A 144,179-nucleotide genomic window follows, 5' to 3' on the forward strand; every position below is an offset into this window, starting at 1 on the left:
TGAGCCAGAGGCTTTTTTTTTTTTTTTTGTGTGTGTGTCCTATTTGCATTTGTAGTGGTTAGGCTGTCCACAAGCCTCCCAGAACCATGAGACTACTAGCAGAATATCTGTGGGTGAAACATTGCCCACAACAAAAGAAGGAAGACAGAATTATGGAGTACTTAAGCCAAATGGAGATACCCAAGCACTTGTGGCAGATGGGATACATACAAGGGAGTTATGTAGTATTGTTGTGAGGTTGCTCTCCATCATATTAGAAAGGTCATGGCACTTGTGGGAGACATTTGATGACTGAAAAAAGAAAAATGCAAATATTGCACCCATCTGAGACAACCAAGACCTGGGGAGCTCAGGTTGGCGTCAGTCCCAGGGAAAGTTACAGAAAAAATCTTGGAAGCTGTTTTCAAGCACATGAAGGATATGAAGATGACTGGGAACAGGTAGCATTTATCAAGGCAACATGATTGCTTTAATATTGCCATAAACTTAGTGTTCTTACAGTTTACCCCTTTTCTGTCTAGGCAAATTTGAATAGCATGGGCCCTGGAAACAGATAGCAGCAGGATTACACATACGGTCCCCCTCCACCACTGACTGGCCAGTTTTCCTACTTTCTTTCTCTCTCTGTCTCTCCCCCTATCCCTCTCTTTTTAAGTTAGTAGTGTGCATATATGAACTTATATGAATATCCCTCTCATTCCATGACAGCTTAGTGTTTATAAAATCTTTTGAGGCAGGACCTCATTTACAAGTATTTTTTAAACCCAAGATCACTCTGCATGCTTGTTCTTTCTTCTACAGAACTCCCAGCAGATTTGAGGCATAACTTCACAACAATCATCTTCATTTTTCTGCAAGATGCCATATAATATTTATTCACATACCTCCAGATTACATTCTTGAGAACAACTGAACTGACAGAGTTATAAGGCATACTTTAGTACCCCCTTGGAAATCTTTGAAAGATTCAGTATATGTTACCTAGTTCTCATATATCAAGGAGCTTTTGAGTAAGTGACTATGTACCAGTGTTCAGATACCAGTTTGTTCCTGTTCATTCATGACCTTTCATTTTGCCTATAGATTCCATAATTCCTTCTGGTGACACTTTATTTTTTCAAGGCTCTTGAGCCACCATTTAACTTTCTATGTCAGTTCTATCTTGGTAGTGAAGCCTGATCATTCTGTTAGGTGTGTCCTGGTTTTGGTGTATTTTGAGAATTGAAATGTCAGAGATGTCAGAAAAGAAAAAAGAAAACTAAATTACTGCAAAATCTATGTGGTGGAGGAATTTTCAAGACATTTTTTATTAACCATAATCCTTTATTAGACCTCACAGAGGTGTAAGCTATACATACAAATACATTAGAAAGATACCCTCTTAACAGTAATGCTTCACATTTTGGACCTGATACCAAGAGGGCTTCAAACATTTCAGTACATTCTACAAACCAAAGGGTGCATTAGCCTTTATGTATACAGAGTGACAAAGCCCTTTACTGAAATCAAAGTAGATAAAAGTGAAAATCAGTCAACTACCTCTTCCAACCTTTACCTACCATAAAAGCATATAAAAGCCTTTAAAAGCATGAATACACTATTATTTATGGAGCAGAGTTTAGTGTTGTAGACAGCTTGTAGAGAGAGGGGAAGAGAGTCATCAAGATGGCATTACATGAACTGCAAACTAGCAAAAATTCTTGATTTTTTTTATATTTGTACATATTAGGAGCTCTGTTTTTTTGATTTATTGGTCATTACTAGAAAAGCTTTTAAGTGCTAAATGGGGAGAATAGCGCAACAAAGACATTGTTGAGGTATTTGGGGGATTCTGCAACACAATGATGTTACATACACAGTATGAAATATTATTTGTCATCAAGTAGTGACATTGTATTATGAGTAAGCACAAGAAAATAAAAAAGAAAGAATAAATCCAGTTAGAACTTTAATAGAGAGTTTAAATTGGTTTTAGTTAATGAACACTTAACACTTGTCACTGTTTGGTGATAATGACTTGAAATGTTAATAGTAGCATTATTCAGTAGTGAAATCAGAAATTCATGTATCCACATTCATGCTTGCATCATGGAAACCCCAGTTTTAGTCAGGATACCAGCTGAAGCCCAACAGTGAAGAAAGTGGGGATAGTTAATATTTCTATTTGGAAGGGTTACGTCCAGAAAAATAAGTGCTATTGGTCTGTTCATTTAGCACTTTTGCATGTCTTATGCAAATAATTTGGTAGGAGAAAAAGCCCATGTATGATATGATTATCAGCAGCAGGTGGTGCTGCTTCTTCTAGTTTAATTGTTTCCTAAAATCCTGAGGATTGATAAACATGTTTAATATTCAACCCAAAGATTCCAAGCATTAAGAAACTAAAATGGCACAATCACATTCTGATAAAAGCAACATGAAATATCAGACTACAGATAAAGTCGTTCAGAATATTATGAAGTATCAGTATGCTTTCAGTGGAGCACTTTATGACTTGTTTGGTGAGACAATTTAATCAGGCAACTATTATGATTATACAACTTTAACAATATATATTTTTTTCATCTTGCACTGGATTTCTATAGAATTCATTCAAACTAATTCTGTAGAAATGTTTATGAATCAAAAGGTAAGTTTTATCTACTGTATCATGCAGTGTAGCTTGCATGTGCTTTATTATATTCAAACTTGTCTCTAAGTGGAAATAGTGAAGAGTATTATATTTCTTATATAGTATTTATTTCAAGTTGATTTGAAATTCTAATCTAAAATTAAAAAAAAATAATAATAAAAAAGGAAAACAAAAAAAAAGTGGAATTCATCCTGTGCATGAAATAAGGCCATTGTGCCTTACATTGATAGCACTTTAGTCTACTGGTCTTGGATTCTTTGCCTTTGATCATTACTGAAGTGGACTTTTTCATACCACAAAATTGGTTAATGACAATAAACCAGGAAAAATGGAACATTCATTTGATTTTAAAATGTACAAAGTTACATATTTCACTACAAAACACAAATTTCATGAAATCAATTGTAATTATAGTTATCTGGTTAAACCTTTCTTTAACACAAGAGTACATGAAGCATGATCCTATTTACCAAGATAGAAGGCAGTTGTTTTTGTTCATCAGGTATTTTGTTGTTGCTTCTCAAGCAATGAGATGGTAGTAACGAATGTAAAATACAGTAAGGTAGAATGTCTTTGATTTAATTAAAAAAATGGTTCATACCTTTAAAAGGTGAAAAACTAAAATAAAATATCAACCAACCATATTTATGCTGTTTCTTAAGAACATCTATCAAGTGTGAATGTAAATATTGTAAATGGGTGTATATAATATTTGTTTGTGGGAAAGAATGTTTAGCAGCAGAAGTATGTTCATGATTTTATGACTATTGTGAGCCAAGGTGGCAAAATAAAAAGTTATTGAAGAGATATCAAAATAGTTACAAAAATTTGAATACAGGAATTTACAGTACTAAGTCTTTTCCACTTCTCAAATATTTAAGGGTAATACAGGGAGACATGTTCTACTTACAAAGAGTATCTAACTGACAACTAAATAATTGAAGTCATGTTATTAAATGTCAGAAATCTTCATTCTTCTCTGTTTGTATTACCCATTATTCTTACTTTGAAGGGATGCTTATACTTCAATAATCTCACTTAACAGAAGTCATCTTGAGAAGAATGAAATAAAATTCCTAAGTCTATATTTTCAAAATAAAGTACTCAGAGTTTGTATTTTACATCCATACTCAAACAGATTAATAGATTTGCATTATGACAGCAGAGAAGTGTCTTAAAATCAGGTGTGAAAAACAAATATAGGATCTAACTTGTGACACCCATATTAAGCAATGTTCTTCTCTTCTAAAATTAGATTCCAATTGGATTATTGAATATAATCCATAAGTAATGTGTAAAAAACAATAAATTCAACTTCTGCATGAGAGGAAAAAGAGGAAAAGCATAATAGACATGCACACACACATGCACATACATTATAACAATTTATATATATATACATATATATAAATATACATATATATATATACACACATACACACACATTTTATGCAACTAATGTAAGATTTCCTAATGTAATATATGCATCAGAGAGGTCCTTCTTGTTTTGGTCTCTGCTAGACTGGTATCTCTTTACTGTACTATATGTAATCAAGTTTCAGATATTCTTATAACACCCTTCATGTAAAAAAAAAAAAAAAAAAAAAAAAAAACACAAAACATTTATATATCAGATACTGTGCGTTTGGACAGTTTAAGTCCAGTAGAATATTACAATGCCGTGACAAGCAAAATGTATAGTGTAAGTTTAGAATGAGTAAAACCTTTGTGTTAATGACATTTTTCCTCTTTTAAAACTGAATCTTAATCCAGTTACTTTTTGTAATGCTACTTCCACACATGAATTGGATAATTAGTAATCTCATGAAGGCAAATTCTTTATTTTTTGTGGATTGTATCCAAGTGGAAAAATCTTAATCACTTGAAGGCCTCATCTCCTCCTCCCTACCCCTGCCCCCCAAAATCAAAACAAAGTGAAGCAAAGCAAAACACCCCCCCTAAACAAACAGACAAACTATAAAACTTATTTTGCAATAGTGTTTTAACAAGATTTGCTGGGGGAGGGAGGAATTAATGTTGGTTTTGTATAGAAGTTTGGCATTTGGAAGGCTTGTTTTTACTGAACAGTATCCTTAAAAGAGGGACCAGTATAGGTTGAGTCCCCAAATAAATTATTACTATTCCTTTTCAGACTAAAAATAAAACATTTTAAATATATTGATTATACCTTCATCAGAACATCAGTATTCTATCTAGCCTATAGGTTCCAAGAATCTCTATTTGGGCTTAACTTACTATCATTTAAAACAAAACAAAACAAAACAATGAAATGTGTAATTTTGCACATTAAGATGTTCATAGTGACCACATAAACTTAAAAAAAAAATAAAATTCACAGACTGTTAGCCATATATTTCAACTTTTTCTCACAATTTGAAACTGGTGAGAATTAAAAATAACATCAGTTTCACGTTAGGAACATTTTGTTCTTCATTCCTTGTCAACATCAAATGCATTTCTTTGTCCTATTTTTTTTTTAAAGAATATTTACTTTTGGGGGCATGCGATAAATGAGAAGGTAATCAAGTATAAAGAAAAACTTGTGCTCAATGAAAATCTTGACTGTATCATGCCACTGACTTTAAGCCAAACTCAAAACTGATTTCAGTCTAGAGTGTGGCTTAAAAATCTTTGGTACAATACAGGATATCCAGTAATCTGAACAGGCTTTCATTCATATCCATTGTTCCCTGACTTTAAATGCTTTTCTTCATCTGTATTTCAGACTTGGAGTAAAGATTCAGAACTGCATTTCAAGTCTATGAATTTTTGTGGCATTTTGACTTTTATTCCTGCCCCATTTCCATTACTTTAAGATTTCTTTGCCATTTTCAAGTGATAAAAAGTTGAAAAGTTATGGCTAGTTGTATTTCTATTTTAATAACCATATCTATATAATTGTAATTTTCATACATTAAAAAAATATTTATGCTTTCTTTTATATTTTAGTCAAGTACTTTCTTAAACAAAACAATAGCACCACTTTGGCATTTTTGGCCAAATCAGTAAAAGGTAAAGCAAATATGCATACGCTTTTCTGAACTTGTCTTATCATGCACTTGCTTGTTAAAACAGAGCCGAGAAGACACGGTGCTTGCTTGGCCTAAAGTCTTCCTTAATCAACATCCTTGATGCTAACTCAAAAAGCAGTTTATGGCGCAACTGGAAACTACTTATTAATGGAATTTACTTCTGTAAAGAAAGCTTACCACTAATTTACTTGTTTATCTTAGAAAAGGTATTGGGAATGTAATCTGTCTCAGAAAAAATATAGCTACTTTACTGTATGTACAGGGACCAAAAGCAGTATCCCATTATTCGATTTTCTTTTCTTTCATTAAATGGTACAAATAAGACTCATACAGGTCTTTCACACACGTGTACGTGTACATTTACAGGAGAATATAGAATTTACTCACTTGCCATTGAAACACTTAATGATTAATTATGGTTACTATGGAGACAAGGCTCATATTTTGCTATCTTGATGAAAAAGATATATTAACTTCAGTGGGTTTAGATGTGAAGTCCATTTTGATCTAACTGAAAATAATGAAGTTTAATTCACTTTTTTTTAAAAAAAAAAAAAAAACTTCTGCACTTTAGCAACATTCTGTGTAATAATTGGAGTTTTATGTCAATTCTAGAATGCAAAAATCTGTGACTTCTGTCATGTGTTTTACATGACATGGAAGGATGGCCAGTGGGATTTTCTTTATCACTTAAGTGATTTATGAGAATAAATTGTATCCAGTGGGAGCCCTGTTCCTAAATAACTGGAGTGCTTTTGAAAATCCAGCTGAACCCATCAATTTCTCTAATTAAGAAGTTTTTCAAGTCAGACTACTTGTACATTTGGGAGGGAGATGTTTTGGCTCATGTTTCAACTTCTTTAAGTAGCGGATTTATTGAGCTTATTAAGCTCATGCAGCCCTTTTCTTTCACACTGATTGGTATATCATGTGCTCACTGCCATATGACTGGAGAATTCTCATGCAAGTATGCATTTTCCATCTATGCATTCTCACTTCTACAGTGGTAGATTTAGTCTCCATTTTGTGACTTTTTATTTTTTATCTTCTAGCAATGCCAAGTGTTGGTTTCGAAGTTTCGTTTGAAGCTATTCATTATTTGTTGTTGTTTCCTTCAATAATTGTAATTTGTTTAGATGGTTGTCAAATTCTGATGTCAGGTATTGCTATGAAAGACATTCTCAATGGAGATACATGATGTCATGAATGTGATTGCATGAATCTCAGGATGAGAACAAAATTTGGATTAATTTACAGGAATTAAATGGCAAATAGCTATAGCTATTCAGAAAATCTTCTTAACATTGCATAAGCAAAAAGTTACCTATGAAGAAATTTTCCACCACAGAGATCTGAAAATTGCTTTTTGTGCTCATGGCTTTCCTCCCTCCTCCTCATAGAACTTCAGAACAGGTAGGGACAGAAGGAGTCAAGATACACAAAATGGAAGTATGTATTATGTTTGTGACTTCAAAATAATGTCTTATTCTTAGAATGCGTTTAAGAATTCTTAACAGCTATTGAAATTAAAACCACTTCCCTCTCCATCCCTCCCACCAAAAAAAAAAAGTCTGTTAAGAGCTGTGATAGGTATCAGAATTGTTACCTCCTTGTATTGAATTGGTAGTAAATAATTTAGGTTACCTTTCCCACCTACTTCTCTGTACCTTCTTCCTTTTTTCAACATACCTATCTCAGTCAGTGACAGCTGTGGCAGATTCTTTTTATTCATTTACTGTTCTGCTTTTACAATGTGATAGCAGCCTATTGTGCATATAAACATGCATTTCACAGAAAGTAGAGGGCTTAAAGAATTACACAGGAATACATTGCACTTTTCTTGGAAAAAATATGAAACCCAGATTTCCTAAGGGAATAAAATGGGAACAAGCAAATAATTTGTTAGACTTTTAAGACCTAAATTTCCTATATGTTTCACAAGAAACTATTAAAGAGCTGTAAAACATACAACCTACAGAAATTCTTCTCATTTGTATTTTAATCAATTCGGTTGTCTACTCCCTTGCATGTAGTAGAAGGTTAGGCAAGTTTGAGCCTTTGAAGAGAAATATTGCCTTTACAGATCTGATCTAACATCTCCCTAATTGCTTCCTTTATACATTATTCTCTATGCCTTCTTTAGAGCTGACCAAGGGATTCTTCTTCCCTTGTCTGAGCTTGCTTGCATGCAGGGTGGTGAGATGGAAGAAGTCATGTGGAGCCATGCACAGGATGGAGCCATGCATTCTTCCCTGCTTCCTCTTCCTTTCTCACATACAGATTTTTGTTGTTCACCCTGGAACACTGTTGGCTATCTATCCACCTTTATTGCATGGCTAATCTAGCACTGAATTGATTTACAAAAGTGGGGCATAGGAAATAGTACTATTCAAGTTAGAAACAGTACATTACATGCCAAGGTTTTATGACAGAGATTATCTGGAAATATGTATGTGTCTCCTGTAAGAATGCATGAAATGCTAGCTTAAGTAGCAGTCTGAAGGACGTTATGGTTCATGTCTTCTTGAAGACTTTCAACACTGTAATTTTGTGATTAGATTAGCTTTTTCTGATTTACAGAGAGATGCAGTGGCCTAATTAACAGTCAATTCAGTCACATCAGATTTTGGGAAGAACTGAAATGGTAAAGAACATGATTAACCTTCTGTTACTTTTGAAGAGAATGATGGTATTTGAGAAAGATTTAGGCCCTGGCACACTACACTTTGAAGTCATTTGAGGACTGTTTTATCATCTTCTCTGACCCTAGTCATCTATAATTCTGTTCATATTCTGTTCATATAACTGTAAGAGAAAACACTATTATTTAAACATCTAAAAGGAAAAAAGCAAAATATCTTTTTTTTTTTTTTTTTTTTTTTTTTTAAGACGGGAAAGTTATTTTCATATTGGAATCTAAAGCCATTTTAGTTCATTTAAATGAATATTCTTAAAACTATTTTGTTTTTTATTCTTTGGCTTCATATTTCCATATTTGCTTTTACCTATTACCGTTTTGGCCAGACCCTTTCATATAACAAACTATAAAATAGCACCGTTGTACTATAAAACAGAGATTTTTACATACTGTTTGATATATGTGTATTATTGATATGCTAAATTTTACATACTGCATTATATGGAGGAAAAAAGAAGTTACCTATACTGTTGCAAATAATTACCTGGAAGAATCATTAATGGTTTGAGAGCCTATGTATGCTTTAACTGCTTTTAAAATCTTTTGTCTCACAAATTGCAATTAACTGCATCTTTGCAAGAGAAAGAAAAATAAAACTGTATTAAAACAAATGTATCTATAACCCATATTCTGTCAAAATGCCACAGATGGAATTAATGGATGTTTAAAACTGTATATGTTACCTTACTGCTGCTGTTACTGGGAATGTCAAACTGTGCAAATATGAAGGGGTAGACAAACAATGTTATCAGACACTGTAAAACAAACAGCCTGTTGCTTGTATAGAAGTGCAAATAAAAAAAAACACCACTTAGACAAGGCTGATGAATGACTCCAGCAGCCAGTGTTCATAGGTTAATTTAGTGCAATTGGATCCATCAAAGGCCCATAAATTTGTAGGCTTTTGAGGGGCACAGGACTTTAAGAGATTTTGTGCAGGACATTTAAAACAGGTTAACAAACAGTAATATATCAACCACAGAATATGTTAGCTCTGGGCTGGTTAAAATGTTCTGTTCTCTAAAAGACTTAATATTGGAATGTTTAGTTGCATTGTTCACTGGGAGAATGCCCATTGGTTGAGAATGCATCAAGCTTTTTAAACCATAGTTGTTTTTTTTTTTTTTTTTTTTTTTTAAGTCTTCTGATGTTTAACAAATAATTTATTTACAGCAAAGTATCCTGCAGATGGCACATTCATTCTTCATTCTTGTGGATGGCATGTTCTTACATTCTGTAGTTTCTGTTTCCTGTGTTCCCTCTACTTGTATTCTTCAAATGCACTTCCTGAAGATGTAAAAGAAAAGAAAAAAAAAAAATTATTCCAGATGGGTTTAAATATTCTGTATTCTGAATGACCACACAACATAGATTAGTGAGAAAACAGTTATCCTGGTTATCTTGAATGCAATGCTGGAGTTATTAGAGCCCTTCTGCCAGTTCACAGAGAACTTGACGATACAAAATTTCTGTACTCTCATTTCCCCATTCTTCTAGGCATAAACATCTTGATTGCTGTCATTGTTGATTTGAGTAGTTACAACATTAACTATATTTTGCATAGTAAGGGTATACAGAGAAACCTTACCATACCGAAACTGTTACTTTGGAGCATTATGGAAGAGGAAATCTCTTCATACTGGAATATGGATGGGCTTAGATATGCAGTAGGTACCAAAAATTTTCTTTCTTTTAGAACAACGATATTTGAAAAAGGAGGATGCATAGGGGCCAGGGAAGTTTAAATTTGCAACTACAGGATTTATGGATCCTCCTGGGCTTTGGTACCTAGTGAGTAGAGGTTTTCAAAATTGCTGAGTGGGACTGTTACCTACATGTTGCATAAGCTGCATATTAGATGTGTAAGGTTTCTGTTGGATAAGGCCTTTAGTGGGGTAAAAAGTGTGGGTTCACTGCAGGATCTGCAGCCAAATCAGTTGTATTTTCATAACCAGAGAGATGTGTCAGGCAAATCAAGAGGGCTTTGGAATGAACAATGCCCTCATTTCACTCTTTCCATACACAGGCCAGGTTCCAGAAGCACTGAACATTGCGATATACATCTTTTGGTTTGATTTTCTCATTTACCATTGTCCTGGTTTCAGTTAGAACAGAATTAATTTTCTTCCTAGTAGCTGGTGGAATGCTGTGTTTTGGCTTAGGATGAGAAGAGTGCTGATAACACCCCGATGTTTTAATTGTTGCAGAGCAGTGCTTATACCAAGCCAAGGACATCTCAGCCTTTCGCTCTGTCCTGCCAAAAGGCAGGCTGGGGGTGCAGTAAGAGCTGTGAGGGGACAGACCCAGGACAGGTGACCCAAACTAGCCAAAGGGGTATTCCATACCATCTGACGTCATGCTAAACAATATATAGGGGTGGCTAGCCGGGGGGAGGGGGCCGGACTGCTCAGGGTTAGGCTGGGCATCGGTCAGCGGGTGGTGAGCAATTGCATTGTGCATCACTTGTTTGTACATATTATTATTACTTTCCTATTATCACCATTGTATCATTATTATTATTATTGTTATTATTATTTTGTTATTATTATTTTCCTGTCTTATTAAACTGTCTTTATCTCAACTCACGGGCTTCACTTTCCATTTCTCTCCCCCGTCCCAGAGGGGGAGGGGGGAGGGTGAGCGAACGGCTGCGTGGTATTTAGCTGCCGGCCGGGTTAAACCACGACAACCATGCTGGTAAATACTAGCTGGACTCAAATCTTTTCCCATTCTGTACCAGACTAGAGGCAGAATTAGCAAGTGACTCTCCATATTTATAGTCCTCATCAGAAGTAAAATTTTTGGTTAACAGAAATTATTAAAAGTCTGTTGTCCTTAAAAAAAAAAAAAAAAAAAGACATACATAAAAAATCTCCCTGAGAAAGGCTTGTTTGTGTTGCTCTACCACTGTATTGTCTTCTATTTTAGCTGTAGAAAAAGAAATGTAATCTCCTCTAAACTTTTAAAAGTGTTGGAAATATTATCTGCTTTTCCAATAGACAGAAGGAAAATGGGAGCTGATTTAGTGCATTACGGTAGCTTGTTTTTGTTGTTTTTTAATGATTTCCTATATACAATATTCTATATACAAGTTTTCCATTGGCTTGTGGTGTCTATTAAACTTAAAATAAATCATAAACTGACAAAGGATCACAAAACTTAAGCTCGCATACAGCTTCTTGATTGTCACTGGCTTTAAATAGTGTTCTAATGGGTATGAGTTAAATTACTATTTTTAGAATATAAAGCCAAACCAAACTAAACCAACAAAACCAACAAGCACTATATTAATCATACCACCAACAAGTAATAACATTGAGCCAAACTAAAAATTATCATCACTGACAAGCCAAATCTGTTAATAATAAAGTATTCATAACGAAGAAATTTCTTTGTTGGAAATCTGTTATTGTAGATGTTCTTATCCCAAAATCCAACACTAAATGAGAAAGAGATGAATCATCTAGTCACTGTTTCTGTGATCAGTTCAATAGGATATGGGCTTGGGCTTGTCTTCATCAAATTTTACTTCTAGCATTATGGAATAATTTTCTTAGGATGGGTTGAATATAGAAACAAAAACTTCAACAGAACTCTGCTTATCCAAAAATTATCATTATTATCCCCCTTCCTCCCCCCTCCCACATACAAACACACACACACACACATTGTTGTTTGGTCACTTGTTTCTCTTCCAGTTTTTCTAAAACTACCCTTCTGTCTTTAGTTTTCCCTAATTTGTACCTTAGTTTTCACCTTGAAGCACTCATTCTGGATGAACCCTTCAATTTTCACTGATTTTCACTTAAAGCATCATTGCAGCACTTCCAATGAGTCTTACACTGCTAAGGATCCTGCCTTATGCTACAATGGTTTGTTTAACATTTTTTTCAATGATCTACGTGACAGGATCAAGTGCAACCTCGGTAAGTTTGCTGACAACACCAAGGTGGGTAGAAATGTTGATCTGTTTGAGGGTAGGAAGTCTCTGCAGAGGGATCTGGATAGGCTGGATAAATTGGTCAAGTCTATTGGCATGACATTAAACTAGAGTAAGTGCTGAGTACTGCGTGAGTGACTGGAAAGCTGCTCAGCAGAAAAGGACTTGGGGGTGCTGGTCGATGGCCATCTGAGCATGAGGCAGCAGTGTGCTGAGGTGGCCAGGAAGGCCAGTGGTGTCCTGGCCTGCAACAGCAATAGCATGGACAGCAAGACTAGGGAGGTGTTTGTCCCCCTGAACTTGCCACCGGTGAGACTGCATTTCAGATAATGTCTTCAGTTTTGGGCCCCTCACCACAAGAAGGATACTGGCTTGCTCAAGCATATGCAGAGAAGAGCAACAAAGCTGGTGAAGGGACTAGAAAACAGGAGTTGTGAGGGGTGGCTGAGGGAGCTGGGACTGCTTAGAGAAGCAAAGGATGATGGGAGAGGCCATCATTCTCTACAACTACCCGAAAAGAGGCTGCAGCAAGGAGGTGTCTATTTTCTCAGGTGACAAGTGAGAGGACGTGAGGAAATGGCCTCAAATTGTGCAAGGGGAGGTTTAGAATGGATATTAGAAAGAACTTCTTTATGGAGAGGGTGATCAAGCACTGGAAAGGGATGACAAGGAAGGTAGTGGAGTCCCTGTCCCTCGAGGTATATAAGAGAGGTATGGATGTGGTACCAAGGGACATAGTTTAGTGATGGGACTCCGTAGGTCAGACTGATGGTTCAACTTGTTGATCTGGGTGGTCTTTTCCAAACTAGATGATTCTATGATTCTAAGTGTTTATCTCATAACAATGCACTAAGAAGATGGTAATTCCTTGACTCATCTGCCTTGTTCTTTCCTCATAGTGACAAAGCAAAATAGCCTTATCACTGCTGGCCCTAGGTTCTCCCTTTTGAGGAAAGCTCACCAGGATACAGGAAAAGAATTATAAACTACATGCTATTTGAAAAAAAGTGATATATTCTTAAAGGCTGCACACTCATGATCTATAAGAAGGAAAATGAGAACCTTATTATAAAACAACAGCTATTTTGCATCTAAGCGATAAATTCTCTCTGATAATGTTTTCTGACTTCAAAATGGCTTAACCATTGAAATAACGCAAATACCATGACGCAGCAGGGTTTCAGCTGTGGCATGTAGGTGGCAAAAGAGCTGTCATAACACACAGGGTAGCTTTGAAATAGAGGGGAGATTGTAGTTTGCTTTTAGAGTAGTTAATCTCCTGGAATCAATGTTTTGATCCATAAATACATAGAAGTGGCACTGTTGGTGGTAGCATTAACATGCATGCAGGAAAGTCCTTTGACACATCTAACATATTTTTTCAAAGTACACAATGTTGAGACTATTGAAAACAAGTGTGAATGCCTGAATCAGGATTTTAAATTTGCATTTACTCTGCTATAGAAAATTGTGCCTTATTTCTCTAGTCTTTGAAAAAGTAATTAAAAATAAATTAATGATCATGTCCTCTGGTCTGATATTTAGATCTGGACAAAGACAGTAAGCATGTTAAGATGTCAGTTGCAAAACGTCAACTTTGCATAAGTGTTTGTGAACAGACTTTAAGCCTACCACCTTAAACATGGATTTTTGGAGACAGTGCAGCATTAACATTAGGATAACGACTGCCCCACTGACAATGAAGGTCATTTAACTAAGATGAAGGTTACTGGGAAGCATACAGTATCAATCCTATACTATTAGAACGGACTTTCAAACCTCATATTGGCATTAAAAGCCAATCTCTTGCTTTATTGATAATAGATGTGAGGTATAATGTTTGTAGTTTTATTTAAGATATGATATCTTAGCAGTGAGCAAAGGTCGATCTGAAAGCTTTTTAGTTTTGTGGGCAGTGTGGTCAATAACAAAATAATAAGACTAAAGTAAGCAATGTGTGGAAATAATTTTCTGAAGTGAAAAAGGCCAAATTCTGCTTTCAATTTTTTTTTTTTTTGAAATTACTGAAGTGAAGAAGCCAACTTCTATCTGCTATACCTAAAGCTTCCCTCACTGTCTTTGATGTACAGTAGCATGGATGTACAACAAATTAGGATTTGCCATTGTGCATATTTTGGTCTGTAAATGTACCTGTGAGTTGATAGAGAGCCAATTACAGAAGATACTGGCAATCTTAGAAAGAATAATGTGAAATAATGCAATATGCTTTCTATTTTCTTAATGACATTTTCATAAAGTAAAAATATTAACATATTTGCCCCTCTCTCTCAGTTCTGCTTACTATTTATTTAAATTTGATGATTAGATAAAATCTGAAAGGATTTTAGCTAGTATCTGATCTTTTGAGAGAATCCAGTTCCTGTTGGTACTTCGTTGATAATACATTTATGTGTATTTTCCACAAATAAGGCTTAAAGAAGGATAAGGAATAAAAATTTGAGGAAGACCAAAATTATATCATGAGGTATGCCTCTTTGGTCTTTTTGCTTAGGGTGCAAGGTAATGGCATGAAATTACCTGAAATTACTTTGTTTTGTTTTGTTTTGTTTTGTTTTTCTTTCCTTCTTCTTTATTTACTGGATTTAACCAGCCTTTGCAGTATTGACTTCATGTGTTAATTCTCAAAGTATCTTGTAGTCTTATTGGTAAGAACTTTTTGCCACTGGTTTTATGACACTGCTTAATTCCAATTCACAGTCTTCCTTTATACACACAATTATTGTGGAAATAGCTTGATTTCCTTTTCTTGAACAGAGAACAGTTGTTTTTCAAAGTTCTGTTCACCAGTTTTCCAAACTGCTGTTAAAACTCATTTCACTTAAGGATAAATAGACTCAAAAAAATATATATTTTTTTAGCATTTCTCAGAAAATAGAATAATGAAAGAAAGAAAAGCTAGATGAAACCATGTACATTGAAGATAAAATATTAATTCTCCTTCTTGTTCCTCTTTCACACAGCTTAAAATACAAGACATAAACTTAGTGTAAAAATAGATTAAACCATTACTCTGCCTTCCAGTTCAAAACCTGAAAGTTTCTCCCTCTTCCTTACTCCTGCCTCACTAGCTGATACAAATACATCAGTATTTGCTCATTAAATGAGATTCTAATCTGAAAACAAGGTCAGCAATTGCTCTCATAGTTTTAGGAGGAAGAAAAAATCTTGATCTATAATGTGCTTTGGTTTTACACCTATTCTCTTTGTTAAAAGTTCAGGAACATCTCTCTTAGTTTTAGAAATGTGCTGACATATGATTAACGTGTGTCCTCTTTATGAATGTTTGTTTATATATATAACTAACTGCATATATAACTAACTGCAACAGAGGTAGATTTTTATAATGGATTTGTAATATGCAGTTGATTTCCTATTTTTAACCATTCTGGTGAGATGAATAGTTAGTATGTATCTAAGTATCTTATTTTTAACACTAACAATTCTAACAAAGCTTTTAAAAGAGAATTCAAGTAATGAGCAAATGAACAAAGCAAGCTTTGGATAAACTGAATTCATGAGTAATCATTTAATGACTGGAAAAGACATCCTGGAAATTGTTTGGATTATTCAATCAAATGTTCACATTTCCCTTATTCTTTAAAAGAATAAGGAATTACTTGCTGGATTCTGATCCTGCTAAATTTTGCTATTTGTTTAAATATGCAAATATTTTCATAAATATTATTTCTATGGAATTTTAACTGTTTGGTTTACTGGGATCTTGTTTTTGAATACTATCATAATTAATGATAAGTTCACCTTATCATTAATAATTAATTCACCTTAATTCACTACACTAAGTAGTTCACCTTAAAAAAGGTGAACTACTGAATTTCAGTAGCTTTGGTTAGAAGCAAAAGGGATTTTAAAGTGATATTAAATTCTCTGAAATTCAAGGTATTGTGGAGGCTTAAAATAGTTTAATGAAGGTCAATTAAACAAAAAATAAAATAAAAATAGAGCTTTAGTAAACCAAAAAGCTTTATTTTGAGATTAAAATGTTTTCCTTTGGAAAAAAAAAAAATCAATTCTAGCAGTTCCATTGTGAAAAATCTGACTTTTGCTTTTCAAAACATTTTTTTTTTAATTCAATGTAATAATGAGACATAGAAAAAATCATGAATATTAGTAATATAAAGTATATAAATCAAATTAAATAAACAAAAGAAAAGAAAAGTCTTTATGGCCTTGGCCTTAGCATTGCAGTGGAATGTAAGATAATTCTATTTCCCTTCCCTAAACAGTCCAGAACAGTTGACCTGAACATTTTTAATTTATTATTTTTTTCACTCTGAACACTAAAGTGAAAATCAAGTTAAATTACTTAACTTTTCTTTAAAAACTTATTGGAGAAACCAATTTCATTACTTCTAGTTCTTACATATTTTATGCCATTTCTGTATTTCTGGACAGCTGCTGTTGTACTGAGGACTCTCAATGATCAGGGCAACATATTCTAGAACACAGAGTATGTTGAATGGAGATTATAGGGATAGAGCCTATTCTGTTTTACCATTGCAGCTCACATTCAGAAGAGAACCAACAGATATAAACAGCTTACTAAGTCTTAGCCAGCTGTGTTGGTTTTGCATAATTGCTGTTGCAGATATGATTGTTACATCTACATATGATGGCTACTGAAAAAAAAACTATTTTTACATTTTCTTATTGACCAACCATTGTCCAGTTGCCACCAAAAATTAGAAAATAACATCTCTTCTGTTTCAGCTTCAGAGCATTTAAAAGCAGAGCTGCTACTTCACTATGGACTATCATGTTCCCCAGCTTGTATCAGTTGTTAATTTGAAGGCTCAAAATGCATTTCAAATTGCAATATTTTTTTTTTCATTACACACAGCTGCTGACCCAGGCAGGTTTGGTGACCCCTGTAGGCTACGACTCAAAGAGCATAAAATATTTCTGGGAGTAGTGGAGATACTTCTTTTGAAGTAGGGCACACATGCTCTAGTGAGAGTTTGGTATCCTTTAGATAGACGTCTGAGAAGGATGTTTGACTGCTGGGCACTAACAAAAACTACATATTTCTGTAGTTCACAACTTCCTTAAGGCCCATAGTGCTGAAATCCAGCTGGAAAGATAATCTGAGTTATCCCATCTGTTCACTAGAGACTTTGGAGTGGTTAGCCTGTAGCTATAGCATTGTGCTCTGAAGCATACTTCATTTCTCTGTGCAAGCAATTATGCATGTCTGGTGCATTCATTGGCTGCCCCAGTTTAAGGTAATTTTGGTGTAGGCTGACTGTGAAAGAGCAATTACAGAGATGGTGGAAGCTGGCTATCTAAATTAGGATAGAGTTAAGGTTGGATATGTGCTCTATTGTTTACAGCAGCTGTGGCAATAACAAAGTGCTTCTAAATACTTTATTTTTATTTTTGGTGAATAAGTGAAGCATGTTTTGTGCAATATGTATATTAATTATTTGGTTTTTAGTTTTCAATATACCTATATATTTATTTGTGAATAAAGGTCTTAGAACAGGAGAGATAACAACCCTGTAGAGAAAGAAATATTTTGTTTGTTAGCTACAAACAAACAAAACTCTACACACACAGTCTCTGTAATTGGATTAAATCTGTTTTTTGATGCTGGCCTTACATCAGCAAATAGGCATTTGGGGATTCCCAGGCCACAATAATCATTCAGTGCCTACCCCTCATCACTGAGATTTGCGTGTGTAGTGTAGTACATTTGTTCGTAATGAAATGACTAAAGATCAGCATCAATATGACTTATAAACAGAAGAACAACCCTCCTCTACTGAAATAAGTTTACTGAGGTTCTACCAAATTATACATAGGAGGAATGATCTGTTCAAGGACTTAAGAAGCTAGGCCGTCTATAAAAACACTTAAACCAAAGCCAAAATCCATGATTTTTCTATTAAAATGGATTATGAGCAGATGCCAAATAAAAACTACATTGGAAGCATGAAAGGCAAGAAAACCTGATCGTGTACAAAATCTGAGATGTTCTGTGTGACAGAACATATTATATGGTTCAGTTAATCCTGCCTTAAATGCTATACTGAAATAAGAAAATGCAGAGACCACATATACATATATTATCTTACATATATAATTCTCTATATATATTATAAGATTTATGCCTTATGTATAAGATAATATTCACAGAGAAAATATTCTAAAGCAGAAAAAAAATTGTTCAGCTTGGAAAAATAATTTGTCTTTGGTATTTTGTTGTTGTTGTTAAAATCAGTAAATATCAATGTTATGAATCAGCTAAATATAATATATATAAAAATATATACTTTTATATATTTATATATAATATATACAATATAATATATATAATATAATATATATTATATATTATATTGTGTGTATATATATATATTTATATATGTAAATAATATAATACTGGGGGAACCTATCCAAAAAAAATCATGGCATTGTCTTTCTTTAATGGAGGCCTGTACACGGCAAAAAGCAAAATGAAAGAAAAAACAATTATTTGAGAATATGTATTAGAGCCTTTTCACATAGTTTTTTCTTAATGCATTGTTTCATTTAACTATATATTCCTTATTTACCATAAATCTGAATTATACTTCCTCCTACTGCTTCTGTATTTTTTATTTCCTCAATCTAATTTTACCCATGAACAGAGCTTAAGGATTTTTTTTTTTCCCATCAGATTTCTATTATTTTATTGCCAATTTCCCTTCAAGAAGCACTTATAATTTTTCTGCTTCTGTTCACCTCTCTCCTTTTCCTGTTTTAGGAAAAAAATAGTTTTCCTGAAAACTATTAGTTTTCTTTAATGTGAATTTTTGTCTAGTTTTGTTTTCTCTCCCCTTACCTCAAAATTCTGTGTTTTATGTGTGATGCAACATGGTTTATTCAGTCCTTCAACATTTCTCACTTTTTGAGCCTTTAATCTAATTAATTTTCTTTTATTTTCCTCTGCTCTACATTGCTTTTTAGTGTCCCTTTCACCTCTTGTCTTCTCTCCTTTTCATTTCCTGGATGCTTTTTTTCTGCATCTAAGTTGTCTCAATTACTACATACTCACTCTTATTTTTTCCCACATACAGTTCCCTTTTGAACACCCCCTTCTCTGCTGCTGCTCAAATATGCAAGGCCTTTCTTCTGACCTTTCTAGTTCATAAGGAAAATATTTCCCTGTCTGTCCTTTTACCAAAAAAGAAAAAGACATCTGTCTAAAGAATGGCATAATTCTTAGCCCTCCATGGAAAGTGTTATGTTAGTGGTATCTATCAGAGGGCTAACAGGTATCTCCTCTCCTTTCACTTGGCGTTACAGAATTTTTTACCAATCACCAAAGTAACAAGTATGGGAGGAAACACGGAGATTACTGGCCAAGCTTGTTTTCATCTTTCTTTTCGTCTTTCTTTTTCCACAAGACTTAGATATCTGTGTGCCCAGATAGGAATAAACCACAGGGTTTTCTTGTCCATTTTTGAGCTCTACCTGATGTAGACTTCACTTGTTGTCACGTGAGTCTTTTGAGATACTCATGTCTGAGGCGATACTTCCCAAGAAGAAGCATATAGAAATTCCTTTAAAAGGTTTAACACTCTTGAGGAAGAGGTGAAATGGATTCCCTTTTATAGATTAGTTTATATAAAAGAAATGGATGCTGGAACTATTACAACTGTGAACAAAAATAAAATATGTCACTGGAGGCAGAAGATGACAGATAATATGTAAAACAGATACTCAGAACTCAAATGGAAGAGACAGTTGGGAGAGAGCTTAATGGTAGCCTATTCTAAGATCTGTTACCTAAACTACAGGTTCTGTTGAAGATAAATGAGATTTAACTACATATATGTACAGTATCTAATACAGCAAGGTGAAATATCTGGATACACTGAACTCCAGAACTATACAAATTGTACCAATGAATATTTGAAGTGCTTGGAGAACATACATTTTTATCATTAAATAGTTAAAATTAAGAATGTAATGAATGTAATTCATTTAGTTCAGGTACATAAAAAAAATAAAAACTCAAAATTATGATGAAAGAAAAAAAATAAGATTGTTCATTTACACAATGAAATGAATAACAGAAGCACTTATGACCACTCATTCTACCTCTTCCTTAGAAAGAAGGATGAGTGAGTAGTTTGTGGATAGATGAGTATATAAACACTCAGTTTGATTTCTTTTTGACACTCAGTTTGATTTCTTTTTGAAGGAATTTTTAGGTGCTATTTATGATTGGATTATGGGAGTAGTTGTCAGTTAATACCCAGAAACAGGATAAGCTCTCATAATTACTAGCTTAGCAAATCCACTTTTTTATTCTAAGAGGTGAGATAGAACACTTCATCTCCTCCTTATTTCCTACCATGTATTTTTTTCCAAAAATACACTAATTGTTATTGTCCCTAGCAGGTAGAACACATCAGTTGTTTGCTACATTATCAGCCTTGACACAATTTTCCTTCCCTAAAATAGATAGAGCATTTTATTTTTTGGCCTGGCCTACCTTCTGTGCTTTTGGCATATCAGTGTGGCGCTGAGCACGTACAGAGCGTGCAGACTTAGGTGGCTTTATTGGAGCACAGTACATCTCCAGCCTCCTCAGGTCACAACTCTGGAAGCAGCATTCATCCACTATTCCCTTGTGGTGTAAGCGTCTACTGCTGGATCCATACCCTGTAGGCTTACCTATTCAAAACACAAATGGAAAGTTTTTATGTTAGAAAGAAAATGCAAAGATCTCAGCAGCATTCATATTAAGTTGCATTATTTTAACTGAATCACCAATGACAGTTGTAGAGGCTGCCTGTGTGTATCTGCTCTAAAACAATGTCCTTAGATACAGCTTCCAAAGATATTCCTGGAAATGGCCAGCTTGGATCTTTGTCTATGGATAGCTGCTATTTAAGCATTTGAGCAAACTTACATCTTCTTAGAAGAGTATTATTAAAACATTTTCTTGAACTGTCTTGGCATTGAAAATTGAGAGGAAGGAAGCTGTAATCTGGCAGTTAGAAGCCTTGCAAAGGGAATTTACTTTTTAGCTTTTGGATGAAATCTAATTATTGAGCTGATTGAGGTAGCTAGTGTTTAAAGATTATGCCTGTGCAGTAGGCAAGTATTTTCTATTGAAAAAGGCTTCATTGAGCCACTATATGAAGAGAGAGTATGCTCCAAAGGGGAAATAAATATTGTATACAACTGCATAGGGTCTAAGATCTGCAAGCTCAAAAACTAATGGGAAACAGGAAATGAGGTAACTCAGTAACTAATGATATGCAGCAAAAATAGGGTGATGGTTGATGGAACAGATACAGACAGTGTTTAATATTATATAGCTTTACACAAGATGGAAAATTGGACTGACATAACATGATTGTTCCTGTGTTTTGTGTTTTTACAGGGCATCTGTGGGAAATACTTGTTTTGTTTTTTTTTTAATTGCATTTTTCACTCAGCTACAGTAAAGGGTGACATTTTCATTTACAGAACTGTCAAACTGTCTTTTCTCTCTCTCTCTCTCTCTTTTTTTTTCTTTTCCCTGGGATTTCTGATTTCTTTAGTAACTAGAGATTTCACTGCCATACTATGCAAAGATTACACACCCATTATTTCCTGGACACGTTTGAATAAAACCCAGTTGGATGTGTGGTTGTTCTATTATATGAGAAATGAATGAACAGTAAATTCACACATGCACACACACACACACACAAAGCAGTTGCTGACTTACTACATCTATTTTTAAATTCTGGTAGAATTTGGTTTCAGACAGTAAAATTCTGAAAAGATTAAATGTTTTGTTTTGACATTTTCAGCATTAAATGTTTCCATTTAGAGATGATACACATTGGATAAAACTCCAAAATATGGAAAAAAGGAAAGAATATTTCACCAAAAGCCAAGAAAAATGAAATAACTTGATTCAGTCAGCTCAATCATTTTCTTTTTCTTTCTTTTCTTTCTTTCTTTCTTTCTTTCTTTCTTTCTTTCTTTCTTTCTTTCTTTCTTTCTTTCTTTCTTTCTTTCTTTCTTTCTTTCTCTCTCTCTCTCTTTCTCTCTTTCTCTCTTTCTCTATTTCTCTCTTTCTCTCTTTCTCTCTTTCTCTCTTTCTCTCTTTCTCTCTCTCTCTCTCTCTTTCTCTCTTTCTCTCTTTCTCTCTTTCTCTCTTTCTCTTTCGTTCTTTCTTTCTTTCTTTCTTTCTTTCTTTCTTTCTTTCTTTCTCTCTTTCTTTCTTTTTTTCTTTTTTTCTTTCTCTCTTTCTCTCTCTTTCTCTCTCTCTCTCTCTCTCTCTTCCTTCCTTCCTTCCTTCCTTCCTTCCTTCCTTCCTTCCTTCCTTCCTTCCCTCTCTTTCTTCCCTTTCACTTCTTTCTTTCTTTCTTCCCTTCATTTTTATCATTGTGACTAAAATCTATTTAAATCTATTATTTACAGGGTTTGGCAAGGATTTCAGTTTTAAGAAATTACTCAAGCTAAATAAAGGAAAAGAGCAAATCAACAAAGATGGAAATTCAGTTTCTCTTTGAGAAATTCTTGCCTCTTATGCTTATACAGCAAATTCTAGATTAATATCCATGTACCTGGTCTGCAGTTGTCAATTTGAAGACAACAACTGCATTTTGCAATTCTCTGTGATTAAAACATATGTCCACTGACAAAGAACCCTTGAGGCCTCAGTACATCCGTAAATGAAAAGACCTCTAGTGGTAAAGTATGTCTAACATTTTAGCCAGCAGTACAGTCAGCTAAGAACTAACTATCCCCATGAGCTTTGTAAACCCAGACAATAGGTTTTTAAATGTCTTTTTCCAGGGACTATAAATTAAACAAAAAGAAAAACATGCTTACTTGGTATATTGCAATCCACTGAGGACCTCTATACTGTACATTGTCTGCTACATAATTTGTTTCATAAGACTAAAGAGAATAGCAAGCCAGGAGTAGATTACGGTAATATTTTGATTTGTGTGTGTGCATTGTTTTCTGTGTATCACTGGAAAGATACAGAGTTGGTGGTTTCTGTTTTTGTTGTTGTTTGTTTGTTTGTTTGTTTTGGTGTCTTTTTTGTTTTGTTTTGTTTTCCAGACCATTTTCACTCACTGAGTTATAAGTTACAAGTTTTTCCCTGGAAATATTTCTAAAGCCTATTAATCTGATTCTCATAGCCTAACACTTTTGAAATTCAGCAGTCGTGATAAAATCTGGAGTGTCATTACTGTGTTGGATACCCGGAGCTCTTCAACATTTTGTCTTACTCCCATTTAAAACATGGAAGGGCAAATTCTGTTCCTGTATATGAAGGTGTAACTTCTCTTAATAGATCCAGCTGAACTGGCATGAACTGTTGATTAGTTAAGCTCACCTTTCTTTTCTCAGTCTACCAATTTGTCTTAAACAAATACATCGTACAAGCAGATCAAGGGAGGTGATTGTTCCCCTCTATTCTGCCATCATGAGGCCCCACCTGGAGTACTGCATTTTGTTGTGGGACCCCCAGAACAAAAAAGATGTAGACCTGTTAAAGTGAGTCCAGGAGAGGGCCACAAAGATGATTAGAGGGCTGGAGCACCACCACTCCTATGAAGAAAGGCTGAGAGAGCTGGGGATGTTCAGCCTGGAGAAGAGAAAGCTCTGGCCACTGCACTGTGGCCTTTCAGTACTTAAAGGGGTCTAACAGAAAGGATGGAGAGGGACTCTTCTCAGATAAATGATAGGGCAAGGGGGAATGGTCTTAAACCTTTAAAGGAGAATAGATTTGTATTAGATATTCAAAATTCTTCACTGTAGGGGTAGTGAGGCACTGGAACAGGTTGCCAAGAGAAGTTGTGGATGTCCCATCCCTGGAGGTGTTCAAGGCCAGGTTGGATGGGGCCTTGGTCAACATGATCAAGTGGGTAGCAGGCATCCCTGTCTGTGGCAGGGGGCTTGAAACTATTTGATCTTTGAGGTCCCTTCTAACCCAAGCCATTCTATGATTCTATGATTTTTCTTTTGAATGGTATTTCACATAAGCTAACAGGCATTTAGGTTTAGTTGATCCCTTGACATGCTGTAATCATGTGTTTACTATTATCATCCCATGACTGATAATAGTAAAAATAAAGAGAGACAGATTATTTATTAGTTTCAACTGGCTTTCCATGATCTTTCTACCTAGAAAACTGTCAAGCCAATAGCATATTTTAGGATTAATATTATTTTGCACTTTTAAGAATCACACAGATGTCAGATCCTCATGACATTCATAATAGATAGACAATGTTATCAGTGACAAAATTTAAAGTCAATAAGACGAAATATCTGTGCTAAGAACTTCCACAGGTTAACAACACAACTTGATAGTAGAAGTCTTTCTTCCATGAGTTGCTAGACTCTAACTTGCAAAGTCATTTTGTAAAACAAGTGTTCTTGTTCTTTACTGAAGCCAATTATTTACTCTATAGAGCACTTACTAGGGTAATTTTTCTTAGTGGTATATTTTGGTCAGCATGTTCCTCTAGGAAGAAATATTGGCTGATAGCAGCATATTTATGGGATCCATTTGTATAAGGAAGGTTTATAATGGGAAAAATGAAAGGAAATGTAAAATTTCAAAAGTCTCAAAAATTTGTTACCTCCTTTGTTATTTATCATTGTTAACATTTAGCATTTAAATAAGCCAAAGATGAACTGGTTGGTAGAGGTGATTTTTTTTGGAAAGTCCTTCATCCTTTTTAATAATCAGTAGTTCTTCCCAATTTGTCCATGCCAAGCCTATACTTACACAATTTTACCCGTATTTTGCCATTTTAAATTTTGCTCAATTATGTATTCTGATGCATTCTTTCCTTAATTATTTATTTATTTTTTTTTTTTACTGAAGGCATATGAAAAAAAGCAGTGATATGCAATGGGATATATAGCATTCTGTGAGTGTATCAGTATTGTTTGTATTGTGAAATCTATGACCTTCTGGTAAATATGGTCGTTTTCACAGCAATACATTTGATTTGACTACACATGAAGTAGAGGAACTATGGGATGTACTGTAGCTTTAATAATATATCTCATTCATTTGTGTATCATGTCTTCCCATCCACATTTATTTTTCTTCCCAAACTTTAAAAAGTCCTAAGTTTTATTCACATCTAGCTACTGACCTGTGTGATCATATGCAATTTATTTTACCCTTCAGTATCTGAATGCAACTGTTTATAAAGTTGATAAAATACCTTGAATAGCCCATGAAGCATTACCTGCCTTATTTAGTAATCAGTAGCAACATTCCTCCCGTGTAATTGTATGTTTAAATAGTTAATGCAGATCCTGAATTTTAGAATCTTTCAGGTAAAATTTCAGCATACTTCAAAATTATTTTTACTTTAGCCAGACCAAAGACAAGTTCTTCTTTATGACAGAATGTTCATTTTATCAAGAAGGATATAATGTCCTACAGCAGTTTTAAAAACCTCTATGGAAAATGTAATGAGTTTGGAATTAAATCACTAACACATCAGTGACGTGGTCAGCAATGAAACACCATTTATTTATAGACTGAAATATTCATGTATTGCATGGCGTACTAGCTACTCATCCTTCATTAAAAGAATAATATAAGTATTGTGAAGTTAAATGATATTATTTAACTTTCCCTTTAAAAAAGTTTTCCTAAGGTTTTTGAAAGACCTACCTAATCAAATATCCTTAAATTCTGTAGGAAATAGAAACTGATATTATCTGAAGTGCTGTATAGCAGGTAAATAAAGTGAATAGAAATTAATAGGAAAAAATGATTATTTTTCAGTAATCATTATTCTGGGCTGTACTTTTCAGAAGTGTCTAGTGCCTACATTAATTTAAGATCAATACATTTGAAATTACTGCTGTCCTCTTACGTGCTGCTGTGTATATCATTACTACAGGCAAAGATGAGATCAAGAATTACAAGTAATTACTATCACTTCTGCAAGTATTATTGGTACTCTGCTCATCTTCTTCTCGAAGGACTACAGGATCAAAATGGTCCCAGCTGATCATTATCAAAGTATGTATGCAGATCTAAGAAAATGTTCAAGCTCCTGCACAGTTAGTTGGGCACATATTCAACATTAAGAACACGTCTGAGTGATCTCCTACACAGGGACTAATTTAACTAACAACTTAATCTGTAGACCGAAATCCATATGAATAAATAAATGGCTATGTGTTCTGCACATTTTATATCAGTATTCTATTCCTTAATTTTTGATGATACTGCTTTAAAATACTGACTGATTCGTCTGTGTCAATATACTGGGCACCCATATAGCTCATTCTCATCCTTCTGACACAGTTTCATTGCTGCCTTCCAGCTGTTATCAAAAAGTTCCTTATATTTACTCAACCTTCAAAGTGCTGCCTGTGGACATATAACAGTCCTAGGCATTCCTTTTTGCTGATGTACACTGATTTCCTTGGAGGTTTCTTTCCTTTTTTGTCAGTTGCAGGCTCAAAAGAGGTCTCATATCATGTAGGTCAAAGTTTACTTAATAGATTTTTTGGCTCTCATTTAATCTACTGTACCAAATATGTGAATGTTTCTTTCCATGTGCTACAAGCAGATACAAAGTTTAGTCACACTGTTCTGAAGTTCACTGAAAGCAGGCCAAGTTCCAGAATTCCAATAGTTAAACAGCTGGCTTCTATACTAACAGCACTTCCCTTTAAATAATGCAAAGCCAGTGGAGTAATTCAGTAGGGCTGGTTTATGCTTGATTTCTTTGTTTTCTTCCCACCCCCCAACTCCAAATATTTCATTGATGCTACCATTGCTTCTGCTAGACTGATGGCCTCAATGTTAGAAGCACTGGTGTAGGTGGACTATAAAAGTTTCAATTGTCAAACTACCTAGACATTCTTTAGAGAATTAAAATCTACTGTTGTAACGCTAGCATGAGGAAATGACATGAGAAACAGCCCAGAATAAACACAAAACTAAACTATTTTTAGAGGACTCTAGAAAGAACTGTGGTATTGTGTCCTCGAGGTTTTATGTGACTCTTTATATGTGCTGTACATAGTGTCTTTTTCAGCCCAGGAGTAGAACTCAAGAATGCTGTTTAGACTGTAATTCAGAAAAATATAATAAATCTGAGAAAGAGTGAACCATATTCCTAACCTACTAATAGAGTCAACATTTGGTTATAACTGCAGCTTTTAAAGTAACATGAAAGGCTATTGACCTACTAGTGTACAGTGATCTTGTGAGGATTTTCTTTTTGACCAGAGAATCTCGATATGTTTCTTATCAGGGTAATATAATTTGTACAATTTTGAAGCACTGACAGCAGTTTTGGGGTGTTTCTGTAAGTGATCCTCCAAAGTGGTGTGATGACAAACTCTTTTTCTCATTTACCAGTATGTCCAATTTGTAGCCTACAATATCTGTATGTATATAGGCATACTGAGGGGCAGTAGGTCAGCCAGAGAGAATTTGTCCATGCCTGAACAACGACGAGGCTCTCTACTGCTATATTGCAATGTAGAACTACAACATCTTGTACACTGGATCCAGGCTGGGAGCTGGTGGCTTGAAGTATTTTTGACTTCCAGGTAGTGTCGGCCTTTTAGTGGCAAATAGGGATGCTGAGTTTGCCATTCATTTTACCCAGTTTCACTATCTGAAAATTAGGGGTCTAGTTTAAGGTAGTCAACAGGCAGGTACGTCTGAGTGGCTTAGTCTGTTTTAGATGCATTACTCAAAATTAATTGTCCTCTGAAAGACCCTGTGTTCTTTCTTTGACTAGATATAAAGCTACCTGATCTTCTCTTAGAGTATACACATAACCTCTAGGTAACTGAAGTCAAACAAGATGATTTCCATTGCAAGTGTTTTGTCCTAAATCACAAAATATGCTGCTGATGGAGTATGAATCCATTTCCATTTCCATTTTAGCAATTAAATATGATGACCCATATTTGTTCCAAAAAGCATTCCATCCAGTCTGCCATTTAATCATGTATCTCCATGCCTCTTTTACTATGTTTTGTACAGTAAGGCTAGTATCCTTCCCTATAGTGCATTATAAATAAATGTGTATGCAAAATATGTGTGTTGATATCACTTTTAATCTCCTCACGATCTTAGACAAATGATTTAATATTATATCAGGAATACTTCTTGAGAGTACTCTGGAATTTCAAATCAGTATTTGGAAAATTATGAGTCAATGTTCAATCAGTGGGAAATGCCTTTATTTTGATTCTTCTATGAAGTATTGAAACAAACATACAAGCAAGCAAAAAACAAATCTTATGACCTGTTGTAAAGTGCCTTAACAGAAATACCTTATGATTTCAACTTTGCAAAGTCGGAAATCTGATTTTCATGTAAATAAGTTGCATGTATTTTGAAGCTACAATATTTAATATTTAGCTTCCATTTTCCTTCAATGTTTTGTCAGTGCCAAAAAAATAATTATGCTTAGACTGATTTTTGTTTGTATTCATCAAAATAAGCATATATTAGCATTTATAAATGCTCAATGAATGGATGATCTAGCTCTGAAGTCTAATTTAATATGCATGAGAATAGAGGATAAGCTTTATCAGTATGCACAAGTAAAATCTTCATGAAAGCGTATGCACTTGTTAATAGTGAGATATTGCAAGAGAGCTACTGCTTTGTAGAATGCTGGATCGCACTAATTACTGAGTCAAGAAGGCAAGAAGATCTTTACTTGCTGTTAAGGTCCTTGTCCTTTAAAATACCAGGCAAGTAAGACAGGCAAAGCATAGGCGCTCATTTAATACTCCTCTATAAGAGAAATCTATTAAGTCTTGACTTAATTACTCAAGGAGAATTTTCCCTGAGTAATTAACATTTATAAGCTGCACCTTATAAAAAACTGAAAACTCTTTAACATTTCAAGTGGTGAATAAAACAACTATTTCACTTTTGTAAAGTTCGTTACCCAACAAATGTAGATTTATCCCAAAAGGTGTCTTAATTTTAAATTTGTGTTTCTTTGTTTACCAGGTAGTCTGTTACACAGTAGGAGAAGGCTGATTTTTCATTTAGAAATACTCTTTCAGAAACATTTTTTTCTTCATTGTATATTAAATTGAAAAATAAAAATAAATAATAATAATAATAAAAATAAAAATCCTCTTTGCCTAAACTTATTTCTGAGGTACAGCACTTGTAACAATTTACTCTTACATGCAGCTGCACCGTACTTTGCCCTCTTTATGGAACTGCTGCTTTGGAGGCCATGAAGCACACTAAGCATATGATAGAGCCATTATGCTTCCTTCACACAGTAGTTCCTAAGCCAGTTGCAACGTGTGAAGAGAAAGACCTATAGTTTTTTGAGGATTGCACTGGGATATGAAATGGAAATTTTAGAGTTTAGAATTCTTTTGAGGGAAAAAAAAAAAAAAAAAAAAAGAGCAGAAAGAGTGGGAAACAATATAATGTATTATTTTACACCAATTCAGTGCTCTAGAGGGTGAAAACCTTGCCAACCTAGCACAATTTACAAGCCTACGTCAGATTCCAGGGCTGGAAAGTGCCAGATGCTGCCAAAAAATATATACTTTGGCAAGGGAAATGCTTTGCTGGACAGAAATTCACTACTGCAAGAATGGGCAGGTTTATCGAGGTTTAGGACAAGATAATTAGAAACCAGTAGGTCATTGCTACATTTGGATATTTCCCACTATAGTGCATCCAGGAGGACAACAGTAATACAGTCATCCATCCATAATGAGAACACGTTCTTTCTTTTTCTTGTATATGCTCTCACAATAAATAACTACTGCTTACCATTGTGTGTGGTAGAAGGATGATCAATCATGTTATGACCTTCCATGCCTTCCTTATCTCATAGCCAATGTAAAATTCTGATTTATTTGGATTGTCAAATGAATAAAAATGCAAAAAGTGTAATTGGGTGAAATTCTAGCATCAATGAAGTCATTGGGAAATCTTTTAGTGCAGCCAGGATTATGAATCAGGTGCCAGAAGCTACTTATATAGAACCTGATCCAAAATCTATTAAAATCAATGAAAGACTTCCACTGCCCCTAGTGGGCTTGGCGTCAAGCTGATAATGAACAATTGCTTGCTTTGCCTTCCAATCTTACAGTTTAGTTCATCTTAGTGGCATCTGGAGATATTTGCATGGAGTGGATGTGATGTGATTCCCTGAAGGAGGTAAGAACAAAAGAATCCTGATGTACAACGTGAAACTGAATGACTGTTTCCCGGAGTTAATCCTTCTGACTGCATAACAAACAATACAATATTTTGCAGTGTGTAACCAGGATTTTATCAAGGTACTTGTTCTCAGCTGTATTCTGGGAAATGAAAGAATATAATAAACGACAAACATGGCACTCTTATTCCTGCATCAACTAGTTAGAGGGAGAAAGTTTGAATGGCTGTTGCATAATACTGAAATTAAATCTGTCTTCTCTATCTTTCACTGTATCCATGGGTGCAGCTATTGTCACACATTACAATTTCTATTTCTACTTATATGACAGTCGTCCTTCCAGGGTGTAAGCAATTAGGAGGAGGCCACTGTTATCTAATCTATTATAGAGACAGATGTTTACGTTTTTCTTTCCCTTGTTAGAAAAAATATGACACCAGAAAAGAGGGAGAAAGAAGAAACTAGGAAGGGCATGGCTCACTTCTCACTCACACAAGGTTTGTATTTGTCTAATACAGTTAACTTCAGCAGATTTACTCCAATATGTGCTCAGTTCTGGAGCTATAGGCTCTGTTTACTGAGATCTGATATCATTGTGAAGGGCTTTGTCAGCAAGAAGCATCCAACCTTGTACACTACTCTATGCAGCAATCGAGAATAAGAAATAATCAAGATTCAGCTTTGTACTTGTGCAGTAATTTGGAAAGTATTGTCTGAGTCTTGTTTAGACTTTCAGTAATTGAACCTTTCTCTAGAAGCCAGAAGCATTCATTACTTAAAAAAAAAAAATAAGCACAGGTAAGATGACAATGTTTTTTATGACAGTTAAGCATGTAGTTTTCTTATGGCCAACATTGCAAATGTGAAAACTTACATCTAATGGTCTGCTACTTTTGGGCTATTGGGATACTTTTACTCATGAAGGTTGAATTTCAAGGTTCCTGATTACCGAGAACAAATTAACCACTGCATTCTGAAGGGGAATTAAGACAGAAAGATTAAGAGTTAGATTCTTTTATCTTCACTGATGTTAAACAGTACTTTATCCTAAATAAAGAGAGCTCTTTGCACAGAAAGATACTACTTAGTTTCAGGAATATTTATGGAATCTAGCTATCAATTATTTGCACGGGAGAAAGCTGTGACAGTGCCAGGAACTGAACCTACATCAACTTAAGCACTAGGCCAATGTCTTAACCATATACCTGTCTTCCATTAACCTTACTTTTGACTTGTTCGGTCATGAAAAAATCTAATCTTGAAAGAAAGCATTCTTTTGAGGTCATGATGCTCCTGTTAACTTGTCTAATGAGATAAAAGAAAAAGTGAAACTTTCCAGTGATGTACATAGTCATTAGGGAGTGAGGATGAAGTCACTGGGGTGAGAGAGGGACAGTGAGTTGTATCTGGAAACAACAGCTAGCTAAATCTAGCTGAAATATACTACTATGCTTGATTCACCTTTCACTCACACTGATTTTCTACCAGTTGTAGCTCCATTTTTTTTGTTAGTGATTTAATACTGCAATAGGAGCTAGGAGGATAAGTTCCACTGACAGAGACATAAAGAAAAAGAAGGCAGTGCTGACTAATAAATGAAACTACTCTTATTCTCCTTGACAACCAAGCACACCTTCTTATTACTGAAGACATGCAGAGAGATCATAATCAAAGTAATGTTGATATAGTGCAGGCAGAAATTGGTTCCAGGATAGCATCTTATACACCAAAACTACAGTTTCTGTAGGATCATTGAAGATAGAAGGGCTTATAGGCAGTAAAGTTTTATACTGCAAACAGGCAGTAATCCTATCAAGGAATCATGTTCAGCAGAAAATAAGTGGGGTGAATAAGTTACAGTGGTATAGTCTTTTTAATTTATCTTATCATTACACTAATATGTAAGCTTAGTAGTGACTGTAAATGTTAACATTTTTAGGTGTGCTTCAGTCTAGAGAATCATTCTTCCCAACGTGGCCAGTGACTTTGCATGTCATTATGTCCAGTTCACATTGAGCATATTTCTGTTCAGGAGCTATGGTTTTCTTGGAAAAAAATAACATACAAAAACCCACAAAACTTGTCTTATGCTTACTTGGCCAGTGGAGGGCCTACATGGTATCACAGAAAATGAAAAAGTAGAATCAAGTGAATGTCATGAAGTATATTTCTAAAGAATCTTTTATTCCTGTATTGTTCATTAGAAATTACAGCCATTTTTAATTCTCAAGCATTTAACACCTATAGTTTAAAATGCTACTAGATCTCAAAGCATGATGGATTTTGAATAAAGTTGTTGATTCTCTGGAAACAGATTTTGAGTTGTGCCTGAAAGTATTTCTTGGATATAGACATCAGTATTAAGGCCTTTTCAAATATTTTTGTTGAGTCTTTAGATATTTAATTTTGCATTTGCAAGTTATTAGCTGTATTTGAAATTAATAATCTAGTATTCAAATATGACATTAAGAGTCAAGCAGTACACAGCAAATTGGATTTTGGGCATACTCTGTTGGTACCCAAAACTTTACTTAATAAGATCATAAATATTTTCAAACACCTCTTCTTAAGTAGTTAATTGTAGTTAGTTCTACAATTAAATCTAATATTGATATATACCAAATCAAATAGCTAGAAACAATACTTCCACACCAAAAAAAATATACTCCCTGCAATATCTTTTTTGCTTCTTCTGTCTAATTTCTTACAACTAAAGGAATGGGCTAGTGTCCAGAGGAGGTTAAGTCATTTTCAACTGTAACAGACACACATCTACTAAGCTTTTTTATTTTTTAATAACACATTCAAATTAATTTTATCATTAGGCACTAAAATTTCATAACAAAACAGAATAATCTCTAATATATGTTTCCTCTGACTGTGCCTCCTGAAATCGCTATTGTGTAATTGTGATAATACTTGCAATCTCCTGCACTTTTAGCATTTATACACTCAGAGTGTGGTTGCAGAGGCTGACAGCATGGTGTTTCTCTCTCTTAGTCATTTCGTATCAAAACTGCTTAGAGTTCTTTCCATTCAGAGTAATTTTTGGATAAAATACGACTGTTGCTCTCACAGAAACTTTGGTCAAAATGTATACTAAATGAAAGTTTTCTGTGGTTTGGGAAAGTTGGATTAATTTTTTCCCCTTGTTTTTCATTTTACATTCCTCTGAACTCCTTTTTCCTAGCCAGAAAAGGAGGTGCCGAAATAACCTAAAGAGGCTGTGCAGCCTGGCTGGAAGAGAGAAGAGAAGTTCAGCAAGTTTAGTGAGAGCGGCTGTTCCTGTGAGATTTCCAGCTGAAGGGCCTTAACCAGGATGACACTAATTCTGCAGATCTCATTCTCCTCATTTGTGAAACTCAGAAAAGTTTCAGGTTAGCATCCAGGATAAAATGATAATTGGAAGTAAAATGAAGTCAATTTCACAGTTACATTTGTCTAAAATGAGTCTGTTTTCTCTCCTCAGCTTCTAAATGATTGTCTAAACTGCATCTCTTGTGATTTTGCTTAATTATATGCAATCTCTCCTCATCTGTCATTTGCTTATGCTTCTCATACATTCCATCTCGTCTTCTTTGTAATATCACTTAATAACTTTTCTAATGAATTTCCTAAATTCATTCCAGCATTCTAGGTATCTTTGTTTATGCCTCTAGCAGTTAGACAGCAGGTCATTAAATAAGTTGTTATCAATTTAAACTTCATAATTGTTTTAACTTCCCATCCAGCATCATAAAACTGCTATGCAGTCAACTGTGATCACTCTAAAGATTAAAACTACAAAAATAAACTACTGCATAAAGCTTTCTCTATACTACTTAAAAGCAAAATTTTTTTGTAGAACAGATAAATTTAACATATATCACATTTAGAATTAGTGACAATGAAATACAGTGAACATAAGTGTCATCCTTGCTGTGTGTGTTTGGTTTTTTTTTTCTTTATTTTTCCTAATCTTAGTGATACAAAGTATAAACCAAAAGTCTGGTGCAGGAAATAGCTGCATAGCATTGACCTGGATGAGACTGAATCTCTCTCTCTCTCTACTTGTCTGTCTTTTGTTGTGTGCATGACTGATCTTTTGCCAGCAGCTGCTATGCAGCTTTTGCATAGAATACCACTGGTACTACTGTGGTGTGTGTTGCCCCAGTAATGGCTTTTTGTGTTTTCAGCTGTATATAAAATGAGAATATTGCATGAATTATATGCTGTGGTGACATATATATAGAATTGTTTCTATGTCATAGGAGATAGAGAGATGGAGCCGTTGTAATGGAGTAGTATCGCTAGCCGATAGATCTGATCACTGGAATTTCCTGGGTATTAATTATATTCTAGAGCGCACTGATTAGACCTTCAGAAGATTTGTGTGATTGGCACAGAAGACATAAAATTTACCCTGGTATTGAGGGTCTACAAAAAGGCTTCCTATCCTTCAAATGCATTGTGAAAATAGTTCTTGATGTGAAGGTGTAATAAAAAATCGAAGCAAAACTGACAGGGACCGTTGTTTACTTCTGTATCGTTCTCAAGGTTTTGTAATATTTCACTTCGACTAGCTTTGGCCATGTGAACCTCTGGTCCCTAAACGTTAAGGGCCAGGAGATTTGACACTCGTTGCACCTGCAGGCCCTCGTGTGGGGCTGGAAGGCCGGAGGCTGGCAGTGGCCTTGCTGCGGGCGGCCGGGCGGCGCTAGGGGGCTCCGGCGCCATTCGGTAGCCGCCACCCGCGGCTGCAAAGGGAAGGGCACAGAGAAGGGGAAAGAGGAAGGGAAGGAGAAGGAGAAAGGAAAAGGGAAGGTGAAGGCCCAGTATAAGGCTGTGCCCGAGCTGCAGATACGCTGCGGCCTTATGGGTAGTGTGAGAGTGGCCTGTTGAAACTCAGCCTTATCCTCCTCACCACCGGGGTGTTAAGAAGAGAAACACTAGGGAGATGCTGCTGAGCGAAGGGGAGTCAGGATTCATTCCCTGATCTGTTTATAGGTACAGATGGGAATGGTAAATGCCATATTCAATCCAGCTGGCAAACTGGAACATGACTTGAACTTTTCTTGAACATGTCTTGAACACTTCCCAGAATCATGTTCACTAAGATTTCTGGAGGCTATTAATAATCAAATAAACTTGTCTTTGTATTGTTCAAGTGGCAGAGCTACTTTAATTCAAGTAGTGGGACCAGTACTTTTACACACTGAAGTAAACGCTTGTGCTACCACTGCACCTTACAACAGTTTTCCTGTCAGTATTTGGATCTTGTACTGCAGTTGCTCAAGTAACAGACAAGAAGTAGAAAGTGAGAAGAAAGATAAACTGTTAGAGGAAGGCAGCCCCCTGTGATAAATCCTCCTTTTTAGATTGGATCATTCCGATCATTTTTATTTGTAAATATAGTTCTGGAATTTGAAAAATGAGTTGGTAGGGTATATTTGCAAATCAGGAAGTGCAACACTTCTCAAATATCTGTCCTGCATGCTGTCCTTTGACCTCCTTTCTAAATTATTAATAGCTTCTTAATTGTCTATGCAGAAATCCCTTATTATTAATCAGGGTAGGCTTTCTTAATTTCTAGTTTAAATGAAATATTATGGTGGAAAATCATCAAATGTACAGACAAAATATATCAATGTGGTATAGCTCGGTAACCTTTTATGAGCTTTTGAAATAAATGAACCATAGCCTGTGCAACTGCTTGTGTGGTAAACACTGTTGTCCATTCAAGTAATGATACCAGAAATTGTTCCCCAAACATAGAGTTATGTTGATATTTTAAAATACTGCTACTGATCTCCACAGCTTAAGCACTTAAGCTCTACCCTGCTCTTTGTCAGCTTCATGCTTGGGAAATGTCACTGGAGTGACAGCTGGTGGAGTGAAGGCAAAGAGCAGAGAGGAAGTGCTGAAAAATGCTTGGAACAAATCGTTGTTATTGAGAGAAAAGATACTGGAAATACAGAAAGCAGTATATGGCTTAAAATCCACCCTATGGATGTGTAAAAGAAAGGACTAGATGTAATGAAACATATCTGCACAGTGTGTGGTATATTTAACAGAACTCCTTGCCATTCTTCAATTACAGCAGCAACAAGGAAGATTATCCTTTTCCCTACTCCAGGATGACGTCACTGTACTGATAAGTAGGACTTAGGAAAGGTTTATGTTCTTAGCACTAGAATTAAAATATATAATGCTCCTTTTAATATCATAATTTCTAGATCTACCAACTTTCAATGTTTTATCTTGCGAGATCATTAGGAAATTCAGAAATCATTTCTCTTTGGTTTGAGAGAAGCAGAGAGGGGTGATCTAAGGATAAATACACTCTCTGTTAGTGTGCTACCATACCTCTGTATCGCATCCGGCAACTATCCACAATGTTTCAAACTAATATGCTGTAAAATTGCTAAGAAGAGAAGTCTTTAAAAATTCATACATATTAACATTTCAATGTTGAACCTGGTAGTAATTACTGAGTATTATATTTGTTTCCTAATAGAACAGACGTTCTTAATTTATTATTTCACATTGTAATTTTTCTCATTAGACACCATACTGGCTGAATGAATGATAAAATGAATAATAAAATATCAGTGATAGGACACTTGTTCTTTCCTTTTATTCCAAAGAAACTAGACATTGTTGCACCATGTCCCATATCTTGCTTAGATTCACTTTGATTCATTTCCTAAGAAAAATTGCTGAAACCTTTCCAGATTTCTTCATGGACCATTTGTTCATTATTGTCTCAGTGCTCTGAGACAACTATATAAAATCATACTTAGTGGATGTAGAAGAAAAAAAATAATTAAGGGTTAGTTCTTCTGGGTATGGCATCTGGTATGGCTCAAGCTGGAATCAGCGAGGGGCAGCCCACTCCCTAAGGAACAATTTGTACTGTCATATTGCACAAAGAGTGTGTAAGTGTTTGAAAATCAAATATTTCTGCAAAAGAAAACTAAATATCCCACAACACTATCAACAACTGAGCAGCAGAACGCTGCTCAGGATAAAGTCTGGTAATCATAGACATAAATTATGACTGTTTGGCACCATAACATTGCTAGTGACACTAATAGTTGGAGCAGGTAGCAACACCTAAACCTCAGTTTGCCTGAAGCTTTCTAATACTAATCTCCACAACTTTGAGTTGTTATAATTTAACCAAACCTAACTGTCTGGGTTTCAAAGTTTTTACATTGTGCATTTTTGATAGGATTTTCAGGTTTTTGTTGTTCTTCTTGTAAAGGATGGGAGAAAGAAAGGTGTAGCTAAAACCACTGAGTAGTTTCTGACAATAAGATTAGAAGAATGCTGATATTAAAAATTAACCTCTTCTTATTTGAAGTGCATGGCTGTTTTATTGAATAACCCTTGTACTTCCAGGACGTTAAGGTGGAATTTAGGGAGGAAGCAATAAGAAAATTACTCTGTTTCAGATATGTGCACTTAGGTTCTGCACCTAAAAACTGCAGATTTCCAAGGTTCTGAGTTACTTATCAGTAGAGTTAGGTGTACAGATATAAGTATAGGTATTTATCAATTCAGTCTAAGTATCAGTTCAATTCTCTGAAGAGCTGGGCTAATGCAAGAAGTTTTGTTTTTATACCTCCCTCATGATAATTTCAAGGCATTATCATCTGGCAACTCTTCTGTTAGAATGGCTGCCATCATTCATTACTGCTACCATAATTATAGCAGCGGTCTGATCCAGACTTTTCTCCATCAGGGTGTTGAGGTGAGGTTTCTCTTAAAAACATTCTTTCTTGGTCTGTGTTGAGATTAAAAAAAAAGATGTAGCTACTTTGAGGTTAGGTGGACTGGTATGGGCACTTCTAAAAAGATCCTGCACAGTCTGCTTCACAGTCTGCACTAATCAGGACTGCAAGACTGGTACTTATATAGCTATTCACTGACGTGCAATTGCTAGTACACAGCGCAATCACTGCCCAACCCAGAAAAATTGGATGCAGTTGCATGTGCTGTGCGTTTGTTAGAGGAGAACTGTCCTTGAAACCTGGTTCAAACATGATTCACTCTCAAAGGAATCAAAGTCCTAGTTCAGGTAAGGTAGCTTCCAAATACAGAACTTTAATAGTAACTTTTAAAGGCCCCTCTGTCTTAATTTACATTTTCTTCTGATCCATCATTATTACCTCTTTTTGGAAAAAAAATTTCTATCTTGCTTGATACAGTTTTCTCTTACTGCTAATTCTTGCCTTCATTTCTTCTGCACACAATTCTTATGTACAAAGACTGCTTTTAAAATAAATACACTACAGTATTGACTGCTTTAATTGAATAATGGAGATATCAAAGCTCAGACAATGGCTTTTTTTTTTTTCCCCCATCATTTTTGCCTTCAGAAATACTGAAACCTTTTGAGCAGAGTTTCTATAAAATTCAAAAGAGTAAAACTCTCAAATAATTTTCCTAAATCAAAAATATTTTGCAATTCTGAAAAAATAATACCTTCAAAAGTTAATTAACACAATATTGACCGAGATCTAACAAATAGCCTACTTACAGAGAAGTCACTGACTTCAGGGAAGTTAACCTGTTGGGAATATTGATAGAAACAGGGCTAGGAAAAGAGCATGCAAGGCAAGTGGGCTCTACTCTGAGGCAACTCCTGGTTTATTGCCTCATCTCTGTGTTAGTATTGGCAGAATGTTGTGGAGAATGAAAAGAAATTGCTTAGTAGGCTTTACCACTTTACTGAGAGGATGGGAAGAAAGTTGTGTGAAAGTGGAATGTGTGGGGAATTAGAGTGACAGCACACTGTTTTGTCACTGGCAGATGTCTGCTGGGCTTTACCATTTTATTCGGGTGGTACAGTTCAGTAGTTATGACACATCCAGGAAGAAAAACAGAAAATGGGAGCTGGAAGCCTGGAGAAAATTGAATGATGATGACTCAGAACTTACACCCCGAAGTAAAATGAAGATTGAAACACCACACCAATTTGCTTAGCAGAGTAATCTGAAGCACACATGAAGAAATGAGCTTCCGATTTATTGAAGCTTTGCACCGATCTTCAGATGAAAGGGGTAATATTAGAAAGCTAGAGTTAAGGTGAAAGGCAAGGATGATTGCAGATAAATTGCAATCTGAGCTTATGTTTTTACTGCCATTCTCTTTTCAGTAAGCTCTTTTTGTTCCATGTGTCGTCAGCCCTGCATCTGCTTCTGCTGAAATCCAAGGAAAAGTCTTTCAGTGCCTAGAAGTGTTATGGTTTGCTTGTTTGGGTAGGAGAATTGGTCTCCTGTAGCCTATGAACCTTGTGCTATATACTTGCAATAGGCAGTGGGGCCTTCTGGGGTGATCTACTTAACTTGCCATGAAGTTTTATGTAACTGTTACAGTGTTGTTTAAAAAAGGTTTCAGGGATTCTCTGCAGTAGTATGGCATACATTAACTTCTGACTTGAAAGCAGTAGCCAATTTTTATCCATTATGTAAACAGATACATTTTTACTGTATTTACTGAACTGTCTTTCTATGTGTGATAAACTATTACCTGAAATTTGTTACCTTCACTGTAATGTGGCATTTTGCTTAACATTTTAACACTTCTAGTGGTTGAGTTATATAAGGGTAAGTGTCTAAAAAAGTAGTACTTGGATGGATCTGAATGGTTACCTTAATGAGTGGATTTTAAAACATTTGAAAGGTGAATAAACATCATTGCCTCATTTTCACACATGGTGAAAGTAAGACAAATACAGATAAAACACTTTGGTCAAGGTTTTTTAAGTTAGCTAGTGCTAGAGCTAGAAATAGCTATGGCCCTCCCATCTGCTTTATTTTTTATCTGCTGCCTATCTAGAGGAGTGCTGTCCTCTGAAGTATAAAAGGTGAGAGACAGCTTACACCAACTAGGCATTTAGTATTCAGAATTCCTACTTCTGGATTCATGGATTGCATAGAAAGGGACTATGTTCACTGTAATAGTATACTCCTGGACATTTCAACATCTCACTGCTTATTGTTATGGGCGCAAAATTGATAAATATTTTTTCTGTACTTACAAGAAATTGGTTAGCAACAAAAAGATCATCTAATGTAGCATATGAAGAAGTCAAGTGAATGCAGGTTTTATACTGGAAGTAATCTGTGTCCAGAAATCTTTTGAACTTTACATAGCAGTTACTCCCGAGTCTTGAAAGACCATATGGTTATTTATTTATTTAGTGTCACTAGAGAAATTCAGGTCCTTTTGCTAAGTTCATGCTAAAGAAACTCTAATTCAGTCTCTCCCAGGTGATGGTGTTGTAAGAGGCACGTTGTCCCTTATCTTGTTAAACCATAGTCTCAAAACTCATTGAATATTGTGCAGCATTAGTAAGTAATGTACAGTAAGCCTTTATTTCATATATTTATATGTCATAGAGAAAGACAATACCAGTGGTCTCCTATGTGGATCATCAAGAGGGCAGTGGATACATAACACCTCCACTGATGACTGTGGTCACACAGGGTCAATGAGTCCAACAGAGTGTCTCTGAAAAACAGTCCCAATATACTGATGTTCGAGAAGGAAAGGTAGTACAGGTAACACCAGATACTGCCTGCCACATGTCACTGGAAGCAAAGAACATGTTGTTTCCTTTACTAATACCTGGCAGCACTGAAGTCTGTTTATCAGCAGCCACTTGGCAATGAAAACTGTGCCCGGTCAGTGCTTTGCTGCTGCCCTTCAGAGCTTCTGCCCTGGAATTTCTGCAGCCTACGGGAATTAGGTGATTTCCATTGCTGCAATGGCAGCAGAAGGAGGCTCTTGATGCTTTTGAAATGTTTGAAGAAAAGGAGAGGAGGATTCTTAGTGTCTGTTCTCCATTGTTTGTGGTGGTGGAGCCTAACGTATACTAGGCTAAGTTGGCCATTTACTCATACCATTTGCTCAGCACTTTGGGAGCTTGATGCTGTTTGTTTCTGTGTGCATTTAGGTGCACTTTGGCCTACTTGTAGTGTAAAAGCCCAAGCTTATTGTTGTCCATTAAAATGATCAGTTGTACTGGTGATTCCTGTCTGACTCTAAGCTTCCAGTGTTGATGTTGGCTTAACAAGCTTTACATTCTCTTTCTCTCTTCTAAAAAATATAAAGAGCTCATGTTTCAAATAAATCTCCCAAATTGTACACTATTTAACATCTGACTGTTGAGGTTTTAAGCTGCTGAATGCTCGCATAATGCATTTTAGAAAGTGACTTTGAGTTATGAGGTTATGAGTTACACAACAACATGATGTCAGCCTTCTGACTGGAGTCATGGTATTTAGCAATGCTGCTTGGACAGGAAAGTTCACACACAGAAGCCTGTCCAACAGTTCTAAGAATTTTATATCTTTTGAAGTATTCAATGTATTTCTTTACGTGTTAAAGCACTGGCCTTCCAAACCCTTGTTTTTGTTTTCCAGTAATCTCAGTGAACTTGGGGTCATTGGATTGCTTGCTTTCTCACTGGCTGCACTGAAATCAAACAGCCATCAGCTAAATTACTAGAGTTCAAGCGTGTCTAAAATGAATTCAAAGCAGTGCTTTAAAATAGCATTATGGCTCCTCTTTCTGCATGGCATGAGGATACAATGTAAACTGAAGAAGTAGAGGTGGTTCAGATAAAAGGTGTATTTTCTCTACTGACTCAAAATAAGAAGAATGTGACTTTCAGATTTCAACTGCCTGACTCAAAATAAGGACAATGTGACTTTCAGATTTCAACTGCCTATTTCAGCTGTAATATTTCTGTGAGTGTAGTTGTTTCACTAAACAAATAAAAAAAAATAAAAATATCTACTGTTGATACAGAATTAGGTCTTAGTTTTTCTAGCTATCTTTTTCCATCTGTTGAAACTGTACAGAACCAGCAAAATGAATACTTTAACAAAATCTTATAAATCTTTTAAATCTATACTGGCAATATAGCAGTAATATACTATCAGTTCCTTTGTCTGAAAAAAAAAAAAGTCAAGTCAAGGACAGTTAGGATGGACTTAACCAACAAAATCGTATTTATCTGTTTAGGTTGTTCAGTTTTCCCAATGGTTTTTGGAGTGCTCATCATCCAGTGTGGGGAAAGCAGGAAGAAAGAGCAAATTGTCACACAAAGTGGATTTTTTTTTTTTTTTTAATCAAGTTACTGTCCATTACCAGCAAAACTTGGTATATGAAAAACATTTTATTCTTATAGCTGCTGTTGAGAAATGCACTGGTAGTCTCTGCTAATATCTACACAATAAAATTACTTGAATGAATTCACATCTGATTGGTAGTTTCAGTAGACATTCCATGAATGGATAAGCCTAGTTGATGTTGTCACTACTGAAGATAGAAAGTTACTTATTCCAGCTAAAGGCTTAGAGTGTAACTCTGAGAGTTTACACAATGACAGCACACTATGAATTTTTGTGAACAACCATTGGGCTTTTCTCTACCAAATTGCATCAGATGAATTACATAGCTGAAAAGGAAAATTAAAATTTTTTTTATATATTATTTCTTGTATTGTTTATCATGTATTCATCTAAAATCAGATCTCTAGACCAAGAGATTTCAATCAGTTAAAATTTTAAATGATTTTGCACTGAATTATTTTTATCACCAGCCACTTGGCAATGAAAACTGTTCCTGGTCAGTGCTTGCTGATGCCCTGCACAGTGTCTGGCATTTCTGCAACTCAGAAATGAGGTAATTTCTGTTGCTACAATGACAGCAGGAAGAGGCTCATGACACTTTGGAAGGGTGTTTAGGTTTGAATAAAATTAGAGGAAGATTTGGTTGCTTTTGATTCCAGCTCTCTTGTCAAAAATGCTTTGTTAGTTCAGGTAAGATAGAGCATATTTCCCCTATATAAAGGGACACTACTATGTGACTGTATCTCTAGGTTAAATTCACTGACATTTGTATTCTGTTTTGAACATACAGAGCATGAGCAGAAATTTTATAATTACTTTGCAAAATGGATCCTTGCCATTTCCAATTGTATGTGCAATTAATAGACCAAAAACCTTATAAATGCTCGGATAAACAGGTAATTTCCTGAGAAATTGTGAGATATAATATATTTATCTGAGTACAACAATCAAATACTTCTGCGATAAGCACTCTAGAAGAGTTTATGAGGAAAATATTAATTGTTTTATCTGTACTATTTGGATCCTGGAAATCACTAGGGCACAAGACCAGCCATTACCTAATGAAAACATAATAAATATTTGAATGGTTCTCCCGAGAATCACGCATCCTCTGTAACTATGAACACATTTATTTTTATTTTTTATTAAAAAGACTGTAGTCCTTTAATGACAGGCTATAACATTAAACTGATTTGCCTGTGGACATGTAAAGTGACAAAATTAAGGCTAACATCTCCTGATTTTAAGGGATTCATAGGACCAGTTTCAGTCATTAACTTTTTCATTAAACTCTTCTGTTTGAGTTACAGCAGATATTAAAAAATGCATTTAATTCATTCACTCCTGCATTAGTTATGGTTACACAAGCAAATACCTTTTCATAAAAAAAGGTGGATTCTCCTAGTCCTTATGCTACACTGTATATAGAATTACTGTAATAAATTTAGATGCTGTCAGATGCTGTCACTGAAGTGGAAACTAAGTCTAAGTCAGAAGTATGTGGAATTCCAAAATATGACCTCTTGTGAACATAAATCCTAAAGAATTTTGTAAGATTTAATTATAGTTTTCAGTTTAGAAGACAAAGCAAACAACAAAATATGAATTATCTCCAAGTTCATGTAATAATAATTGTTTTTCTCATGTTCATTCCCATACTGTTTGTGATCCACATTCAGTCTTTGGCATCTTGGAAATGAGGTTAGTAGAAAGGTAGCATTTATTGTCCCTATTAACCACAGTCAGTTCCAGAATGCCTCTTAGAATATTTATTCAGATTCAGCCTTCATTATTTTTAGCTCACTTGGGAAATTATTAGCTTTCATCTGATGCTTCACGTACTTATGCTAGAAATAAGAAGATTTCATACTAAGCGTATTAGTATGTTTCACGTCAGAGAGGAAGCTAAGTCATTATGCCAATTCTTATTTTAAAGGGCTTTTAATAGTGATAGCTTTTTCACAAGCATTCAATAAGGTCCATAAGCAAAATTTAAAGAAGTGGCTAAGGACCCTGACTCCTATTTCCAAAGACACTGAAGAGATCAAAAACACAGGTATTTGCCTAGGAGGAGTCTAAAAAAAATTGTCTAGGGCCATCTATTACAGGTTTTTGTGGAAGTTAGACACAATTTCCCTTGAAAATCTCTCAAGTGTCCATTTGCATCTTGAGTGCCTAAAAAACATTGAAAATCTGCTTCATCTGCCTTTGGAAGCCTCCAAGGTCTCACTGACTTTTCATGAGACTCGCACTCATTTTTGAAAATAGATCAACACTTCTAAAAAGTTAGGCCTTAATCTTTTAGATGTATGCACCTAGCTGCCACAAAACCCACACCAATTTAGGCATCTCAGCAAGCACTAATACATGAAGAACTGGTATTTTTTAATAATTTATGCCATGCATGAATGGTAAACGAACTTTAAAATTACACTATGATCCTCTCATGCTGATTTGAAAGAATGTTAAATATAAGTTTTTGTGTGTGTGTGTATTTGCCCTCTTCCCATCAGGCACAAGGAGTGTCTATTGATCACATAAGAAAAACCCTATTTGTTATATTATATACAGAGGGGAAAATATCAAAAGTTCAACTGGTAGTTCCTAGGAAAACAGATGACTGGTTTGAATACAGTCAAGGGAAAATATTTGTGGTGCAATGGTGCTTATGGCCAAAAGACTTAGGAAAATCAATGATCAATGTTTCCTTTAGTGAACATGGATAATTCCTCAAATTAACTCACACTATCCTCAATGCATTGAGCCAAAGCCAATTAAGTCAGCAGATACCCTTGAGTTAGTATACATTGATTCTTGACTGTGGATTGTGAAGTGAAGAAAACCCTGGACAAGGCCAGCCTAGATTATTAGCATCACATACTAAATAAAATAAATAAATAAAAATAAAAAAGGTTTCTTAAATTTAAAAAATATATATATTTTATTTTTGAAGATCCATTTCCCCAAACCAACATCTGGACTTGGACATCAGAATTTTGGAAACAATGTATGAGTAAGTTGTCACTATTTTTTCCCTCTTTGATAATGTATTTCTTCCTTTATTATACTATATAACACCTTTTCCTTGACAAGTTCTTTTCTCTGTGAACTGCAAATATACACTTTTTAGATACTATATCTCTGAAACAAACAAACAAACAAACAAAAAACAAACAAACTGGGGCACTCCCACCTATTTCATAATTCAAAGACAGTTCAGTTAACTCATTTGGTGATTTGATTCTTTTTTCGTTTAATTTATTTATTTATTTATTTATTTATTTATGGTTATTTGATTCTATTTGTCCAAAGAAGGGCTAAGGCCTAAGGCTTACTAAGGGCCTAGAGGGGGCCCTTATGAGGAGTGGCTGAGGTCACTTGGCCTGTTCAGCCTGGAAAAGAGGTGGCTGAGGGGAGACCTCATCGCAGTCTACAGCTTCCTCACGAGGGGGAGTGGAGGGGCAGGCGCTGATCTATTCTCTTTAGTGACCAGTGACAGGACCCGTGGGAATGGTGTCAAGCTGAGGCATGGGAGGGTCAGGCTGGATATCAGGAAGAGGTTCTTCACTGAGAAGGTTGTTGTGCACTGGAACAAGCTCCCCAGGGAAGAAGTCACTGCACCAAGCCTGTTGGAGCTTAAAAAGTGTTTGGACTGTGCTTTTAGTCATGTGGTCTGAAGTTTTGGGTAGAACTGTATGGTGTCAGGAGTTGGACTTGACAATCCTTATGGGTCCCTTCCAGCTCAGGATATTCTATGATTCTATGGTTCTTGATTGGGGCTTAATGTCTAATTTATTCAAAAATATCAGAGTATAAGTTTATATTTAAAAGGAGCAGCAGACAATAATAATAATATCACCACTTATAATTTCTGCTCATTTTATTAGGCTTCATCTTGATGATAATAGGAAATAGTTGTCTCTTACAGTATCAACTGCTACTGCTTTCAAAAACTAAAGTACAGTGACTATGTAATAAAATTATAGTAGATCACTTAAAGCCACTGGAAGTAGTTGTAGAATTTTATTCCATTGTTTGTAAAAAGAAAAGTAAGAGTCAAATTACATTAAAATATATTCCTACTGTTTTTTGAAATATTATACTGTTTAGACCCCTACACTTTCTGAAATAATTGTATCTTGGTATAGCTATATTTTCTATTGTATCTAATTCCTTACATAAAGGCAGAATTTTAGAAGTGTATGGAAAACATTCATACGAGTATTTCATTACAAGATCAACCTTCATGATTTTTAGATCTGGAAGTCCTGTTCACATAATTGCGAAGTGAGAGAACAATGTGGAAACACTATCTTCATTTCTACTCATTTTCCCTCAAGCCAGACTAACTGGTACAATGCATATTATTAAGGCTAACCTGAAATAAATTAAATTGTATACCTATTTTTTCATACCAAATATAAATCATCCTCTCTGTTTGTTTATTTGTTTTTGTCCTGTTCTCTGAATGTCTTAAAATAATACAAGTTGACAGTTTCTCAAGATCTAAACAACCTGAAGTACAACTCCTACCCTCATTGCTAGTTTGGAAATTTTAACTTTAAAGGTCATGGAATGCAATTATCTCTGGAGTGATTCTATACTGTTCTTCTGTTGCCTTGGATGAAGAGAGTAACTCAAGCAAGAAAGGTAGAAGAACGTTCGTGTTCTTAATTCAACTCGGTGGATGTCTAACTTACTTAGGCAAAGTTCTATCTTATTAATTTCAGTCATGTATTTTCTTTTATAGCTAAGCTCAATATGTCATCAGTAGCTATTGTTTAAATCTTCAGATTGCTTTATCACTGAGAATCTCAAAACAGTACTTGAACACCATTCTGTGTTCTTTCTCCATCATGGTACTTTATGGCACAGCACTCTAATGGAGAAATTGCACCATTAAAGACCTACAGTTTTCATGTTTAGATGTCACTCTAGGTTTTAAATATTATTATTGTCTGAATGTCTTAGAAAACTGCTAGGCCACATATATGCACAGGACAAAGAATGGATTAGTGTGAATAGGCTGTGATAGGCTTTTCCTTTTTACTGTATCAGAGTAGAGTACAGTCTCCAGCAGAATTCACACTTAGTCAAATTAATGACTTGGTAGTTCTTAAAGGAGGCCAAAGGTGCAAGCCTAACCTGTGTTACCTTCATGAAGTACATTCTGTGTCACTGCTGAATTTTATTATATCATGGTAGCTAAAATGAGCTTGGGATTTGCTTTGATCTAAAATCTGGTCCATATGAGTATACCCCTATCTCCACTTCAGAGTTTGGTGATGTGTGGCTTTAAATAGATTAATTCCACCAAATGTAGGCTCTTAATGGAGGGTCCTTATTCAGTTAACTAATTTAAGGATGCAGTTACTATAGCTCATTTACTTAATTTAGCAGAGAAGAACAGGTATGTTCTATGGCATATCTATAACTTACAGAAAGCTCTGAAAGTTTCAAACTCCTTTCACAGACTAGAATAGGCTTGAGTGGGTTCCTAACTCTGATATCTAATTTAAAAGCCTAAAAGCAGATGGAGTGAATGTGAACCAGGATCTCCTCATGTGTATTGGACCAAGCTCTTGATCCCTCAAAAAAAATCTTGATCCCTCAAAAATTTTCAGTCTGTATGTTGATAAATGACAATTAAATGTTTGTCACCAACTGTCTAGAAAGAACTAAATTTAAAATAAACTTCTGTCTGAAAAGTGAAAGAAACAATACAATCATCAATATAAAATACAAATGAGAGGTTTTCTAATTCCTTTGTCCTTCTCCATATGAATCACAGAGGAATAACATCACCTATTCTTGCTACATTTCTATCCTCCCTTTAAAAGCAAAAAAAAAAAAAAAGTCAGAAGGAACTTCATTTTGCTGAATGTAAAAATGTAAATAGGGTCATAATGCAAATGGTTTCGGCAATATCTCTGTTTTCATTCGGTGCCCATTGCTTTAGTGTATAATGCCATAAGCAATTAGAAAAAAAAAAAAAAAAAAAAAAAAAAAACAACAACAACAACAAAAAAAAACAACATAAGTGTTCTAAAATCAAGTATGGATGGTGTTTTTGTGTTTAATCTTAGCTATATATTTCAGGAATAAACATGTCTTTTATTCAGGGCATGTATTTGCCAATAATACATCTGATTAAACTAGGAAAATTAGACATACTATCAGTAGCTTGCTCCCAAATTACACAAGAAGAAATTAGATACATTTTCAGTAGCTTGCTCTCAAATCTCTTCAGTCTATGAGTCACCAGATTCTTCCTGCCAAACTAAATATGTCTGTGAAAGGCTGGAAACTTTAATGGAAAGAAACATAAAACTTGAAATACGTAGGAAAAACTAAGTTTTTTCATGGAAGACCTGTTGACTAGTAATTCAGGAATTCAGGGGATGTAGAAACAAATTATTACATCTTACTTGACTACGGAAGTTTCAAGGTATAAAGTGTATTCATTTTAAACTTGCAATGTTAACCTGAAATAGATGTCCTTATTAGCTTTCATGTAACCTAAAGTAATCAATGAAGAGTTACAAAAAGAAGCTATAAAAATTTCATTGTAATAGTAGAAGCTTTTATCCAGTCATTTTTAGGTGTCTGAGCTAAAAGAAATCTTCAGTATAGTTAATGCAAGTCTGAAAAAATCTCTTTAAAAATATTATTTTAAATACTGACTTGTGAAATACAGAGTTTGTGAGTGTAATTTAAGATTTTGTCCATTGCCTTAGTAGGAGATGGCTGTTAATGAAAATTCAGATGAAGTCAAAACAATTTTCAGTGGTATTTACTTTCCTTAGAAGCTGCTGTTTATAGTGGCTGGGGTGTTACTTTGGAGATAGAAATAGTTACTAGGTATTGTTAGAATATTTATTTTCTGAAATAAAACCATTTTGTTCACAGAGCTGAGCTGAATCAGAATGGTCTGAGCCAACCCCTTCTTTTTTCTGCTTACTCAGCCTTGTACACATTTCTTTTCATCACACAAAAACACAATATAAACAAATATTTGTATACCAAAAAAGTCATATAGTTTCAGATTTGGGTGTGGGCCATAGGTTTCTAAAGGTAGTGCTTTAACAGGACACTCATTCCCTACTTCTACAGCTTTATGGGAACATAAGGAAATGAAAAGGTCTGCTGTTTGCAGATAGCAAACCCCACAGCATTCTCTTACTCCACAACAATTGCATTTCATAGACGGGAAATCTGAGATCACAGCTGAATTTCAAAAATAAGATTGTAAATAGATAAATGTGCCGTAGACTCAGAAATAAGAAAGATGAGCCCTAACAGGTATAACTTTGTGTTGTTTCTATGATATATGGAAGCTGATCAGTTTTAATTAGGAAAAGATTTGGTGTGAGGTAAGCAAACAACTTACATGCTGTCTTTTAAGAGCAAGAACATTGAAAACACATTAAAGCTGACTGTACATTGGATTCAATCAGAAAATACAGCAAGTGTCTAAGACTTGTGTCTGCTTCAGATTTTGTAGGAATTTAAGTTTACTAAAGGAATTCAAAGCAGTTCTCTAAGGAATTCCAAAACACTTTTCCAGGAATTGGCATTGGAGAGGCAATCAGAAATTTAACCTACAAATCGCTCGGATAAAATTGACAAGATAAGCTCACCTGTGTAATTTGTTTAATTCTTAACGATGCTGAAACAAATATAGCATTTCAATTTTCTTACTTTTTGCTTATAGTAAGAAAAGCAATATATACTATTATTCTGAAACTTGTGTGTTAGGCAGTGTCTAAGGTGCCTTTTGATTGAAGTAAGCAACTTTTACTGACAGTGACAATGTAGAATTTTCTATAAGTTGGTTACATAAGGGTCAGCATACATTGTGCCTCTTCAAAGGCTATGGATGTGTTAAAATTCTTGTTTTCAGAACCTCATTTACTAAAGCAAACATGAAATGTGTCTGTCAGTTAAACAAACGACCAAGTACTTGGGCTGTATCTTGTGCAGTAACTTTACATGAAACATAACAGCAAAAAAAAAAGAAAAAAAAAAAAGTATGAAGTGAAGGCCTTTTCTTCCTCTTGACATGGAAGATCCTGCAGTTATTAACAGGGATAAATTAACATAAAATCTTCAACTAGCATACATCTGTAGTATTGCTTTCTTTAGTCTAAATTTTTAGAATGAGAAATTAATTAACCATTGGTTACTGCTTTCATGTGTTGTCATATTTTTCATCAAGTTAAGCTTGTAACATGTGGAACTGTTGACATTTGGGTACGGTTTTATAAATAAGTTCAGGGGCATCTTTTTTCAGCAAAGCTCTGAAATGAAAATGGCTTTAAGTCTCTACTTCATTTTCGGTGATGTGAGAGAGTTTGGAACAGATGTATAAAAGCTGAAGTGCTGAATAAGCTTTAGAGAAATGGCTGTATGAACTTCCTTCTTTGAATGAGTACTCTGTATAGATTGCCCTAGATGCTGAAGTAGTTAATGCAAAAGGTTTTAATTAAGAGACTGTGGTTCTGGTAAAGTGAATAATTTGCTTCGTGACAGTTCCTGCTGTTGATCAAATATTGAAAATGTGTTATTAATACCAGGACAAATGAAGAGGTCCATATGAAAAGGTTTTGGCCAATTACATAAAGTATATGCCAGAATTGGAGTCAGTGAAGGGTTTTTCTTGGTATTTAAGATTCAGTGGAAAAGTAAGAGGGGCAGCTATGCCAAGAATTAATGCTGATCTTGCCAAGTGCTTCTTTGAGTGACTTTATCCAACATGAGACTAAACATTGTATTAAATATGCATATAGCTAACAGCAGTTAAGGAATCAAATGTCAAATAACAGCTTTCTGCTATTTGAGACCAAATTTGAAACTTGGTCTACTGCATAGATAAACACAAACGTCATAAAATGCATTAGCATCTCCTATGTCTAACAGCTAATAAGGATACGTAAATTTAATGTCTGGAGGACCTGTACTTATTTGGTTTGGTAGTAGGGACTTCTTGCTTCAGTATGAAATTTTGATCAATGGTTTGCTTCCGCTCAGTTCATTTAATATTATTACTGCAGTCCCCTAATGAAATCCTTGGGGACTAGAGAAGAACCAGCTGTAGAGGAAACCTGAATGTAGAGACTAACTTTTGTCTGTTTTGGAGGCTAAATATTCCCAGACTCCCTCTCTGAGGTATGGAAAGAGTAGGTGGAACCTCTCTCTCTGTTGTTACAGGGGTTGCTTAAGATTAACGCTTCCTAGCCTTTCTTAATGCAGTAAAAAAGGACAAAATTCTTTTAAAGACTGGCATATTTCCCAAGAATTTCCTCAATTTTACAGGGGGGAAAAAAGCAAACATGTCAGTTATTTGACTATACAGCGATTATCACTCTGGATGCCACAGCCACAGACTTGTGTCAATAACCGTGCCTGTATTTCTGGTTCCTTGAGCAGTTACCCTCTGGACCTGGCTAAAGCCAGCCTTAGTTCCTTTCCAGACTACAGCTTTCCTGTAAGACATAAAGAACCTGGGGATAAAAATTGAGGAATACATCGAAGTCTTCCATGTTCACAAGATTTGGACATGGATGGGGCACATAGCCAGATTAAGGAACTTAAAAACATTCTCAGATCTTCCTGCGTGAACATGGCCAGGATGATTAGCATTTCTTTGCAGAGTTTTGTAAGACTGTCACTGAAACTGTAGACTATGTCTACTGCAACTTTTCAGCACTCCACTTCTGGGCTGGTAATATTAACATTCCTTTCAATCAGGGACACACAGAGGAGCTAATGACTCATAGTTCCTACAGGTATGGAGTAGTTAAAGAACTGAGTGCCATGCCATCTCTTGTAATTACAATGATAGGTTTGACAAGCCTAGAAACTTTAATAACATCTTAAAAGCAGACTTCCCAACATAAACAAGAAGTAGTTAAAGGGAAATGGAAGAAGCAACAAGATTGCCTGTTGCTAGGCCCCTTATTTCCTCCTCTGTAAGGCAGCAGTTCCTCTATAGATATGTTAGTTCTACAAAGCAGTAAGATTCCACAACGACTCTAATTGCTCAAAGTTATGTTCACTGTCTTTTCCTGATTTCTGATTATTATAACTGAGTACTTTTATGCTGCTCACAGTTGGGAATATCCCCAAGGATGCTGCACAGTTATGATTGTCTTAGTGTTACTAATAAGTAGTAAAAATATGTCCAGGTTCATCCTCAAAGCAGTTGACACTGTGAGCCTTATTCTTATTCCAGAAAAGCCTGTGTCTTTTATGAGATTCGTACTTGTATGTATGGAAGCATGTGCCAGGTTATTCTTCACAATCTGAAGAGTATCAGAGGAACTAGATGGTGTCAGGTATCTAAATTCAGCTCTTCCTTTTCTATGCAAGTAGTGCTTCAGGGGATGCTCTTTAAGCCCAAACTGTTTTTTTTTTCATTTTTTAACATTTTTTTTTTAATTCATGAAATTGATACTCTGTCCAATTGCTTCAAATAACTATTGCTATCTAAGCTGGCCTTTAGAAATTAAAATGATGAAAAATATCCAAAGAAATAAGAAATCTAATTCTTTATTGGCATTCACATATACTGTTAGCTAAAGTAGTATCCATTTAGGGGGAAAGGAAAATGCATATTTTCAAAGGAGAAATAACTGGATAAAAAAAAGAATACAGCATTTGCTCCTTAGAGCTAACTACACTTACTGTCTTTTCTCAGGAAACAACATGAGCTAGAATGAATGACTGTCTATCAAATTCAACTTGTATGAAGAAAAAATATCTTTTAACCTCTTTTTTGATTAACATATAAAGTAAATTCTTGTGATAAGACTAGACTACTCAAGCAAAATTTGACCCCTTCCTGAGCTATCTTTTCTGTATGTTTTCTGTAATCTGTACTTTCAGTTTTTCCTGTAATCTGTACTTTCAGTTTTTCCTACACTCTTTGCCTTCAGCATTTTTATTTTTATTTTTTTTGTAATAACATGTTAATGCCTTTCTAGGCATTAACATTCAAATGAACATGGCAGGCATCCCACTTTGTTTCATGACTGTTAAATCCAGTTTTTGATATTGAAGGAGCATTAACTGAGAAGAGTTGTGTCTAAGAGTAGCCACTTGTTTTCTTTTGGAGGTTCAGCTGCAAGGAACAGCAAGCTGTGGCCAGGATCCCTGTTGGTTGGCTTTTCCTAACATAAGCTAGTGCATGGGAACTTTAATGACAGAAGTTCTACTAGAGAGATGTTGCTAGATAGGTGGCAACAAAACTTCTCTTCACTGGTGAATCCTGTGAGGGGGAAGAAGCTGTCCAAGAAATAGCCAGTGCTGGCTGGAGTTAATTGTGACCAAGAGAAAAAGCAGATGTTCTGTTTTGGGTTTTCTGCAGTGTCCTCCCCTAAATACTCCTTGCTAGTCCCTTAAAAAATACTCCTTGCTAGTCCACCATAAAAAACAGGAGTGATAGAAACAGCTTTTGACTTCCAGTTGAAGTCAATAATTGTCTTTGTGTTTGGGAGGCAGCTGGGGCATCTTTTCAAAATCTGTGAAGAATTTCCTAGCTAGGAAAGTTAGTTTTCATGGGCAGAGTAGACTATATAAAGAAAAAAAAATCTTTTAATCCTAGCACTAGATGTAGTCTTGTGGTTGTGGAGTACAGAGTTTCAACATAACGTAACACAATTAATTCTTCTCTGTTTCCACCCACAACTCCCAAAGAATAGTCAGAAGCTTTGACCTTGAATCTGAACCAGGAGTTCCACCTCACCCAAAAGGTATTCTTTATGTTTGGAGTCTCTAGTGAAGAAAACCTTCTCTCACAGCTATTTCCTGAGTGAGTTAAAGGCAAACATAACCATTGATTATACTTTATATAAAGGAACAAGAGAATGAGAATAGAAGGCTTAAAATGCAATTTAAATTGACATGCACTTCACTGTAAAAGAAAAAGGTTCACTGGATTTTTACTTCTACAAATGATGTAGTCTTTTTTAAAGTATCATGAAACAGAGAAACATTTATAGCTTCCAGTAATATGTTGTATATGGAGTATATTTGGTTAAAAAACTTGCTATCCTCACAACAGTGTTACTGGACTTACTTTTCTATAGTTCTATATTTTAGATTAAGATTTAACAAATAAGAGGATAAAGGCTAAAACAGATTAAATGACTACTTTGTGAATCAGAAGTAGAGTCAGGCATGAGGCACACATTACTTAGCACCCAACAACTTTGCATTAACTTCATAAAATTCCCATGGAATCTTGTGATTGTATTCTGTTAAATACAAGACTTTCCTAAAACACGGTGGTCATTCATTTGTAAAATCTTCCATAGGCATCCGTACCAAATAAGGTAAAACTTCTTGGTGTCAACGATTGTATTAATTTCAATTGAAAACTCAGAAGGTAGGCACACACCACAGAAAACTAGAGTGCCTTTACTGATGCCAAACAAAACTCAGCATTGGAGGGGTTATGAACTCCTTTAAAACTTCAGAAACCCACCTTCTTTCAAGTAAGGGTCATCTAGCTCAGGGAATGTAGAGATGTGAAACAAGTTGTGTAAGTTTAGAACAACTGAGTTTGAAAACAAAGAGAGTGTTTGCTGATAATTAACATTTCACAATTTTTCATCTAGAGGAACACAAAGAGTATACAATTGTCAGGTTGTTTGGCAGTGCTGGGCATTTTTGCAGTAAGCAAGTGTGATAGTTCTCTGAACAAGTGGCAAACATTTTGCCAGGAGACAAATAACTGGAAAAACATCTAAGATACATGCACAGTTAAAAAAATGCTCTTCTGTTCTAACAATATATTGTTTCATTGTTTTCTGGTGTAGGAACAAGAAGGGGAGAAGAAAGTCTTCCATTACATTCCTTCTAACTACAAAAAGAAAGTATATGTAGGCTATTCAAATAGCCCATTAGCAGTAACTCAGCTGCTGATAAATGTAACAGATTATGGTGTTCAAATGAACAAATAAAGAACTGGTGAAAAATGTATGTTGCTTTATGAGAGATTCTAGTATATTTGATATTGTGTACAGCATCAGCATGCTAAGTTAAGCAGCACTGAAGAGCAGATGCTGATTTCTGATAGCTAACACATTGAATACAGAAAAGAAGGGTTCTTTAATGAATTACTGTGCATATACAAAACTAAGGCTCCCAGTTTCAAAGGGTAAACTTTAATAGAAAGTCTGAAAAAGAAAGTGAAAAAGTTAGCAACTTGTTTTGTAGAGACTATCTGGATTTTCTGTAAATTGAAGGTCCAAGAATCTGGATTTCCTTAATTCTATTTTTATTGCAAGCAAGGAGAAAAATCTTGAAAGCAATAACTCCATGAGTAGAAATGAATACGGATGGTGTGTGGGGAAACTGATCAGAAAAACAAAAGTGGTATCTTGGAAGGCAAGAATTATTAGGATGAAATGAGGATTGAAAAAGGTGGTGTTTTTTTATTTGTTTGTTTGTTTGTTTTGAAGGGGAACTGAAGTCCTGAAAGACAGATAACTTTGGACAAGAATAACCAGTTATACCATATTGTTAGGAGTAAACACTAGCATCAGAGGCTCTAAAAGCACAAGTTCGTACATGTTTCGAATAAGTATATTCATGAATGAGTTAAATGAATGAGCTACATGTTTCATTAATTGTATGATATATGAATAAAAAATAGCAGATAATTAGAAATAGATTTTCATTATTTATGAATTGTGTACTTCTTGATTTTGATAACACTTGTAAGAAGCTACTAAGAGCTTTGCACAATCTAAAATGCAACAAAGGAAAAGGATTGTGACATTTACTTTCCAAGTATAGGTCTTGCTCCAAAAAGTTATTCAAATACTAATATATCCACACTATTACAGACTTTATCTATCATCTCTAGTGGAATTATTCTTTATTATCTCATCATGAGTGCATTTTACTTCACCTGTGCTTAACTGATATAGAATGTGGATACTTGGATGCAGTATCATTCCACTTACTGCCTTCCAGCTTTTCATTTTTCAAACCAGATGTTGAAGCTTAGTGTGTTTTAATATGATACAATGTGTACTTAAACTGTTTACAAGTCATCTGACATAATAGGTACATGCAGTTCTGCCTCATGAATATCTTGGGTCTAGTGTGTCCTTTTATTCCCTTAATTTCAGTGGCAGGTCAGCAGAAAGCAGTAACATAGCAGGTGGGATAGCAGCAGGTGGGAAGCAGTTAAAAACAATGACATGTCTGAAAAGTAAAATGAATCAAAATCTCATTGAGATTGATCATGACACCTCTGTTCTTTACTGAGTCTTCATTGTCATTGAAGACTTGGGCATCTCTGAGATAGAGGATACTAGTGACACTTGGTAGCTTGGTTTGATAATTCCTATGTTTGCTTAGAGCAGTTACAAACTCTAACGGATTTCATGGAAAAACTTAGGAGTTGAACGAAAAGGTTGACTTACTGAAGTAAAAGCCTCTGTCTCCACATACGAACTGAAGAGCATCAACCAGCTCAGCACCACACAGCGTTTCTGGGCCAGCAGCAACGGAACTGGTTAAGGTAAGCAAACACAGGCCAAGGTAGAAGAAATGAATGTAGGACATAGTATGCATCTTCACCTGCCAAGGAACAAAAGTACTGTGTCAGAGTTTCCCAATAGATTCCTAAAGAAAATTACTCCTGCACCCTTGGGAGTTGAGAATGCATATTTACTGTAATTTGTTAGACAATAAACACAGTATAAGGGTAGGCCTCACCATGAGGTTGCAACTCTACACATTCTAGAATATACATTTTGCAAACTGATGACTTACGTTACTGAGTAGTCTTGGTTCACATTCACAGGCAGTTAGAAAATGTTGTAGGAACTATGATTTATCCTCTTGCCAAAGGAGGATATGGAATAGTACATATTCCAGGCAAAGGGATCTGGGAAGGTACTAGGATAAGGAAGACTAGACAACCTTGAGTTGTTTTGTTTGGGTCCAGGTAGTCTAAGAGGGAATATGACAGCTGTCTGCCAATGTACTAGGGGATGTGGAAGTGGTATGTGACAGACAAGTTATTTAAACTTAAAAAACAGCACTGGAATAAGAATAAATGCCTGTAAATAACATGGAAGGAAATCTGGCCCAAGAGGAAGAGGTTTTTTAATTATTAGAACTCTGTGTTTCTCCAGACACCTTAAAAATGAAAATAATGAGCACAAAAGGAAAGACATTTTAAGGTAGAGCTTGCTAAAGTTACAGAAGAGGTCATGTGGGACCTTCCAGAGGAGGGGACCAGACTGAATGATTCTTCCTGTCCTCTGTTACTAGCAAGTATACATTTGGAAGCATTCAAGAAATTAAGAGCAGAACTAGTTAAGGACTTTTATTTGTATTTGATAGAAACAGGTATACTTTCACTGTCTGCTTAGGACAGGTTTGGCTGTGAGGTGTGAACACAGGTGATGATTTTTTTCTCACTTGCATTTGGTTACAAACTGTTCTTTTCCTGGACTTATGATTGAAGAAGGGTCAATCCTTAGTGGGTGTAAATGTACACCATTCCATTTTTCTACTTCCTTTTGTATCAATGTATATCAACATGTCAAATAAGATAGCATTTTTCAAATAGTAGGAAAATATATTTCTATTTAGTATCAAGACAGTGAAGAATGTGCTTAATGCATATTCTGAACTGATTTAGGTCATTTGCCAAAAATGTTAGTTTTAAAGAGTGTAAATCTGCATTTAATTTCATTCTATTGCGAGGCTGATGTTAGTATTGCAGTCAGGTAAGAAGTTACAAATCATTATTGCTTGGCTTAAAATTGACTTGTATTAGTAGACAAGTGCAAAGAACTGGGATAAAGTGATCAATCTCCTGAAGTTTCTTTCAGGGTTTCGGGGACTCTTTCCCTGATTTTTTTTCACTAAACTTTTGAAAAATTGATGAAACTATCTTTTGTCTGTTCATATAAAAGTTGATTCAGTGAGGTATTGAGCTTTCTCTAGTTTAAGTCAATAATTTTCAAGATTTTTTTTTTTCTTGGCAAGGGATCTTAGCATCTTGCTGGATGAGTCCCCTATTCCAACTTAAGTCGAAGCTGAATAAGAGAAAAATTAGGAAGTCAGAATGTATCCCTCTTTTTTCATGATAATATTTCCACTGTGAAAATAATGAGCAAATCTAATCTCAGGATATATCATAAAAAGAAAGAATAATTATTTTCCCATTCACAACAGTCGTTAGACAACTTTGCCATGGGAAGAAAAAAATAAGAAAAAAGTTTTAATGCATGGACATGACTTCAATGACAGATGGAAGAAGGTTAGATGAATGAATAATGATAACACACAACATTATTTCCTGTAATGATTCCATATCTTAACAACATCAATTTCTTTTTTCCCTTGCCATATTTTTTAATTTTTAAGATGAATGTGATGCACCTGCAGTTTAAGATGGTTCCCAGTTCCTAGTTCTGAGGAGGTAAAGCAGAAAACTGTTTAGCACACAGGCTCAGAAGGCTGAAAGACATTACAAATACAAGAACATTATGTATTTAACAGTTTGTTCTTGTATAACATTTGGTCCAGAAATAAACATAAATCTTAGACATTTAACAATTTTGTATTTTTTTAAGTCTTTTCAGCTGGGTTACATTTTAAGATAAATATCAGCACTGAACTACAACAAAACAGATTATCAACTGTTTTTCCTTTAGTGGAGGCCAAAAAGGCTGCACAGTATAAACCACAGAGAATTTCTACACTTTATCCTCAAATTTAAAAGCAGTCAAGAACTTGCAAACAAGTAAAAACTTTTTATTGTGGGGGGGGGGGGGGGTAGACACACGTTTCTACAGCTCAATCTTTCTTTAAAAAATAAAATAATTAAGTGCTGTTTCATCAAAACTAATTCCAAAACATAGTTTAAGACTTTAACTTTACCTCATCATTTTAATTAAACGTAACATTAGTTGATTCAATATGTTTGTGGTAAAATCACAGTTCCCATTATGTCTGAGGGGAATATTCTTAAGAAAATACAAAGTTGTAATCCAATATTGCTTCAGGTCCTTTGCAAACAGGCAGAGTACTTGCAGTGTCCCAAGTCTAACTAGAAAGTTGAGAGTTTAAAAAGAAAATGCATTGGCATGTGGGTGGGGTTTATTGAAGAATCTAATTACATTTGGAAATTGAATACAGGTTCAGGATGAGCCTGGTTAAGCACTTCTTTTAGTTGCATAGAATGACTGACCATATTTTCACAGCTGGAATTTCCTCTTTTTTTAGTAAAATAACCAGCTTTTGCTGCATTCCTCTTTTAATAGTCCAGAAGAGTGGCACCACAGAGGAATGTCATATATGAACACTCTACATCTCTTTTGCATCTTAATTCTTATATGCAAGTCCACTTCTTAGTACAAACTATCATTTGGCACAAGTTGTGCATAAGGATTCTTCGCATCCCTGGTCATTTTAATAGCATATAAGGACACACGCAATAATTATAAATATCTAGAAGTGGGCAACATTTTTATGGATAGTATATGCTATAGAAAAAATCAGGTTATATTCATATTGATATGAAGCTGTTGGATCTAATTATTAAGTCGTAGTAAGACAAGTAACTAGTATGTAGTAATAGTGTTCACTAGCAATTATTACATATTTATAAATCATATGTACTTCAGAATGGATCAAGGTTTAAATACTGCTAACTTTGATTTAAAAAAATCAGGGCTACATCTTAACCTAAATCAATATGTTCCCCTGCTTCCAAGGAAGCTTGGCAGGAAGCACTAGCTGAGGAACCAGCATATTACTTTTATATCTCTTAATGCTTTGCTAATAACCTTAAAAAAAGTCATCTTCACCTTTCAAGTACATTGGAAAGGATGCCTGTTTGTACATTAAGAGAATGGTTTAATCCATTGCAATTACAGACCTGCTCTTCTAAATCACATTAAGGAATGGGGTAAGTGTCTTTAAGTGTAAGACATTCTAAAAAAAAATAATTAGGCCCTAAGCAATTAAAAGAGAAGAACTCTGTTAACTGCATAAGGGTGCTTACAAACCACTAAAGAAAATAATAATAATAAAAAAAAGTTCTTGAAGAATATAAATTTGCTGATAATGGAAAGTTGAACTAGGGCCAACTGAGAGAAACAGAGGTCAATGCACCTTCTGAAGCCAAATTTACCTAACGACAGCTTATATTAATGAGTAGAAATTCTAGGGTCATAACATGAAACTTCATATGCAAACTTTCCTGAAGCAGCCCTCCCTACAAGGGAAAACTTGGAGAAGAACATGTAGAAGAATTTCCATTTTCTTTATATACAGTTGCTTAAGCTATACAAATATGCAAGGTCAGCAAGAGTTGCAGCTGGGTTCTAATGTAGAAAACAAACAGAACTTCAAATTTACTTTTAATTTATGAAAGAAAAAAAATAATAAAAAAATCCAAAGTAAATGCAACAATACTGCCAGAAAATTGCTGCAAGGACAACATCACTTAAAAGTTTCAGTGTCAAAACATGAAGATTTTATTTATAATTGTGTATATTAAAACTGCAGAAACTTAACATGTGTACAATGCCTATTTTCCTATAAAAACCTGCACCTGCAGAAAATAGCTAAAAGTTCTTGTCCAAAAGCATTAATTAACAATATAGACAATGATGTAATTGGACCCTTTAATAATGACATAACTGAAACATTGTGAAGTTCTCTGAATAGAAGTGACATTTAAGACATATATCTGCAATAGTTTACCCTTACAGTTATCTATGTAATTGCAACTATTACATACAGCCATTTTCCAGATCACATAAAATTGCATGTTCAGCAATTTATAAATAATTCTCAGTACTAAAATAATGTTATTGAAAAGTGCAGAATACTCTTCAAACCAGAAGCAGACAATACACAGTAAAATAAAACTAAAAAATTATTTGAAATAGTAATAAAGATTTACCTTCAAGAAATCACAAAAGCAGCACTTAACTAATTGTGTTGAAAGACTGTTGATTTTTTCCATTGCTTCTTAAAAGTGCAAAGTCTGGAAATGAATTTGTTAGCAGTAATGATGAGAAAAAAGAAATCCAGAGAGATGTGAGATGTTGAGAGCAATGTCACATTTCAATATTGAGGACTTTATTCCATTGCGCAGGCTCTATCTGCTCTGATTTTAGCAGTGACAGTGAGATTTAGCAAACAGAAGAGGGATTTAGAGAAAATCCTCACATTTATCTACATTACACAGACACTGTAGACAGGAAACAGCTGGGGGAGCATTTGCCTTCTCTCTCTCTCCCTCTTCTGGCAAAGTTACCGAGTAAGGACTTTTTTGGGCATGGTGACAAATAACATCATACCTTTGCATTTTAAAACTAGAGCACAGAAGCATATTTTTTTCCCTTTAAAAGAATGTGAATTAGTGACTGAGGGGTTAGCAGACAAAAAAAGCTTATGCTGCCACGAAAAATAAGAAAATGTATTCTGGTTAACTTTCCAATGGCTATGTGTATATTTGTATTTTTGTGTGCGTGTCTGCATTTCAAATACACAAAAACTTACATAGGTAAGGGCATTGTTTGTATACCTTTGCATTCCTCCCTCCATCTCTACATGTTTTATTTGTGCACAGAGACACAGATATTTTATTTATTTATTTTAACATAGTCAACATAACAGAGTCAATCTACTATTTTTTTACTGCATATTTACGTTATTAAACTTGGCACGCCTATATGCTGAGTAACAATTAAACCCTCCAACTCTCTGTGCTATTAACCCTAAAATAACAGCTTGCAATTTGCTAAAAGTAAAATAATTGTTGAGCACTACTTGTAAATAGGGCAAAATTGCTTTGTGATTTTTTAGCACCCACACAGAAGACATATAATTTCCTAGAATTTACAGTACGATGAATGTAGTAAAACAAGAAGTACAGCTTCAAGGGCTTCTATGACTTTTATTTTAAATGTTCTGTTGTAATTATAAAGTGATTTCCTCCCCTTTTAGTAGTCATCTTCATAGTTACTCTTGATTATTTAAGTGACTCTGGAAAAGAGAGAATTCAAACTAACTTACTTTGTTAGTTCTGTAATACCTAACTTTTGCCTTTTTATTTTTCCTCAATTATGAGTATATTATAAATAACACCAGCTGGCCAGCAACATGCTCTCACGGGTTATGATGTCATTCAAATCCCTCAACTGTGTTAGTGGCTTGCAATGTGCTCCAAGCCAGCTGTTTTTCTATTTATAATGTATGCTTGCATTTCAATGCTTAGCTATTGAGAATAAAGTTGTGATGCTGTTTTATGGATACAATTTGTACTTGTTAGCCTTTGATTTTGGAAGACGGCATTTTAAAAGTAGAGGATTAAATAAGACTGCAGCCAAATACATGTCACAGACAGTTGCATGTTGAGGTGCTAGCTGTACTCTATTATTGAAAATAACAATTGAGATCATATTGGCCTAGGTCCACTCTCAGTTTTCAGATCCACCTTGAACTATATGGTACTTGCCAGGCAGAAAGGACACGCTTAGTTATTAGTGTCCTCTACAAATGGCTAATACTCAGCTCTGTGTATTTTTAGGCTGTGTATGGTTAGCTAAGCTGATTGCTCTTTGGAAGGGGTTTCCTCTAATGTAGTATAATGGTAGAATCACTGGGGGCTTTGAGGAAAGTTTGTTTAGTTGAGGTAATACCAACTACAATTTCAAGTATTCTAACACACATTTGTACTGCAGGCCCTCTGTTTTAATATCTTGGTTTAGAGTTCATTGAACTCCATACATATTCTACACGTACCTTGAGGATACCCAATGTAACTCACAGCACATGTATCATTTATTTCACCAGCCTATAGGAGAATGTGGGAAGTACATACTACAGAGGGGTGCAGGTAATTCTTCTTGCTTTTTCTTTTGAAATAACAGAAGGAATCCACACATTTATCAATTCCCCACTGTGTAAGCTTCAAACCCTCATTTCACTGCTTTTTGTTTCTCTCAGGTTTTACTACACCTGTCTTGGTCATGACAGCAGCACGCAGTAGAAGATGGAACTTTTGGCTTTCATGGTAGCCAAAGAATCGTGTTGTCTATACATAACTGTTGATCCTGTTTCTTCCCAAGAAGCCATTCTGAACTCCAGACCCTCATTCTAGCCATCCAATCTCACTTTCCAAAGCACTTCACTTCTGTCAATTAGTTGTTGTTTTAAAGTGATACTGTGAAAAGATGGGAAAAGAGAATACTTTCCAGATTTTTGGTAGTAATTTTTTAGATAGTCAGCTCAGTGCTTTTCTTCATGGGCCATTCCATTTTTATTATTTATTTAGTTAGTTAGTTAGTTAGTTATTTTCTAGAGAATGAAACATAAAAATGCTCACAAAATATAATCAGCTCACAAAAATAAAATAAAATAAAATAAAATAAAATAAAATAAAATAAAATAAAATAAAATAAAATAAAATAAAATAAAATAAAATAAAATAAAATAAAATAAAATAAAATAAAATAAAATAAAACGGAACGGGTATAGTTATTCGATATCAAAAGGCATGGATATCTTTGGCTTCTTAACTATAGCTCGTAGCGATCTAATATCCATAAAGATTTATGAAGTATGTGAGATAATCAGATATTTAGGAGTTTATATGTTTATATGTTTATATGTTCTCATTCTCATCTTTTGCACTTTAATACTCCTATGATTCCATTAACATGGTGTAACTCTGTAATGCTCATTTTTTAGTCTTTCCAGGGAGAACTATGTTTTATACAAGACAGCTAACAAAACTGTAATTAATCAATTACCTGAATTAATACATTATGCCTTTTAAAATTCTTCCTTAAAAGGTAGGAACATTGCCACAATGCCTGAAAAATCCAAACTATAGTAAGTCAGCCAGCATGACATCCTCTTGCACTTTCCTGTATTGGATAAATGTTACCTACATCCAGTTATTTGCTATCTGTAACAGTTGTTTCTCTTATTATATTGGGATTATAATAGCAGTGATAATATCATCTTTTATTATGTTGTTTTAAAAGTATTCATCCTGGGCAGAATAGACACAAATGCAATGAGATACAGTGAAGAGGTTTTTGATCCATATTGAATGCCGTGGTAATGTGTCCCCTGTTCCTCCCAAAAGGCAGAAGACCCTTGTGCAGGAATGATGTCTTATCAGTCTTCCCTTAGCCTACTGACTGGCTACTGAATTCAGTTCACCAGGTTAATGGGAACTGTGTATGTTATATATATTTATATATATATATATGTTTAACTTTTTGAGGTCCCAATCATGATGCTAAGCACTAAAGGCAGTATTCGCATAAACCTAGGCATTTACTGTCATTTTGAGTGTTGTGGGATATTCTGCATGTCTTCCAGCTTCCACTACAGAAGGATGTGTATTTCCCTGAGGTCTCTGTGTCATATCTGCTGATCCCATGTAGATTTCTTGGATACTCTGGATCATCTCAGATGGCCTTCAACACCTGTGTTTAGGTAACTGAACCCCACAAGGCGGCCTTATTTTGGCATGCTGATCTGAGATTCTTGTAAGTGCAGTCTTTGGCCTGAGTATTACCTTTGGCTTCTTCATAAATAGGGACACGATGTCTTCTGTTATTTACTATTTTTGTGATCCATTTCTGAAGAGGTTTTAAAGTGGAGAATGTAACATTTCACTGAATTTCGGCATGATGTGAATGTATTTTCCTTATTCTTTGCTTAGCCTCCAACTTAAGGCCTTTTGGTTTGGAGCTGTCTCTTTTTATTTGCTTCATAAATCATCTTGCTTGCTTTTGGATAAGATAGAATGTTATTTACAGTGTTAGTATTATTTCCTGAAACACACAAATGATTGTTTAGCTCTTACAGTCTCTAGTGAATTATTTGTAAAATATTATGTTTGCTATTGGAGAAGTTTAGCTTTCTTTTCTAGGAAACAACTGTGGAGAAAGGGGTGAAAGGGAGTATTTTATGAATATGGAATGTTGCACTGAAGTTAGTGATAAGCCAGGTATATGGTGGAAAAATCCTTTCATCCAGTTAAAAGAAAATAGGAATTCGAGAAATGAATTATTCTCATAATTCATTTGAGCTAAGTAAATGTATAAAAACAAAACAAACAAACAAAAAAACTTTTTCTTCTGGTAGCCTAAGTAGCATCATCACTACATGAAAAGCAAGGTACAAATTTGATGGGCAGAATGAAGGTGTGCAATTTCAGCCATCATTACATTGGCAATATTGAAGGCAGACTAAGGAGAACAGCAGTGCCTTGAAAAGAATTTTCTCTTTAGGACAAAACAGGGAATGTGGAAGTTTCATGATTTAATGAGGATCAAGTAAATTGAAACCTTTTATATTCATAGATCAAGAAAAACGTGTTTTAAGAAGAGCATGGATGTGTGAGTCCAGAATTTCTGTTTATGAGTTACTACTTACGAGTAATAGCAGAAACAATTGGTGTTAAGAACAGTCAAAATTAACACATGGGTCATCTGTGAACTGAAATATTGAGTACTATGATAATTTTAATTTATCATATAAATTATTGTGTATATACACTATTATGTATATTGTTTGCACAATTTAAATACTTAAATTTATAAAATAGTGGAAGTAACACTTATTATTACTAAGTGGCATGAGATGATGTATAGCTATGACTGGCAAAACAAAAATACAAAATATGAAAATTAATGTAAAGTAAACAAAACTAGAAAGCCCAAACAAAATGTGTTTCAACATTTTTGAAAGCATATTTTTTATTTTTATTTTTTTTTAATTTTCTGTTTTGTGGGAAATTTTGAAATAGTTTTTTCTGATTCAGAATAACCAGAATACCAGAATTTTCCATTAAACTGGAAATTCCCAGTTCTAGCCGTCTGTATTCTGGCTCTCCTTTTCCCAATGTTAAGCACTGAATAGAACATCTTTGCTCCAAAAAGTTGCTTTTTTTTTTTTTTTATTTCTAAAGGAAGCAAAAAGTCAGATTTAACAAAGAAATAAAATTGGGAAATATGACTGCATAAGCACTATGCTTGCATACAGAGAAAGAAGGCAAAACAAGTGAGAATTACGATAGCCTGGGATGTGTGTGTGTGTAGCTTCCTGGTAGATGAAGGATGATTTGCACTGCCACTTATATGTCTCTGTCACCCAGAGAAAAATGCATGGCCGTAGATATTTCTTTCATTTCCTAAACATTTACCCCCACATTTAGATGAATTGTGAAGACATACTTGTTTTTCCTGAGTCATCACAAGGGTGTATCTGTTGATCATACATTTTTATAAAATAAAGCCTAGCAGATATATTTAATGGTGTTAAATATGCACGTGACTTCTAATGTCTGTGTGTGATGTTTTTTTGATTTTTTTTTTCCTGCTTCAGAAAGGACTATAAAGAGAACAAACTGAATATTGTAAATTTTATTGCAGGTAGATTGCATATTTCCCTACATATCAGATGGTATGAGAACATGGCAAAAATACCTGTACATTTTATCTTGACCTGAAGAGATCTTTCATAAATAACAATAAGGAATACTTTACGTCTATACCTTTCTTGCAAGCAAACACCACTTAGAGATGAAATAAGATGTCTCTAAACAAAAAACTACCATTCACTTAGTCCATTTTTAATTTATTTAAATTACATTTATTCTGGCTTTTAGTGAGTTGCTTAGGACTGTTTCTTCTGTGTTCAGTTTTCTTCACTCCCATGATTTACTACACACAAGTGGCTTATCTCATAAAATTTATACAGTGTTTTGTGGACTGAAGCCAGTATGTTCTGCATCTTCAAAGACTAAGCCCCCTTATAGACTTTTTTTTTTTTTTTCTTCAAATAGAAAATAAAGATACATCGGTCACCTCTAATTTGACCTATTAGCTAAAATGATCCTCAGGTTTATTTTTATCAAAACATTAAGAGCTAATGAAAAATTAACAGAAACCCATAAATAACTTCACCTAATTATAACTTTCAGATTTTGATCAACTCTGCTTTCATTAAGAAACTACTGAATAATTTATTTAACTATTGAGCTACTGAAATTGCTGAAATTCTAATGACTGTAAGAAAGAACTCACAGAATGACAGAATTGCCACAAATAAAAGCTATGTTGATTCTTACTGATGTGTGCCTCACAGTAATAAAGAGCTAACCACTGCCATTTAAAGCTTTGACTTCAATCTATATGGTAGCCATAGCATATACCGACTATCTCTGCAACTGTTACTGCATTGTATGCAGTATTTTCTCATCAAACAACCAAATCACAATTCCTTTCCGTCTTTCCAAAAAAATTCTAAAAAACAGAGTATGTTGGACTGTAGCAGAATTAGACTCTGCATTTAGCAAAATAGAAGGAGTGCATCTACCTTAACTCATGCATGGATTTTATGATTCTGAATAACCGCTTAGTAAGTGTAATGTATTTTTCACCCCTTTATTTTCATCAGCTTTGATTCATTATTTTGTCATTGGTTATAATTTTAGTTTTTCTCAATAGTGATGGTTGCTTAGGCCATTGAGACCATTTTTGTCTGTGGTCTCAGATTTCAATGAATCCTGCACATGAATGCATTAAAACAAATGAAAATGCTTCTTTGATATCTAATAGATCTTGAATATGACTGTGTTGAACTTGGCTCATATTATCATTTGCACCCCTGCATTACTGTATTACCTTAAGCCACTTGAGCCATCACTCCAATCGGTTCTCTATTTTCCCATCTGTAAAATAGGATCAGCAGTTCTGAAATGCTTTGTGATGTGCTTTGAAGCTTGTAGACAGAAAACAGAGCAAACCATGCTATGAATTTTTTGAAAAACATCATGGTGGCCAGAACAACACATCTGTATATTTATAGGAAGTGAAAGTTGCTGCATAGCCCTGCGCATATTATGTCTCTGTCATCTTCCAAAAGAGTTAAGCACGGCTGGAAGAATTCCCAACAGATGCTTCCTTTTACTTATTTTCTTATTTTTCCTTTTACACTCTTCACAAGTGTTCTTGTCAAAGACCTTATTTGACAATTTTTTTTCTGAAATAATTTATTGTTTATTATATTATACTAACACTACTTTATTCCTTGTCAGGTATAGGCAACAATTTAGTAAATAAATTTTAGTCCACACATCTGATTTATAGAATAGTGTCCTGATTCTCAGGCTTATTGGTAAGAAACTTTGTTTTCAGTTCCTCAGCCTGCCTATGGGTTGAGCCATGCCCCTGTAAAGGAAAAAAAAAAAAAAGAAAAAAGAAAAAAAAAAAAAAAAAAAGCAAAGAGGCTACTGCCTCTTAGATTGCTTTCTAGTGGTAGCAGCATTGGTTGGCTTCTTTTGATGGTAATAGGTGGTTACCATTTAAGATTGGCAAGATTTCTTTGAATCTTACTTAACCTTTCCAAAATATTTAATCTAGTTTCCTTTTCTTAAAAAAAGGAAACTAATCTTTTAAAAAAATTTAAAAAATCTTAAAAAAAAAAAAAATTCACAAATCCAAAATGTTTTGTCACATCCAAAAACACACAAAAAAAAGTAAGAAAACAAGCTTTATCATGCTCTGTAGGCAAGCTCTGTAAGAAGTATCAAGGGATAGAAGTTTAGATGTTGGAGATAAATGAGACTCATAAGTGAACTGACTTCATTTTTTAGTATTTTAATTGTTGGTGTGTTGTTTTTTTTTTTTTTGTTTGTTTTTTCAGAAAAGATTGAGAGAGGGAGTACACTTACTTATCTATTTACTTAACTATATCTGTTATCTATTTAAACAGGACTTTTATTTTTCACTACTTTCATTTTACAGCTATCACATCTTCAATCCTTATTTTTCTTGCATGCCTTTTTGTTACATAGGACATTTTATAGATCAAAGATTATTATTGTTTTTATAGAGAAGTGTTTAAAATCTTTCTTTTTATGGGCAACAACATCATTATAATAAAGTACTTAATATTGGTGCAATTTTGAGAGGCTTCCAAATATCAGTGTTTGGAATTAATTCCTTCAAGAGTTAAAAACTGTAGCAGTCTGAGTAGCAGATTTTATCATTGGAATGACAATCTTTACTTGATGTTTAAATCAATACATTTTTTCTTTATTTTTGTATTTCTATTTCTATTATTTTGTTTCTTGACAGAAAGGAAAATATACATATAAGCATTCTGTCTACCTATACATTGTACTGATTGTGTTTTTTTTTTATAGTTCTCTGTCATTTCGTGAATGCTTCAGATTTTTACCAAACCCAATAAAGGTGGATGATATAAGTAGACATTTCAACAGCATTGAGTCCTATCTAGTGGTGGTGACAAACACTGCTGATAATCTGTCAGTTCTCAGTTTATGAATTTTTTAATATTATCTGCTTTTCTTTACATGTGAAGTGGTTAGGCTGTGTTTCTATAACACCAGATCTATATACTAATGGGTCATGTAGAAATACAAGTCTGAGCCACATCAGCTGTGGATGTAAGATCACATTTTAGCTGAACAAGGCAGAGCAGATTCAGTGTTGATTTGGTTTGTGCTGGGTGCAGAAGGAGACATGATATTTTATTCTTCATAGCAGTAGAGGGGTGCCAGCAATTCTTACATGAGCTGGCATAAAGACTGCAGGTACAAAACTGTCAAAACTTAAGCAAATTTTAACAGGCACAGTGAAGTTTGTTTGAAGCTTTGTGTCGTGTAAGCTTGGAATATTTTTGTATAGTATTACAGCAGTAACACCAAATATACTAATCAATGAACCATGGACATTATAGCAAGATTGAAACATACTGTCTTAGAATGCATTGCTTTTTTGTAGTTTAAAATTTATCTTTCAATCCTTCTTGCAGAAGATTAATTACAGTGCTCTCATATGCTTGTTAAGTTTCTGTTTCTTGTATTCTACTCTTTTTGTTGTGAAAGATTAAAAACTGATCATCTTTATTTTCTGCTATTCTTATTCTATAAACATATATTGTTTATATGGCAACAAAAGTGTGCTAGATTCTTTTCTGTCTACTTTTTGTTATGATTGGTACATATGAATCTATTTGTATTTTAATACACATAAAACACTATGTTCAATGTAAAACATTATGTTCATTTTTTTTTACTGATACTTCTGGAACAAGATTTGTTTGTTTTGCCAGTATTTCTTCCATTGAAAACATTGCTACTATATAAAAATTACATCCTTTACCCTCTAACTTAAAAAGAGGGATTTTACTGTTGAAAAATCAAGCACATTATATGAAAAAAAAATAAAAAATCTACTGTTGCACCTGAGCCCTTTAATCACTCCTCACTGTTCATTCAGTTTCTTCCCTGAAGAAGAGAGGATTTATTTGGGGGAAATATTATGTGGTCATGTAATTACAGGTTAATAAGAGGCTGGAATCAAGGCAATATGAGCAGCCACATGTTTGGCATTGCCCAGACCACTTTCCAGTCTTGCTAAACATCCATCTGAACAGCAAAGATGCCATTTCTTGGGCTTTGAGAATGAAATTCACTCCTTTTGCTCATGCTTCATTCTCCATGCCACAAAATTACCATTTAGTACAATTCTTATTGCTTCTCCATCACTGCACATGGCATATAGTGCCCAAAGACATGAAAAATAGTCTGTGGAAAACTGGCCTGTGGCAACATCAGTGATGCTGGTTCTGGAGGCTATGCTTGCACTTCACAGAGCAGGCAACCTCGACAGTGCCTTTCTTTGGAAACCACAGCAAGGAAGAGTACATACTCAATTCTTGACTAAAGACTCAGGGTGTGTACAAGATGTGCATCTGAACTTGGGAGCTTAGATGTACTTCTCAGTTTCACTGTCCATGCGTAGTCTCAGGAACCTCAATGACTAAACATTGTCCGGGAAACAGACTCGTGTATTCTCACACAGCTCAGCCTTCCAATTGACTGAGGCATGCATTATATGACCTTGTATGTTAAAAGATTTGAAGTGATCCAGATGCACTGTGTACTAACTTGTACTTGTACTTGCTAACTACTACTGGATTTTTGTGGCTGTCAGGTGGGTTGAGAAGTTATCACTCCAAACACATAAAATCCTTTCAGAGTTCAGAAGCCACATGGCCTTTGGCTATAGTATCACTATAAATGATGAACTAACTGAGGTGTTTTTGTGATTTACCTGGGATGTTCTGCTAAGAATACCTGTTTGTTGAAATAAATGGTTTAGATGATACAGTTATTCTCCATAAAGGTGTGTAGGGATACACTGGTGCCAAAAAAGCAGGTTTGTAACAGATGTTAGTGATAGATCCTAGGTCCCTGATTTTATCCCTGCAGTTACAGATGGCTATGTTTTTCTTTCCTTCCTGTATTGTAGTGATACACCATGCTGTGCATAGTAAAAACAGCTGTCACTTTCCACCGGGGCTTTAGACAAGGAGACATTTTTAACATCCTTATAGAGCCTTCAAGACACATACTGATTATGATTATTTATTGATTTATTTCAAAATTAATGTAGTCTGTTTTTAATTTTAATCATATATGTTACCCTTTTAAAGGCAGTGTTTGAATAATAGGAACAACAGAAGGATTTAATGTAAAAAAAAAAAAAAAAAAAAAAAAAAGAAAATAAAAGAAAAAGTAAAAAGAAAAAGAAAAAAAAAGAAAAAGAAGAAAAAAAAATAAAAGATTTTGTCTTCATCCAAGCTGATTTGTGGCTTACTACCTACAGACCTGTAAATATACTTACATATTTGCTTAAATACCATTCAGTGTGATAAGGGAAACTAAATCTATCCTCAAATTAACTACAAGAATTGGTAAATCATCTTAAATTTAATGAAAATATTCTCAAAATCATGTTTTAAAATACAGTATCTTAAATATACACGATGTGAACATTTCAGTTGATTCATGTGTTATAAGAACCAGCTGAAGTTCATGATGTAACCATGTTAACACTTTTTAATAGCTTTTTGAGAACACAACACAATTGTGTTAATGATAATCAGTTAAAGACTCTATTTGTTCCAGATGTTACTTTCCTAAGGGGAAGAAAGAAAAAAAAAAAAAAAAAAAGATTAAATAAAAGAAAAAGAAAAAGAATTTCTTCTGTGTCCCTGTTTAATATCAGCTACCCAAAAAGTCCCAATGTAAACCTAATCTCTTTTTTTAGATAACATACTAGTAAGCCATAGCTTGATTTGAATAAGTGAATAGAATTGTGAAAGAAACAGAGATGCCTAGAAAAGCATTTTCTTTTTTTCTGGCATGGGTCTTTAGTTCCCAGTGGCCTACAGTCCCACACCACAAAATCACTATAATTGGCATGGCTGGCAACTTATTCTCTCATTGTCAAACAGATCCTTTACAGTAAATTTGTAGGAACTCTGAAATTGAGTTAATACCAAAAGTATAAAAAGGAAAAAAGAAAGCAAGCCACACACAGATTCAAGTGTACCATCACATACTGATTTTTGATAAAGCATAAAATTAAGTGACCTATATTAACAACAACAAAAATATTTGTTAGTTGCTTATATTTAAGAGGTTTCTCCAAGAGAAACTTAATATTCAGTGCCTCACTGCCAACATGGGTATGTTTTACTAGACTTACGTTAGATAGACATGTCCCAACTTGTTCAAAATATTAAATAACTGCACATTGGTTATAACTTCAGGAAAAAAATCAAGGTCTTGCAAGGTGATGAAACATGATTTATACTTATATATATGTGTGTGTGTATATATATATATGCATGTGTTATAGTAGTAGCTGGGAATTATTTTCAATCATTACAATAGGCTGGAGGAAATACCTTTTTCTTGGACTTTACCTCCCTTCACAGTCTAGGAAAAGTTATGATGGCCCAGAAGCTCTCCTGCACTAAAGCAAGCTCAAAAAACAAAGAAAGTTATTAATGCATCCTAGATTTCTACAGTTATGTAGCTCCTCTAAAATGCTCCAGAGAATCTCCCCAGTAAGGATAGCTCAGGGAGGGGACATGTAAAAGGCTGCAGTGGCTATCACATGATTCTCAATCATTCATGTTCACGGGATGTCCTTGGGATACAGTCTCTTGTAACATCTCTTGTAAGGATACTTGCTCTCTTCTTTGCTCTACATGTATATCACTCTCTATGGTCTGCCATGCTGCCTTTCGTTAGGGAGCCTTCTCAGTGCTTCCCTTCAACATTGTCATTGATTTTTCTGTGACTACATGATAGGAAAGGAGCAAGCGAGGAAGCAGGATGCTCCAAGGAAGGAGGTGAACCTACTGCCCAGAGACAAAGAAACACCATTCTGCCTTCTGCATGTATGGTCACTGGATCTTGAGTACTGTGTCCCTATGGCCAGTGCTCATTCTAGTCTTAGCTTCTCTTTGCCACACCAAGATCATATCTGGGTAACTGGGTAACAGCATTTACTCAGTTCTGCCCAACTGTGTCTTGGTCATTCTGGGCATTCATTGTGAGCATCCTTTGTAATATTATACAATGAGACTGCAAGGAATTTAGCTCCATGGAATGGCTTCCCTCATTCTGTTGAGTTTTCCTCTGGTTCACTTAAAGCACAGAGACATTGCCTATGAAGCAGGTGGATTGGCCATGTGGAGAGAGCTATAAGGATCATTCAGAACTATGGAGTTCTTGAAAAAGCCTGTCAGGAGAGCGTGGACTGCCACTCTTTATTCCAACCCAGTGAAGATCTTGACCTTGGTAGACACAAAATAAGGGAAGTTTAGCATCTTTATCAACATATATTGGTCATTAGAACAAAATAATAGATTATCTTCATAAACAGCAAAAACAGGTTTCGTAGTTAAGTGTAAAAGTAATTTCTGCTCTCCAATTTAAGCAGATTGTATTAGACTTACATGAAGAGAGGGAGGCTTAAAAAGTAGTGAACCCTTCATGACAGATCTAATGACAGATTTTTTTCCTCTGTTGTAAAACTAGAAAACTACCAATAACGAGAAGGTGTTTATGGCCAATACAGTCAGAATCTACATGAAAAGGCTATCCATATTAATTTCATTCAGACTAGATATTGAACTTTTTATGGAAATAGTGCCCTTCAAGGGCTACCTTGTTTGGATGCTTTCACAGTGTTAATGACTTTTTGCAAGTTGATGAGGGAAAAAAGAAAATTGAATATGGGTGAGATAATGATAAGGGTTTTCAAAGCATGTAAGAAAAAAAAAAAAAAAAAAGTCCAATAAGAGCATCATGGGCTTCTGGAAGAACAATAGATGAAAAGTGAGTGACTTCTCAATTGTACAGGTTGTTGACTTCTCCACTGTGTGTTCATTAAAAAATGCCCAACATCATGGTTTCTATATCCTACTGCAAATACATCCTGCCTTACATAAACAACAACAAAACAACAAATGAACAAACAAACAAGCAAAAAGCAACAACAAACTCAGGAGTCAAGGAAGAGTTACTTCTCCATGTCTGTAAGTCACCCTTTGGGAAACCTGTACCTAGCAATCACTTTACTGTTCAGTGTTGAAGATGTTCTGGATGCCTCCCCCTCTTCTTGGTCAGGTGGGTAAAATCACCCGGACTCCCCATTTTTTTTATATATAGAACTACAGCAAACAGGTGAGCTGACTGGATGGGCACAGCTGAGTGCTTAATCATATTAACAGTCTATACTGACTATTTACTTTTTCTGAATGGTGATCTTATCTGCCAAGACTGCCCTTGTGGCTTAGTGGGAAGAGGACTGTGGCTATATAGATAGGAGTGATGTTCCACTGTCATTATCTGCAAAGGCATCCTCAGGATAGACCTTGGTATCTGCCTCATTACATTTCTCCTCCCAGGGAATGATGAAGTCCACTTCCTCATGCTTATCTCTGGGGACCTGATTATGCCCTTCTCCCTGTTGTGAATGTGTTGTATCCAAAGGATAAATGCCTGCCTTATGAGTTTGGTCTGTTCAGCAGGGTTTCTGAAGGGCTGTATCTTGTGTAGAGGCAAGGGTGTTAGGCAGTCTGATACGACATTGTAACGGGACCAGCTAGCCTTTGTGATTTGATGCTTTTGGAATAAAGACTGGAGAGCAGAACATCTTAGCTGTGTAAGGAACTCAGAGTATGCTGGAGGACAGCTCTCTTAAGATTTATTTCTTCCCATTAAAAGTGCAATGCTCTCAGTTCGACATAAAGGAGATTTAAAGTGCCAGACAATGTGGGCAGTCGGAGAATTTGGTCTTGAGTGTGCTGCTGAAACTCCAACAAGACAAACTGTAACTGCAACACAGCAGTTGACTCGACTCGTTCTGGCCGTAGCCCTGGCATGGCTGTTTTAACGTGTGCCAAGCTGATTATAGTCTGCAGGAGACTATGTGCCAATTGAGAATTGCTGGAAGGCAGGCCAACATCAAAACAGTTAGAGGGTAAACTGCTTGTTGACTTTGTGAGTGACTTCTGGGAAGACGGGCAGCCTCTGGCAGCCTCTGAAATTGTTGAGAATGGAAGGAAGTAGTGTCCTCTCAGAAATGCAGTTTGGGGTGGTTATGAGAAAAATAACCCTTGTTTCTCTTTGAGAAGAGAGTTGTGGGAAAGATAGAGTGAGTTCATAGACTTGCTGTGGGGGAAGGGAATGAAGAAACTTGCTGGTTTAGTTAGGAAATGAGTTAGTTTTTCCTTGCTCACTCCAGTTCCATCCAGAGGATTGGGGCCCTATATGAGCCAATGAAGTCAGGGTGGTTTGGAATAGATTGTGCTTCCTTGGCTACAACTAGATAAGCCAAGAAGGGAAGGTTTTTATGTCCACAAATTTAGTAAAAATGGGCACATATCATGCAGATACCCTTTGACTTAATTCTTTCTGCAGGTAGTAGGTTGACCAATGCACCTCATTTGTTCATTGCCAGTCTTCTTAATAGGGTATGAAATTCATAAGCTCTAGCTGTATTTCTTGGCCTCATTCTGTGCTTAAAAGTGTTACAGATGAAGCAGGAGGTGATAGGTAAACTTGTGGCACTTAAATCCAGGCACTTATTCAATATGAAATGTACTTTGTTCATTAAATCAATCTCTCTCTGAGTATTTTTCCTTCTGCCCTCAATTCTCGGTATCACTACAACTGAAAGTTGTAGTGTCTGCATGTTTTTAAAATAAACAGAAAAATCCTTGATGGTGCTGGACTAGATGTTCCTGATAACATGTTGCCAACAGAAAAGTTCTCATCCTTGAAGAAAGTTTTTCAAGTGGTCATGACACTCTCAATCATGTAAGCTTCTCTTCAGAACAGACATTCAGTGCCCTCAAATGACTCTTCAGACTTGGCTTAGAAACAGGCTGACACAAAAGGGGCTAATTAACACACACATTTTCATGTGGAGGAATCTGTTTCCAAACAGATTTTTACCAGCAATATAGCTGACGAGCTGAATCTGCTAGGGCTGTTTCTTCCGTCCAATTTGAATGAAAATGGAAACAAGGGATAGGAGAGACATTTCATTCCAGTGATGATACAGACATGATGAATTCCTCTGAGCTGAACTTATGTCATGTTAAATTTCTACTTAAACAAACCAAGGCATAAATTATTAGATGAAACAATTTAAAATATAGATGAATGTTGCATGTGCTACGTACATTGTCACAGAAAATGTCTTAGATATTCTTTCTAGAGAAGAGGCAGAAAGGTGGCCCTGCATTATATCACTGGCTTAGAATCATGAAGGCAACAAAAAAATTTCATTTCTGCCATAGACTTCATATCTGTAGACTTCATTCTGTATAGACTTCACATTCCTCTGTTTCACATCATAATAGTGATTGCAGTAGTACAGCCCTGCTCTGCACAGAGGCTTACGGCAGCATGCACACCTGTCCTGGCAATCTTGAAAGAACAGTGAGACAAAAGTGGTGAATTTGGTAGAATACAGAAATCAAATACCAGTAATACCAGTGCCTCCACCCTCTCACACCCCCCACATGCTGTTTAGGAGCTGTCATCCCTAACTTGCAGGGCCTCAGGTTCTCCTACTTACTTTCAGATGTTCCCTGTCCTGCTGGGATTGATTCTGAACCAATCACTATTTTACTGTCATCATTATGGGAAATTATATATGCCTCTCTTCCCACCACAGCAACAACTACCAAGTGTTAATAGCTAATTGCTCCAGACTAATCCACTGCAAACACCCTTGTATCTGGCTGGGTATTGTAGTGGCTGTTAGTAAAGGGCTCTGAAGATAAGAACAGATTTTCACATGTTTTAGTGCATCACAAGGAGTCCATTGTAACATTGTGCCCTTTGGATTAACATTAGAGAAATGTTGGTGGGTTTTTGTGGTTGTTTTTTTTTTTTTTTTTTTTTTTTGGTTTCATTTTTTTTTCAGTTTATCAAAGGAAAATTAAAGTTATTTAGACATCAGTTACATTACATCTGAGCTTTTAATCATACTGACAAGAACAGATAAAGAATTTGAGCTGAAGAATGTTTTTATAGACTTAATGTTGGATTGCTGGTATTTAACTCTGGGTAAGCTACTGATTTTTAAAGGGGAGAGTTTTATCTCACCAAAGATATATACTTCTGTATCATTTCAGTTTAAAATATTCTATCCTATCTATATCTATATATTCACCCCATATGGCAGACTGGATATTTTTTTCTCTAATTCCAAAGACTATTAAACAATTTTCTATAAATGGCTCATTCAGAAATCAGCTTGTTTTGCATCCATCAACACAAGAAACTCAAACACAGGTTTAGGGGAGAAAAAAAATGCTGGTTCTCAGTTACACTGCCTGGGTAGTCTTATTCCATATGGAACTCTATTTGCAGCATTACCAAATATTAACATATTGAAACCTATTATGAATGGGTACTGGCCCAACTCCCAGAAAAACCCTTAAGAAAGTCTTAATGAAAAAAATGCCAAATGTGAAGCTTCTCTATATGAAAATAAGAAAATGCTAGGTGAAAACAATATGCATACAAAAGTCAATCTCATTTGTAAGTAAATTACTGTACAGTTATTTGGGATTATAGGCTTTTCCACATCTGACCAATAGAAAAATGAACAAGCAAGTTAAAGGTCTAGAAAAAAGCATGCTGGACAAACAGATGGTGGTAATTATAAGACTATGGCAAGCTATCAACAGTGTAGATGTTACTTTCAGTTTGGAGCCAAAGGGACAGGAGGCAGTTAAAAAAATGCTCTGCAGAGAAGGAGTAGGAAATAGCTGTGAATATACTAACTTAAAGGGCCACCTTAAAAACAGAATTAGGAATAAGTAAAGAACATACAAGGAATAGAAAATATATACATCCAAAAAAAAAAAAAAAAAAAGCACACTCTTAGAGGCAGAAGTATAGGAATAGATTGAGAGTTGTCCAAAGCCAAGCTTTATCTGATATTACTAAAAACAAAACAAAACAAAACAAAACAAGAAACCACCACCAACAACAAAACAACAACAACAACAACAAAAAACACAACACTTACCAAATTCTTATCTAACTCTTCTCTTTTACTGTTCCTATAGTGGTCTTGTTGAATTTTTTTTTCTTTCTTGCCATGTCATTTTCTCTTTTCTCCTCTTCAATTTGCAGTGCAGCAAATATTTTTGTAACTGTAGTTCTCCTGTGATTTGTGTTCTTTTTTTTTTTTTTTTTTTTTTTTTCTGACTACTGTGTACTGCCATGCATTGTCAGCTTCCTTGCCTCCTTTAAGATAAATTCTTCTTTTCATTGCTGTACTAACTGCAACAAGCCGGAGTATTTGAGATGGTGAATTTCAGGTGTAAATTGGTATACAAAAGCTTTTCCTTGGAAATGACTTGCTTCTAATTAAACAATACTTTGTCCAGTCATTGAAAGCCATAGGTGACATCTTGTGCCAGCAAAAGTATTCAGAATTAATATTAAGAGTCTAAAGTCCAAAGCCCAATGGAATATAGATCTGTATGTCATGGCCACTGAAGAAGTGATAACTGAAATACTGAGATGTGGAATCAGTGGTGTAATTAGCCTAGGAAGAAGGACAGTAAGGATTGTACTTTTATGCTGCTTTAAAATAGTGCAGTACAGTACTTCAAAAATAACATGAAAGAAAAACTCAGAACAAACATGACTGGTTCTTTATATAACAGCATAGGTATTCGCTGGAATTCTAACATTTATGTTTTTTGAACAGGCTCATCCATTTGATATTTCTCATGGTCTTTACTCAACAGAATATTTTAGTCAGTAAACAGATATCATTAAATAGCTGTCAGGACTGGAATTACTCCTCTTTAAGTTTCCATCCAACTTTTGGTCCAGTGATGTAAGATGTAGTAAGGGTAGGAAGAGATTTAAGTAGTTTGCTCTTTCAGGAAGAATATTTTTTTAATGTGTGAACTCTTAAAAATGTAAGCAAGAGTGACCAGTCCTAGGCCCTGGAGAATCTATAAGATGACTGTTGTTCCCTCATTCAGAACCAAAGAAAATGATAGTGAGAGAAGGCCAATACTCATCTGTACAAGAAAAGGGGAAGGGCAATGAAAGAGACTACAACCTGTCACTAAGTCTCATCTTAAGCAGCTGATGCAAAGAGACTTGTAGCTCCCCAGTTTAGTTACAATGTGAAAAATAAACTTGTATTTTAGTTGAATTTGGACTTGCAGAATTTCTGATATGCCCTATACTGTCAAACTAGTTGTTTATTTTTTTTTTCCCACTTTTTAAAAATGATTACCTGTTTAGTTTACACAGTACAATTTTTGCCTATTGGAACCACTGGTTCCAAAACCAGTCTCTGAAATTTCACAGTTCTGAAATTTCAGTTTATGATTTGAACAACAGAAGAAGGCATCGGCTATAAATGTGAATATTTTTAGCATAACATCTTGCGGAAAATCCTATACAAACACTACAAAAGCTTTTAACAATTAATCTTGTGGGCTGTTGAAAGAAAATGTTGAGACATGGGTAAAAAAAAAAAAAAAAAAAGACTGTTTAACTTTTTCTGTTGTATACTGAGCATGTAAGTACTCCTCTGTTTGGGAGGTGTCAAGTTTAGCATGCTATCTAACCACAGACCTTTATAGTGGTTGAGGTCTAAATTTGACCCAAGTGCATGTTTAGCCAGATGTCATTTGCGATTACTGGAATTTGAACTGACTTTCAGATAAACCACAAACCTGGATGAATGAATGTTGTTCCAGATGCATTATCTCCTAATCCTAAAGAAAATAAGATTTCAGATGAAAGGACTATAGAACTTTTCTTTGTATGAGCTTTAAAAGCTAAGGCTAATCCTGAGATCATTGAAAAGCTTTAACTTACCACTGTGTGAAATTTTAGCCAAACAGAACTTAAGAGCCTTAATACCTTTAGAATCGCCTCAAATTAGTAAAATAATATTCAAAAATAATTGAATTGGTTCAATGAACTTGAAACCTAAAAAACGTTCTCGCCTTAAAACACTTTAATAAACTATTATGAGGTTTTTAGCTTATGTTGCTCTAGCAACATCTTGATAATACGGAATATTCTTCATCATGGGGAACACTACATATTGTGTTATCTAGAAAGATCACAGAGATACTACATGCCTGGAGGAAAAGGAACTGGAAGAAAGAGAGTGAATGTTTTAGGAATTTTATCTTATCTCCAGTCAATTAGCAGTAAATAAATAAATAGTACAGTTATGAGTATATGTGTATTGCATGAGTGTTGCTGCCCCTTAGACTTCTGTGCTGCAGAAGGCAGTCTAAGCTACCTGGTTAGTTCACAGAATCACAGAATCACAGAATTTACCAACTTGTAGCTCCTTAGAGAGTGTGGGTGACACACAGTATCCCAGATGACACAAAAATAGAACAGCAGTGAAAGCCTTGTATCTTCTGTACAGCTGAAGATCCACTATTGTTAATGCCTTCCTATTTTCTTTGATTCCAGATCAGGTTACAGTGTATTAACATGCTATCATCTGTTAGCTGAGCTGTGTCAAATGTAAGTGGGTCTTCTTAGGCTGTAGCATGAGCAATAATGTGTCTCAGTTGAAGTTGTTTTCTTTGTGGACTAAGTGAATTCACTGTACCCTCTCTTTGTTTTTAAGTGTGAACAGGCAGAGAAGACTGCATGTTGTCTGATAATTTGTCAAGCAAGTTGATCGTTTATCTGAGTCCTTATTTAGAGATATCCTAAGCATTCTAAAATATTTTATGCCTGGTAGAGTTTATGAAGCAAGCTGATTTCTGTGCAGATACAGCAATTCACAAAAATATGCCATTTTTCTTAATGGTGGGGCATTTTAATAGATTACTGGGATCAAAACAAGAGAAAAGAATATATATCTGCCTAAAAGAGCATGAGGAGTGTTGGTTTCCCTAGTACCACCAATGTGATTAATGTTTTTTCAACCCCAGTTGTGAAAGCAGACATAGAATGAACAGTTTTAGAGGTATGGGAAACAGTGACATAGGATAAGTATGCAAGAACTGAAAATCAGTTGTGCTGAAGACATTACTGCTAATATCTTAGAAAAATATTTGGCTCTTCTCATGGTACATGTATCTTTGAGATGTCTGCATTAGCCAAATGATGAAGAATTAGCCAGCCTACTCTAGTTAGCTAATTTTTACAGGTTTGTGTCAAAAAATAATGATATTGTTTTCTTTTGGGAATTTGACACCATGTTATAGATATTTTAGAGTGTATGAAAGAACTATCTTTTTGATGTCAAATGGCAATCTTCAGTAATGGCCAACATTGTTATAATGAGGATCAGAGATCTGAGTATTTACTCCTTCCAGCTATACTCTTTCTGGATGAGAAGTGAAAGTCTGCTAACAATATACTCAGTTATTTGCTTACCCTTCTTTACATTCAACCTGTGGCAGCTAAGTGTGTAGATACCTGATGGGAGGGAGTAAAAAAGACAAACCCATACTCTTCTCAGTGGTATCTTGTAAAAAGATAATAAGCCATGGACACAGACTGAAACATGGGATTTATGGCTGGAAGAAGTTGCCCAGAAAGATTGTAGGCTCTCCTTTGCTGTAGATAACCTGACTGGACATATTACTGAACAACCTGCTCAGAGTATGGGAGTTGTGGAGGAAAGTAGAGCAGCTGATATTGTTAGATGATTGATAGACAATCTCTAGAGGTCCCTTCCAACTTCAGTGATTCTGTGAAATCACTTTTAAGAACTATGCATCCCATACAATATCCAAAGGCATTAACATGTCTGTGTAAAATGCCATGACTCACATGACTGAAACAATCAGAGAATGTGTCTGACAAGGCAAAATATTATTTTCTGAAACACACTATGTGAGAATTTAGCTTTCACCTTTTACCTGGTGCCTGAGTTTGTGACTAATCTGTTGGGTACACAGAGAGGAGAGAAGTGTGGTTAAGGTAGTTGTTTGGAAGAAGGTTATTTTATTTCCTCTTCTAGCCTATGAGAAGTTTTTAGCAGTTGTCTATTGTTTATAGGAAACAATATATGGGGCCTGTGAAGAAGAAATTCTTGAGCATTCTTCATTTTCCCTGAGCTAACAGTCCTACAGGCTAAATAGACCACATACATTGATTAATTGATAAATGAGATAGTTAATATTTGCCTTTTGATAGGTAAGACTTCTGCTAAACTGACATCTCCATTCCCTATCATACCTTTCAAGGTATCTCAAAAACATGGAAGAGCTACATTTCTTATTCTCAGTATTGACTTATTGGGGACAAAATACTCATTTCTTGGATAGATACATATAGCTGGGAAAAGCATACAGTTATTATTAACTTGGCTCAAGTCACAATCATGATGTTCAAAACTAGACAGTACATCTACAAATATCTTGCTTTTTTCACTATCTGAAGTTTTATATGTTTTAACTTCGAGCAATAAATGTGTCACTCATCCAGAAGCCTCATCCAGAAGTCTTAGTTGGCACACACTCCATTATACCAAATAATACTAAATAATGAAGAAGAATGGAGACTGATTATTAATGCAAAATGACTTGAAAAATCAAATGAATAGAATGACAAAAATAGATTAAATAATTGTGAGTCTCAGAAAGGATGTTGAAATGTACATCTTACATAAATCAAAAATGAAGTGTATACGACACAGAATGAGTCATCCTGTGAATAATGGGAAGATGAATTCAAATGTTATTTGCCAGTAGTAATAGATGGTACCACTCTGGTTCTGCCAATCTGCTAAATAATAATAATGGACCTAATACAGGAAGTCCGTAGGAGTTTTGCTTGGCTAAGGAATGTAGCATAGAGCACTAGAAAAGTAATGAATTTAAATAAGAAGCATCTATTGTGTTGGCCCACATTCTAATCCTGCCTCTAGCGAATGAAATGGCAAAGTGTTTATTAGTATCACTGGGAGCAGGGAAGAACCCCCTCTCCTCTGATATGAATTCATTCTTAGCAACAAAGTAAAGTGCAAGATAATCTGCAAATAACCCATAACATTCTATTTTTGCTCAAAAACTTTAATGTACATTTTTAGTATTGTCCATGAGTGAAGAGCTAAGAAAGCATGTTGTTCTTTTTAGAGTCAGAACATTTTAAATTTTTTATCATACGCCACAGTATACATGAAATTAGTAACAAGTTTATAGAATAAGATACTTGCAAAAAATAGCATACAGATGATACCAAATTATCAAATCTGAATAATATAACTAGGTATAGTTACATCCATTGCTGACTTTGGATATTTCTTGAATATTTTATTATTGAATTAGAAATTGGAAGCTTAAAATCAAATATGCATTTCCATATGAATTTCTGGTTAAGGATAAGATACTGCTTACAAGTCTTCATATTTTCTATTGTTTTTAGTGGTGTCTGGATTGGGTCAGTTTTTAAAAGCTTCCCTCTTTCCCTCTCATACTAGGGTGAAAAAACTGTCACAATTGCTGCTGCTTTATTGTGCTTATGGAAGTGATTTCTCAAATTTTAGCTTGCCATTGCTCAAGAAAAAAAAAAAATAGTGGCATGCTTTTAGTTCACTGAGAGAAGAAAAAACATCAGAGAAGTAAAAAGAGACTAGAAAGACAAAGGGGAAATAAATTTGGCAAAAAATATCTTGAAGAGCAGGAAGGTCAGAACAGGAGGGAAAGCTTGGAGGAGACAGATGTGCTTGGGAACAAAAAGGGTAAATGCAATTTCTGGAGTAGAGCGAAGGCTTGGACTCATTAAAACAGAGCAAAACAATCAAGGAGACTTTGGGGAGAAAAGACAGCAATCACACCTTGGAAGGAAAAAAAAAAAAAAAAAGGAGAAACTGGGAAGTGGGCCTGAAAGAGGAGAGCAGGGGAGAGTTGAGAAATGAGGTTTTGGGAGAAGAGATAGGGCTTTGCAAGGATGGAGTTAAGCAAAAATAGTGCTAAAGGCTCCAACTCTGTGAAATGTCAGCCAAGGTGGCTGTCTGTAAATCTTTGGGTTTATTTATTTGTCTTGCCACAATATGTAAAGGAATTTATTTAGTTAGTGAAACACATTTTTATTGCATTCTGCAGAGTCTATTCTCCCTTCCGTGTACATGCTAATGGGAAATTGTTGAATAAATTGATGGGAGAACAGATGTCTCTTAGTAGTTTTCCATTGACAATTTTTTCTCGCTATTTAGAATTTTTAAGAATATGCAAACTTTTGGAAAAGACCACATAGAATGTGCCTAATACATGCAGCCTAGAAACACAGAAATTCATACCTAGTTGTGAAATATAGAGGACTGATAAATCACTAGATGATATAACTCTGAGTCATTTAATCTCTAATGTGGTCAGATTGACTGTCAGTGATGTTACTCCAAGAGAAAGTGCTCGCCTATGTGAAAAGCGATTGCACACTGCATTCCCAAAGAGTATCTTGGACAGTGAATTAAGCAGGCAGAGCAGGCATGGATTCAGCTAATACTGGAATAGGTTAATCGGACTTCGATTATGGTGGCTTCAAAGAAGTAAAAAATTTACAGAAAAAGTAAAGGACTTCTGCTATCAGTATAGTTCTTCCATTGAAAGCTATAAAGTTTTGTAGAATTTTGCCAGCTACACATACATAACCAGATATATCCCATTTGGAAAAGAATTTGCTTCCTTTTGTCATAATAATTATTATCTCACTCTTCAGGTAGAATGACTGAAAGCAGCAGAACCCCTTGAGAAGTAACATATTGTTTTTCATATTAAGATGAGGAAGAAATAATGTGTTAAAAAAACTTTTTTCTTCATTTTCCTTTCCTTTTCTTTTTTTTTTTTTTTTTTTTTTTCAGCACAGTGTATCAGCACAGTGCTTTGAAAAGTTCCCTCCCTTGTTTAATCTGATTGTTGGCTTCTGTCACCATACTTTAGCCTGAGCTAAGCCAAAGCAACCTAAATCCCAACGAATCTGCAGTATTTCATGTACTAAAACCCATAGTTTTTGCAAGGGTTTCATAACCGGCTAACTGTGTAAGAACATTGTTTGTACCTGTTGGTGAATCTGTACATTCTGAAGACAAAAATCAGGAAAGCAAAATGTCTTCAGAACTACAAAAACATGATTTTTCTTCTGTGACAGTTTTTATTATATTTTGGATAGGGATGTTATGAATCAAAGATTAACGTCCTCCTGTACTTAGAAAAAACACCTACTCTGGCATCCTTCCTAACCATGTTGTCTCCTTCTGTTTTGTATATATAGTTTATATATATATATATATATATATATAAGTTCTTAGTCCCTTGTTACATTCACAAAAACACATGCAAAATAATATGAAAAGGGGGAGGATCGCACAACTTTTAGTTTGATGTCATGTGGGTAAGAAGTGCAAGCCATGTCCAAAAAGTAGAAGGAGAAGGGTTTACTGCCATGTTACTGAGTGGAAGGAAGGGCAGATTTACGTGCAGGAATTGTTAGGTTAAATGTGCTGAATGAACTGCCATGAACAGAGTGATTTCTGGCAACTTTTAAGAAATCTGCTGCTGGCTGGTAAAATGAAGCCATAGGCTTTATATCAAAAAGAGGGAAACTGCCTGTTTGGAGTCCATTTAAATGCTAGCTATTGGAAAGGGTGTTTGTTTGTCTTTTGCAACCCAGGATGAGCAATGTCCTGAACTATTAATTTAAAATTTGGCTCCAGGAAAGATTTTTCATTATTTTGACTAGTTTCAGGTGGATGCAATCCTTATTTTGAATTTCGGCACTTTGGGGTACCCATCTCAAAATAAACTCCAGCAACTTACGTGTGGTGTGCATGACTGCATGACAGTAAATGACTGATGCACAGAAGAGGCATGTATCATAAGACTTGCCTTGCAATTGACCTCTCTGAGACTTTATCCACAGCCTCCCATAGGGATCTGAGTGAATACTAGACCCCCTACAGGTCAGAGAGTTCTGCCAACTTGCATCAAGTTTACATTAAAACAAGAAAGGAAAAATAAATTCTCAAACCTTTCAAATGGAGAAACATTTTTTGAATTAAGATTTATTACTTGGTTTCATAATCTGTTGCTTGACAGCGGCTGGCTATACAAAGTGTGGAGTCTATTGGATTAGTTTATATAACAGATGGTTCTGTTTTCAAATTTACTCCAAATGTTCAGATGCTTTAGTAAATTAATATTTCCCATCTGATAATACGCCATGGGCTTAGCTTTAATCTTTGGTCTTTCAACAAAAGAAGAGTTAATAAAGACTACTGGGAATCATTGACACTTGATTTGAAAATGACAGCCTGGGGAGTGGAAGGATTATGGTAAAACGTATAAGCAATGGCAATAAGAGTACTGTACAGAGGTTTTAGCTAAAATCACAGTATATTCAGTGCTGAAGTTTATTTCTCAAAACGTTTTTATGGGAAGATTTCAAAACCTGTTTCATGTGTTAGACAGGAGTGTATGTTCCTCACACCAAACAAAAGATTCACTTGTTTAAAATACAGTCTTGAAAGTGCAGAAGGAAAGCAAGACCAGGCCAATAAATTCATTAGACCTCACAAGAGTTCTGTAAAATGTCTGAGATAATCAGTGTAACACAATACACTATGAGAAATATATAATTGTAATAAATGGGTCATCTTTACATGTTTTTGTATCATTGGAAGAAAAAAAAATGAAAGGGAAGCCAACTTCTAAAGACTTGCAGGCTGTAAACCGTGTTGTCTGTTTCTTAGTCAGTAGACATGTAGAGTTGTTCTATAGCTGCATAGCCTTATATAAATTTTCAACAATTTACTTTCTTTACCTAAATTAACAAATAAAAATGATTACAAAGGGATACTAAAAAAATAGGTACTGTAAAAAGTGGAGTTACTGTTTCAACATAAATTTGTTTACTGTACCTCCATATGGTATGATATAAGTTTCAATTACTTAGCACTTTTAATTACATAGCCAAATCCTACTTTTTCCTACAGAACTCCAGCTTCATTCATGGCTATCACACGTGGTGCTCTCTGAAAATTGGTCTTTGTTCAGTAATTCTTCACAGTTTCATTTTTCAGTGTAGGATCCTATGCATTATTTATCATGTGCCATCCAAACCTCATCCTGAATATAAAACTTTCTCTGTGGACAGAAATATTTCTTCTAGGCTCTTGCATTAATAAAACTGGATAAGTTCAAAATAAGTATCTGAACTTAGAGTGGATTCCAGATACCTGGAGTTGTGTGATCAGACTCTGCATGTGATGCAAAGGGAGAGTGAAAATTGAGAAGACAATGTAGACTAACTATCAAGTTCAGTAGGTGGCTGTCCCAGGAGGACAGCCCATAAAGCATTATTGAAGACAAAATCCTTTCCATCTTGGAAACTCTAAGAATCTTATTGAAGGGTACATCTTTACACTTTAGACATAAGTCCTATCTATCACCCTTGGTGAGGTATCCTAAGTTCTTACTTTCAGTAAAGAGCTGGCAACGTTATTCTTTCCAACTTTGACTAGAGGATGCAGCAACAGAGTAGAGGGTACTGTTTTGGTGATGATAGTGATTCAATAGTTTGCTATTTTAGCATTCATTTGACATGTCAGAAATCCACGTTTAGTGAATTTCCATCTCTGATGGAGGAATCAAATTTCTACTGAACAGCTATTGCACTGTGCATTCAAGTTTCACCTCATCAGGCAAGAAAGAGGACAAGGTGAAACAAAATTTCTTATGTGCAGTTAGGGAGCATGCAGCTGAGAATGAGGGAGGAAATGAGTGAGCAGCTGCTGCCTAAGACAGGCAATATCTGTTTAGCTTTTTTCCCTAGTAAGTTTAGCTTTTTCCCTAGTAAGTTTAGCTTTTTTCCCTTAGAAATATGAAGAATCTACAGTGGCATTGAGGACTTCCTAATCCAGCCTGAAGCCTACTTGTTCAGAAGGGTTATACTCATCATGCTTCCATGGTATGGTACACTTCTAAAAGGAAACAGTGCTTCTATCCTCCCTTCCTAGCATGACCTGAAAACCTGCAATGTGGAAGTGGGAAATTTTGTCTGTACCTCCTACATTTCCAAGAAGTGCTGCATGACTAGACTATCAGGTAGCAGGAGGCACAACCTTCTTGACCAGTTATGTTTCAGCAGAAGTCAATGGGCGTCACCCTTTTAATAGACATAGATGGGAGTTTCTACATTCAAAGAAGGCTTAGGAATGGGTGTATATTGAATTAAATCCTATTAACGGTAACATACCTCTCTGTGAAAATGCAGAAGCAGAATTATAGGTACTTGTTACACTTTGAGGTAATTGAGACTCTTGTGGAGACTAGACGTAGAATGGGTGGATATTGAAATGGGTATTACAGAATCTCAGAATTAGAAATAGGCTCTGGCTTATATCTATGTGAAGAACTTACGCAATTATTTTAGTCCTTTCAGCCTGTCTGTAGCACTTTAAAACTATTAATAATTTTATTTCAGCAATAATCTTGTTCAGTGGAGACTGTTATCGTCATAGTTTATGCAATGAACTATGACACAGACTGTATCTGATATAGTCAAAGAACATAAAAGAGTCTGACATAGATTAGTTGGCATTGTAAGAACAGCCTAAGTGAAGTGTAGAGTTGATCTTGGTCCCAGTGACCTCAGTTAGAGCAGAGAGAGTTCAGCACACTTGCTGTGTGGTATCACACTGGGCAACAAAAAAAAGCAACAATCTCGTCGACTTCAGAAAATTTCAGATTACATGACTTTCCCAGAAGTACCTAAGAGCTGAAGCAGCATCTGAGACAGAAAACAGAGAAGCTTTAACTGCTCTAGCCTTGAGGACATCCTTTTGTCTCCTACATGTCCCAGTCTCCATATTATGCTTTATAGCAAGACTCTGGTAGCTCTTCACATTCACCAGAGAGCATTGAGCATGATGGTCTGGCTTCACTTGGAAGAGCTGTGTCATTGCGGACATGGGTTGTATCCATATGCCCAAGAAAGTCACATCATAACTGCATAAAGCAATTTGCATTTCAGTAACAATACAGGAACAAAAATTAGACTGAAAAACCACTGAATTACCAATCCTGTGAAATTCTGTGGATCCTCACATGAGTCATCAGTGGGGCTGTTTTCTTTTTTTTTTTTTTTTTTTTTTTTTTTTTTTTAAATATGTAACATCTGTTTAGCACTTGAACTAACGAAGTAATTTGTAGTAGCAGAAGGCTTTTATCTTCCACTAGGGGGGAATGGATACACATACTTTGCTGGTGAGTTTAACAAATCTTTGCTAACTTATGTAGAAATTATGAGGCTTGGGTGTAGTAGATTAACTGCTGTCCTAGGACAAAAATTGGGGAAGTCATAGTCTTTAAAAAAAATAAAATCACACTCCAAGAATGCCTAGTTTCTTTTTATCTGTTTCTGGATTTCTGAGGACTTTGGGATATGCTTGGGTAAAACTTTTTTTTTTTTTTTAAAAAAAAGGGCTTTAAGGAAAACACCAAGTGTTACAAAATGCACAGTAAAAGAGTCTGAGTAGGTGAAATTTAGTAACATTTTTGGTGACTGAAAGCAGGGTCATCAGTTCAGAACTCCTGAGCAGCCTCAACTGTAGATAGACATCAGTTCCAGTACTACAGATAATGCCTCAAAGCCTCCTCGTGCTACTCCTCACTCCACTTATTACAGTCAATAGCAGCTTACCTGCCAAACTGTCCTAGTGGTTTCTGCATTGAATTATTGTGAAGCAAAGGTGACAGGACCTGACATTTACTTAATAATTCCAAAATCAATAGTGATGTGAAGATCCCAGTTCTGGGACATTGGGTTGCCAAAGTCGGGAGGGCTTTTGTCAAAGTAAGAGCTGTAGAGTTTCGGTCTCAGCCAGGCCCTCATTCCTGTGATGTGCTGAGGGCCGTTGGCTCCCTAATGGTCTTGGCTATGCATGCCGTTCTGACTGTGTCACCTCAGGCCTCAATTACTGTTCTCAATTTTTATTTTCCCTACCCCTGTTCATTCTTCTATTAATTCCAGTTCTCCTCCCTCCCTCTCCCTCATGGTGATGAATTTTCATTCACTGTGGGCCTCTCCAATTCCCACTGAAGTCAATGAGAGTTTTGCCATTGACTTCCGTGGGAAAAAGATCAGGCCCTTCCTATTCTTTCTCTCTCTTCACCCACCCACAGCTGTCGTCTATCTATTCTTATGCTGCTGCTCTAGGTTTTTTTAATTCTCTGTCCAATATTATAATCTTCATATTTTTTTAATATTTCTCTGGCCTCTTTATGCACTGTAATCTGAACCTTTTGCTATTTAACCTCCCCAACGTTTCACACACCCATTCCCCTGTCCCTCTTTCATTTTGTTTCTTTTCCAGATTTTGGCTTTCCTATTTTAACCTCTCTGACTGAAATAGGAAACAGAAAAATAAACGAAAATACTAAGAACTTCATACAGTAGCTGGGTGAGGCATTGGTTTGGATTCATCAAAGGGTATTCGTTTTTCAAATTTTAATAGCCTAGATAGGAATCTTGTTCATTATTCATCTCTGTTAGAATTGTAATGAAAAGCTGCAGTGGGGGGAATTAAACTTCTAGACAGATGCTTCATAAATAAAGAAACATTTCATAAATATCAAATTATGCCACTGTCTTAGCATGTGCAGGTTCTCTGTCATTATAGAAATGTGATAATTATCTCTGATTATTCATTATAATTTAAGAATGGATAATGAGTAGAAAATGAAGGAGAGAGATTCCTGTAGCATTTAAATTTTACCTTTTCTTAACCTGAGTTTTAGGGGCTTTTGCAGTATTAGCTCAGCACTCATTTCAGCAGAGACAATTAGTATGTGGTGAAGTAATATCTCTCTTCAACAGTACATTTAACTGTATGTTTCACTGGCTGCTGAATAATACTTCTTCCTTGCAACAGGCTCTTTGTCTCTGAATATCACACTATTCCCACTGGTGCTATGATAGGTATGGTCAATATTAAAACTTATTTTGCTGTTGTTTTCAAATATTTGATAGACAGAATTAAATAATTAATTTTCTCAGTTTTGTTTTGTATTCCAGACAGAAATAATCAATTCAATGCCTAAACAGGTTTCTGACAGGCAGCAGCAATACAAAATTCTCACACTCTGTCATGCCAAAGTGCCTCCTTTTTACCTGAGGGTCCGCTTGAGGAACGAGAGCAGAAACGAATCTCCAGGATCCAGCCATTCAGTGAAACTTCCACTGGAAAGGCTTCCATCATGTTTTTGTTTGTTTGTTTTGTTTTGTTTTGTTTTTGTTTTGTTTTCTTTGTGTGACAACAAGTATTTGACAGACATCATCTACTAACTTGTAAAAGGAATTGAACTGCTCTTGGAATGCTCTGTGGTGGAGAATATATTTCTGTTACCACCTGCCTAATCTGGATTAGAATGTGGGTCAACTTTAAAAGATACATGAGCAGGTAATGAAACCATCAATAGTGATGGAAGTTCATTTGAAGTTTCCAGAGTGGTGGATGCCATTTTTTAGAATTCTGGAAAGTATCACGTAAGGCCTAAAGGTAAAGTAAGGGAATAAGAGAAGAGTTTGGTGTAGGAAAATGTCTCTTTGCATTCACAAAGAGGTAACAGAATATGTTAACATATCTGCACTAGCTCAGCTGAGTTAGTACAAGTAGCACAGGTGACAAAGTGCAAAGAGTAATGCCAATGTGCAGAAAATTTTACATCTGTCTTCTCTTTTCACAAGGCTAGAAGCTATCTTACTTATTTGTTTTTCCACATAGCATACCTGTCAACTCTTCCTTCCTCTTCTCTCACCTTCATACATACAGACTGTCAGCCTCTACTTAATTTTTTCTCCACTCTGGAAAACTTATGTGTAACGTCAGAAATAGTAATTATAAAGAAATTTGCATTTTTTCTGACAGGATGCTACCCTAGCTTCGGAAACAACTAAGGAAAAGTGCTGAAAGCCAGTCTTTCTCCTCTTAGTATAGGAATTGCAACAATCAGAAACTAGTCTGTTCATGAATCGCATCCCAGATATTAACCTTATAAAGGAGTTCTCAGATTGGAGAACATCTAAATTCTGTTGGGTGCCTTTACACCCATGTACTCAGCATCCACACACTACTCTCCACTGCCATCTGTAAATCATGTGATCACATCAGCTGTCAGAAATATGCCCTGCTTACTTTCCATTTGTAGCAACCAGGCCTGAAATTGTTGTTAGTTACAGCTGTCATAAGTGATCAAATATAAAGAATCTGTTTAAAATCTGAAACTGAGGATTATAGTAGTCTTAATCATGTTAAATTGCCAGAATTTGTGAAAAGGAGGCTCATGACTTCTGGACATGGATGTTCTAGAAAATCATGTTGGAAGAGACTTTGAGAGACCATCTAGTCATACTCTTTGCAACCAGATGCTGTGAATGGCAAATGGAACATGAAACAGCTTCATGATTACTCATTTCAGAGGCAGGTTGTCACTAGGCACAGAAGACTTTTTAATGGACGTGATACATGAACTAAAAAGGTTGAGAAAAACTGCATTTTAGTTCAGTATTCTTTTCCTCAGCAAATTTCATGATCCTCAAACCACTCTTGGCGGAACTTCTTAAAGCATTTTTCTCTTTTACACTTAATAGACTTTTATTTCATAGCAAAAATTCTTATTCCTTGTCTGTATGATATCTAAAATATTAATAGGTCTTTTACAATTCAGTTAAGATTGTTATAGAATAACAGGGTGCAAATCTTACCATACGCTGTAAGATATCATACAAAATCCGTATGCATACAATATTTCAATATCATGTGATCAGATAGGAGAACATTATTCATCATGAAATTACTTGGGAAGTAAACAGAGATCATTTTTGTGTGTGTGTGCAAAGTGCTGTAACAGTTACCTGTTACCCAAGTATTACCTAAAGTTCTATTTGTGAATTGAAGACAAGTTTCAATTATGCATCACCTGCATGGGATATTCCTTTATCATATTAGTGTATAACTATAGCACTAGACTCATCCTTGTGTTGTAATAATGTTAAGATTTGGTGTGTACAAAGGTGTTCTTAGGTATTGTGTAATTCTAAACTATGTGTTAGGGTCTAGTCAATGTTTTTGTGGATTTAAATGCAAATGGTCTGGCATTTAATTTTTATTAATCACATAGTACTTTGGACGTTCTCAGAGTCTGATCTTTTCATCCTGAGCTTATTTGATCTTCATCCAAGTAACCAGCATAACTCAGTATTCTCCCAGGATATAATATTATAGTTTGCAAAGTGATTGTTAAATGCATTAATAATTTCAATGGGATCGTTAATAACACCTCTTGTCAGTGACCTAGCCTGGATAATAACTTTCTTGTGACTTGCATGAAGTATTTTTTTTTCTAGGGGGAGGGGTATCTTTTTCCAGACATTTCTAGATGTCTTTCAGTTGTTTTCCAGTGACTGAAATAGCTTTTAACCGTGGTATGTCTTGAGGTTTATGCATTCATTTCTAAGAAAATGTGATAATTGGTTAACCAACCATTCCCCTGTAGTTGGCCTGATTGCTTAACCTAACAACTCCACCAATATTTGCTGTAAATAACAATAATTATATGTATTTTTCACTATAATGTCCTGTTGTTATAGAAATTTAAGGCATCAAGTGTCTATTTGCATAAGTCATATAATAATATTAAAATAGTATATCAAAGAAATCTTTTTGGCGTAGTGAAAATTAATTTGGCAGAATTTCATTTTGTAAGAGTGATGTGTCATCATTGTTAGTATTTTAACATTGGGATAGTCACATGATTTCAAAGGGCAATTTTATGTCTGTTGGTATACAGTTTAGAACCTCAAAACACACTGTAACTTGGAGAAAGCCATCTCCAGAAATCACATTTATCTCCCTGTTTTCCCTTGTCAGTTTGATATACTGCTTTCTTACAGTATTTCATTTTGCAGATCACTGTATCTTCCTGCAATGACACCAAGCTGTGTAGTGGCTAATGAATGCCACATTGTCTGTATTACTCTCTTGTTTTCCTTGTGGGGAATACAGAAAGTCTACCTACTTGTCTGCAAAGAGATCACCACTGTTAACAAATGATCACTCTTCTTTCCACTTTACGTACCTTGGTATGATGTGTATCAATGGAGCCATTGACCAGGGTGACATCCTTTATCAAAGAAAGTGGGTTAAGAAGATTAGTTGTGAGAACAACAATATAAACTGGTAAAACAATGAGTAAGAAATCCCTGCCAAACATTGACATAACTAGTGAGCAACCTATTCCATAGTAGTTGCCTGTGTGCCTGGCCTGCTGTGAGAAAGATGGTTTTTACTCTGGAAAATGAGAAAGTCCTTAGGCAGAGCTGCTTGTAATGGTCCTTCATTGAAACATACTCAGGTTACTGTTCTCTGCTCTCTACCTTCACATGATACTTTGACTGTTGTGTAACTAGTAGGCAGGTTTTACTGTGAATTATCTATAGCAGTCATACCTCTGACTGTTTTTGTAGAAACTGAAAGGCGAGAATGGGGTCCGTAACGGTAGATTACAACATTTACTAATCTTGGACAGCAAATGAAGCAGCTAAGCTAACACAAAGCTGATTATGTGTGCAGTACCACTTATTTTACCATGTCTTCTGTGTCTCTAGACTCAGAAATGTTAATAACATTTTTCAGGTGCATATGTTATTACTTTCATGCGTCCAGGGTAAAATCTGAAAGTATGTATGTTTCTTACCTTGAGATCTCAAGAAAGGCACAGAAAAGAGAGGGCACGTAGATGTAGCAAGAGAATATGCTTAAAAATATTATTAGAGTAAGTTCTTTTCTTTGGTGAAAGAAAAGTGTTAGGAAAATGCTGAAGAGCAGAGTGTTACAAGCTGAAGAATGAAGCCTCTCTGAATAAGAGAAGACATTATGAAAGGTGTGTGAGAGAGAAGACTGAGATGTCTAAGGGAGCATTGTTTCCAGAATGGAAAGAAACTGAGGATGTAATCACAGGTATTCTAAGAGATGCACTTGCACAGAGATACTCTAGGCATTTACAGTGAGGAAAATATATTGGAAAGGAGTCAGAGAAGGGGTTGGAAGAGGGAAATGGTACAGCTATTTCCATAAGCTTTCAAAAAATTTCTGTGGAACAAACAAGTAGTCTACAGTTAATCCTTAAAGAACATTTAAATGGAAAAGAGAAATTCCAGTTGGATAGTTCCAGAAACAACAAATTACAAGAGAAGACAAAACAAAGAAAAAATACTCAGCATTTGTGTGTAATCAACTTTTTAGAATTGATTCTCTGTCAAGTTGCAACCTTGAGAAGCCACTTAAATGTCAGTAAAAACAGCTTGATTCTCCATTCTAGCTAATGACGTGCATATCTGGGGAGGAAAAAAAAAAAAAAAAAGAGAGATCTCAAAGTGGCTTGGGCAGATTTGGGGTTATTCTTAACTTGGAGCTATTATTCTTCAGTCCATTCCCTAGGTCATGTTAGAGTCACCCATAAGAGTCTATCTTAAGTCAGCAACCAGTGGGTGTAACTGAGCTGGTTATAACAGCTGGGGAATGCAGGCATTCATACAATGACTGTGTCATTGTATGCATTGGCATAAGTATCACTCTAGGAACTTTGCCCTATTGCGCTTAACATCTTCCCTTACCTTTTCCAGAAGTAAAAATCCATCATTGGCTGGTTTGGAGGTCGCTTTACTCTTCTGAAACATTCTGGAGAAGCATGGCCTAAACATAACAGAAGGGTTCCCAAATCACTGAAGGAAGATTTTCCAACAAACTCAAGCTAGGATAATGATCAGAAGAGGGGAAAGGAGGCTATGAAATCTGTCTTTGTGTTACGCAGCCCCTATAAGGTGTTGATTATGCATTATAATTATGCATTATAGCTTCACTCCTGTGAAGTCCCGTGTCCTATAACTTAAGAATTTCTTAGCATGACAGCAAACTGGGTAAGTACTTATCTCCCCTCTTCAGATGAGAGGCTGAAACTTAGGTTGTTAGTATTACAGAATCATAGAAATTAAAGATGGAAAAATTTTATTAGATCATCTACAGTAGTTCATCATCTTGCCAATACAAGCATTTTACTATAGAACAATGATTCCTTGCCCAAAGCCACAGAGGGAATCAGTGTCAGAGCCAGGATTAAAACTCAAGGAGTTTCTGGCTCGCTGTTCTCTACTCAGACTGCTTGAGCATACTGCAGAAAAGCTAGATTGTCCAAACATTAACAGAAAACAGCAGGGATGATTTGATTAATTCAGTTTAGTTGCTAAAAGGCCTGTAGTGGTTTTGATTAGCCCTTGGGTCCTCACAAGGCTTTGGGGGGTATGTGTGTTAAATTTCCTTTTACCAGTATATTATCTAGAAGATCTTGAAGTGATATGTGTTCTTGAGAAATGTGCAATCAAAACACTACTTCAAGCTAAACCCCATTAATATCTGGATCTCTATCTTTATGATAAATAGGTCAGACATAATCCTGTTAGCTCTTGAAGGCAGGGTCTGTGGTTTTTTATAAAATCCATACAGTTCCTTACTGAACTCTTTAAACAGTACTGTCACATAAATTATTAATAATTAATACTTATCTACTGGACATGAGAGATAAAGTTTGAAATTGTTTCTGAGATGTAGCTTCACTTGTTCATAAGCAATTGCACTGATGGTTTCTATATGCTTAGAGCACAGAGCTATTTGAGTATCAGTTGTTCTATATTCCATTTATTTTTTGCAAGGATGTGTATTATACAGGAAACATTTATTATAATTGTTGTTATTACTATTATCAGCATTATTATTATTGCATAGTACTCAATGTTAATATATGTTCATGTAGCATCTATAGAAAGAACACTTAAAACATCAGCATACCCGGACAACAATATTATCACTTCAACACCAGAATTTCTCATACACAGGTTTCTACAACACAAGTATTATTAGTAGGACTGGAAACACTGCCTAATATTAAAGTTTTCAGATGTGTCTCTTTATAAAATCTTGTTTTAATTAGCTAAACTTTAACTATTTAAGTGAATTTTTCAGTGGTATGTATCTATCTCAGACAGGATTTCTTGGAGAAAATTTTATTACAAATAGTCCACAAGTTTCTAAGAAACCAAGGGGAAGAAAAAAAAAAAAACAAAAAAACAAAAAAACAAACAAAAAAAAAAACACTATTTTACTGAGAAGATCTGAATCACTATGTTTTGCTGCAGGGATAGAGAATTTTTCAAAAGGTGATCTTTATATTGGGTGTCTGGTTTTTTTTTCTGCTTTATACAAAAATTTCAGAATGTTATGAGTTGTTCTGGCTGATACTTTTCTTCACTTAACTTCTTCCCATTTAAAATGAATCTTTCCACTGATCTGATTCTGTTTACTCTTGAACACGAATGTTTTTACCACTTTAGTGCTCATTGGGTACTTCCTATTTGTCAGGTGGCCTCTCAATAACTAATAAATGAGTTTCACATTGCATTTTAGCAGAGATCTGAGAATGAGTGGTTACACGCTGTGGCAATGCAAAAGATAATGAGAAGTATCTCTCTGCATGTAGCTAAGGTTGTGCTTTCACAATCACTTGAAGATGATCTAAGTACATGCTTCTGCCAAAAGTGGTGACTTCACCTATCCTCAGACAATGGTGGGCGTAGTTGTGCTCTTTGACTTTTAGAGAACTAACCCAGATGCAGACTGCTAACTTTTTGTCTGAATTAGTTTGCTGACCATGTGTCCATGTGAATGCTGGCACAGGAGTGGGAGAAAGAATTCCTGCCTACAACAGGGACAGAGAAGGTAGCTCATTCAGTCAGAAACTGGCATTATCTTAAACGAATAATAACCTAATAGCCATGTTCTTCTCACCTATCCTTCAATAATATATAATCTTTGAATTCAGTCAACAGTTCATTAATACAGAGATTAGTTGATAAGATGTGACTGGTGAACACCAAATACTTTCAGATCTACCACTGGTGGTTTTTATCTGGTGTTATTGGTAAAAAATTATTAGAAATTACCATAAATGTTTTGTTGTATGCCTGTACTTCCTTTGTCTAATTACAGACCACCTGAATTACAAATATTTCACAATGAAAGATGGGATTCATCTTACTTGAGATGTCTGTAATGTAAACATGAACAACATGGAGGCTGACCATGGTGGCCCCCTTTAATAATCCAAGTCATGTTACAGGGACATTTAGACTGAGACCTGTTTTCAGGAATCTGTATTTGGGAGGATTAATCATGCTCTAGAATTTTTTATCTCATTCTGTTGAACAACAACAAAAAATAATCTGCAGATGAGTAGTCACATGACAACATATACATTACATGAGATGAAGCCAACAAAAAGCATGACATCTAACCTGGTGAACTCAGGGACTGGCTAGGAAGGAGATTTGGTCACAGACTGGGACTGGCTGGGAAATGGATGATGCAGCTGGGAATAAATGGGAGTGAAGGCAAGAATAACCATTAAGAACAACCAAATACCAGCTTCCTTAGTCTCCTATGTTAGTGATCTGTGCCATACAGAAAGATGTTTCAGCCTTACTTGTAATTCTACTGGGTATCAAAATAGTGTCAGATGATGTGTATTGCCAATTTTGTAATTTGATATTTTTGTTTGTTTGTTTAAATAGGCATTTATTCAAAGTTAAGCACTCAAAAGTAAGAATTGCCATTAAGTTCACCCCTAAGTGATCATCATCCATGCTACACTTTCCATAAGATGCAAATCTCAGATGTGAGTTAAGATTATTCTTTTTCAGGAGCAGCACATTTTCCTGAATTTAAAGGTTGGAAAGCACACTGTTGTAATGTAATAGCAAAAAGTGTTGTAAGTAACTTGAAAGGATTTACAAGTAGAAATATACATAACAATCTCTAAAAGCTTTATAAGGTAGGGTTTTTTTTTTAATTGTTTGTTTCTTTCTTTGTTTCTTTCTTTGTTTTTCCAAACTAGATTTAACATCTAACTATCTACAGTAATACATTCATGCTTTGTTTGGTTTCATATATCATGGACCAACTGTATCAGAAGTCTATTTAATTAGCCCAAATTAGGAAAACTTTAAGAATCCATTGAACAGAGGCCAAAGCAGCAATTTTAATATTCAGTTCAATTAAATGATATTTTAAATATAAAATGTAGAAATATATTAATTAAAAGTGAGTAATATTTAAGAAATAAACATCTGACTTCTTGGCTGGGCATTTCCAAACTTCCAAACTGCCATGTAACTAACAGTAACTTTAGTTAGATTTAAATATGTTAGATTAAAAGTATTATGCATAGGAACATGAGGCATAAGAAAAACTTCAGCATATGAGAATGGGAGATGGTCCCAATGAAAAGCAAATCTGTAAGTATTATATAATATAATTCCCTGGCTGCAGTTGAAGATCATGCCATTGTTTCTAAATAGCTCAGAGAGTCCTCCCTGTGTTAGTGCAAAGCATTGTTAAATTTTAATATTACTTCTGTGGTGCTCAGTTTTTGAGTTTTCTTGGCATACTTCACTGAGGCAGAGGAATGCTTAAGGCTAAAAATGAATAACTTAATTAGAGTAGGGCCTTCTATTGCTGGGCCAAATTCTGAGGCCTTCAACTGAGCAGAACTCCCAGTAATTTGAGTGGAACTTTTGTTCAATTGACTGCATAACTTGGATTTTTGTCCCATATTAACCTCTGCTAGATTAGTCCCATTGCAAGATACACAGGGAAAGACATCTTAATCATGAGGAGCTGTGTCTTAAAGCGGGTCACCAACAGCCCTCCTCTAAAGAGATTTTATGTTCTAGCTTTAGCTTAATTGAATATTCTCACATTCTGGTGATGCAGGGTACCTCTTTTACAATAGCTGAGGATCCCTTTCTGAGTTATTATTGCTGTATTCTGGGATAGAAAGAGTAAAATTCTTGAGTGTTTCTCAGTAAAAGCAAATTCCAGTTGGAAATGACTTGCATATTCTTGTAAAATGATTGGTTTTGTTAATCCAGCTAACTACCTCAAATTATCTGTAATTTCATAAGAGCAAGACACTGGGAAATTTTGTTGAGCTGCACTCGAGGATGGTCGTATTTCTGTGATGGATAAAGCAGGATTTTCTCCCTCCACTTCTGTTTATGACAGTTAGTAAACAATATGATCTTGAATATTTCTGGAAGAAAGGAATAGTGCTGCAAGATATATTGTTTTAAAGATTCTAAGGCTTCTAATGTGGCTGCATACATTGTTACTTTGTTCTCAAAGCAGAAATACCTTATGTGAGAACTGTTATTAGCTTTTTTTTCCTTTTTTTTTTTTTTTTTTCTTGCTTAAGGAATTTGTTATTAAAGAATGTAAAGGAGAAAAACAGCCAGTTCTTTGTCAAATGTCAGCTTTTGTGAAAGTAAGGGTAAGATTTTCAGAAGTCCTCAAACTTACTTCACATTCCATCTTCTCTAGTCAGCATGAAAAATCATATTAACTTTGATGGAATTTAGACCACAATGAAAACAATAATTAGAAGTTTTATAAAATTAGAAAATTTCAACTTTCATTTTCATCTGTGTGTCTCTTAAACTGACATTTGTGGGAATTTTTCCCTTCTGTTTTTTACTGCATTATGACTGATGTTATGAGAATCTCAATCTAAATTTTATCTTTATAACCTTAGCATTAAACCCCTTTTGATGGATTTAGATAAAATGTTTTAAGACATTTTTTTAATGTAATGACTTAAAGAGGTGAAAAATTTGACTGTAAGACTTGTATGTGATTTGTTATTATCTCGATAATCCAAAATTTGAACCTTAATTTATTCTTATTTTTTAAGCTTCAATTTCTAGCTATTAGTTCTTCCTTATTTATTTATTTATTTATTTATTTATAATTGAAAAATAAATCCACTGTTGAAAGTATTCAAATTTAATCACTAATAAATTATTATCAGGTCACCTAGTTAGTTTCTATTAGACACACACATTAACTACATTGAACTTTTCTGTCATTCTAACTTTCCAAATCATGATTAATTCTTATTTTTTTTTCCTGAGTCCTATCTGATTTTCTACTTGTTTTTTTTATTTATTTTTTTTTTTTTTAGTGGGCATCAGAATTGCACACACTATTCCAGTAATGGCCTCACTGGAGAGATGGAGAGAATCACATGTGAAAATTGCTACAGAATACATTATTCAAATGTTATTGTGATAAAGGCCAGATAGCACCTAGCTACCCTGATAGATACAAAAGCTGTAATAACATTCCATTCCAAGCTTTCATTGGTTTTGGTTCCTGTGATTCTATGCACTCGCCATGTTCATTTTATTCTGAGTTTTGGTTACTCCAAAACTGAAAAGTGAAACTCATCCCAGCCCACAGTTCTCCCCCTTTCTGTACCCTTAATTTCGTGTTGAAGCTATGCAAAAATATGCATTTTTGTTATATTTATTTAAAACAAAAATAGTTTGGCACAACTGCGCTGAAAACTGGGTCATGACCTGTTCCGAATATTTACAGCCCTTTCAAGGAACATAGGTTGTATTTAGGGCTTGTAATGAATTCAGAATTTAACAGAGTTTCGGGTCACAGTTGTAAATATTGTCCTGAACCAAATAACTGTACTTTTTAATGTTTCAAGATATGTTAATATAAGTTTTTTGTTTTGTTTTGTTTTCCTGGTGAGTTATTGATTGAAGATATATATATTTTTTTAATATTAATGTTTTGGCATTTGAAAGGGAAGTGAAAGATTGAATGTAGTTCGTTTCAATTCATTTTATTTAAATTTTTAACCCTTTTTAAAAACTTTTTTATTTTAACTTTATTTTAAACTTTGTTGCAAAAATGACTCAATAGAAAATTAAACTGAGGTCTGCTTTTCAATACCATTTGTGACAGTGATTGCCCCAAAACATTGCCTTATACAAATTGAGTTCACCATGTTCAGGCTGAGGACTCTTGGCAAAGTCATATTAGCTTAACAAGTGACCATGCATCAGCAGAGCAACAGTTAGAGCATGGGGGCATGTTTTCTGCTCAAACAAATAGATGTAATTCAACATAAATATTTAGGCACAGAGTGAAATTACAGAGGCTTTGTTCAGTCTTTGTTGCTGATCTTGTGTATCCTCTTATCCTGTGTCAGTCATATGCTAAGCCAACCTATCTTAAGCCTCAGGGAAAAAGATTAAATGGACATAGACATATACAAGCAGTTCCAGCAAAGGACGTGAAGATGATTTAGGGATTGAAACATCTGACATATGAGGAGAAACTGAGAGGGCTGAGATTATTTAGTCCGAAGAAAGCTTAGGTGGATCTTATCAAAGTGTATAAATACCCAAATGGAGTGAATAAAAAAGGATGAAGCTAGAACCTTCTTAGTCGTATCCTGTGACAGGATAGGAGGCAATGGACATGAAATGAAGCATAGGAAATTCTGATTAAATATACGAATTATTATTATTTATTTATTATTTGTTTTGGATATGAAGCATAAGAATTCTGGTTAAACATAAGCATAGGAAATTCTGATTAAACATAAGAAATATATATATATATGTTAGAGACAGTGGTAAAGCACTGGAACAGGTTGCCCAGAGAAGCTGTGGATTCTTCATCCCTGGAGATACTCAAAACATGACTGGACATGGGCCTAAGCAATCTGCTATAAACTCACTCTTCTCTGATGAGGGGTATTAGACTAGATTAGACCAGAAGTGCCTTCTGACCTCATTAGTTCTGTCAATCCATGAAGTTATATAGGTGAGATATCCCTTCTGGTGTTTTTTTCCAGAGCTCTATTCATATTTTTCCCAAATGGACCCACACCAAACTTCTGTGTTATGGTTCCACAGTAATATATGTATGTGCTTTAAATTTCCCTTTATCTCAGTAGTCCTTAGCAGCTGTTTCTAGCTCATCCATTTCTAGCACACTTCCTGACTGCACACGTTTTCCATCTACTACCTGCTTAGGGTAGAACTCCACTGTCAAACTTTCATAGACTGCATTAGATATTTGATATTATATACTGAAGTATTGATGTTGTAGGCATCTCAGCTTCATTTCTTCAGAGATACACATTACTTCTTACATGACGAGTCAGAAAAATCATGAGCTACCTCTTCTATTTTATCTGTAGAAAATGGTAAATGACAGTTTTTCCTTCATGGCAGGCTGAAATTTGCTGGATTGGTGGAACAACTCATAAATATTTGCTAAAATAATTCAGAGGTTGATCAAATCTAAAAGGAAATGCTGAATATGTACAGCTCAAGATAGCAAACGTAATAAAGCATAGAGTGTTGCAGAAAGCAATCACTCTTCACTTTCACAAGTGTAATAGGTAGGTAGGTAGGTAGTTCACAAGTTTCATAGGTAGGGCTAAATAAAACCTGTACATGTGTTTCTTCTTCTCCATCCTCACAGCTTCAACTAAGACATACTGTTCTTTGGCAAGTCATACTGTTCATTGGTATCAGAAAAAAATATCTTCAAATCCTATAGTTAGTCAGCAATTTGTAGTTATTTCTTCTTCTCATCTCTTAACCTGATATTACTTTTTTAATTCAACATTTTTGTTAAATCTTATCACTTTGATCAAATGATCACATACTTTCCATTAGAGAGTCATTACTGTTTATCAACGCACATTGCTTCATTTGTGTTTTGGCAGCTATCTTTAGCATATTCAGATATCAAGCCACTATGCTCACCTGCTTACTCAGTACTGAACTGGATACATTCACAGGTTGCCACCGTATTCTTACAATTCCCAGCAAATATTTGCAGAAGTTAACTATTTGAATTCCAGGAATACGATTCATGAAGTTAATCAGGTGAAAAGACGCATACATTCTATTATTAACATTTGATGTAAGGATCTGGCTTGTTGCTCATATGATCTTCCTTTCCATGAGAAGGCTTTGTCAACTCTTGCTAAATTGGCAAACCCTATCTTGCACAGACAAATGCCAGTTTTTGTGCTAATCCTTGTAAACCAAAACCGTCATGTTTCATGGAGCTCTCTTCATATCTGTTATAATACCTAAACAAAATGGGGTGAGTTGAGGACAGTGTTGCAGCCCTAACTCTGAATTTCCTAGCTTTTGTGGGCTTAAGTCATACCCTTAATGTTATTTGAAAGTATTTTTTTGTGGTTTAATATATACTATAACTTGTTCTTTTGTGACAACTGGATTTATACTGGCTTCATCCCTAATACCACTGGAAACTGGAATCAGGTCATAGTGTGAGCCTGCCTTCCAAATATTTTAAACAGAAAGTCACCATTCTGTACTCATTGCTCTTGTTCTCCAATAAAAGTCCTGTTTTCCATATTAATTAGAATGATACCTCTTACGTCAATACCACATCCAATGTGTAGACTATTTATCCACCTGAATGTTAAAGGTGAACTAATGAACAAAAATCTCTGTGTTTTTTTCTCCTTTCTTTGTTATTCATATGAAAAGATTTAGTTTTAATGGGGAAAAAAAAAAAAAAAAAAAGTTTTTTTTTTCTTACATTAGTAATTCTTTTCTTGTCTAACTTGATTTTCCTTGGTTGATTTCTTAGTTGCTCTATGCTGTGTTCAAACATTTTAATGCTACATGCTGTGTTCATGTTGACAAAAGTTTGATTGTGTCAACCTATAAACAGCTTTTAATATGTCCTCACATTACAACTATAAGCTTTAATGAGTGCCTGAGTAACATTATGTCACATAACAAAATAAGTTCCTGGTTACGTATGAATGTTGACGTACTTCCTGTGTGGAAGTTTTGCCTCCTAATGATTGCTCAGGTCACAGATCTGAACTTTTATATTGGAAGTTGAATTGAGTAGCAGAATGCTCTTCTAAATATGTACAAACATTTGTGTTTGTTTTGGAGATAAATACTTTTCTTGTCAGTTCACCTGGGTAGGACTGACTGACTGCAGAGCAAAATACATTCCAAACCCGTATGATTCTCCATAGAGGAGGAAGATGTTGGTTCCCTCCAATCAGGAGGAGATCCCTGTTTCACATGAACCAAAGGAATGGAGACTTCTGTGGAAGAAAATGAGTGAGGGGAACAGGACAGGAGAACTGGAGAAGCTTGAGAACTGAAGATCTTGAAGAGGCCCTTGGTATTACTTTTCTCCTTATACAGTGAGGAAGTAGTGGTTCCAAATGCAAGGTTCACTCCACCACTATGCCATAGTCTCTTTCCTTCCCAGGGAGTCACTATAGTGGTAATAATTAGTAGTATAATAAGTAGTATGGTCACTATAATCAAACATGTCACTGAAATGGGCAGTCCCTCCCGTCCTAGACTTCTGACTGTGTATTCCCGACTTGCCATCTCCCCTATCCAGGCATTAGGGAGAGACCATTGATTCAGTAAGTCACCTCAGGGAACTGAGTTGGCTGTAGGTGGACCCTTTTTTTCCTACCTTTTTCACCATCCAACTTGCATATGAAATGGAATAAAAAAAGTATGAAACTTCATCCTCATTTGCACTGATATAGCTATATGGGTGGGTTGTTTGTTTTTTTTGTTTGTTTGCTTGTTTGTTTTTTGGTTCATTTCCATGATCTGTTTACAGCACAAAGCCAAAAACACCTGAGATAAGAATGAGGGGAAACTGAACAGGAATATAATATTTTTTCTTTATCACTGAATAAGCTGTAACATTCACATAACATTTATACAGCCACAGAGAGAAGCTGGATAAGAGGAAGCATTCTAGACACAGAGAGAGCAGAAAGGATCTTGGATAGCTTATCTGCTCTCTGTCTGACCAAAAACTTTGCTGAAGTGACTTTTGTAACACAAAAGCTTTGGTCATATATACAGAAAGTCAATAAACACTGGCTTATTTTTGGAAAGGCAACTGATGTTGGTAAAATTACTTCATAGAATCATAGAATATCCTGAGTTGGAAGGGACCCTTAAGGATCATCAAGTCCAACTCTTGACACCGCACAGGTCTACCCAAAAGTTCAGACCATGTGCCTAAGTGCACAGTCCAATCTCTTCTTAAATTCAGACAGGCTCGGTGCAGTGACCACTTCCCTGGGGAGCCTGTTCCAGTGTGCAACCACCCTCTCTGTGAAGAACCCCCTCCTGACGTCCAGCCTAAATTTCCCCTGCCTCAGCTTAACCCCGTTCCCGCGGGTCCTGTCACTAGTGTTAATGGAGAAAAGGTCTCCTGCCTCTCGAGGTGTATGTCACCATTTCCAAGAAGACTGAGGCAAGATTTTAGGAGCTGTGATTATCAGGCCTGTTCTCAAAAGACGCAGACCTTACCACTGTGCCAAACACTGGCTAAAAGGGATTACTCGGAACACTGTGTTAGGGCTATAGTAACAAGAGAAATGCCTTTTACACAGATTTGGCTATCAGCTCAGCAATGTCTTATTTAATTAAGGGGTGCTTAAGAAAGCTTCATTTTTGCAGCTGTCTTATTTTTTTCCCCATTAAAATTAACCAGTATAAAAACAGTCCTTTGTTGTTTGATGTAGTTTTCCCTTTGCAGAACATTTGTGATAGGAGGGATGAACAATGTTGTTTGGTTGGTTGGTTTGTTTTTCTCTTGAAATTTAGAGTTGCGAAATGTGATAGTAGGCATTTGACAAATTGTGTTAATCTTTTGTTGCCTTTTTGGAATGCATTTTTTCTCATGTAATCTCAGGTCCACATACTTACCCCTTATATCTCTACCTTATGCAAAGAAGTCACACTGTTTTGTATAATATGTGGGAATATGAAACAAATATAAAACAGTAAGCCACATGTCACAGGATCTATCACTCTATTTGGTGGCTGGCAGAATGTGTGAGGCTCTGGCTATCCTATACTAACCAGATAACTTCCTACTAACATTGATGCAAACTGGGTTAGTCTTAAAGCTGTTTCATCCATATTGCTTTGCTGAGAAGTACAGAAGTTCACAAGACTGTGAATTTGCCATAAATAAGGTAATATCCCAAAAGGGATATCTTCTCAGATTCTCAAAATTGGAAGACCTCACCAAAATGACATTGGCGATGTTCCAGCTAGTGCATAATAGTAACGTAGTTCGTTTGCTGCTTCTCTTAGAGCCAGGTCATCTCATTATTTTTGGCAAAAGTATTACATATATACACATCTTGTCTCCCTTTTTGTGACCTCTAAATAGCAAAAAGCTAAAGACTATTGGGAGTTCGTGCTTTCTACCTCCAAATACAGCACTGAAGACTGTGTAATGAGTTTGGTGTCCGTATGTTTATATGTAGGTTTGTCAATATGTATACATATAAAAACATACATGCACACACACAGAGTTTAGTTTTAACTTACATTACAGTGTGTAAGTGTATTTGTGAGATGGGAACTAACAAAATGCATAATGAAGTCTCAGCTCCTCCTAAAATTTGAGAACAGAAAGCCCTTTTCCAAACTTTCATGTATGGAAATACCAGATGAGTCAATGGGTGTTCTCCATGATAGGAGCTTCCAAGACTTTCTCTATGTCAGCAGCATTGCCTTATAACATATTTTTAAAGTTTGCCCATCATCCACAGCCACCACTGAATTAAATTTTGGTGCTCAGTAGCCCTGAAACTGGGCTGATGGCTTCCATCGTTCTTCAGGAAAGGCAGTCACACAGAAACAGTTTAGAAAATTAACATCTGGCATTTGGGTTAATATGAGATTTGCTCAAGGTGACAATTCCTGGTAAAAATTATCCTGGAGAGGAAAAATCAAAAAAAAAAAAAAAAAAGAAAACCTGACTTACTCATAGTGTAATAACACTGTGCTTTTAAAATGTTTTTAACCACAAACAGTTTGGAGCAACCAACTGCAATCTATTAAGTTTCAGCTCACAGGGATTTTATTTTTTCCTCAACCCTTTATTGTACGTTGTATAAGTATTTATAGGAAATTCACAAATCTACTGACATTATGAGAAATATGTAGCTTTCTGTGGAGAAACCAAATAACACCCAATTATAGCTCCTAAGGTAGATCTTGGAAATTAAAGAAAATATTCACTGTTAATTGATGTATATGTTCTACAGTATTATTTTTCATTGTCCTGGGAGTTATTTCCTTTTAACTTCAAGGACAAATCCAGATTGATTTATAAAAGTAACACTGTGTAGGACACTGGAACTTTTATCTCATTTCTTGCTTTGGGACAAATCAAGCAAAACTTTTCTTAGAAAGTATATCTTAGCAGAACAATACATTTTTCAATACCTAGCTTATATATGGCAAAGATTACATATAAAATGCATTTATCCATCTTGAATATTAGCAATATTTTAATACTGTACTGGTATTTATAACCACAATACTTCTTTATCCACACAGACCTTTCAGAGGTTTCAATGAGAACTGAAACCTGTTCATCTCAGCAACAATGGAGCTAATCTGTTTTTGCAAATGAATAAAAAATCCAGTAAATTTTTCTTGCAATAACATCGTCATGTATTTTTCCATCTCAGTTTTAGGATGTGGTTATGTTTTCTGATGTGCAGTAAACTATGCTGTTTGGATAATCTGTTTGGGAAGTCAAAAAGTGATGAAATCTAATGACTAAATCCCATGCTTCATGGACTTGCCCATTATCTGTTACTATATTTTCATGGATTTATTAAATATTTTATAGCTAAGGCTTAGCTATAGCACATAGTATCATACTATGTTAGGATAGCAGTTATTGTATCTAGAAATAGAAGTCTGTTATAGACTTCTATTCTAATAGAAGGCTGCAAGTGTTGTATAATGCTGCTTGGAAGCTAGTTAGAGGCAAACAATGTTTGCTTTGAGACTGTGATGGTTTCAAGCCTTATTAAAGGATTCATCTTGTATTCTTCCTGCCCCTGTTATTCCTTTTTTGTTGTTGTTACGCTGGACATAAGCAGATAAATTTTTCACAAGATGAAACCTCTATTGAAGATTGTTTGTTTTATTTTCCTGTCAGGTATGCTGTCAAAACAATATTGTCAGAAGACAGAAGAGATGGGGGTGTGGAGGTGAAGACTTGCCATTTCCTCACACGGTGGGGCTTGTTCCTCCAACTAACAAGTCTGAGATTGCAGGAACAGAAGAAAAATGAGCTACTTAGTGAACCAAGTGTCAATAGTATAACACCTGGGAGAAGAGACAGTAGGAATGGGAGACGGATCTAACTTGGTAATCACTGATGATTTTGTCACCTAATCCTGAAAAAAACTATCTTCAGTTTGGGCTAACTGATGGAATCTGGTCCTGTGAAGATTTAAAAGAAAACATAGGTAGTGGACTGCAGTACTTGGGAGCGTCTCTGCCTACTACATTTGTCAAGAGGATATTGTTGGGCTTGGTTTCTATTTTATGCAAACATTGTGGGATATCATTTCAGATGATGGGCATTGAGCCTACTCTGTAATTTGGGGATGTACTAGAATTTGTCTCTTTTAAGATTGAGTGCAAATATTGTTTTATAAACTGTGGATAATCAAGCAATAATTAATTAATTAATTAATAATGAATAAATGGGAGATCAGCTCTTCTCCAATAAGGAACTTAACCAGTATTAGCCTGATGTGGACTGATCAAATGTCACCTGTACTATGTATTCCAGCTAAAAGCAAAAGAAGCACTTTCTTGAGTTTTAGAAATAAACTACTATCTCAGTCCTTATGTAAATTCTCACAGTTTCAATGGATTTGAGGGGATTGCAAGATTAATTCTGTTATTTGAAGATACACAGCAGTAGAAAAGTATCTGGAGTTTGTGTTAATTTATCTAACAATATTACGGCAAAATTCTTACCTGTTTGGTATTGATGGTGTTTAAGAATCTAGAATCTACATTCCAGATTCTAGAATCTAGACTGTGTCCTAAATGTTTACTTAGGTATAGGTACCTCTGAATTGCAAACTTGAATCCTACAGGTGTCACAGAACTCATGGTCCATAGATCTGAGTCTACACTGACCTGAAAGTAGGTGCCATAAAAGGCCTGGAATTGAAAATACAATCCTTCATGATTATTTTTGTATGTTAGGTGCATCCTTGAAACTGAATCTAATCGCTGCTGGGAAAGAGGAAATTTTGCTTATAGCATATATTAAAGATTCTCTGTGTAACAGAGTTTGTGGTTCTTAAGCCTTTGACCCTCCCATTTACTTTGCTAGGGATAAATTCAGACAGGAATTTTTGTCTGCTACAGAGTGGCAGGAACAATCAGAAATTAAGACCATCCACAACATTCTAGACTCTCCAGATTAAACCTGATGCATATTTTGCAGGAACAAAAGTATGAGTAAGTGTTAAAATTAATTACTAATACTACTGGTATTTATCATATTAATAGAATAAACTAATTAAATTATTCTAGTAATAATGAAGATATTCTAGCATATGACATTGTCTTACAGTTCATGGGGCTTGGCATATTGGAGAATGAAGCCAAAAAACGTACTTCAGAATACTTTGGAAGCATGACATATGCAGAACATCATATTCATGCTGTAAAGCTTATCTGATATCTCCAAAAGATTTCTAGGAACTGTGTTCCTGGGTATACAAAGGTGTTAAAAATCTTCTTCTGATACTAAGGTAACTGGAAGAAGGGGAAAGTTCAGGGACTCAAGAAGACAGACAGGGTGATTAACCTCAGTTGCCAAGAGTGATTTGGAGTCTTTTGAAGATTCATTCTGAGAAATAAACCATACTGATTTGATTAGATTAAAAAGGTCTGACAGATTAATTTAAAGCAATCTATACCAACCTTATTGGATGAAAAGGTGACGTGTATTCTGGAATAGGACCTGTATTAGATAAAGAGGCAGGTGAAATGACCTGAGTAGTTTAATGAGGCTCTCCAATCCATCTGTATGTGTTCCTCAAGTAGATGATGGTTGCCTGCCTGATAAACTAGATTTGCACATAAATTCTTCGTTGCTTTATGAATTGATTTCTCGGTATCTTTTACTGTTCTATGCTGATAACTAACATTGTGACAAATGGCTGTGAACTTATTAGACCTGTCATTGTCCCAGAGAAAGCATGAGTAGAGGTTCTTCTCTGAAGTCAGACTAGCAGAAATTATCTCAAAGACCTGCAGCCTCAATTTCCTCCTGGATGGAGGGAAAATATAGGCTTCTGTAACAAAAAGAAAATGGTAGTATTTCAAGATTTAAGACTTAAAAAGGACCACTGAAAGACACACAAGTGGATTAAAGGTGCATTAAACTCAGAAACTGTTAAAGAGGTACTCTGGGACACACCCATCCATGAGGATTTTTTGGAAAGAAAGGATTTTGGAAGGAGGGAAGATAAAACAAGGGTTAGATGGCTGAATGTTCTGAATGTGCCTCCCAGTTTTTATAGAATGATATAACTGAACTGTGTTTAACTCAGTTTAAATTTTTACTTTGTGGTTGACCTTTTCCAGATTAATGACACAGTTTCAGTGGTAGGACACAGGAGATTTGCCAGTTGAAGTGATTAAGTAAAAACATTAAGAGAAACTATATATATTGTTGCCTAGCAGAGAACCAAAACATTTTTTTCATGAAAGCCACATGAACTTATTTTCCAGGTCTTAAAAATGGCTGTGCATGGGACATCAATAGAAAGGAACTGGCAGAGAGAAGTGATTTGTAGTAGTTGCGCTTTGGATGGTGATGATAATTATTACAATATCCCCAAATACTTCTCATATGAAAAAAAATATATATATATTTGAAAAATAGTGCCAGAGTATTAAGGTCACACTCCAGCTAGATACTTTAAAACATGCTTCGCTACTGAGTTTAATTACTGCCTCTTTCAGATCTTTCTACCAATTTCCAGATGTTACCTTAAATCTGATATAGATAAATGAAGGCTCTTAATCTTTTCTCTGTTAATCCCTTTTACCTTCTCTGTAGTCAGTATGAATAACACCAATCTGCTTGCTCAGTCCCAGACCCTTGGCATAACCTTTGGGTTGGGCTTTATTCCAGACTTCCACATCCAGGTTCCATCCACGTCTTTGCCCTCTGAGGCCTCCATTCTGGGCTGGGATGAATCTGTCTCTGAACATGTCTGTCTGTGCACCCTAATTATACCTAGACAACAAAAGCATATAGTTTGGGTTAGATTAATTTTTAGTGGACCGTAGCTGAATAAAGCAAATGTCCATATGAGATAATGAAGGTGATGATAATCAAAGATTTAGTGACATGAAATAATAGCAAAACATGAAATACAAAAGGTGATCTGGTGAAGGAACTTTTAGGAACATTTTGAAAGTCTAGGCAACAAGATTTGTTTTTATTCTATCTTGAGTTGATAACTTTCTTTTTTAATTTAAAAAAAAAAAAAAAAAAAAGCAAACAAACAAAAAAAAAAAAACACATATCCACAATTTTTGATCCTACCTCTGGATTCAGCTCCCAAACTCTGGAAACACCAAACAACTCTTTAGAACAGAATGCATGTGTTGGAGGAATAAGTGGAGAAAAGAAGTAAACTAAAGTGTGAGTATTCAAACAACACTGCAGCAGTTACACTAGACAAGGAATGGGGACAGTAAATAAAAACTAAGTTGGAGGGTCTTGCTAACTTTTGCTAGTAGAGGGAATGAGCTGAATGTGGCAGTTCAGATTTTCTTCAGTTCTCAAAGACTTTGAACTGTGAGAGTAGTTCACCACCCCTGTAGAGTAGGATGTGTGTTAATGCCCTAGTAAGCAGATTTGGTATCCTATTGCTCAAATCAATCAATTTTGTAAAATACCAGGGCAATTCCTTCCTTTAGGTGACACTGGAAGCTAACAGTCTTTTAATAGAAACATTTTATTTTTGAAATATGAAATCATTTGGTATATGAATTGAGTAAGTATCTGTTCATTTCATGTTTATGACATACAAGGACTGAAATTATGTGTGAAAGAGAGAGGGGAATTTGCTTGTGTATTGTATTGTATTGTAATTTGCTTGTGTATTGTATTTTAAATGCTCTATTATATTTCTGTGTGAAAAGAAAAGGGCTTATAATAATATATTTATAATAATATATTTTTTTATATTATATATAAATAATATAAAAAATATATATTTTTATATATTTATAATAATATATTTTTTTATTTTTTTAATTCTATGTAAATGATAAAAATATAAACTTCTTTCTTAAGCAAGAATTACTCAGTTAACTTGTCCTCTCATTTCTTTAAAACTTGATTCCAACCAAGACCATCTGTCCTTTCCTAAAGGTTTTCAAGTAGCTCAAGTAGCTTCCTCTTTTTTTATTATTATTTTTTTCTTTTTTTTTTTTTTTGTTTTGTTGGGTTATTTCTATTTAAAAAATATTTTGATATTGGTGCATTTAGCAGACTGAAAATACAGTTGTTGTATCCCCCATAAAGGTAACTATAGAATATGTACATGCAAGGAATATATTTAAGAAATATATTTAGTCTGCACCAGGAATATATCTAGTGCACAGTCATGTATCTTGTGAATGAGTGTTGTAATTCCTCCTCAAATGGAATTCTTTCTTCTTGAAAATTACCACTTCAATGTAAGCAAAAGTAATTGTAGGCTGGTGGAGCCAGAGAATTCAATTTCATTAACACCAAGGCTATAAATATGAGGTATCAGTTTGTATTTGCAGATTATTTTTTGTTTTGCTTGTGTGGATTACACTTAAAATTAAAAAGGATTTTTATTTATTTGAAAGAGGCTGTGAATGTTATTATGTAGATTACCTGAATGAATACTTATTTAGGCAGACAAGTAACATACATTTATCTTGTGTTTCCAGATATTTTCCTGTTCTCCAGCAATTTGAAAAATAAAATTCTCATCTGCCTGTTTAAAATGTATTGGTCTACATCATGCTATGATAAACAAACAATTTATATGAAGTCTGATTTTTATTATTTTTTTTTTTTACTTTTTGAATAAATATTCTAACAAACTGTGTTGTCTAGATATCCAAAATCTCTATGTGCTATTCACTGCAAAGGTTAACCCAATTTCAGAAAGACTGGAGTTGTTAGATTTCACGGGCATTACTTAAGTAAAATTACCATCTAAGTGAAATGGGAAAACATCACATGAAAAACAAACAAAACTGTCTTGTAAAAAGATGTCTTAATCCCAAATGAAACAAGAATATCATTTAGTCCAGTTAAAAATCGAGGTGAAAAATTGGAAGAAATTTGCAGGGAACTTTGCCATTTTGTTTTACAGAAAGTGAATGGATATGTTCCCATTTCTGTGGAAAATTTTGGAGGTACCTCACATAATTTATAATTGATTTTCCACTAAACTGTTGAAAAATCTTTTTTTACTTCTGCTACTAAAGTGCAGCACCAGCAAAAATCCACAGAACATCTTGGCAAATTCTTCAGAAATTAACTCTACCTCAAAAACTTGAAAGTATGATGTCTTTTTTTTTTTTTTTTTCATTTTGAAAAAGAGAATACCCTGAGTGTGTGGAATACATTAGTTCCATAATTCAGTAAAAGGCTATAGTACTGTAGTTATAGAAATACATTTTAACAAAACTTTTCAAATTGGACTTTAAGGTAAACTTTGTACTTTTTAGATTTGAAATATAATAGCACCTTTTTAGAGTTCTTGGACCTAATCTGTGTCTTAGATGCCATGTATCAACAAGTGTCAAGCCTGCAGTTGGTTTGCTGTTTCCTAGATTTCTGAAAGTCTGGATATTAAAAATTCTTAAAGAATCATCTAATGGGTTTTATTATAATATAATGAATCTTTTAGCTCAGAGTTGTTGGCAATTTTCTATAGCACCAAATAATGTTTTATGATCTGAAGAGCAGTAAAGGAAATCACAGGTTTTGTTTACTGCATGAGAACTTTGCCTACAACTTGAACGTAGTACAGGGAGCCGTTAGAATTAACTTTAATTAACAACTTCACCAGGATGATTAAAATCAAGGAAAATGGCTTATCCTTTCCTCTAAAGTATAGTTCTAGCTGCTCTGTTTGAGGTCCCATGTTTAACACAGAAGGGAGCGAGGGGTATGCTTTTATTGCTCACATTGTAACTGTACTTTGGAGAAAGCAGTCTTCAGCTAAAGCCAAAGGTCCTTTGAAAGTAAACAGACTTTGCTGCTGATGAAAGTGGGACCAGCATTTCCCCCTCAGGTTCCACAAAAACTAACCTGGAACCATTCCCAATGCAGCATTCTCATTTTTCAAAACTATCTCCACAGCATCTTTTGCAAAATGACTTACTCCATAGGCTTCAGAAACAGTTAAATGTAAGTGTTTCACTTGCTGTCACAAGGTACAGACAATAAGCTACTCTTTATCTCCTAAACCCTTTAAGAATATGTTTAGTTTAGCTGTAGTATTAGATCTGAGGATTGCTTTGATATGAAAAACCTTCTATGGTGTACTTGATTACTTTCGCTGCTAATAGATTTATACATTTCACTTGTCAGTGGTGAGATTTTCAGATAGTCTTTAAAGAAATATCTGTCTATTTTCTGTCAATTTAATTCCATTATATACCTTGAAATGCACTATTTAAGAAGCATATATTCTTATGTTTCTTATTTTCTAACAGCTAATATTAGATTATGTATATTATGATGCTAAGACCTAGCTTCATCCAAGTTTATTTTCAAAATGCCTATTTCTATCTCTGTCTTAATAGAGATTTGAGGATGGATATTGTCATGTTTTATGAATTGAAAACCTTCAAATACATGGTAGAATATTAACAGGAAATTCTCAACTGAAATGCTAATTTACTGACAATATCATATACACATGACATCCAAGGCAATATTGACTACCTTCTGTATGTATATGTTGCTTAAAGCATATGAATTATAGCAATTTTTGTACTTCAAACAGAAAATATCTGGTTTAGAGATCATTTAGAATTAACAGGTGGATTCCTTCCTTCAAGATTGATTGTTTAGTGACTAATTTTGAAAAAAATCCTTCTTGATCTTTAATATAAAATTTGGGTATTTTTTTCCTTGTAGTGACTAGTCTGTCTTCTATACCAGGTATAGCTATTATTTATACCTTTGGTCCAAGGAATATATATTAGCTTGAATGAGGTCACTCACTTAAGCTTTAAACATTTGTTTATAGGATGCAGATCAACTGAGCTTCATCATATTCAAGATAACTCCTGTCATCTTGACAAGGATAAGACAAGGATGAAATCATACCTCAGGTTAACAATCTGTTCTAGTATTATTTCAGGTTTCAAACTGGTTTCCACAGAATCTTCCATCCTCTACAATATGTTATAATGATTCAAGCATTCTATGCTCAGAAATTTCTGCTACAGTGTACTTTGGCTGTGAAGCTTCTCACGCTGGTATTTATAAATGTGACATGGTTCCATTTACTAAAACCACAGTGGAAGCTCATTTGATTTATATATCTTATTTACAATTATGTAGGCTGCTAATTCTACTTTAAATTTTCTGAGCTGTAAGCCTTGATGGATACCATAAAAATGGTCTTTTGGGTTATTAATTGATTAATTCTATAATAATCTGACGCTATCATATAATTAAATTGTTCCGTATGTTCACAAAGACAGGGAAAATTAGCAGCAATAGAACTCTCATCCCTTCCTCCCTCTATTCAAAAAAAGAACATTATATCCATTTTCAAATTACCATATCCCAAGGGAAAGTTTCTGTGTAACTTCCATTTTCCCCTCCACCAAAAAAAAAAAAAAAAAAAAAAAAAAAAAAAAAAAAAAAGCTAAGTGGACAGTTAAAAATGAAGGGTTCTTTTTTACCTCTCATATTTTCACCAGCTCTATTGTCCCTCTTTAATTTCACCTTGCCTTCACCTTTATTATTCTTTTCTGCTACACACTTTACAAATACTGTCCTATTCTTTCGGAGTCAGTTGTCCTCTTTGACCCAAATTTATACCCAATATTAAAATTCTGCAATATGATTTGAGATGCGGAAAGAAAATCATTTGTGTTTTGTACAGGGACAAATAAATTATTTTCACTTATTCATGTGCTATAGAAGTTGAAAGTAGAAATAGCTTAAGATCTTTTGACATGTTAGAGATACTGTAAGAAAATTCCGACATTTTCTATTACAGGTTGCTTTTTTAATTGTTTATAACCTTACTAAGATTAAACCATTGAGGTTGGCATTTTGTTGTCTGACGGGCCAGATTTGTTCATTGTAAGTTTCATTTTCTCTGAATATGTTTTATACATTCTTGTTTTATGCTTGACAATGTTTTATCCATGACAATGATCATGAGTCCACACTTTGAAGCAGGGACTTGTTATTTGCTAGAAGAACTGTCTGAGTTTTAGATATGGGCCTTTTACTATACCTCAAAAATTTGTCCAGCTTTGGCCAACTTGCAGTTCTCTGAATAGTCTTAATTTACACATCCTCAGTATAGTTTTGCTAATGGATTTTCACACACATTTTATGAATATTCACTATGCCTTAGGCATGCCATGTCTGCTCAGAGAACCAATTGACCATTAAAACTGCTTGAAACTTCTTCAATCACATTGAGAAAATGATTCTAACAGATTCCCCATGCAGTTGTTTCCAGGACACAGCATGATGAACAGTGTCTACAACATGCAACATTTTAGTGCTTTCTATGCTAGCTTGAGATGACTGTCTATATCTGCATTGGACAGTGAAATACTTGCCTCTATATAGGGCTGTACGGCACTTCTATCAATCCTGGGTTAACTAGTAACAGTTTAGGTATCTGCATTATTCTACCTTACCTGCTGTTTGTCCACAGCCTTCCTGTATTCACTATACACTTACTCTTGCTCCTGAAACATCACAGGTAAGGCAGAGGGGAGGAAGGGTATTCAAGAAGGAACAGAAGAGGCTAAGGCTGTACTGTCAGAATCTTGAAGGAGGAGGGAGAACATCTTCATGGGGAGAGCATGTAGGTGAGCTGAGCAGGAAAGTCTCTACAGACTGGGACAGAAAGGCCTGTAAACACAAGCAAATGCCTGAGAGATTCTAGTCCCTGCATTCCTGTGTTGTCTGTTAAGTAGGTATGGAAATCCTTAGAAGATGTCATGTCTCGGCATTCATTAGTGTCAAGCTCAGACAGAGGGTGAGAAGTTTCTACTTTTGCCATTTACTGCGTTAGCTTAGGTCATAGATGACTGTGTTGTGATACTAAAAGTTGTGACGCAGTTGAGGACCAAGAGACTACTTCAGGTTGGACCTCTAGGTTTTAAGGTAAATTTCAGGAAATGACAGTAAAAAATACTGCATGTGTGTAAGAGTCACAAAGTCAAATACTTTGAAGTTGTGTTCACATTGAGGATGTTTGCTCTATATCCAGTACACTTGTGTTTGTGTATTGCAATGATGCTTTTAACTATGCTTTTGAATGCTAAACACTTTTTGTTGTTCTACTGATGAGGCAAATTTATTAATAAATAGTAGGACAAAAGAATATTTTGACTGTTAGAAAGCATGGATTAAATGACATTGGATTCTGTATATCCAAATAAGATGTAATTTAGATTTTTTTGATGAGAACATTGCTTTACTGTGTCTGACAAATGACAGGGAAATATTTTTTTACATTCCATTCAAATGATCACCTTCAAGTTTCTGTGTCAATTGCTTAAAATGAACAGGACAGCCCATATTTTTCAGAGCTATTGTTTCACAGTCCCATTATCCTCCAGAAGAAAAAGAATGGCTTTGTAAAATAAGCATGTTGGGTATTTGATATTTTGCTAACAATGAGATCTAGACAAAAACTGAGGTACTGGTTTACAAGTGTAGAAAACACATATTGTAGCTACTAGACTGCAGACTGCATAAACTCTCTGTTTTACCAAGTATGCATTGCTACACAAGTAGATGAGCAAGGTAAAACACTTGGTGCTGTGGACATCCACACAGAAATCATTGATGGCATACACATTCCAACTGGTGTCTAGCCCATGACAGCTAAGATTATACAAAACCACAAAGGCTTTCATTCAGCTCTCCTATGGCCTTTCAGGACCACCAAGGCAACATTTACAGTCATCTAGAAATGCTTCATAGAAAGGCTTGACAACGGCCATGTTTTCTGCAACTCTGGCCTCGGACTGAAAATGGACATTAAGATTTCTTGCTACAGCAGGGACAGGATCATTCCTGGCATTTGGGTACCTTTGCATTACTGGAGACACTGCATATCCCTGCAGTGCTGGAACCTGGGGGAGCATCTAGATAAACATGTAGCCCATCTGTGGTTTGTATTCTTACCATGTCTGCTTTGAAACAGAATGGCATTTTATGTGTGGCAGAGCAGACAAAAACATTTCCATCAACCTCCAGATAAGTGGTACTTGCTGTGTCTGATATAACCTCTGTGAGAACAGGGTGAGTGTTTTTTTTTGGCAGCTGTATACATAGCTCTTCACAGCAACTGAGAGGTGCTGGCACTCATGTCTGGGACACTATTTGTGCCTTCACTGCTGATTGACATGACCACACTGAGTGTCCAGAAGCTGACTGTGTGAGATAAGAGGAGTGAGATAGGCTGCTTGTCGATGCTTTTTCTACTGTGACAAATGACTGCATGAATGGAAAGTAATTGCATACAATATCTGTCCCTCTTTAGCTCTCCTTTCTGCCATTCTTTCCCTGGTGGCACTCCATCCACTATTCCTTTTGAGCAAGCATCCTCACTGATTCTGCATGCCCTGATAAACAGCAGTCAGTGCAGTCACTTATGATCCTTCCTGTAATTCGGTGCATGCCTGTGACTTCTGTCCAAACAGTACTCTGAAAACTTTACAGGCCGTGGCCTGAACACTTACTGGAAAAAAAAAAAAAAAAAAAAAGTAGTTGACAAGCTGTAGCACACCAAAAGGTGCTTTTGATTGCCCTTCTTTTCACTAGGATATATGGCAGGAGAGATACGGATATGAGAACAGGGAAGCTATCATTTGGCTTTGCATGACTGAGTAAGGCTTTAGAAAAAAAGATGTCTGAACAGAGTCATCTGATTCCTCCCTATGCAGCAGAAAGGTGCCCTCAAAAAAATCCTTTCTGCCCTCATTGAAACAAGACCTTCTCTCCTGTCCCCCCTATTTTCAGTACCTCAGTGAAATGATTAATCTGTCCTGTATTTATGTTTTTGGCTGAAACACCTATTCCTAGAGCTGCTACACCCTTCCAGACACCCCGCTACACCCTTAACGATGGGCCATTAACACTCCATGGTTTGCATACACTGCCTTAAAGGTCCTCACAGTGGGACCTCCTCTGTCCCAGCACTACCTCCATCCTCCCACTCACGATGCATTCAGCAGCCAAGCTCTCTGCATGCCTATTCCCCTGCAAAGTCAGAGAGGGACCACTGTTCAACAGGCCATGGCCCAGGCATGTATCTTTAAGCAACAGCCAAAAATCTGAGTGGGAGGAACACCTGCAGCTCAATGGGTCGGCAAATGTGTTCAAACAACAAAAAAAAAATATATTCCCTGAGAGGGCAAACATGACCCAAAACTTGTCAGAAGATGAAGAGGGAAGGAGATTTGGGGGTGGGGGAGTGGATAGGAAAAAAGAGAGAGACAGAGAGAGAGGAAAAAAAAAGAAGGAAGTGGGGGATCCAATATGCCAACCACTCAGATATTCCTTCATAAGATAATGGGGTGCACTAGGGATTGAAAATACCTCCCCTCTCCTCTCCCCCCTCCCCCCCCCCCAAAAAAAAAAATAATAAAGCAAACAATCAATGTAGCAGATATTATACACTCATGATTACTGGGAGAGCTGGAGATGCCCCAGCAGATGCCCTATTTTGTGAAGTATGCCAACATACCTTGCTCTCCTTGGGTCAATTTGGATGCCTAAGCAATGTGTTCCTGAGGACTGAGGATAGACTTGTCAGGGGGATGGGGATCCCTTGTCAGGGTTCAGCTAACCTCTGGTGTCTCCTGCAGCTGGGTTGCCTGTTGCAGCCTAGGAGCATGGAGACATACCTATCCTATGGGAGACCAGAGGTGTCCCACAGGAGACACTGCTCACATAATTTCTCCAGAGCTTCCTGCTCTCAAGCCTCTGGGCAAGTGTGCAGCAATTTGGTGGCTAGGTGGTCCAGGAACTGCTGTGGGGTCTGCTGCTACTAGCTCTTCTTCCCATCATCTTCAGCACTCTCAGTCCTCACTGCAGGTCACTGAAGATACGCATCTGGGACTGCCTCCTGCCCGTGTCAGTGAAGGAGAAAGGGCTGCCACTAGGAGATCTTCACCATTGGACTATGCAGCACTAAGGAAAGCAAGTCTATTAGTCCTTGATACCCTGTGAAGATCCAGCAAAGTTCTCTGTTGCTTATAGACATTCTTTACACCAGCAAGAGGTGCTAAATCTTGTGTCCTGCTGTTTTTACAAAGGGGAATGGTCTTTGGATCATGCAGCCTTGGAGGACTGCATTGCCATGACACGCTTTGTGAGTGGCTTTTTTTGGTCACTAAGACAGAAAGGGGCAGTCATACGGGGTGAGGAATAGATTTTGACAGAGCAAGTTGCTGAGAGCATGACTGAATTATATGCAAAGATATTAAAGCCTCTATAGAGAAATCAAAAAATGTGGGATTGGAGGGCTGGAGGGGACCTCAGGAGGTCATCCAGTTCAATGTCTGCCAGAAAATTATATTGGTAATTTAGAGATTTCCTCAGCTAATCTCTTTAGTACTCTTGAGCCTAAAATATATAAGCTTGTGGGGTTGTAAATGATTAATTATCACACAGACTGCCTCATATCTTCCTTTGTTACACATGGTGAATTTTCTATCAGTGATACTTTAAGTAGATCTACAACTTGATTCATACCAAATGCCACTGAAATACCTATTGAACATTTCTGCTTTTCCTTGATCACACTTCACCATCTTGCTGTCCGAATCTTGCTATTGATTTATAATTCATTCACTGAGTTCATTTCTTCTATAATGTTTTTAAATGCCTTACCATTTTAAGTTTTTTGTTTTATAACCCATTCATTTGACTTACTGACTTAATTACTCACTTATTTCAATTTGTGGTTTATAATCATTCTCATTTCATTGTTTTTTAATTCCATATCCATATATGCATGCACACATGTGCATATACACATGTACTATATGTTAATGTATGTATGTGTAAATACAAAACTTCTAGCATTGCTTACACAAGGAAAAATACCTTCTTGGCTCAAGTATCTTTTTTTTTTGATTTTGAGAATCTTGGTTTCTTGGGCATCCAGCAAGATATTCCTGAACAATTCCCAGTTGTTTTAGCACTTCTTCTGTTAAATGCATGTTCCCAACTATAATCTCAGCTATTCCTCTAACTTCCAATAATTGCAGGTTTTAAAAGATCCAAGAGATATTTCAGGTTGGTGACATATCCTGTTTGCACTTAATAAATCAAACCTCATTTCATTAGGCAATTTTTCAATTTTTATAGAAGCCATTAACTGTTCCTTATTTATCATAATGAGGTCCATTATGGTGAGTAATTGATAATGGACATTACTGAGTTACTTGATATCCCATGCAGGAATTTCTGTGTTAAGAAAGAAGTAATTTCTTTTAGAGATTTCTGGAGTTTTTTTGCCATCTGTATGGACTGAGAAAATGATCTGCAGGATGAAAGACACTTATGGTAAAATAGTTTTTCTTTCTAACTTTAATAGCCAGATTTTTGAGGAGAGGTTGTCCCATATTTTTGTGAAATATGGCAGTCTCTTGTTGTGACCACCTAGCTTGATCTTGTTAGTTTAGATAATTAATATTTTAACTATAAACACTGTGGAGTCTGCACAGTCATCCATGAGTTTCTAATAATGAACAGGATATTGGATGCAAAATGTCACCACCGTCCAACCTGGTTTTCCACTGTACCTTTTAAGGAACACATTAGACGTGAAATGCAATCTTCCAAAACCCAAGGGGCCTACCCCTTCAAGTTTATCTATTGCTAATCACATAATTTGTCTTGTTCTGCAGGACTGCTTCCAACTACTGTTATTGACTCTCTAGGCACCAAACAATAGTACTCATAATACCTCTCAGCATACTAGTTTGCTTTTAGGTTTCTTATAAAAAATGATGCTTTTAGTTGGTTTATGTGCTTGGATAGGTATATCTTATTCTTTCAACATGATTCTCTCTTTTCATGTAGTTTGAGTAGATTAAGTTTTCTTGACTACTTTATCTGTCATCCAGAAGATTGGTATTATTTTGCTGAGACAAAGGCCATAAAATCATGTGCTCTACTCTTTTGTTAAAGGTTACCTTTAGAGGTTACTATGTTACAGAACCAAAATCTTCCCTTACTTCACCCACTACCCCAACTATTGAACTCCATTATCTTCTGTCAGTTTTCTAATCTCACTTGAAAAACAGCTACAATTTCGAAGTATCAGCTGGTCTAGCTTTTTTCAGCTTTTCTCAGCTCCCTGGTTGATTAACATTCTTAGTGGCTGAAAATCACCTGAAATAAATAAACATCCCTAATTTCAAAGCAATGCCTTTAGTGTTTCCTGTTGGACAGGAGAAATTATCCTGTTATCTGTGCTGTATTGTGGGATACATCCTAGGCCCAAGCCCAGGATAGTGCTGGGGGCACTTCCGAGTACCCTGGTTTGAACTGAACATCATCTCTCCAAGTTTTCTTCCATTAAACTAATTAATTATTTCACACAGACTGTACTTTTCCAGTGTCTTACTCAGCACCAGGTTGTTATTTGACACAGCTGGGACAACAGACTTCAGAAACTGTTAAAATTGGCAGTAACCTGGGACATTATTATTTGCCATTGGAAGACTGGACAATCTGCTATGATATTGACCTACCTGTTCTATTGGGAAATCCAATATATATATACAGTATATGAACTTCAGTATCATGGATTTCTCTTCCATTTTGGCTACTAGGTTGTACTTCATATAGATTAAATCATTTCTCTTTACAAGCAAGATACAGATTATGCTAGATTTGGCATTGCTCATAGAAAATGATGACTGTTCAACTTTGTTGCTATAGCAAAACCACATGTATACAGCAAAGGTTGTAAACAGTATTTTGCAAATTCTGATGGAAACTCTGCTGCTAGATCTTCTAGTTATACTTCAGTGTCTGCATTAACTAGCTCTTATTCACCATTTAGTCAGTCCCATCCTGTGTCAAGAATTGTCAGTGAAGCTCAAACTCTAGACAAAGTTCACACGCTTCTGGTAGTGTGTGTGAAAATCAATGATGCGTCCCTGTAATTGTTTATAAAAGATACAAAGAGGACAATTTTTCTGGGCTGTATACTCAGCTCTTTCCTCTCATGTCGGCAGACTGTTCCAACTCCATCTTTGGTCTGTCCCTGTTTGCTGCCCCGCCTGCTCTATAGACTGGTTCTGTTCCTTGTGGAAGCATTTTGAAATCCTTATTCCTTTGTTTTCTGTGAAGCAAGATTTATAGGGAAGGTAATATTCTTTATTAGACCATTTGATTCATTTGGAAAAAATGGACATTCTTGCGGGGTCAGAGTCCCTTCATTACACTTGTTTTCTGCCTGCTTGGTTTTTCCATTTCTGAAAGCTCTGCTTAGAGAAAGGAGGCCTGCTCATTTTGTCCTTTTGAGTTGCTACATTTTCTTCCAGTGTAATAGAGAGAACACATGTACTTGTGCTCTTTTGTGGAGACTTGTGTGTTTGTTTTTCCAAAATCCAAAATAATAATAATAAAAAAAAAAAAATAAATTTAGGCCAAACATCTGTATTTTGGCCCCAGTATATGGAAACCTCACTCCCTCCAGGTTTTTTGGAAAAAGTCCTGGACTGATATGATCAACCTTTTTTTCTTAAAGGAAAAATAAAAATCTGGTGTACCAGTTAGTTACAAGGCAGAGAAAGACCCTATGGAGAATAACAAAGTATATGTATTGATTTTAAAATGAAAAATAGAAACATTCCAAATATTTACAAATTATTTCTTCTTCTACTTACCCCCTAGGTAACGGAGAAATGATCTGTGTTGGGTAAAAGACTGTAGATTGTGAATAATTTTAAGGTCCAATGCAGATCTGAATGCCAGACCCATCCAACTTCTCAGATGTCTAGCAGAGTTTATGTAAGTTTTGACTGAGTTAAATACCAATATATTTTTGCTTGACAGCATGACCTATACATTGTGGGCAAAGAGTTCTTGCACTCTTCTAGTAATCTCATTCTATGCTTTTTCAGTCTGTTTACTTCTCCCTGAAATGATCATGACCTTCTGCCAGATTTTCTTGAAGGTTATGCTAATCTTTATTGGCAAGAAAAACAGTAGCTGGAACAAAAAAAGTGAAAGAGAATGCCACATGAGAATGAACAGCATGCAGAGCGTGAGAAGTTTCTGCAATAGCTGGAACTGGAGCAGCTTTGTCAGCATGCAGTCCCTGGAGCAGTAAGTGGGGATGTACAGACTGAAATATCCTAGAATGAAATCTTAATTAATTTTCTGGTACTCAGTAAGGTATTTGGGATAAATCCTTTGCTAAGGCAGGTGGGGGCATCTCGGGTACTTTGTATGAAATTTTGTCCATTTCATGCAGTCCCTCATTTGGCTCCCTAGGGTGTTTCTTTTTTTTTTTGTTTAAATCAAAATGAATGTGTATATCTGTCTGTCTGAAAAAATGTAGAAAGATCTCCATAGCCATATCTCTCTTGCCTGAGTGTTTTGTGTTAAACACACATAGAAATGGCAAATGTGTTTATGAGCAGGGTCAGAATAACTTCCCCATAAAACTTTCTGACCTGATCTCAAATAACCACAGCTTAAAATATTGCCAAAATTAAGCTACCTCATGTTAGATTCATGCTGCTCAGTGTATTTAATGATGGGAGCAATCTCATGGAGTTGGGGGGAAGGGGTTAATGATACTATTTTTGAGAGGGTGGAACTGCTGCTGCTGCTTCCTAGTAGATCCCCAGCATTGCAGTTTAAGCTACTTCAGGCTCTTCAACATTACAACATCTGTAGCATGGTTCAGGGCCAAAATGCAAACAGTTATGTCACATCTACTTTACAAGATGGAACATGGTTTAACCAAGTTGAGGGACAAGCATGCTGTAACGAGGCCCCACAATATGTTTGTTTTTGTGGAGCAGATGAACCCTAAATTAGTACCAGATGTCAGTACTAGACCTGCTGTATAGGGAACACAGCAGGGAACTAGCAATTATGTAGGAGCCACTGTGAGGCCATATTTAAGGTTGCATTCTGTTTTTCACTTACAGTGAGAACTCAGTCTTTTCCTCTTACAGTAAAGCACCATATTGCTCCTTCCAGTGTAGGTTCATGAGTGTATCAACTGTGGAATGCTGAAGTGTCTTGTGCTCTCAATCCAAGGTACTTTTTGCCTTTGCAGTGCTCAAACAGCCTATATATTCTCTATTTCTATTTGAGCTCTGATCATGAAAAGTGGTGTGAGCTTCTTCCTTCTTGGTTTGCTTCTACTGCCTTTGGCTTCAGATGTAGCTCTGCTCACATCACAGGCTGCAATGTTTTTGGCCTTGCAATCATTTTTCTGTCATTTTGCTTGTTAGTTTGTTCATTAGTTACTTAGCAATTTTCTTTGTTTGCCTGGCCTTTTTTTGTTGCCAAGACCTTCCCTCTTGGCAAACAAGGAAAAAAGGGAGATTTTCAGTTTGAGTTAAGCCACGTGTCTTCCAATGGCCTTTAGTTCTCTGTTTCAGAACACTTTAGTTCCCTACCCCCCATGCCTTTTATGTGACAAGTCTTCAGGCTTGCACCTTTCATCACTTGTGTTGAGGATGTGTCCTTACTGTTAGGAAAAAAATCTGTTCTGGAGATTCTGCTACCCCAAAGCCCTTCTCTAGGAAAGATCTTGACAGCAGTCACTTGATCTTGCCTGTGCACATCTTCAGACACCAGTGGGACAATTCCAAAGTCAATTCCGAAGTCAAGGACTCTATACTCTTTTGTGTCCCATTAGTGTCTTAGCAGTTTTTCTTTGGTGAAACAGAATGAATGTCTGGGAGTTCAAGGAAGGTAATTCACTACAATATCTTCAAATTAATGTCCCTTTTTCTTCCTTGCTTTTTAACTTCCATAACTTGGTGGTCCCACAGATTGGATTAAACGAGTTACAGAACTATAATATCCTTAGAAGATGTTATTGTTGCATATTAATATAGGGGAGCTATGGAAACAAATACTGCCTCAGAAGGGAAGTGGGTTCACCTTCAATGTACGAGATGATAAATTTTAAGAATGCACAGTAGAGTTTCAGTAAAAGAGGAATCTGAAAAGAAAACATCTCTACCAAAATTTGAAGGATCTTGTTCTGGATCCAAATTTTGATAATGGTTCTTTTAGCACACAAAGGAGGTAGAGAAGTTCTTGTTTCCTCTTGCAGGTAATCATACTTCCCATTCTAGGGCCCAGCATGTCTTAATACAAGCTTCTTATCCAAGGAGCTTGCCAAATTCTAATTCCATGGAATACTGGTCATCAGTGTAGATTAATGGAAAGACTTAAGGACTTTTCAGGGTTAGAGAAAAACAGGCATAACATTAATGTTGGTGAAACATATTGTGCAATTCACCCTGAGCAAATGCTTCCCAACCAGGGGATTAAAGAGCTGGATTTCTAATACTTCTGCTAATTAAATGAATGGGAGGGTATTCTGAATACTGGTCTCTTGGATGATCTTCCAGTCGATAACCATGCAGAGGAATGAGACTGGGGAATAGGGGAGATATAGGCTTGTACAATGTTCTCTCTTTTAAAACCCATGGCACAATTACAATACACTGTAACATAAAATTAGTCCTGGAGCAGTTAAATGTTTTGAGCTCACGTAACACCTAACAGCTCACTTAAATTTTGAATTGTCTGTAAGAAAGAAAAGAGGAAACTCCCTAAATAGGTTGCTGTCAGTGTCTCAGATGTTTTTGCTTTGGCTATTGTAAGCTTCTCCTGTCTGGCCCCATGGTTCCTCTATTCTCTGCTTCACATCTGTCCCGAATATTTCTGTTAAAGTCATATTTGTTTCCTCCCACACATTAGCACTCCATTGATTTCCTGTCACTTGCCATGTCAAATTCAAGCTGTTTATCTTTACCTACAACGCCTTTATTGTGTGCCCTTGCCTATACATCCAGCTTCATTTCCTCTGACACCCCCTCCCACATCCCTTATCTGGAAATGATCTCAGTTCACAGGATTTGTAGCTCAAGAAATAAAAGGCTGGAGTGAAATTGCCTTTAATCAAAGCCCTAGTCTCTATAGTAAGTCATACCTGCTTAACTGAAGGTATGATTTTACACCCGGGCAATATATTCAAAACCGGACAGTGTTCTTTGAGGGTGTTCCTTTTATCATTGTTTAAGCTTGTCATACGTACATTAGTTTGCATTGGTATGTGGAAGCTGGGCTGTAAAACTAACTTGAGAGTTGGTATGACCATTGAAGAAAAAAAAAAAAAAAAAAAAAAAAAAAAAAAAAAAAAAAGTAAGTTTCTTCCACTGCAAATTTTTGAGATTTCAAAAGAAAAAAGAAAAATACTAAATTTCTATTGAAGGAAAACTCTCAAAGCATTGCTAGAAATGGGAAAGATCTGCATCAGGAGCATAACAGTCAGTCGTGTTAAGAAGCTTGATTTGTTGTAAATCAAGTGGAAGAAAGTCTTGATCCTGGGTGTTTTCTGATTTTTCACACTTTCCTTATTTACTAAGTCATTTATTGGTCCAGAGTCTGGAGGGAAGCTGCCTCTTCCTCTCTCATTCAATTCCTTTTCCTAACTTCCCAGCATGTCCCTTCTACTCTTTGCCTTTTCTCTTAACTGCATTTACAAGCATGGTATGGAAGAAATGGGTATGTAAGCAATATTAAGACAGGACTGGTATAAAGAAGAGCCTTGCATGGTACTTCTTACTAATTGTAGCTCTGCATTTTGCCCAGGGATCAGTTCCAGTGTAGCGATCTAATTTCCTTATTACCATCTATGCCTGCCTTTGTAGATAGGTAAACCAATCTTTCTTATGTCCTAATATGCAGTATTTCTTCGACCCAATTTGTGGTGTCATTGTATCTGGTCAATTCAGCATAACAACTAACATGCAAAATAAACATTTACATTTCACTATCATTTTTCCCACAGTGAAATCCGTGGGGGACACTGGCCTTTCTCTCCTGTCTTCACTGAAACAGAAGGCTGCACCTACATGTACACAGGTAGTACTTCAACTCCTAGTATCTCCCTATTCATAGTCAAATCACCTAAATGTTTGTATGTAGGTTTTATTTTTAAGACCTGTTGATTATTTTTCTCATTCACAAGAAGACACACATTTTGGCAGTCTTTTCTTGTTTAGAGAAGAGTCAAACAAAGGCTGAATAAATTTAACACCTTTTTTCTTAAAAATCTGCAAAATGTGTCACAAGGTGTATGGAAGAAGACTACTGTCATGACACTCACTCTTGGTAGGGGTGGCTTTACGTCTACAGTTCTCCTGCAATAAAGCAAATGAATGGACAAGCCAAGAACATAGTGCATACTGCACATGCATGTGCATGTTACTTTGATGGTTACGGTGGTTTTGTTTTTTCTTTTTTTCTGATTTTAGGTGTTTGTCTCAAGACTGAAGATGAAAACAAATGACCCTGTCTTATTAAAGACACAATAGGTCAAATTTATCCACAACGTTAATGTGCTTTAACTTCATTAGTTCTGAGCTTGCAGTGAGTGTTTTTCCATCACATTTATCCCAGTATCAACAGAGATAAAGCAAGTTGAGGAAGAAGGGGTGGGGGCTAAAGCAGAGGCCAAGGGCAGGGAGATTTTCGTGCAGCCTCTCAAACACATTGATTGTAGTTTGGGATTTTTCAAAGCTGCACATGTTGAGTAATATCTGCCAATAAACACAGCTCAGTGGGTGAGAAATCTGTCTGCCTCTTGCTGAGGATTAGAAGAGAAAAGACACCAAATGAGCAATTTCTTCACATGTGGGTCATGCCCCTCACTGGGGTACTTGCCCCTGACCTAATCCTGTTCTACTTTGTCTCTCTCACTCCCTCCTGTCTTCCTTCCCCGTTCTACTCCTCCACTGCTGCACTACTGGTGGTCTGGTGCATGCTGCACAGATGTTTTCCCCATGCTATTATAAGATTATTTTTCAAGTGGCTTCTTGGAACAGATGTTCCAGTGTGTGCATTCTCCTTCCCTTGGCTGAAAGTGCTCTGTGCAAAGAGCAGATTGCATTGCTGCTCTCCTTTTGATCTAAAGAGCGAGAGAGAGAAAAAAATCCCACACAAATGATGCTGGTTTTCATTTCAGGCTGCTTGGCAATGTTGCACCTGGGTGTGTGTCTCCTGCTTCTTTTCTCCCCCATCACTAGTGCTGCTTGCAGATGTTTTTTTCTGAGCCTTTCTTCTTCAGCCCATTTTTTTCCCTCTGTGACCCAATATTTTACTCCCACTGCTTTTAAATTTTCTTTCATCTAATACTCTGGTATTCGTGCTTCTAAAATCATTCTCTGACCCATTGCCAGCACCTCATCTTCATCTTCTCCTTCCTTTAGAAACTCCAGGACTGTTAGGATGGATTAGTCTCGTGTGTTTGGGTACAAGGTCTGTCCCCTCTTTAGTCTTTTCATTTTGAGTTCAGATTCATTGCTGAGGTTCTCCTTCATTGCCCCAGTGAATTCACCTGAGTATTGCTGCTTCTACTTTTCATTTTATTTCTCCCATTGGGTCAAGAGTATTTTCAAGAGTAAGAGGCCTTGCAATGTCCAAGGACCATCTTTTTCAAGTGCCACTTAATTTATAGATTCAACAAAGGTATGACACAAGAAGATTGTGAAATATATGCTATATTATAGGATATTGTAGCTAGGCTTAACTCTCTGAAACTCATCTTCTGGGATTAAAAGTAAATAAATAAATCTTTATTTGATCATAGCCAGTCTTTTAAATAGGCAGTATATCAGCTTCAACTCCATGTGTTGGCCTTCCTGAAAAAGTTCAGCTTACATGAATTCAGTCTTTGGGGAGAAAAATAAATATTGCAAATCTTTTCTGAGCCAATGAGATAGAATTTGAGAGTGGGTTCCTAACCTAGTATTAATCAACTTCAGTTGATTCAGGATGATTTATATCTGAAGAGAAATTGGTTTGGATATGTGTTCAAAAGAAATAGGCCCAATTCTTGTTTTGATGTAGCTAGCACTGTATGAACCCATTACTTCTTTTTCAAATGTCCTCTTATAGAAAAGGCCTGCAGATTTAATAGGGAATGATAACCTTGCATAAGAATGCATAGGATTCTCTAATAGGAAAATTATTCTTTGTTGCATTCACAGACTGTCCTACATTCCTCCAAAAATGTTAATATTCTTTGTTGATTTATGGCCGTGTAGAGAATTTTCTCTAAAACTGGGGTAGACTTGCTAGGCATCATACCTTCCTAGGGAAGATTTAAACAATACTTACAATCTTGTGAACCCTTCCCTTCTCTATCTTCCCTTGTTTGATTGTTCTACTGCACTGTACTGCACTGTGTATCAGCTAAAAAAATAAGTAAGCAAATAAATAAATAAATGGAGGGATACATTACCAGTTAAATAAGCCACAGCTTTGGCAACATTTCCCAGATGTTGCCAAACTACTCACGCCTGTGACCTAAGTATGCAAGCACAGCTTATATTTGCGATTCACCACCAATCCAAATAATCCATTACAGGTAAATGAGACTGTTTTCATTCACATTTGGGACCAGTTTATCACACATCCTTCTTCTCTTAAAACTTGGAAAATTGGCCTTTCAATACTACTGAGGGCAGCTACTTCTCATTAGCCTTGAATTCTGCACTTAGGTATTAGAAAGTTGTCGTGGCCTTCTCTGTACTGTTGGTGTCTAAAAGGGTTGTGAAAGGAAGAAGGTAAAGAAGGAAAACAACATTTTAATGCTGATTTTCAACAGATTTATGAAAAAAAAAATCATATGGCACAAAGCATGTGATAGCAGGAAACAGGATTCTCACAGGAGAGTCCTATTTCCTCACTTTTCAATGTGTTTGGTGTAGCAAGTGACACTGTAAACATAGTTATATCTAACATGAACCCAAATTTTGGAAAAAAAAAAGAAGAAAAAAACCCTATTATTCCTGTCAAAAAAAAAAAAAAAAAAAAAAAAAAAAAAAAAAAAAAGTCAAAAATATGCTGAAAAACAGCCACATAGCAACCACCTAGGCCATTTCTTCTGACCCAAGGCCAGACCTGTAATTCTGGACAAATGTTTTTTTGCCTTCTTCTTAAAATTCTCTGTTAACAGAGATGCCACGGGTTGACCACCCTATTCCAGGCAGCTCAACCACTGCTACCATTCACAGAGCATTTCAAGTGCTGAATGACATCTGTGGTTGCCATTTTACAGGCACCTGCAGTAAACTTTCTTCATAAACTCAAGGCAGTAGTAGACATATCTAGAGTACATCTGCTGGGCTTCTTTGAACCCCTGACTTATATGTGAATCTATTATCTTAAAACTTGTATTAGGAGGCAGGGGTTGCTTTGGTTTGGTTTTGTTCATTTAGATTAAATGATAGAGTGAAAAGTTTAGATGTCTTTATCTTCTTTTAACAAATGAAAATTTATATAATTATGTAAAATGAACTTTTTTTTTCCCTCTTTTTCTTTGCCTTTCAGCATATCTAAAAATAAAAACCTGTGCAGTTAATATTTTTAAAATGTGCAAAAATTCACTGTCTCTGATAGTAATCTCTAGCTGACAAGGTTCTCTGTGAGTATGGTGTTTTAGCTGCTTTTCTTCTCATCATTATTCAAAAAATCAAGGGGACTAGACAGGGTTTTTAGGCAGATCCTGCAGTTTAAACTGTACCTTTCTGGAAGATGGAATCACAGAGGGCTCTGATGAAGAGACATACCTCTATAACAGATGTCATCCTTGCTTCAGGGCTCAAGGAGTAGTTCAGTTTAAACACTCTTGACATTAACTGATCTGTACTGAACAGAAAATGTGAAAAAATGTGAAAAAAACAAGATTCCACTTGTGGCTGATCTGTGCAGGGTAAACAACAATGAACAGCAGGAATCAAAACCAGCACAGCCCCTAGAACTGCTTGGAGGTTTGCTACCACTTTTTATGAGAATTTAGACAGAGTCATAATCTAACCTGAAGCTATTGGCAGTTGTCTAGGTTTTAATAAATTACCAGCTATTTTATGATTTCTTTCTGTCTATTCAGTTGTTTTTTATACTTATATTGTCCAAGTTTTATGATATGCTTCCATATATGTCAGTTCGAGAGTCCTTTTCAGGATAAACTGTGTTTCTCTGCCATGTGTACAAATAACCAAATGGAGGGTGCACAGAGGATGGAGCCAGGCTCTTCTCAGTAGTACCCAGTGCCAGGACAAGAGACAATGGGTCCAAGCTGGAACATAGGAAGCCCCCTTTGAACATCAAGAAGCACTGTGATGGTGACAGAGCACTGGTCTAGGTTTCTCAGAGAGGCTGTGGAGTCTCCCTGCTTGGAGAGCTTCAAAGCCACCTGGAAAAGGTCCTGGGCAACCAGATCTAGGTGTCTGCTTGAGCAGGGGGTTGTATCAGATGGCTTCCAGAGGTCCCTTCCAACCTCAAGCATTTTGTGATTCTGTGACTCCGTAAGGTGTCTTTCCAAAAGCACTCAGCTAATGAAGGGCAGGACAGAGGGCTGGCAGCTCTCATTCACAAAAATGAAGAGCATAGATCCCAATTGTATGAAATGAACATTTTAAGGAAGCTTTTATGTGGAAAATTCTATCCTCTACCATCCTAATTTTTAACAATGTTGCAGAGTAACATTGGAGAGTACTTTGAAGGAAGATTGAAACCTTGTCTCATTTCACCTGGGAAGGGGAGAAGGGGCAAAGTGATTGTAGTTAAAGTTAAGGAAAAAGGAAGTGTTGACCTAACCTGGAGTTCTGAACTCCAGTCCCTAAAGTGTAAAGAATGTGGCAGACTTTCATTTACTTCTGATAACTTTGTATCAGAGCCTCTGTCACAGATACAACTAAAAATATATAGGCACCATGGAACCCAGTCCAACAGTTTACAGGCTGTGGAGTCCCAAAGACCTAAATTTATCTTTCATAGTGACAGGTTTCTGTTTTTGAACTGAAATCTGTGCTATGACTTTCTGAGGCATAAAGAAAACTTTTGCTCAGACCAGCATTCTGACAAATATGATGTTCAGAATATAATGTTCCTGAAAGGTACAAGAAAGGATATTTGTTGCTACCATCATTAAGTTTGTCCTTTCTGTTTTGTTCTTTTGTTCTATAATTGCCTTTTTTAGTCTGTATGCATATTTTAACACCTACACCTTGTTGTGGCTTCAAGGTTATGGCTTTAACAGACGCCTAAAAGACTGACTCTCACTAAGTCAGATTTGACATCCCTGTCTATCTTTTATTCTACATAAAGTGACTTCCGCACTACCTATCCATAGCTTCCTGAGCCTTCCCAGGTAACCCATTCCTGCACTGTAGAATGGGCTTTGATGTGACTTGGCTTTGCTTAGAAGTAGGCTGCGAATTTTGCTTTGTAATTGCAACTACATGTCAAATAGGAACAAATATGGTTAACAAAAAGTAACAAAAAAAAAAAAAAAAAAAAAAGTACAGATTGCAATGATAAACCAAGATGAAGTTCTATATTCCAGAAAGTTTTCCTATTTCACCATTCTGGACACCCCCTTTTCTTCTTAGATATTGTTGGATATTAGAGGCCTCTCTGTTTCCCACCTGCCTCTGCATACCACATCTTTGTCACACTCCTCTCCAGACATTCCTCCTATTCCCATATTCTTTTCCTTACTCCTGCGTAGCTCTGGACATAACTTTTCTCTTTTCCAAGCAAGCTGATCTCGTATCAGCACTAACACTAATCTTACTGGAACAGTGTCACCCCTAGAGGTGTGAGAGTGGGATCTAAAAAATAATAGCGTTAAAATGTAACATGGGGAACACAGGCAAGTATTCTGTGGGCAGGAATAAGGCACATCTAATCTACAGGAATTCTGGTGTCATTAGTATCCTATATGTTGTCCTAGAAGGTCAATTGTAAATAGTTCTTTAGTCACTAGATGGGAAATATTTTAATCACAAACCGTAGTCTCTAAGCTTCTGTGTCCCTTCTTCCTGGACAAACATATGACAAATGATTAATATTAAACCAAACATTGTTCATTTAACAGATAACTGAAAAACGTATTATTGGTTAAAGGCTCTGTTTGGGAGCAGTGTTTTAGAACGGAACATGTAATAAAATGGGAGGAAACCCAAGTGGCATCATAGAGCATTAGGCTGAGGCTGAGGCTGGTAACAACTGCAGTCAGTCAGCTAGGCAAGGCTGTTAGAATTTACAAAGAGATGAGAACAGGTCTGTTTGATTTGGAAGTCAGGTTTTAAGCCATATTTTTTGATTGCACAATTGTTAGAATTTAACTCTTATTTAACAAGTAGACTTCAGCATTTGAAGTTGCAAAGTCCATCTGTTCAAAGTCATCTCACAGGATCTTTTCCTCCTGGCTGGGAAGTCTTACAAAATAGCCTTTTCTTGTCACTGTAGTGCAGTTGATTTTGAAGATGCAAATGGCACTGCAGAAGTCTCCCTTTCCAAGGGACAGCCAAAACTTCCTTGGCTCACCTGCCAGCTCAGTTCTGACTTGTGTGTCACACATCTGTCTGCTCACACCACACTGTTGGACCACTACTGAGTTTATGGGAATATTTGTGACCACTCTTAATTGAGATGAAGGCTATGACTCCAGCAGCCAAGAGCAGGCAAATATCATCTGTCTGAAAGATATATGCACTCTCTTTTATAAAAGTGCATTATTGTTTCTGGCACTTCCTCGATGTCTGAGCTCAAGTGCTGGAGAATGTGAGGGTGGGACATTGTGACTCAGCTGTTTGCTGTATAGCATTCATTAATATGTTGTATATTTTTCTTGTAAGAACAGTTATAAATAGTTTTGTAGTGATCAGATGGGAAACAGTAAGCATAATCCTTACTCAGCATCACTGGGGAATAAGCTTCCCACCACTTTCTTTCTCTGACACCCTTGTGGTTTCCCAACTGCGTTTTCTACCAGGACTGTGCCTCCTGCCCAGTGCTGGCAGTGCAGGCACTCCTCGCCTAATGGGGTGAACAGGAGGGCAAAGAACCAGGAGGAATGCAGGGAGCCTGACTCTACCCTGTATCCACATGCCAGCTAGATCAAATGGCTATAGGTCTGATTCAGGGTCCTCTGAAGTCCAAATATTTGTATTGATTTCAGTGGCTCTGGATCAGCACTTGTGTACACAAATGAAAGTAAGCTTTTTTTTCCAATAGGGGACAAAGTCATATTTTCCTTTCATAGAGAGAAAGGGAGTGCTGATGCCATCTTCCCTGCTCTGCCCTTGGGGCAGTCCATATAGATATTGCTGTGCATCTTGGTCAGTCATAAGAGTTCTAGCTGATCCCTAGACAGTCATTCTCATGTGTACCCCTCCCTTCTTGTCATTACAAAGCAGAAGGGAATGATGCACAAAGTTTGCCCAGTAGTTTTGAATGTGGAAGGGGTAATCTAAGACCAGAAACATTTCATGGAATGTGCCAGTTCCAAATGAGGGAAAATTTAAACCTTCATTACCCAAGGTAGCTGTGAGCGTGACAATGCCTTCATTCTTTAAAAGTGCATTCCACTTGTGCCACCATGCAATTTCTGTTTTTGTTTTGTTTTGTTTTTAAAGCCCTTGTACCTGAAAGTTTTGTTGTTTAATTGATTTTTTTTCTTGGAAGAATATAGATAAGGAACTCACAAGTAAATAAACACTGAGGCTACAGTCCAGGTAAGTTCACTATTTCACAAGTCATTTAAGTTCACGTTCTTGCATCTCTTTGTGTGCATCCTCCCTTGGCATGATGTAGAATGCAGTTTATTTTCAAGAGTTAACGTCTGTGGTATGTTTTAGGCATCAGCATCAGTGCAAAAATATGTAATAAGGCCAAGCCCTAGGGACCTGCATGATTTAGAAAGAAGGGCTTTATAGTCCACGATTTGTCAGTTTGATTGGCTGCTGCTGAGGTAATGGTCTGTGTTTAATCCAGCTTCTTGACTTTAATTCTGTGGTTTCAAAGTCTATCTCAAATGCTGGTCAAGCCTCTCACTATAAAATCCTGCTTTGAAATTTCAAATGTGATAACTTTCTTTTGCATGTCGTCAAAGTCATAATGAAATAGAAATTAATATGTCAGTAATTATATGGATTAAAAAACTATTCCTTATTGTCATTTTTCAGCCAGAAAGAAAAGGTGTGAAGAGTCACTCTTTTTACTTCTGAAATGCAAACAAGTTCAGTTATTCTACTCTTGGAGTATGTTTCTAATGATCACTTTTGGTTGGACTCTAGAATGAATCTCTGGATCAAGTGCTTCTAAATAAGAATAATATTGTTTGTGAGTAAAACATACAGTTACAGAGCTTTTATAACTTCTGCAATGTCTTCATAAGTGACGGTATTTTGACTAACGCTAATGCAATGTCTCTTGATCAATAAAATAAAATTTTCCAGGTATTTATGGAATGCCAATCCTATTTGGGGCAAAGATCTTCTAAGTGGTTATCCTCCTGAAAAAACACCCAGTCAGAGCTACTAGAAGAAGAAGGCAAAGGCCTTTGCACTGTCAAGGTGCAAAGGGAAGGTGTTGTAGGTATACCTGTCTTCTTCACAGAGTATAAGCATGAGCCTTGATGTTGAACTTACCTCACTTATCCACTGGAGAGAGTTTACATCCATTTAAAGTTTCTTGATGTTTCTGAAATGGGTCAAAATTTTAATATAGTAGAGTCAGAGGTTGCGGTGGTGAGGTGCAAATATATCAAAAAAAAAAAAAAAAAAAAAAAAAAGGAGGGGGGCATTGTCAGTTGTATAGTAAAAGTTTGAGATGTTCTGCAATGCTACCTATCACTGAAAACATGTCCTAAACCTGGCTTCGTTTAAAGTGCCCTAAAGGCCTGCACTGTGAATACAGACAGGGCATTTCAGCCAAATACCATAATGAGAGCAGTGCTTGGGAACACTCTGTTTTAGCAGAGTGAATGTGACCAAAGGGTAATTCACTAAGACTGCCAGACTCCTAATGATTTCTAAAAGAGTGATTTTAGAGAGGCAAACGATATATTACTGTGGCAAAATTCTTGTACTGCCTTATCCAACTATCTTAGATCACAGTCTGTGTGCGTAAGGGGCAAAAATAGATGTTAAAAATAATGCAAAAAATCTCTAGTATATCTCAAAAAAAGATCATAATGATGATGGGAAATAAAAGTGAAATATAAATTTATTTGACTATGAGATTACACATTGGAAGGAGGGTGACAGTAGTAACCTATTGTGTCACTGAACACAGCTCAGTGTGTGCTGTTAATAATGAACAATTACAGAGTCTTCTGGAAAAATTTAAGAGACATAGCCATAAATCTGGTTCAAGAAGAACACTGAAGATTGGCTAAATGTCACAGAGTTCTAATCTGTCTGGGGTGTCTGGAGATAAGTCAGAGCTGGACTGTACTCTGGTCTAATGTAGCCTGGACTGTACTCTGGTCTAATGTAGCCTTGCGGAGAAGTAGAAATGGCCACATTGTCATTATTTGGGTCTTGGTTCAGGGCACAGGACCAAAATGTCGCTCCTGACTCCTTGCCACAAGTGAGCGGAAAAGGGAGGGCTTGAAGTTTTGGTTATGTCTCACCTTCATGCATTCACAGTTGCCTGAATATCCTTGCAAAATTATATTCCAGTAAGACTATAGCAACCTTCTACTTTCCTAGTGCTATTCAGGTATACATTGGTCCTTGCCCTCTTTTCATCTAAGGGGAAGACATTAGTGCTGCATTTAAAATATATATTGCATAAAGTAACTGTATATTCATAATAAGAAACCATGGCCTTTTTAATTAATGTACTTTAAGAAGACAAATTCTCAGTATCCATTTCATCAGCACATTAATTTAAAAATAATGTCTACCAGGGTGACTGTTGCCAGTTCCTGTTACGATGGGCTTATTATGAGCACAGAACTTTTCTCCCAGAAATGCTCTGTGTGATGTTTTTGTTTGTTTGGTTGGTTGGTTGGTTTTGGTCTGTATGTGTGTATGTCAAAAAAGAGCAAGGTATTCAACAGATACTCCTAAATGTTGAAGTCTTTTGAAGGTCTGAAGTGAGGGGGAAGGACATGGGCTTTTCTGAAATATATTCTCTAAATCAATATTGAGGAATGACAATTTCTATTCACATTGAAGACATCTTTCCAGTAAATCCAGCCTTTTAGTAGGGTTTGAACAGGCTCGTCCATGAGGAATATTTCTGATTTACTCTAAATAGAAGAAGAGCTAAAATGAGGAACTCATCCTGTAATGCAACAGGACGTAGTTTGCACGGCCAGCTACAATTGCTCACATCCAAGGTAGGCCAGATAAATACCTGTAGTAATTACTCAGCAAGGACAAACTTGCATGTAATGAGGAGAAGATAACTCTGGCAGCAGTTTTGGACAAGTAAGATATGGGCCACCAAGGCATTAATAAGACTATTAATCAAGACTAATGGTTTGCAGAGTGTAAATCACTCCTCCCACAAATAAATATAATGATGCTAAGAATTGTAAAATTCATCTAATAATTAAAAATAGAGTGATTATTAGAGTAATAATTAAGAGTAGCTCAGAATAAGGTTCCAACAGTACTGTAAATTGATTAACTGAGATAGATCACAGTTTTAAGATTTTGAAAATGAGAATTAGAAGGGAGAAATGAGCTGAATGGTCTGGAGCCTCTAGAATGAAACCTTTGAAGAAAACTAAATTCAGGGTCTATTTCACACCTCAAGAATGTGTGAAATAGAAGCACATGGCTAGAGTTGGGTCTTTTGTAGGAAATTATTTAGAATTCTTTTCTCCCTTCCCTTAATATTATGTTGTTGAGTAAATTACACGTATCCTTGTCACTTATTGGGAAACTAAGGCCCAGAAGTTCTTCTTTGCTAAACAGTGTTTTTTGTTTTTTATTTTTTTTTTTGTTTGTTTGTTTGTTTGTTTTTCTTCTGGGACAAAACTTTGCTATATTGCTACCTTAGTATCATTATAAAATATTCTTCCTAACACTGAAGTATTTAAATTCTATCTATGAATACAAAAATCAGTGCAAGCATATTTAGGTGACATGGAACTAGTGAATTCAAGTGGAAGATGCTGCATTTGTGTGAGTAAAAGTGTATTTTTAAAATAATAATAATAATAATATTTAAAGTGAAGATTAAAATAATGCATCTGTAATTGCACTGTTTTTCATGTTGAAAAATCAAAATGTTTTAGATATTGGACAGATGTAGGACAATACAATCTTATTTTCATGCTACAAAATCTATGAATGTTTTTTCTTATGTGAGCAACTGCATTTCAATATGTAAGACTGGTTCTGCAGACACTTCAGGATGCAACTTTTTTTAGGAGGCTCACTGTTTCAAATGAGTTGCATACTTGGGGTCAAATTCCTACAAAGGGGTACAAAAGTTATTAGTTAATCACATATATAATACATTCAGTGTAACTGCTCAGATATGGACAGACATTTATGAGTCTAAGAATTTGCAGGAGTGGATTGTAAGATCTAGATTTTATTTTAGATCCCTGTCATGTTTATTACTTTGTCCAGAATGGAATGTATGTTTTAGCTGTTAGGTCTGAATCTCACAAGTACTTAATACATGTTTAATTTCACTGTTTCTGAAAAAGTTTTAAGGTATGTTAATATAAGAAAGATAAGGTTCTCTGGGTGAGGGTGAAAACCTGACCTTCTCATTGAATCCCTATTGGTATCAGCAGAGTCAGGATTTGCACCACTATCCCTGATATATAGGCTTCTATAAGCCACAAGGAGTACATAATATTCTCCAGTTTTGTATTTTGTTTCAGACCTTGTTTCGGACCTTGTTTTCTGGCATATTTCCACTTTAAAACCAAGAGACAAAATGCTTATAGGAAGTAACAGCTATCGCATTTACTGCCTGGATGGTCATAATAATGGGTCAGTAATCAGAGGAAGAGCACTGAATGGTTGTTGTATGGAAGGGATATATCTGTGAATAACATTTTAGTTGGCACATCCTTAAAAGACATACAGATTGCTAATTGCCACAGCTGATTGCAATGCTCTGTTTGAATAAAGAAAATGAAGGCTGGCTGCCTCAAGGCATGCTGGGAACATGAAGCCATTTAGGAAGGCTGTAGAAGGGTTATCATGACCAAATCTTTGATTGTCTTTAACCTCAACAGTGAAGGAGTTAAGATTTTTTTTTTTTTTTTTTTTTTTTTTTCATCTTGAAGCATATAATTGTGCAATAATTCTAGGGGGAAGGGGCTTCTGAACCTGGATCAGGTAATTCTTTCAAGATCCAGCCAAGTCTTGAAAGTCTCCAACCTCCCTAAGCAGCTTGGCCTGCTGTTTGACTGTGCTAATACAGAACACTTGTTTGAGGACGTAGGAACTGCTGGGCAGCTTTTATATGCTTTCTTGGGGTACACAGAAAACCAGAAAAAGTGTTTCCTGGAAGACAATGTTGAAAGCAGTGTGAGAAGCTCAGTGCATCCTGTTCTTAAGGGTGGTGGGAGCTGGGGTGTGGAGCAACTGTAGGTCACAATGGGTTTGATTAATCACTATTGTGGTATATCTGTTTTCTTCAGAATAGGTTTTTGTGATGCCAACAGTGCCTGGAGAGTCATTTTCAAAATAGTGCAAGTGAAATATCAAATAGTTAACAGAAAGGTTAGTGGCTACTTAACTTAAAAACTGCAGAACTGTACATATGCAGCAAAGATAAAAGGAGCATATATAACAAAAATTATGGTACCATAGCAGTGTTAAACAGACATCACTCAGGTTTTAAATCAGTGGAAAAGAAGGTTGAATGTAATTCTAACAACCCAAAGATGGTTAGCAGATCTATTGAATGGGTCTTAAGTTGTCTTAAAAATGTGTGAATAATGGAATGGTGTGAAAAGTGCTAAGAATGTAATACTGTGCAGCAATACACATCTTATTCTTCTGCTAAAACATATATGCAGTGCAAACAATCCCTTCAGTACCTTGTGGAGGACAGTGAAAGTTTAGCAGAATTAGAATGCACTGAGTGAAGTGATGGTATGGTTACCATATACAAATATTGGGGGCAAAACTATCAAAAGTTATCTCTTAACCTGTGAAAAAAGCTGAGAAGGCAAACCTAGATTATTATTATTGCTTAACTTTTATTCTTACCCTCTCTCCCCTCCATCCCCAGCCTATGTTTTTGCCATCTTAATTTAAAAGCTTCTCCTTGGGCAGATAAGTTCAAGCACTTTCTATGCAGGATTCTGATGACACAGATGATGTATTAAAATCTCTTTGGAAGTAATGATTGACGATGTGCTTATCTGGGACACTATTTATTGTGTTATAAAAATCTATGTAATGTGTGCCCAGAAAAAAATCTCTAAATTGATTGAGAACTAATATCCAATTGGGATGAGTAAGATTGGTTATTTAGGACACATACAACTATTTGTGCATTGTGACAAAAGAATTCAACTGATCATAAGTAAGGTAATTGGAGAGATGAAGGTAGCCTTCTTTCAAAAGAAGGCTACCCAGAGATGTACAAACACATTACTATTTCCAAGCAAACATATTCCCTGATTTATCATAAATATTCAACTAAGCTTACTGCTGATGGACAATACAGAATGCTGCTGTGATTACAGGAGGATAGGGTTGAGGAGCTGAAACTAATTTTTCTCAGTTTAACAAAGAATACAAATTGATACAAGTTTGTATGGATCAGAGACTGCCTGTCTGAAAGAAGACTGTATCATTTCAACACAGACTTAACTGCAGCAGAACTATATACCCAAACTGGTAAATACAACTGCTGGTTATTGGTTTGGTTTATGGGTGGCTTCATGAGTATGTTTATAAACCACTTGAGGTAAAAACAGACCATATAACACAGGAATTTATATGAACAAAAACTACTATACAAATAGCCTTTTTAACCTCAGAAAGTGTCCATGAAATTGAAAAAAAA

General features: G+C 35.7%; 1 protein-coding gene across 1 annotated transcript; it reads right to left on the reverse strand.

Annotated features, from left to right (window-relative positions):
- Nucleotides 1-9,610: 9,610 nt before the first annotated feature.
- On the reverse strand, nucleotides 9,611-61,651 carry IGF1 (insulin like growth factor 1; the record flags this gene model as incomplete). The annotated part of the gene is made up of 4 exons (XM_082758729.1): nucleotides 9,611-9,670; nucleotides 20,845-21,026; nucleotides 57,081-57,237; nucleotides 61,589-61,651. 4 exons carry the CDS (start codon nucleotides 61,649-61,651, stop codon nucleotides 9,611-9,613), a joined length of 462 nt encoding a protein of 153 aa, XP_082614855.1.
- Between the last annotated feature and the right edge of the window lie 82,528 nt (nucleotides 61,652-144,179).

Source organism: Aythya marila, assembly GCF_965140915.1.
Source record: "Aythya marila genome assembly, chromosome: 1".
In the NCBI taxonomy this organism is placed as follows: Eukaryota; Metazoa; Chordata; class Aves; order Anseriformes; family Anatidae; genus Aythya; species Aythya marila.